This window comes from Hakea prostrata, chromosome 9, assembly GCF_041222555.1.
Source record: "Hakea prostrata isolate BN-2017 chromosome 9, UWA_Hpros_2, whole genome shotgun sequence".
Classification (NCBI taxonomy): Eukaryota; Viridiplantae; Streptophyta; class Magnoliopsida; order Proteales; family Proteaceae; genus Hakea; species Hakea prostrata.
The window spans coordinates 58,935,589-59,061,707 of record NC_142608.1 but is presented as its reverse complement, the minus strand read 5'-3'; the positions used below and the strand labels follow the sequence as shown (position 1 = coordinate 59,061,707).

Genomic DNA, 126,119 nt, shown 5'->3' with positions numbered 1-126,119 from the left:
ACATAAACACTCTTTTTTTTTTTTTTTTTTTTTTTGTTACAATCGGGGTCAAAAACCTAGAAAACAAAAACCAAATCAAACTAAAGCACAACTCTTGAGAACATCCCCTCTGAGGACGTCTGTCATTTCCTGTGGTGGATAAGCATAGGATCACTCTTAGGTTATCAAACAAATCATTAATTTTCTAAATTTAATCTCTCAAAATAAAAACATAAGCAAATGCATGGTCACTCAAAAATTAAGAAATAATTACTTGTCCCTTGTAAATAATGTTTAAACATTCTTTGCTTTCTTGAGTAAATTTCTTCTCTAACATCATTCCTAAATGAAAAGAATAATCTAAGATCAGCAAAAGTGGAGTTGTGTGCCACTTTGGTGTTTATATTTGAGTGGGGGGAGGAGATGGGTCACTAGGGCGTGTCCTTTCTTTGTCCATTACCTTGTAGTGATCTCAATAATGTCGTCAGACAAGGATAGTGACATACATGTTATCTGCTCTACATTTTTTCCTTATGATAATCAAATTCCAACTGAGTCGGACTCGAAAAAGGTTGCCAAGGCAGCAAGGCTTAGTGCCTATGCATATAATCTTTCATTAAATTCAAAACTTCTGGGTTACCAAATTTTTAGTGCATTACAGAAAGTAGCAAATTGCAACAATTAAACAATAGAGGTTGTTAGCCAGGACCATTTGTGAGGGTCAGATGGCTCCAGCATGATGTAGACTGAAAATGCTCTAAATCTAGTTGTTGAGAAACATGAATGATTTAGTTTGCCATTTAACTCAGGCTTTTAGGTAAGAGATGGTTGTGATTGTCATTTTCATTTTTGTTTATGTTTATTTATTTTTCTTGTTATTTTTTGTTTATTTTACTACACTTGAGTAATGGGATTTTGAGAGAGTTGAAAAGGGAAAAGAGAGTCTTATGATACAAGGGAAAAATTATATACAAAATGCATGATCTTTTGGGAGCTTACACTCTAATCGTCATTGTGTTTGTTTTCGAATGAAATTAAACTGAGATTCAAGCATAAAGAATTCATAAGAAGAAACTTCAAGTAGTTCTTGAGATTGAGGATTAGATAGTGAACAACTTTTTTGGAATTTGATTGAAGGAAATCAAGAGTGAACAAAGTGTTTGTGAATGTAAAACGACAATCAAAGAAAATGGTGCTAGATGGGAGTGTTCGAAAATTCGGAAAAAAAAAATTCAAATTATAAATTTAGAACTTTTATAGTTATCTTTTAGGGCTTGTTTGGTTACATGAGTCTGGAGATTTCAAATATCTGGAGATTTCAAGTCTATGGAGTTATAATTTATAAAATTAGATGTTTGGTTGTGGAATGAAATTTGTGGATTCATCCTAAAAAATTATTTGATCGACGTGATTTTTGTGAATGTACAAATGTATAGCTTTTTTGAAATCTCTGGGATTTCACCCTTACCCATAAATCTACAGATTTACGTTTTTAGTGTAAAAATGTGAATCTCTAGATTCATGTAACCAAACAGGCCCTTAATCTATTCATGTAGACCCAAAAAATTCTTCTAAGTTAATCCAACCCATAACACCAAAGATAAAAATAAAACAAAGATGACACAAGATACAACATGATTCACATATCAATACAAGAAAATGATGAAATAATATCCCAGAAAAAAATCTACACGGCACTAAGTTATGTAGTAATTATTGTTAATTGACATTATCATGGTCAATTAGTTCAATTTCCCTCCATTATTAGCCACTTAAGAATTCAATTTCTTGTCATGATATGGCTGTCATGAAAATGCTGTTAATTGACATTAATTTAAATTTATCACATTAATATTTAATATAATAATTAATTTATTTCTTACCACTAGAAAGAAACAGGCATGTATTTGAGACCCTATTGTGGTGGGTGAATCATCCAATATGGGTGAAGAATAGTTATTAAAGTTTGATAAATTAATAAATTTCTTTTCCATATTGATTTTAATCAACTTTGTCACAGATTCAAAATGCATACCACCAATCCATATGCATTCTGTCTACGTGAAACTTGTATCATAAATACCAACAAATTAAGCTTGAGATTTATAAAGCTGTATGAATGTGGATGCAACCATTTTGAGAAATTAGAGGAAACCAATAAACATGTGAGTTTAGGAGTTCTTATTTCTAAATGTATTTTGGTCATTCTGTAGTGGCTTTCATTCATTATTTGTTGTTTCTCCTTCTCTTCTCTGAAGCATAATTTCACAGGACGGGCGCAAACTATAATACTCCTCACGCTATTGTTCGCCACATCGATGGCAGCGTCTTTCAAGCCTTTCACGGCACCGGTGCGGCGCCGGCATACGTCTTCAAGCATTTTCATCACTGCGAAGTGATGGCAATCAATGAAATGATTAAGAAGAATTTCCTTATTGGTCAGAACAACACAATAGAGAGAGCATTAAAAGTAGTTGTTACCGTATCTGTAGACCCCGAAACCATCATTGACGATGGTTTCAAGAAAACGATTGAACGTAACAATGTCGTGATGTGCCATGAATTTGCAGAAGTAAGAACTACCAAATGAATTTGCACAAAAGAGACAGGAAATAAGAATTTCCAAAACTGGCTATTTATAAAATGCTCCGACCCGATCCGATCCGCCAATACCTGACCAAAACCGAACCGATCCAATCCGATCTTGGTGGCGCTTGTGGTCGTCGTTGCCTAAGGACCTATTTGGTTACTTGAGTCTAGAGATTTCAAAAATCTAGAGATTTCAAATTTATGGAGTTATGATTCATAAAATTAATTATTTAGTTAGCCTAAGTTTTTTAAATGAAATATATAGATTCATCATTAAAAAAAATATACTTGGAGTTATGGTTCAAATGTTGAATCTAAAAAGCGTCACATGGTATATATATTTGTACCACAGGAAATGAGGACTTACATTTTTGGGTTATATAGCACTTTTCAGTTCTCACACGAAGGATTTTTCGTTAAAAGGTATTAATATAGATTTTATTTATTTATTTATTCATATTTTGACTGATTAATATATATTTATTAAGTTAAAAATATAAAAATTCATTGGCCATTGCCATTGATTAAGTTTGCCAAGCTCGAGTGTTCGGGTTTTTATATAAAATCCTAGGACCCGTTTGATGATCCGTTGATAAACACTTCTAGCATTTCTTGTTTTGAGAACAAAATTAATTCGGTCAAAAATAATTTGATAAAACTGTTTGTTTCAAATTATATTTTAAACATAATTTAAAACTTATAAAAATTTATACTCCGAGGAACAATTTTGATATATGTTCTCGGAGGAAAAGTTGGCGCGGGATTGGTTAAGTGATAGAGTTTAGAGAAGGATATTCATGGAACTTTGGCATTTTATGCATTAGAAGTTAGAATTCTAAGAATATCTTGTTGATATTATTTTCACTTTTAAAAACAAGTTTATTAAAAACCTAAAAAATTGTTTATGCTACCAGAAGCATTGGAAATGTTTCTTGTGTTTTTCGAAACTGAAAGACTCGTAGGTTATCAAACAGGTCATTAATTTTATAAATTTAATCTCTCAAAATAAAAACATAAGCAAATGCATGATCACTCATAAATTAAAAAAATAAATACTTGTTCTTTGTAAATAATGTTTAAACATTCTTTTTTTTTTTTGAGTTAATTTTTTTTTCTAACATCATTCCTAAATCAAAAAAATAATCTAAGATCAGCAAAAGTGGAGTTGTGTCTAGTCATTTTGGTGTTTATATTTTTGAGTGGGGGAGGAGATGGATCACTAGGGTGTGTCATTTCTTTGTCCATTATCCCTATTTTATAGTGACTTCATAATGTCGTCAGACAGGATAGCGACATACATGTTACCTGCTCTACATTTTTTCTTTATGATAATCAAATTCCAACTAGGTGGGACTCGAAAAAGGTTGCTCGGGCTTGTTTTTTTGTGGTAAACAACAATCTTATTCAAAACGGGCGGGAGGTTAGGGTGAACTTAATGCCACCAACCATTCAATGGAGATCGGCCATTCTTTCGGGCCCGAAACCGAAAGGGCTTTCCAGGCTTAGTGCCTATACATATAATCTTTCATTAAATTCAAAACTGCTGGGCTACCAAAAAAAAATTTCCAAAATTTGTAGTGCATTAATATAATTATGTAACTCCATTGTCATTACACAAAGTGAGCAAATTGCTACTCTTAAACAATAGAGGTTGTTAGCTTGGACCATTTGGTAGGGTCAGATAGCTCCAGCATGATGTAGACTGAAGATGCTCTAAATCTAGTTGTTGAGAGACATGAATGATTTAGTTTGCCATTTAACTCAAGCATTTAGGTAAAGGATGTTGTGATTGTCATTTTCATTTTTGTTTATGTTTATTTATGTTTATTATTATTTTTTTATTTATTTTATTACACTTGAGTAATGGGACCTTGAGAGAGAAGGGAAAAATTATATACAAAATGCATGATCTTTTGGGAGCTTACAATCTAATCGTCATTGGTGTTTGTTTTCGACTAAATTAAACTGAGACTCAAGCATGACGAATTCATAAAAAGAAACTTCAACTAGTTCTTGAAATTGAGGATTAGATAGTGAGCAATTTTCCTGGCTTAAGAGTATATTTGATTGAAGGAAAATCAAGAGTGAACGAAGTGTTTGTGAATATAAAACGACAGTCAAAGAAAATTGTGTTGGATGGGGGTGTTCGAAAATTAGGGGGGGGAAATTCAAATTATAAAATAAGAGCTTTTCTAGTTCACCTAATCTTTTCATATAGATCCAAAAATTCTTACCTAAGCCAATCTAACCCATAACAACAAAGATAAAATAAAACAAAAATGACACAAGATACAACATGATTCACATATCAATACAAGATCAGCTAGAAAAAGATGAAATAATATCCCAGAAAAATCCACACAGCATTAAGTTATGTAGTCATTATTGTTAATTAAAATTATCATGGTAATTAGATCATTTTCCCTCCATTATTAGCCATTTAAGAATTCAGATTCTTGTTATGATATGACTGTCATGAAAATGCAGATTAATTGGCATTAATTTATATTTAATTTAATAATTTACTTATTTATCACCACTAGAAAGAATCAGGCATGTATTAGAAAGAAGAAGGCAACAAAAAAGCATCTATCTTCACTAGAAGACCAAAACAAACATACACATTTACGGAAAAAAAAATGAAAAGAACATCAAGAAAGATTTCTATAAGAAACCTAACACGTAGGAAGGTATCTAATGGTTCGATTATGCTACACGCATGGTAATACAACCTAGTTCTTGAATCCCCCTTGGGACACCTCATGGTTGTTCTATCAAAGTTGAAAATAGAAATACTCAATCTAGAGCAAATAAGTCATTCCGGGATCATTCCCGTATCTATATCAAAATAAGCCAATACCGATACCGATATTAAGTACTAGTTCCCTAGGTTGAATTGGTAGAGCTATCGTTGTTTTTTTTTGGGTAAAGGTAGAGCTATCATTTGAATGATAGAAACTCCCTTCTACAAAGACATGTGAAAAACAATATTTGTGATAGTCATAGGAATCTTCCTAGCCAAGATGCTTTCCTAACCCACACCTCTCAAGATTCGAGTGCCAATGGTTGAGGCTCAACTAGGAGGTTCTTTAATATATTCTTTTATGCTTTTATGTGGTTATCTCTTTGCCACCAATTTGGACTCTAAACAGTTTGAACCATCATCTGATATTATATTGATAACTGACAAAAATTGGAAGAGTCGTGCGAAGATGATTTTGCATTTTGTCTTCATCTCTATCTCTCATGTTTGGTCAGAGCGCAACTTGTACTGATGGATTTCTAAATCATCTCCCGATCTTGATTTGGATGGCTATCTGTAATGATGTAAGCTCCAAAATCACCTAGCTTGTTCATAAATCTTTTATCCTTAGATTTTGTGAGGTTGGAGTGAGTTAAAATGAGTAGAAAACCATACAAGAATTGGATCCATATTCTTAGTGGACTAAGCTTTACAATGACTTAATTTGTAGAATATGAATTAGAATAATAGAAAAGAAGATGAAAAGGATGACCACAACACTTTCCATTAGATAACATAGAATATAGGATAAAGTATTTAACATGATTTATTATGACATTTTGATAGTCTATGGACTCATAATTTATTCTCGAATTAATCCTTCTCCACTAGAAAAAGGGATTTACTTTAGAATTATCATGGGGGTGTAAGTTTAATCATGGTGGCTCTAATCCTTTTTTAATATGAACTGGTCTTGACTCAAAATCTTGACTCAGGAGGTGACCCAACCATTTCAGCCTTAAATTACGATTAAGATTAGGCCTGAGATTACTATTTGTATCATCTACTAGGGCTTGTTTGGTTACATGAATCTAGAGATTTCAAATCTCTGGATTTACAATTGGGAGATTTATACCCATTTAGTTGTATGAATCACTGAATTCATGAAATCTAGGGATTCACATTTTTACATTAAAAACGTGAATCTGTAGATTTATGGGTATGAGGTGAAACACAGATATTTCACTCCTACTATAAAAGAGCTAAGTAGATTTAAAATCTTTAAAATTTTAAAATCTCCATACTCAAGTAATCAAATATATAGGCCCTTAGCTAATTCGAGGTCTTACATTTGAGTTCTTAGATACTAAAGATATTATTTTTTTTTATGTTTAGTTACTATGGAAATGACAACTGTGAGTGACAGAGTTCTAATGAATTTAGAACCTCTCCACCCAGTTTGTCCATAGTTATACATCTATACTCACATGAGTGTAGGACCCAGATTGCCATGATTAAGTTGAGGATTTCAGCATACGATATCTCAACGAGAATTCATTGCATGCTAGCAAAAACTCCCCAGATTTTCTCCTTTTTTGTAGAAAGCAGATGGGTGGATTGAAGAATTCACTACCAAAAATTAGGAAAAAAATGGCCGAATTTGAATGTAGTTTAACAGAGAGCAATTTGCCCCTCCACAAGGGTCTTCAATAGATTTTTTGCCACCAATTTTGACTCATCACAACCAAAAATTAGAAGAGTAATTCCTCCCAAAAAAAAAAAAATTAGAAGATTTATGCTTGGAAAAAGATGGCTTTGCATTCTTACTTTTGATCATTCCTATTGAAGCCCAGCCCATTGCGTAAGATATTGAAATTTTGGCGTTAGGCCCATTTACATTTCTAGAAATTGGTAGGTCTAACTTGGAAGGCTCTCTCAATGTCGTATCTAAATTGTGTTATTACCTCAAAAAAACAAATTTCATAATTGGGATGCGGTAGCGTCAATAACGGAGCAAGATTGAAGTTGGAGAAGAAGAGGCACAAATGGTGGGAGGATATTTATTCGAAATAGGTCTTACTGATATCATGATTTATTTAATTAAGGTGTAACTCAGGTGGCGATGAAAATTCTCATGGTAATAATTCTTTGAGCGTTTCAGAAACTCCTCTTAGTGGGATTTTTGTTCGCGCCTGCACGGATATCGTCCCCACAAGTGCGGAGACGCAACACCCATCAAATTCTTAGAACATTTTAGTAACTCCTCTCAGTGGGATTTTTATTCTTGCCTGTGCAAATATGGTCCCAGCAAGTGCGGAGATGTGGCACCTGTCAACCCAGACTTTCAACGGTTTAGATTAGCACTAAAAGAACTATAGTAAAAAAAATAAATAAATTAATCAAAGGTTCAAACTTAGCACAATTTTAAAAAAATAATTTAAGGAGAGAAAATAGTTAGCATCTATCAATACCATGGCCAGCATTATGAGAATTCATAGTAGAACAAACAGACTAAATATGGAATACAATAATGAGAAAGATAAAAAGATTGTATCAAACTACAAGGTCATGATGTTTGAGCAGGAGTCCGGATCATCACCCCATCAGCGGAGCACTTTGTGCTTCCCAAAGGCTTTACCACCACATATCCTATGGGACCTACAAGTAAAAAATAATAAAATAATAAAATAGAAAAAAAGAACCCATCACCCAACCCATGGGTCCCCCTTAATTTATGGTGGTAGCGGGGGGGGGGGCGGCCCCCCCCCCCCCGCCCCCCCGCGGCGGGGGGCGGGGGGGGGGGGCGGGGGCGGTGGCGTGTCGTATTTTTTTTTTTAAAAAAAAAAAAAATGAAGATATGGCAGCCTTTCTAACATTTGGAGTCTCTCACCCATAGCCAGCAGTGCTCCCCGAAAAGGAAAAATAATAGTTGGGCTTTGCCCCCGACTTGTTTATTGCTGATCAAGACCCTTCGTTGTGACGCCCCCCCCTAAAGGTGTTAAGTCTGCATCTTGAAGTATTTTATTTGAGTTATTCAGAAAATAAAAAGATGAAGATATGGTAGTCTTTCTAACATTTGGGTCTCTCAACCATAGCCAAGTCTTGGTTAACCTAAAGCCAAGTCTCTACAAACACAAAGAAAAAAAGATGTTTTACAGAAAAAATTATTAAATAAAAATTTCTAAGGTCTACTTAAAATCAGCAGAGTTAAAAATTTCAGATCCATGAATCTATGTCCTTAAAAATAGAAACCATCCACAGCAACCCCCACTTCGATTCCAACTATGGTCCACCCAACCCTTTCTCAAGCTGAACAAGGATGGAAAATAAATTCACTAATAACTTATAATGAAGCCTACACAGCTCAAACATGAAAAACATAGGACCTGATTTTTTGTTGCATACTTATGTTGCACATTCACTGCTAGGGGGTATTTGAGACCCTATTATGGTGGGTGAATCATCCAATATGGGTGAAGAATAGTTATTAAAGTTAGATAAATTAATAAATTTCTTTTTCATATTGGTTTTAATCAACTTTGTCACATATTCAGAATGCATACCACCACTCTATATGCATTCTGTCTACGTGAAACTTATATTATAAATACCAACAAATTAAGCTTGAGATTCATAAATATGTATGAATGTGGATCCAACAATTTTGAGAGATTAGAGGAAACCAATAAACATGTGAGTTTTAGAAGTTCTTATTTCTAAAAAACCAATAAATGTGCATAGCCCAGCATAGGTGCCTTTTCTTGGTCAGAACAGCGCGACAGGACATCGCCACAGAGAGAGCATTGGAAATAAGTGTTACCGTGCCTATAGACGTCGCAAATCTGATCGATGATGGTTTCAAGAAAACGATTGAACGCAACGGTGTCGTGTGCCATTAATTTGCAGATTGTAAGAACTACAAAATGAATTTGCACAAAACAGACAGGAAATAAGAATTTCCAGAACTGTGGCTATTTATAAAATGCTCCAACCCGATCCGATCTGCCAATATCCGACCCGATCCAATCCTGGTGGCACTTGTGGTTGCCGTTACCTTAGAATTTTTATTTGCAGGCAAAACGCACAAAGGGTTTGGAACTTTTAAAACTTTTAAACTTTTAGATAAAATAATAATTTATTATATTTACTTATATACCCCTCCTTTCTCTTTTACGACCGTTTGATATGCTATTGATTATGTGGCCAAATCTGAGCTTGCTGCTGCCGCAAATAAAAATCCCAACACACCCAATTGAAATATCCAATCCCAACCCTTCATGGGATTTAAAAGATTCCTTCATTGCGAAAGACTTTAAATAAAAACCAACAGCATATACCAATGATATCTCCATATCAATGTAATAGACAAGATCTTTTAGACAAAGTTATCAAAGCCCAAAGATATTTGTATCTCTACAATGTCTTCAATTACAAGCCAACAAATAGAAAAACACAAAAGGACCATACATCAGGTTTCAGAACATAAAGAAAAGGAATCACAGGGAAGTCTCAATCAAGGAAGAAGAAGAAGAAGCTAGAACAAAAGTAATATTTTTTGGGAAAATGCTAGAAGAAAAGATTCGATGCCACTTAATCCAAATAATAAAATATAAATCTGTTCTGAATTTTGTTACCCTTAGGGTTTCAATTTCTAGGGTTGAACAGCAAGACAAAATAATGGATATGAAATTAGAGGGAAGTAAGAATCACATACATCTTTAGAAACTGTGAAGTGTAAAAGTTAAACTAGACAGACTACAGTATGAAAGAGACCAAATAGAAAATTGAAATAGTTGGTTTCTTCCTTCTTTCAAACTATAAACGGCGAAGGTTAATTTATTTAACCTATAAGTAATAGGGAGGAAAATATAAACTGTAATGAATGACCCAGATTTACTTAACAAATCTAACGGTAGAACTGTTCAGCTAATCTTTTTACACGTCTGTTCTATTTTTTGTCCATCAAATTATTGGCTTTAAGCCCATTTACATTTCTATAATTCTAGTTAGGTAGGGGGTTTTCTAGCTTGAAAGGCTCTCTCGATTTCATATATGACTAATTGGCCTTGTTCCTCGGAGTGATTATTAGAGCCATGCTCGAATGATTTGAATAAATTGTATTATTACCCAAAAAAATATATATATGACTAGGGTGTGGCACTATTGGTAACGGAGCAAGATTGAAGTAAAAGAAGAAGAAACACAAATGGTGTTGTACTGTTGTTTGCTTTTGTTAGGTTTTCAATTAAAATCTATATTAAGTTTCAAAATTAGTTTTGCATTTCTTTTATTTTAATTGTTTTGTTAGTGTGTGGGACCCATGAGATATGGGTGATAATGAGGCAGCCATGAGTAAAAAAAGCCCTTCATGACTTTGGTTATGAGGCTCTTCATGACATTGATTATGGGTCTTAAAGGTCTTGATCATGGTGATGAGATGAGTTTACTTATAGGGTGGAATTTACTCAAATACTAACTATTTATCTTCAATTCTCATTTCAACTTCATGGCCAATAGACGAAGTCATTGATGGTAAGTATCAATGAACATTTGTTCGTTGTTTTTACAAGTATCTCTTTTGTGACTTTAGATCGTAATACATGACATTTTTTAGATTCAAAAAATTGTGATTACAAGAATGAAAAGATGACATTCAATCTACCTTTAAAATGTCAAATTTCACGGCTTGAGAGATGCTTATACACAACAAACGAAAATTTGAATCAAAATTAAGGAAAATTTTATATGACATCACAAGAAAACTGATAAAAAATATATATATAAAAGCAGCCAAAAATTATCACAAATTAGTAGTCACCTTTTTTTTCTTTAGGGAAACATCCTCTGTATGCATAGCAGTGCACATATATATCAAAAGATTGGCTAAGGACCTATTTGGTTATACGAATCTAGAGATTTCAAATCTCTGGATTCATGAATCTGAGAATGATACCTGTTTGTAAAATCTCTAGATTCATGAAATCTAGAGATTCATATTTTTACACTAAAAACGTGAATCTGTAGATTTATGGATAAGAGGGGAAATATGGAGATTTCCAAAAAGGTATACATTTACACATTCACAAAAATCACGTCGATCAAATAGTTTTTTAGGATGAATCCACAGATTTCATTCCACAACCAAACATTTAATTTTATAAATTATGACTCCACTGATTTGAAATCTCTAGATATTTGAAATCTGCAAACTCATGTAACCAAACAAGCCCAAGAAAGCAAAACAAATACAAGACTACTGATGATTTTTAAAATTAAATTTTTAATGTTAACCTTCTATTTGGTATAAAAAGTGCACTGTTGTGTACGTACAGTAAAAAAAAATTTCATTTTTCTTTTAGAACCATAAGTTGATTAAAAAAATGATGAATATATCTTTAGTTGTATTATTTCATAATTTCTAAATTATCCTTACTCTCTCTTTTGATTTTACAATGTTGTCTTTTGTAAATCGTATGTTTCATTTTTTTTTTCTTCTTTCTTTATTTGTCATATTCTTAAATAGTTTTAAACTCAGTAACTTCATTATGAAGATATGGTTTTGCCCATTGAACCAAACCCTCAAGGTTATTGAATGGATTAAATCTAATTCATACAAAAGAGGTGAATATGAGAGTTAATTATTCAAGTAGTGGGGAGGTTAGGTCAAGGTGGTTTATTCTCGTTAGGGGAGAAGAAACAAGTCCATTGATTCTCCCATTTGTCAGGAGGCGAATCATTATAATTCAATGACTCATTTCATTGCCTTGAAAATCTCAAGGAGTGTAAGGTGTGTGGCTTGGACCTATATAAACCCAACATTTTCTTGTATGTGGAGTGTAATAGAGACATTCCTCACACTTGCATTATTTGTTATTTATCTTAAAAGTTTCTTCCTTTGAGTTTGTTTAAGTGTTGTGCTCTAGCTTTTTACCTCATTGAAAAGACTAGAATAACTACATCATCTTCTAGTTGGAGGTTGCTTAATCTTGGAGGTGGTGGTGCGAAGAACCCTTGGTAGTATGCATCAATTATCTTAAAGATAGCACTCAATGTGTGACTCAACCTCATTCATCGATGGTTCATTCGATTGCAACATCAAGCTTTCTAGATTGGCTAAGGATCTTCATTTTTCAATTGTATTGCAATTTCATTATTGTGTTTTATAGAATTTGTAATACAATTACTCCAACAACTTTCTAATGTAAGGAAAATAAATATTGTACCATTGAAGGTAGCCCAGTTGGTAATGACCGGAACCTCTTATCGAAGAGTTCACGGGTTGATGTTCCATGTGATATGTGTATATTTCCCACCCTTTAATATGGATAAAACTACCAATTCCAAAACCAAATTAATAAATAAACATTATTGAGGGTAGAATAGTAAAAATGGATTTTCAAGTTTTATTTTTGCTGCTAAAAAATAGATTTCCAAGTCTTAACAGTTCTAAATGGATTTTCCTGCTAAAAAATAGATTATCTTCACCTAGCGACCCCTACAGCCATACAACCACACTCACATAAGTGTAGGATCCACACCACCCTTGCCTGACATGAGCAAATCTAGATCCCCTCGAACCAACCTGCTTGTGCCCTCATCTTCCTTAGTTCACAAAGGCCTGACATGGGGCTGTCATGTCGGGCCTTATGTGAGAGGGAAAGGATGGGGGCACAGGTAGGTCGAGTAAAAATGTGAAATGGATATTCACTCAACACCATGCAGGAACCCTGGCAGTGTTGGACTTACACTTGTGCGAATGTAGCTCTATGAATGTGGGGCAAGCTAGGTGGAGAGGATTTTTATTCGAAATACATCTTATTTAGAGCGTTTCAGTATCTCCTCTTTGTGGGATTTTTGTTCGCACCTACATGGATATTTTTGTGGACTTTCAACGGTTAAGATTAGCACCAAATACTTTTTAATGTTTTGAAAATTACATTTATCAACCCCGCAAGATTCTAAATTTACAAAATGAGACCAAATTTTTTTTCTTCTTTTCTTCTCTCTCTTTCTTTATGAGATATGGGAGGCAATTGGGCTTATTTGCCATGTAAACGAAGGGAACTCGGATCCGAGTGAATCCACCATACCATGAGAGTACCTTCAAGGTCGAGCGAAGATGCATCGGTTGCAGGTTTCAAAGATGCTGAATCGCTGTTCAGGACAAAACCAATCTCCGAAATTCGCAATGTGGAGAAAGCTACGAAGAAGGAGATCGAAGAGAAGAAGGAAGAGCTTCGACAACTTGTTGGTAATAGATACCGAGATCTCATTGATTCTGCAGATTCCATTGTCCAGATGAAATCTTCTTGTGAATTTATCTCTGCTAACATTACAACGATCGGTGAAGGAATTCGTTCACTCTCGGCAGCCTCCATTTCTGGATCTCCCAAATTGAGTCCTGATCCTTCTAGGCTTCGGATCTATGGTGTCGCTAGTCGTGTCAAGTACCTTGTCGACACACCGGAGAACATTTGGGGTTGTCTTGACGAGTCAATGTTTGTGGAGGCTGCCAACAGGTATCTTAGGGCCAGAGAGGTTCACGAGCTGTTAGTGAGCAGACGTTCTGACAACGATTTCTTGTCCAATTTTCCTCTGCTTCAACACCAATGGCAGATCGTTGAGAGCTTCAAGGTCCAGATTTCACAAAGGAGTCGGGAGAGGTTGATGGATCGGGGGCTTGGCACCGTTTCCTATGTGGACGCACTGGCTGCCGTTGCTGTCATTGACGAGCTGGATCCCAAGCAGGTTTTGAAATTGTTTCTGGAATCAAGGAGGTCATGGATATCTCAGAAACTATCTACCAGTGGATCTGGAAATTGTGACTATGGTAATGTTATCTCCGTCTACTGTGATGTTTTAAGAATCATTCAGCTTAGTCTAGGACAAGTTGGAGAGTTATTTCTACAGGTCTTGAATGACATGCCTTTATTTTACAAGACCATCCTGAGTACCCCTCCAAGTTCGCAACTTTTTGGGGGAATCCCGAATCCAGAGGATGAGGTTAGGTTATGGAAACAATTCAGAGAGAGATTAGAGGCTGCCATGTTTATGCTTGATAGAGATTTCATTGCTCAAACTTGTTCCAATTGGTTGAACAACTGTGGGGAAGAGATTGTTAGGTTGATAAATGGAAAGTTTTTGATTGATATAATCATGAGCGGAAAGGAGCTTGCCTCAGCCGAGTTGGAAATCCGCAAGACATTGGATAGTCCAGAAGCATTGGAGGGGAGTTTAGAATGGCTGAGGAGTGTTTTTGGTTCTGAGATTGAGTCACCCTGGAAGAGTGTTTGGGAGCTTCTTATAGGAAATGAGGAAAACCTATGGGATGAGATTTTTGAGAATGCTTTTGTGCGGAGGATGGAAAGGATTATTGACTTGGGGTTTGAAGATTTGAACAGAGTTATCAATGTGAGAGACTCGGTTAGGGAAATTGTAGCAAGTAATGGAAACCAGATTGATTTCCAGGCATACTTGAACAGACCTTCCGCTGGTGGTGGTGTGTGGTTCTCAGAGCCAAAAGTTAAAAAGACTGGCGTCGGATCTGACTTCAAGGCCATGAAGGAAGAGTATGACTTCCGAAGTTATTTAAACAACTATCTTGGACCTGAAGTTAGCCGAATCAGGGATGCCATTGACAATAAATGCCAGAGTGTGTTGGAAGACCTCCTGTGTTTCTTAGAATCTCCCAAGGCAACTATGAGGTTGAAGGAACTAGCTCCATATTTACAAAATAAGTGCTATGGAAGTGTATTGATTATACTAAAGGGACTTGAAAATGAGCTTGAATACTTATCTACTGCCCTGGACAATGATCAAAAGGAGAAAGACATTGAGCTGCCAGCTGTAGTTGTGGAGAGATCTTTGTTCATTGGACGACTCTTATTTGCATTGCAAAATCACTCCAGTTATGTACCACTGATATTGGGTTCTCCAAGGTTATGGATGAAAGATACTGCTGCTATGGTGTTTGATAAGTTACCATCAAAGCTGAGGCACACCAGTTCGTCCCTTGATTCTCCTATCCGAGGCAACAGCAGAAAACAAAGTCTTGATAGCCCTAGAAGACAAACTTCTCTGGTTGCTTCAGCCTTGTTTGGAATGAATGATAATTACAGTCCCAGACTTGAAGAACTGAGCAGAGTTTCACAAGATCTTAGCATTAGGGCCCACAGCATCTGGATATCTTGGGTATCCAGTGAGCTTGCTGTTATCCTATCCCAGGATCTTAAAAGAGATGATGCATTATCAGCAACGACATCCTTGAGAGTATGTGTCTTGTGCTTCCAATCGTTGACATTGTTGTTTTTAAAGTTTCCTTTCAAAGTTTGTTATCTTGTTTGTTTTGTTATGCATTTATTCATTCACCTTGGAAGAGGATGAAGTTAACTTAGTAATACAGTAAACGTAGGCATATACATATTTATTCTTGTTTTTGTTGAAAGAGCTACTTTCTCCTCTATAGTTGAACTCCTTGTATTCTGCCAAGATTCTAGATTTCTTTCTCGAGGGCAATCTTACCCTTGAGAAACAGCAAGATCTTGCTTGAGTTGGCTGGATCTTGCTTGAGATCTGGTGTTTTTCCTTGGCCAACTTGAGGGCCTGGATTGGGGTTTTTAGGGGGTCAGGTTGTGGTCAAAATTGGTATTTATCCTATTTAGGCCTTATCAACACACTGGTGGCCTTAGATTTTGGAGAGAACAACCCTAAGTATGTGTTCTTGCTCAACCCTAAGTTTGAAACAGAAATGAACATGCAAGGTTATAAAACATGAAATATAGAACCATTAGCACATATAAATGCGAAAGTGATAAGATACATCAAATAACTTAATTGCTAAGAGAAATCCATCCATATGAGTACAGTAGAATATCACATTCTTGACTCTCAAAAATACAATAATACAACCATCATAAGTTCATAACAGAAGTGTTGGTTATGGCTCATGCTTCACATTTTGTTGCCGATGACCCTCCCCCCGACGCACTTGGGGTCCTCTACCCAATGGTGAGTGCAAGGGCCGATGCCCCAAGCCTAACCTTATATCACTTTGGCCTTGGGATTTCCTTTGCAGTTTGGGCTTGGGCCCATGAATAGATGTTGTGGCTTAGGGAAGCTGTTTGTGAGAAGAGGTGAAAATCCAGAAAAGAAGTGGAAAAAAAAGGAACTTGGGAAGTTGTCGCTGAGATGGTAGGCGAGAAGCAGCGAGACAGATTGAGATCTTGATCAGTCTCGCCTGGAATTAAGCATTTCAAATGATAAGTGGACTGAGATCTCAGGTTCAATTGAGATCTTGGTTGAGATTTTGCATTTCGTGCAACTCGACTGAGATCTTGTTTTGAGCCTCCAAAAAAGTGAGATCTCGCGAGATCTTGAACCTTGTATTCCACAAAAATGATTAAGTCAATTAATTTAGTCCATTATATAGTTTTTTAAAGATTAATGACTGTGCTTGCATATATGGTTCAGAAAAGGGCATATTGTGGTGCAAGTCTCACTATTGCAAGAGAAGAGATGGACTGCAGTTGGTCCTAACCTTCAGAATTTGTCGTTTGGTTGTTCAATGTGAACATTCTTAAACTTGAGTTCTCATGTAGAGACTCGGTAATCATAACTCATCATGCAGTGTAAAATTGTTCTTATAGCCATGTATTTTATTTTCTGTATATGGTTTTCAGGGGGAGACCACAGGCATGCATTGATAATATATATAATATAAAACTAATGTAGTATTGATAAACTTCTATTATATGTTTGTGTTAAACGTAGAAGTCATGAATGCTATGTGATATAACTATGCTAGTGATGGCCTGATATTGAAAACAACATATAATATAAACTTATCCATTGAAATATTGAAAAAACAAAACAATAAATGTAAATCAACATAAACCTGTGAAGTGTTATCTACTGTGTTTTCACCTTGGAACAAAGAGAGAGAGAGCCTGTATGCCTAGTATTGCTTAGGTGACGTCTTGACAACTTTCTTTCTATGTCAGAAGCATCTGAGTACATCACATCTTGTTCTGTTCAGAAGGCTTTTCTAATTATTTTTTGATGTATTGGGATGACTACTCAAGTAACTTTATGCTGGCAATCAGATGAAATCCATTTCATTAAAATTTTAGATCATGATAATGTGACGGAGATGCTTCAACATGTCAATTTTGAATGACATCATCCTTTCTTGGAATAATAAAACCTTGAACATTGAGGCATGGTGGTACTACAAATCTTATATGGGTTGCTCTTGTGATGTAGTCTCAAGTGAATGAGGGCTAGTTCTTCCCGGATCTTATCAAACCAACGTTAGCTTTAGGTTTAAGTCAGGATTTTGAGGGTTTTCCACCAAAACTTATTGGTGCCTTAGTTTAGGGTCAAAACTGAATTCTAAATTAGGTGCCATTTATGGGACTAGGATGCTGTTTCTGAATATTTCAGGTACCCAAAAGCTGGTTTGTTTCCCTCTGAATGCTGTACTTAGGGTTTAGGGTAGGGTTTGGGAACCTAGGCAGTCTAGGATCTACAGAGAAATGACAAAGTGTTTGAATGGGGTAGGGTTTTCAAAACAGATAATCAAAAGGGGAAGGGGAATGGGAGAAGTGCTGACTTGTTACTTACCTGTAACATAAGCCTTATTATGGGGTTGATGGAGATGGAAAGAAGTGGAGACCATGGTGGGAGATCTCGCCAAGACCTTGCGAGATATCTCGTTTTTTTTACATAGGCGAGACGAGATGGAGGTCGAGAGCAGAGAGTTGGGATATCTTGCTCAATATCTCGCCATATCTCATCATATCTCGCCCTGAATCTCGCTGGAACTCTCAATTTTTACCTTTTTTGTGGATTTCGGCTGGATTTTCACTTGCAACTACTCTTAGCATATCTACAACATTGAAGGAAGAGAAGTCATTCTCTTCTTGTCTTATGAACTTATGATTTAATGACTTGTATAGAACTTCTAATGATTGTATAATTTATTATTCTATTCTTGAAAATTGAGATTGTGATACTCATATGGATGGAATTTAGATAACATTTAGGTTATTTGATGCATTTGATACACTTGCTCTTCATTTATATGCCTTAAAGGTTCTATATTACATGTTGTATAACCTTGCATTCCTTAATCCTACAACATTTCGGTTTCACACTATGGGTAGACTTAGAAATCACACATAGGGTTGTTTTCTGTCAAATCCAAGGCCACAAGCACTACTAAAAGGGAACCCTTCAATTGGAAATCATAGGTTGCTTGCTTGACCACATGTAACCACTGATGAGAAGCTCTACCAACACTTGGCCCTTAGGCCCTTAGGCAGCAACACTCTCTTTATTAATTGTACTCTGAATTTTGTCCTTTGTTACATGGACAGGTCTTAGCCTTAAAAAGGGCTCTCCTAGTTGTGCTCAACATATCAATACAATTTCAAATAGGACTCTTTTAACTAAACTTAAAAGGCCTTTTCATATCTTAGACTGACTTAGACTCTTAAACTGAAATAAAACATTAGGAGAAAAAAAAAAACTATCTGGCCCTTATAACTTAAGTTGGGCAGGATTTACATCATTAGAAAAAAATAAACTAAAATAAAAACCTATTTCGTACTTAGCCTTAACTCTCAACTCATGGGCCCATAGAATTGGCCCATGGCCACATAAACCTGCTGAACAAAGGCCCAACACCCATATCTATGAACTCTAAGTTGATTTTAAAAGGTAGTTGGACAATTTGGTGCTTGACCTGCATCATCTTCCATCCATGGTTCACGTATTTGATTTCAGAGCCCAAGTCGGTCACCCAAAAAAAAAAGAGAGCATTGGATTGAGATCAAGAGAGATGTTGGCGAGTTGGCAAACTTCTTCTTGGTTGAATCAGAAATCCAGGTAGCGAGGGGAAGCATGCAATTGCTTAAAATTCCAAGATCTCATTCGGATACCAAGATGTCATCCTAGATATAAACTTGTATTCTTGAATCCAATCTCTGCTTGGAATAAAAAGGGGAAATATTGGGAGTTCTCAATCCATGTTTCCATAACAACAACAACAGTAAACCTTGTCCCAACTAAATTGAGTCGGCCACATGGATTCTTGCCTTCCAATTAGTTTTGTTTGAGGCCATGCTAAATACAAGGCCTAAGTTATGCATATCCTTTCTCACCACTTCTCTTAAGGATATCTTAGGTCTACCCCTAGCTCTTTTAGTCCCTTCAATCTAGATTCTATCACTTATCCGTACAGGGGCATTTATAGGTTTTTGTTGAACGTGGCCATGCCACCTCAAACGACTTTCTCGAAGCTTATCACTTATGGGAGCAACTCCTAAACCAACTCTAATATGATCATTCCTTATCTTATCCTTTCTAGTTTTGCCATTCATCCATCTTAGCATCCTCATTTTTGCTACACTGAGTTTATCTATATAATTTTTTTAACAGCCTAACACTCTGCATCGTACATCATAGCTGGTCGAACAACAATCCTATAAAAAATTTCTTTAAGCTTTAATGGAATACGCCGATCACACAAGACCCTAGATGCAACTCTCCAATTCATCCACCCTATTTTAATTCTTTGGGAAACATTATCCCCTATATCGCCTCTTTTATTTATGATTGAACTTAGGTACTTAAAACAATCACTCTGAGGAATCTCCTTATCGTCAAGTATCACCACCTCATCGTCTACCCGATCATGACTAAAGTTACAAGTTAGATATTCTGTCTTCGTTCTATTTAGTTTAAAGCCTCTTGATACCAAAGTTTCTCTCCATGATTCTAATTTGGTATTAATCCCCACTTAAGTTTCATCTATCAACACAATATCATCAACAAAAAGCATACACCAAGGGACCTCATCTTGAATGTCTTTGGTTAATTGATACATTACTAGTGCAAATAGGTATGGGCTTAAAGTTGATCATTGATGTAGTCCAACTGTAATTGGGAATTTATTACTTTGTCCCTCCATTGTTCTTACACTTGTCACCGAACCATCATACTATGTCTACATATTTACTTGCAACACTTCTTTTCTCTAGTACTTGCCAAATTAATGCACTAAGAACTCTATCATAAGCTTTTTCTAGGTCAATAAATACCATATGAAGGTCTTTCCTACATTCTCTATACCTTTTCATAAGTCTCCTAATTAGGTAGATAGCCTCAGTTGTGGATCTTCCTGGCATAAACCACTGGTTCTCCATAATTGTAGTTAAGTGCCTCAAACGGGTTTCAATTACTCTCTCCCATAATTTCATAGTATGGCTCATCAGTTTAATGCTTCTTTAGTTATTACAGCTTTGAATATCTCCTTTATTTTTGTAAATTGGAACCACAATGTTTCCATCTTGATACTTATTTTTTTGGATTAGTCTTTTAAACTCTTGGATTAATAGCGTGCATCATGATCTGATTTGATGACTAGAATGAAATATGTATATCAAAGAAGTTTTCTAAAATTACACAAGACTTGAAAGTGCTCTTAATAAACAGATATTATCTTGATAAAAATGTGCAATTTGAAATATGCAGGCATCTGGATGTGACCTTGCAAACAGAGCAATTAATCTGCTGGCAATATGAATACTTGCATTATAAGTTATTCTTATTGCTTCACTTTTGAGGGTCCCAGCCTATTTGGGCCATAGATAATGATGCCATAGTGGTGATGCTTTACTGTTGCTTGAGAAACTCAAACTGCTTGATATGTTACTGAGTTGGTTGTCTCTGTCCATAAGAGGCAGTGTACTAGGAGGAAATGTTGATTCTTTTGTATGTCGAGAGCTGTATTTTTGCACTTCTTTCTTCTGTTTAAAGAATAAAGTTCTTCATATGTTAAAGAGTATGTTGTTCTTTATAAATAAAACAAGGATCATGTTGACTCCAAAACGAAGAAGCTGACTCAGCATATAAATTACAGCATATATGTGATCTGTATAACAGATAACTTTGCTGTCTCTATCATAATTTTCTTATACATTTTGAAATGATCTTCTGATGGATATCCTAAATGGGAAAGATTGGTGTGTGTATATGATGATTTCTGTTCTATTCTTTCATATTCAGCATGTTTATCATGAGTTGATTGACTGTCAACCGTGTCTGGTGTTTGGTGCCTCTGTGTTATATGCATATGATACAGTTTTTACTATAGTTTGTTGTGTTGTTTTAACTTTCACATTATGTTTTTTTATATCTTCCCAAGGACATTTATTTCAATCATACTGTTGATTTTTCTGCCAGGGCTGGGAAGAAATTGTTATAAAGCATGATCATGCTAATGAGGGTCAGCCGGAGATGAAAATATCACTGCCTTCCATGCAGTCTCTCTATGTCATTTCTTTTCTTTTCCAAGCATGTGAAGAAATTCATCGAGTTGGAGGTCACGTAGTTGACAAACTAATGCTTCAAAACTTTTCTCTGAGACTTTTGGAAAAGGTAAACATATCTTCTTATCTCAAAGAGATTACTTAGCACTCTAAAGTCATTATATCTGCATGCAATTTTGATAGAGAACTGTACCTATCTTCAGCGTAGTTTTGTTGTATTAAATTTATATCTTCCATTAACAATGTACTGCCTAGATAGTGGATATGTAACTCTAAAATATTCCCTGGTATTCATGTGCTACCATGATCTAAATTTTTGTAGGTGGTTGATGTGTATGAGGACTTCCTTTCAACGTTACAGTCTCACAGACCTCGGGTGTCGGAGAAAGGAATTCTGCAAATGCTGTTGGACTTAAGATTTACTGCTGATATTTTATGTTCAGGTGATCCCAACATGAAGGAGTTTTCAAAAACTTCAAAGTCAAAGAACCCTTTGAGACAGAAGCTGGATGCAAACCAGCCAAACTCCGCCATCAGAGAACGTGTCATTGGCTTGATCAATTCCCTTTCTCAGATGCTTGATCCAATAGATTGGCTTACGTGAGTTTCATTTTATATAACCTTTTGGATCCTAAAAGTGCATTTCCTTATCATCATCATTTTCTTCATTTTCTTATATAATACGTATAATTAGACTCTCAAAAACTTCTAAGTTTAAGACCCCTTTGAGGCAGAAGCTGGACGCAAACCAGCCAAAGTCCATTTGAGAATAAGTCATGGGCTTGATTAATTATCTCTCTCAATTGTAGATTAGTGATGTAGATAAAATACAATTGAGCTTATTTTAACGGAAATAAGCTTTGTTTTGGAAAGCTACATGTGGTGCCTTAATGACATTGATCTAAAGTGTTTTGAAAGGAGCCAGTTTAATATGGATGGATCATGGGTGCTAGGCCTACAAAATTAGTAAACTTGGTATTTTAATTGTTATTAAGGGTTTTAGTTAAGTGGGATTGGGATTCTAGTCATTCTACATTTCCACTTCTGTTTTGAGGCTGTTTCCTAGTCAGTTTATGTTACCTTATTGGTTAAACAATTGGTTTAGTCCTTTCCTTTTGTGTTTGAGTCTTCTATATGAGTTTGAAAGAGGACTCAGCCTTTTATATGGAATTTATTAATGAATGAAGATGGCTTTTTACTGCTTTTTCTTGTGGGACTCAGAATCTCATTGTTGGATTCAGTATTCTATTAGTGAGATTACAAGTTCCAGCAGCACTAGGGGAGAATTCTGGCTTTATCCTCATATTCTATTCTTGTTCTAAACTTCTAATTTTCTTATTCCTTCAAGTTCCAGCAGCACTATGGGAGAAGTCTGGCTATATCCTCATATCCTATTCTTGTTCTAATTTTCTAATTCCTTCTTCGACTCCAAATATGAAGCATACCTTTTTTCTTTTTTAAATTTGTATCTTCATACCAATTAGTTGCTGAACCTGTTAATAGTCAATGGTCTGAAATTGCTACTTTCTTGTCTGAATTCCAGTATTGATCTAGTACTTATCTTTGCATTAAATTCAGTTTTCCATCTCTATCAAGGAATTTCTTGGGACTAATTTTTAACAATTGAAATTAAAAGACTTCACATTAGGCTTTTGATTTGTGGGTGTCTAATATAACGTGCCTGTCTTATAAGCCCAAAAGTTTGGATTTAATGGGGATGTATAGATAAGATTCTTTGGGCTCCATGTGCCATTAAGTATGTTAATTCAATCTGGCAAGAGTCCTTCGTAGTTTAGTTTTTTGAGTCAATGTTTAAGTCAGTTTCCTTTTAGTCAACTTCCTTTTTTGATCTGTTTTTACTTTCTGTTTCTTAGAAGATTTAGGTTAGACAAGGTCCATGTTGAGTTGCTATTTGGATTGTTTCTATTTTGTTAAAGGACCAATAAACCTGGTTCCAGGAACTTAATATCTAAAAATTTATATTTTGGATTCCTTTGTCCTGAAGTTTAGGAATTCTGTGTGTTTCTAATCTTTGAGTTGTTATGAATAGAAATTTGAGGCATTAGTTAGTCTATAAACTGGTTTTCTGATATGCTATCTAATTGGATGATTTGATGATGAAATCTGTTTAGGTTTAGTTCTATTTTGAGGCAGAAGTTGGTGTACCCTTTCACTCTCTCTTCTCTGCTGTCTCTCCCTTCTTTTTCTTCTGAATTACCATTCATGGGTACTTGTTATAGCCTTGGGACAGCTTCATATCTTCTCTTCTTCTTTTTTCCCCTCTTTACTTCTTCTTTTGCTCTTACTAGTTAATCCTCCCTTGCCTGCAATATATTTAGCATGTATCCCTGTTTATCAACTTAAAAAAAAAAATGCTTCATTTGATTGATTGATTTGCACTATTTGATATTTCATATTGTGACATTTATGACCTATGAATGGGATTATTTTGTTTGAGGTCATTTTATCTATTAGTGTTTGTTAAATTCACCCACGCAGTGGAGTCTCCTCCCACTGGGGTGCTTGAATGTAGGAAGTTGGAAACTATTCCCATCATATCTTTGTAAATCATTTTTATGAAGTGGTAATGAATTTTCTTTTCATGTCATTTAGTAAGCCCTTAATTTAAAACTGTATGTGCTGCAGGTACGAACCATACCTTTGGGAGAATGTGAAGCGTTCTTACCTTAGACATGCTGTCCTTTTTGGTTTCTTTGTACAACTTAATCGAGTGCATACTGGTACAATGCAGAAATCTTCCTCCACCGACTCGAACATAATGAGATGTTCTACAGTTCCGCGGTTTAAGTACCTTCCAATCAGGTTAGTTTCTTTTTTCTGTTTACAGACGCATGTGGTATTGCATTTGTTGTTTTTATTTAATCGTTCAAAAACATTTTCTTATTTCTTTTCTCATTTTTCCTATAGTTGAGTGCCATGTTCTATTTCATTGGGCTGAATCTTGCAAGAGCTCAAATGAATCCCTCAAGCTCCTGAACTGCAGCACCCAATTTCTGTCCTTTATTCTTGTTTTTCTGTTTTCATTGGTTAGAGTGGTTTGATGGTATCGGTGATTCTTTACCCCCTCCACTAGGATTTCTTTTTCTTCTCAATATCTTTTCCAGCTTGTTATATTCATTTCAAAATTTTTGGTGCCCTTTTTTTAATTTTGTATACCAGATACTCTGCATCTGCTTTCATCTATCTTCTTCTTCCTTTTTTTTTTCTTTGTTTTGGTGGGGGGGGGGGGGTAACATAATTTTCTGTTTTTACTTTTGCTATTGCTACCTTTACTTAATAGTTATTCTTTTATTCATATTTTCTGGAAGGGTACCTAATGCTTATCAGTTGGCATCTGTCTTCAAGATTCTGTCTATCTTTTGATAATTATGTGTACCTAATCCTTCTATTTTCATGCTACTCAATGGTTTCTAATTGTCTCTACTTTCCTCATAATGATTGTTCAGCGCACCAGCACTGTCTTCAAGAGGGACATCAAAATCATCTGTTCCAATGAACGCTGTAGATGTTGCATCCCGAAGCTCTTGGAAGACAATTTCGAGTGGAGAACTTTCTCCAAAGCTTGATTTTGATGACAACTCAAGTTTTGGGGTTGCTACACCGTTTCTGAAATCTTTTATGCAGGTAAAGGCCTTATATGTTCATTTATGAAAGTTTTGTTCTCTTGGTACTTTTGTCTTCTTTTAATTAATAATTTAGGTTATTTTTGTGAAAGTATTATTTCCACAGCAATGAAAATGGCCATTACTGGTGGACCTTTTGTGCCACGAGTCAGCTCAATTGGCACTGAGATGTCAGCAGCTGTCCACATATTTGTATTCATTTTAGATTTTAGCGCCTCCAATTGTGGGCTTCAGTTTTTGTTATGAAGCAGGTTAATAGGCACCAAGTTATGTGCTGCATACGTGTTCACATGTTTGTATCTTTGTATTGCATTTTACCCAATTGGTAATGCCACATGGAGGAACCAAGCTTCACAGAGCTGGAGAATGTCCATAATTTTGACAGACATTGGCTAGGTGTAAACATTAGAGGAATCTCACTATATGGTGGGCATACGTTAATATGTGCTGTGAAATAACTGACCTACATGTCTATTGATTAGCATTGTCAAATCAGCCATTGATGTGGAAGAAAACATTTAACGCCTGGATTAAGAATTTAAAACTTGCATCATTGTGTAGTGAAATGATCTAGTAAGTGGTAAGTTTAGGGGCGTTTGGCCGCAACGCCAGGGATCGCGGGAATAGGCGAGAATCAACGAAAAAACATTTGGACCCCGAGGAAAGAAACGCGAGCACCAGGGACAGGGAAACAATAAGGGGGAAGCGGGCCCCCGAGGGGTCCGGATCAGTTTGTGTAAAGGGTTCGATGTCTTGAAGAATCCGGTCCGCCACGTCGTGAACCAAACGATTTATTTTATTGGAGTCTGATTCCCGGATGCCATCCACGCCCCCTTAGAATTCTGGCGTATTGTTAATTGATGAATTGCCAATTCTAGGTGTGAAACCTGTTTTAAGGACAACCTGGGAGTTACGTAGTAATTTTTTATACATGTCAGTGGAGTTGGAAGTTGACAGTGTTATTATTGTTTTCTCATTATAATTTGCCCCCATTCTTTTGATTTCTTGGTTCATGGCTTTTTTTTTTTTTTTTGGGGGGGGGGGGGGGCACGGTTGGGGGCCTACCTTACATATCTGCCCAGTTGGTGTTTAGCTACTAACTACCAAAAAACTACCATTACCAGAGAATCTACAACTACCAGAAGGGCCATAATTTCCCAGTAATGCAGCCCGGAGAAGTCAATCCCTTGACCTCCTGGGTATGCAATCAGCTGGAATGCCATCAACCAACCAAGCTAACGGTTGTTTGCAGTTTACCAAATTTCACTCCTGTAGAACCTCTTCCACTTGGGAAGAGGGTCTCTTCCTTGGCCATTTCCCCCTAGACATGTACATGAAAGACTTACACACATGTATGGCATAGAAACTGATTAAACACACTTTGACTTCATAAATGATTAGACATATTTTTTCATTGACTAATTTTTTGACAGAATTTAGGTAGTCAAGAAATTTAGAGTTGTTTTTTGATTGGTATCATTTAGTACCTGGTTCAATGTAGCCTGCAGCTCCTCCACACCGATGCAGTATTTCCTGTGGACTGGTCTAAACTTTATTTTGAATGTCCAGAATTAGAACCGGTATAATTCCGATCAAGTCTAATAGGATATTTAGGCTTTAAATTGGGTTGCTATTGTAGTCTTTTTATTCTTCAGAACTTTCAAAGACGAAGTGATAAAGGTGAAGAAGGTGCATCTCCAAACTCTATAAAGTGAATTTGAATCTTTACAACATCCGTAAGAAGTTGCAACTTTGGAAGGTTAAGCTTCCATCCTTTGCCGGGACAGTGGTCCTCATCCGTTCCGTACTCCAGTCCTCCTATCTCTACTGGTGTGAAATCTTCTCCATTCCCAAATCTACAATCCATGCTATGGAATCCTTATTCTGTGCCTTCCTTTGGAAAGGGCAGGAAGCCTCGTGCTTCATCCACCCGATCAATTGGTCTTCCATTTGGCCCCCTACCTCTGAAGGTGGCCTGAGAATCCGCCGGATCACTGGTGTTAACTTAGCTTGCCTCCTCAAACTTATTTGGAAAATTGCCACAAAGCATGATTCTATTTGGGTTAGGTGTGTCTATTCTTTCCATCTCCGATCTAATTCCCTCTAGACTACTCCTATGCCCTCCAACCTTTCTTGGGTTTGAAGGAAAATTCTCTTGCTACCCCCCCCTCCCATGCCATCTCTGCTTTCTCTACCTCCATCTCCTTTGGCTCCACCACCTCCTTCTGGCTTGATCCGTGGCATCCGTTGGGCATTCTCTATAACTTCTTTGGTCCTCACACTGTCTATGACACTCGTATACCTAAATCCACCCCCTTGTCAAGTTTCATCTCAAACGGGTCTTGGATTCCTACCCCCTCCCCATTCTCACACAAGTTTGGGAATCTCCCCCCCTCTAGCTCCACTAGAGACCTCATTACCTGGCTCCCTTCCCCCTCCAAAACCTTTTCCACCTCATCCGCCTAAAACCTCCTCAAATCCCATAACCTTAAGCCCCCCTAGCCCCCATTGGTTTGGTTCAAAAGCTACATTCCCCGTCACTCCCTAACCCTTTGGAGGGCCCTCAACCATGCCCTCCCCACCCAATCCTTCCTTATTGACCGCCACATCCCTGCTAACCCCAATTGCATCCTATGTTGGAACGGTATGGAGAACCTTGAGCACCTTTTTTTTTCTTGCCTCTTCTCCAGATTTATTTGGGGAAAAGCCCTAGCTTCCATTTGGCCCCTTGTAAGGCGATCCTATGGGTTTTTTTGAGATTGTTCATGGATTTTGAGAAACTTTTCAAGTTCTTCCATTTGCGATCGGATTGCTAAGTTAGTTTATTGTGCCTTGATCCATCACCTATGGTGTGAGCGCAATCTTCGGAGATGGACATCCAAATCCCGCTATATAAACAGATTTGGAACGCCATCTATTTTGATGTATCTTCTAGAGTCTAGACTGTTAGCTATTCTCCATCCCCATGTTGATGATACCCCAAGGAACAGGCTTATTGTTGTTTCTTGGGGTCTCAATTCTCCTTTTCGGACTTCTGCTTAAAGGCCTTGTTCTCTTGTTTCCTTTCGTTTAATATATTTATTTATTCATCCTCGCCAAAAAAAAAGTTTTGACTCAACGTCCGATTATTATCCAAGAGTCTTGGCAATTGTAAATCAATTAACAAGGAATGGTGAAAATTAGAAGACATCTAGGTGATTGAAAAAATTCTTCATTCTTTGGATGCAAAGTTTGACTATATTTGTTATGGCTATTGAAGAATCCAAAGATTTAGATTCTATGACTATTGATCAACTCGTGGGTTCATTACAAACCCATGAAAAAAGATTTGACAAGAAGGAACAAGAGCCATCGAGCAGGTTCTACAAACCGAGCTTGACTTCAAGGAGAAAGAAGAGAAGCAAAGCAATGAATAAAGCTAAAGGGGACGAGGACATGGTAGTTACTGTGGAAAGAGGAGGAAGAGATGGCCAAATCTCATACAATAATGAAGGCGTCAACATTACCAATCTACAAGAGGTCATGGAAGAGGAAGTTATTTAAGCCAAAATTGGAAGGCAAAGGTGATATCAACCCAACTCTAGGATCAGGGTTTCTAGAATAATTTCCATAGAATTAAGGGTTCACCCAGAATCTTCCAGCAAAATAATGAGATGATGTAAGGAAACAAGGTGATCCTGAGACTATTATGGGATGTACCAAAATAATGGGGAATAAACAATAGAGATGGGGATCAAAATAGGAATGGGATAAATTGGAAAAGGGAAAAATTAGGGTTTTATACAAATCCAAGATGGGATCTTTACTTGATAGTAGGATATCAAAATAATACTAGGGAAGATGGGAAAGGTAAAGGAAACCTGCCATTGGAGTTTGGAGGGGTCTAGGAAATTCTTGGGCAATCTTGAATCTTTCTTTCTTTCTTTTTTGTTTTTTCCCTGCCTTTTTTCTTTGTGCTTTTCTTTTCTGCCACAAGAAATAAGAGACAGAGAGAGGGCCGAATGAAGAAATAGAAGGGGAGGGGTGCCAGGGTGTAGGGGAGGGTGGGGTAGGGGAAGAGGAAGGAATCTAGGTGTCATAGGGGGGCTGGGAATGTTGCTGGCCAGGTGTGACAGCAGGGGTGGGGTAAGGTTTCTTGGCTGCTGCAGGGGTGTGGGAGGGGTGGGAGAAGCTTGCGCAAGAAAGAGGGAATCAGGGGGGAGGGTTCTTGATTGGATCATAGGGTAGGGGAGGGCTCTTGGGTGCTGTACTTGTTAGGGCTGCTGCTGGTTGTCAATGGCTGCTGGAAATTGTTGATGGCTGTAGAGAGATGCAAGAACTTGAAGAACCTTGAAGAAAGATGCTGAATATTTAAGGACTTACTTAAAAAACCACAGTCCTCAATAACTTTTTATTCAATAATCAGATTTTAACTTACAAAAATAGAGTAGGCCTTAATTTATAGCTTACTAAAAAAAACTCAACGCTAAGTGAGATTACTTTATAGATTAGGATCCCACCATGGTAATCACAACCATTGAACTAAAAATTAAAAAAATCTAAGGGTCCCTAATGGACACATGCTGAAATAAAAGTCTAAACAACTTGAAACTCTATTAAGCACATGCTAAATTCTATTTAATTAGAACTCTAATTGACACGTGCTAGAGTTTAAAAGAACTAAGGACTCAACTGCTAACTCAAATCAAGATTTCTTAACCAAACTGGCTCTAGAATTAAGCTAGAATTAAATTCCAGCAACTAAATAGGGCTGAAAATGCCCAAAATACCTCCCTAGAGGTTTCGGCCAGCCTAGGGAGGCTTCTTAGGAGCATCTTGTGGGCCCCACTTAGGGTTTTCGGCCACGAGGCAATTTCGTGTTCACATCAATAGGTATGAGAAATCTCAAGTCAGGCGTTATAATTGCAAGAAGGTCACTATTATTTGGGATGTAGATATGCTACTAACAACTTTGAAGAGGGAGCTAATTCTGTTGAAAAGGAAAGAAGATGAAGAATCCACTTTATTGTTGGATATAAAGGAGATGAGGGCGGAGAAAGCAATATTTGGTATCTTGATACTTGGGGAAGCTATCACATGTGTGGAAACAAGAACATGTTTGTGGAAGTTGATGAATCAGTAAGTGGCAATGTTACTTTTGGGGATGCTTCCACAATTCCGATGAAGGGAAGAGGTAAGATTTTGGCTAGCTTAAAAAATGGAAGGCATTAATCTATTTCTAATGTCTATTATGTGCCTGACATGAAAAGTAATATATTAAGCTTGGGGCAACTCTTAGAAAAAGGTTATGATATTTATATAAAAATATCATAGTCTTTCTATATGAAATTGAAGTAACAATTTGATGGTTAAAGTGCCAATGACAAGAAATAAAATGTTCTTGTTGAACATTCAAAATGATGTGAAATGCCTAAAGTCTTGTTTGGAATTTGAAAGACTTCTCTTGGTGTTGACATTTGAGATTTGGGCACTTAAATTTTGAAGCTTTGAAGTTGTTGAGTAAAAGAAAATGGTAAAAGGATTGCCTTCCATTAATCACTTGGACCAATTATGTGAAGGATGTTTTTTTGGCAAGTATCCTAGTATAAGCTTTCCAAATGGAGCTAGTTTAAGGGCAATGGATTTTTCTACACCCTTCTAAAAAATCTTCTACACTATTCTTAGATATTCTTTCCTCTCCTTCATGAGATATATTTCTACAAACTTCTAGTGGTCTCTTTTAGAGTTGCAATCTCTCAGCAATGGCTTAGGTGCTTAATGGAGAAGCTCAACATGTCACAACAAGAAACAACTGATTTTGTGGATGATAAATCAGCAATTGCTTTAGCATAGATCTAGTCTTTTGATCAAAGCAAGTGTATTAACGGAAGATATCACTTCATTCGAGTAAGCATTGTTCAAGGAGAACTACAATTGAAGCATGTGAGGACTTTAAATCAAATGGCTGACATCTTCATAAAGCCTCTCAAGTTTGAAGATTTTCACAAACTGGATTCTCTTCTTGGAGTAATAAAAATTCAAGTTTAAGGGGGTGGATGTTGTAAATATGTAGACTTAAATTTGGGGCTTAATCATAATAGTTTTTGGTGTGGGTGTATTTGCAGTTATCTAGAATGCTGTAGAGATTCCAAGTCTAGAAAAGTCCATTGGAAGTGAGTAGAAAATTCTTATATAGTAATGAAGAAAACATCTAAGAATAATATAGAAGATTCTTTAGGAGGGTGCAGAAAGTTCTATTGCCTTTGAAGTAGCTTCTCTTGGAAAGCTTTTCTAGGATGCTTTCCTAGAAGATATCTTTCACTTCACATAATTGATCCAGATGTTAATAGAAGTCATTCCTTAGTAACTTCAGTGCTTCAAAGTTTAAGTGTCCAAATCTTACGTTTCAACACTGAGAGGAGTCTTTCAAACAAGCCTTTAGGCATTCCACGTCATTTTGTAGAATCTATTTCTTGTCATTGGCACTTTAGCAATCAAATGTTTATTTTGATTTGTTATAGAAAGACTATAAGTTTTCTGATGTGAACAAGGGTTCACCCCCTGCACAAAACCCTAGAGTGGGCCCCAAGGCCACTCCAAAGTGGCACACCTAGGGCTGGCCTAATCCTCTTAGAGGGGTATTTGCTCCATTCCAGCCCTAATTACTTGCTGGATTTAATTTTCAGGTTTCAAGAGTCTTGATTAGTTAGAAATCATGTTTGAGCTAAATATGAGTTCTTGAGTCTTGTAGTCTTTATTTACAAGAAGGTTCCTTATCTTATTGTTGGTCTAGAGTCTTGGAGGAATCTATTTTCAAGAAGATTCCATTAGATGTTTTAAGTGTTTATTTGGATGGATGAGATAATTTAAGGAAAAGGAGTCTGTCCCACTTAGATTGGATTCTTTAGCAGGCTATAAATAAGCCTAGTCTTTCACTGTATTTTTCAAGTCTAATTATTTGAAAAAGAATTGATTAAGGATCATGGCCTTGTTGAGGGGGCCATGGTTGAGTCAAGAATTGAGAGTCTTATTTGGTGTTTTGCTAATGATGGATTATTGTTGAATTTGTAGAAACATCAACTTAGGGTTTGGTGTTCAAAATTCAATAAACAGAATCTTGGCTGGAACCTAGGGTTCTGACTGAGCAGAATTGAACCAAGTTTGAACAGTTTTAAGATAATAGGGGGAGTATATCCATCAGATTCGTAAAGAAATCTGACGGTAGTTTGGGCCATGGAAGTTTTAGCTTTGGGGGAGGAAGAATCAATATAAATATGGGCCAAAAAACTTATGGTTCAATTGTCTCATTTGAACTTTTGGGTTCCCAGGAAGACCCTGAGATGGAGCTTGATGAGGCTTTAATGGTTGGTTGCAGCTGCAAAGGAGATTTGAGTTCCTACAAGAGCAGGGGAGTATTTGATCAAAATATGTGTTCTTTTTTATGGCAGGAATGACCTGTGGGTGATTTTGGTCTTGGATAATTGGAAAATCAAAAGTAAAAAACTGAAGTAGGTTTAACCTGAAGGCTAACGATACCCTTGAGTTTGCACGTAAATCCACCAACTATTAAGAGTCTTCAATAAAGATCAAACTTGGCAGCTTGGGGAACCTTGAAGAATTTGCTGTAGGGGAAAGGGAAACTGAATTGCTTTCACAAGGCTAAACAATAATTTGCAACTATTGCTTATCAAATCAAGGGTTAAATTGAGAAAATACATTCTAGACACTATGGCTGACATTACTTTCAAAGGTAAACAAGGACTCAGAAATAGAATTTCTGGTTTACAGATGAGAGATTGAGTGTCACCATGACAAGTCTCAAGAACCAAAAACATATATGGAACTTCGGAATTGGTGGTGTTATTCATACTGTGAAGTTATATATCTGTGATTCTCCAAGTTTGAATGCTGAAAGCTGAACCCTACTCTTATTTTGATGTCAAAGAATGAGTCATGTGGAGCAGATTTGACTAGGTCCTACTATATAGTTCCTTCAAAATAAGCTTTAAAATAGAGGAGGTGCTCTTGGAAAATGTGATGGAGACATAGTGATTCACATATTTGATGCTTATTGAGGAAAATAGCCTGTGCATGCAGATTGTAATAATTTTTTGGCAAAACCAATGTAGAACCATGAAAATGATCTAGCAGTAGGGCAACATGTGTTGTCATTGCAATTAGTTGTGATTGATGACAATTCGTACAAACTTGCACATGTTGTTACCTTGTTAAGGGTGATATTTTCCTGTTTCTTGGTTCAGGGAGCAATTGTTTTTCGGATTTTTTTTTTTAAATATGTCCAAATAGTAATTTTACTTGTAATTGCAGGTTGGTTCTAGATTTGGAGAACTGAGCTCCATGCTTTCTGATGCACAAGTTGGCAAGCTGAAAGACAGATCAGCCGCTGCCATGTTAACATTTGGAGATATTATACCCGTCCAAGCTGCAGGGCTTCTTTCCTCCTTTACAGCCGGAAGATCTGACACTTGATCATGGACATTCAAGTTCCCTTTTTTTTTTCAGTAGGCATATTTCCGTAATGTACTGAAGAAAATGGGAAATGATGGTTTTCTCCTTTGTCAGTGGAAGAGATCAGTTTGTATGACTCTCAACTGTTTTGAAGTTGATTAGGAAATGAGTTTGTGACTTCGTTTCCAACTGGTGTTACATATGGAGTAAAAGACACCAGGGTATCAACCAAGTGAACGAATTGACAGCCTTCTTTCCTGGATGGAAGATTTCACAAGATGGAGCACGCATGCAAATAATTTGGGAACTTGGTCGTGACAAGGTAAGATAACAAATCAATCCAGGAAACGAAGAAAAATTTCTCATGGACAGCTCTGTTAGGAGTCATCTGAGAGCTTTATCATCAAAACGTGGTCCTAAAATTATGAGGTTAGATCCACAATACTGTACCTTTTGTTGTTCATGTTCTTGCTTTATCTTAATCTTGATTTTTGGTTCCCTTTTATACATTTATACATGCTGATGTTCACCTTCAGAGACTCATATTAAACGGGTTGACAATGCAAGGAAATGTAATATTGAGCATCCCTTAAATGAAAACAGAATTTATAGAAGGCTTGGAGGACAAGAGAAAGGCAACATTTTTTTATGTAAATTTAATTTGTTCACAATTTTCTGTTGCCTTTATAGAGGGAGGGTGGCCAAAGATTTTTCTCAGGAACTTCTCTGGGTACTTATTTTGGTCCGGAAGAACAGTCACCCTACCCACAACAGGTGGTTATTAATAGAGGGATACTGATCTGGTAGAAGCCTCTTCATCTGCTCCATGACAGACTTGGTTGTTAGCAAATGTAATTTGTTTGTCATAATGGTTCTTCTCAAGGTTTTTGTTTGCAGAAAAAGAAAACAGAACTAAATATGGGTCCTATGATACATTTCGATTGGTTATCGAGAATTCAAGTCTTAGTTCTTGAGAAGATCATTGCAAGATTTGATTGGTTTTTTTTTGGTTCTTGCACCTGGGCAATGGCCCGTGCTTCCTGACTTAGAATACTCTGAAAGATATCATAGCAGGTGGATGCATGAGTCTGATTTTTTCTTGACTAATGCTTTCTCATTTTCTTCTAAATCATCTAATCTTTTCTTAGTTGATTTCTCAAGGTTGTGAAGTATTCTTCAATATCCTTCAATATCCTTCCGTTGAATTATATCTTCCGAATCATCCATTCGAGATACCTGCTCATTTAATGTCTTGCCTAGCTGTTCTAGCTTACAGGTTGCAGGTTCATAATCCATGAGATCTGTGGTTGATTCACTGATCTCTACAGCAAGCCTAGAACTGATCAATCTGTAAGATGCAACTAATTCAGTTCAGTACCTCAAGAAGAATGCCCATATTACCTCGAAAATATATGTATTTAATCAATCCCATATCTCTACCCCTAAAATTTTTTTACCCCTAGTAAAACAAAGTGAGTGGCAACACATGACCTTTCACACAGTTAGGAGCTCACAACTAATCATTTCAAAGAACTCAAAATTTTGAATTAGATTCATCATTCCATGCCTATTTGGTAATAGGCTAATAGCTAACGTTGAAAATGGCCATTAACGCGTTTGAACCCCGAAACAGTTCCTGAAATATTGATCTTTACCCAACAAGAAAAGCTCCAAAACTCATCCTAAACAATGCTTCGTCAACCTTGATCACAAAAACAATGAAAGGCACACTGACATGGGCCCAGAAAGGCCAAGCACAGACCCTGAAAACATTTTTTTTTTCTGAGAAAAGAAAGCTTCTATTTAAGCTACAAAACAGGTATACGAGTCTTTTAGACAAATTCTACCCAAAAAAAAAGTCTTTTAGAGATGCACCATTCCAAGTTTGGTGTGAGGTAGAATACATATATTTTGAAGGGCTAGGTTTCTAAACCAGATTAGCAGAGAATCATTAGGAAAAGGGTTAAAAATAGTAGATTGCACCCAATACAACAGTGCTACCAAAAGATTCGTTAGGTGGATGGGTCATAGTTTGCCTGAGGTTGTGGGGAGAAGATCCTCGACTTCTTGTCCATTACTCTAGATTTTAGAAACCTAGCCTTGTGAAAGTGTACTTGTTTTTTGTAAATAATGTTTTAAGCATTCTTTGTTCTCCTTAGTGAATTTTTTAAAATTTTTTTTTTATAGAGCTCCAAAATGAAAAGAACAATGTAAGATCGAAAAAAGTGGAGTTGTGTTGAGCCACTCTGGTGCTTATTTTTGGGTGGGGGAGGGGGTGGACCACTTGGGTGTGTCTTCTCTTTGTCCAGTAGCTTCCTTTGTAGTGATCTGATTATGTCCCCAGACAAGAATAGTGATATGTCACTTGCTGAAAGATTTTTTCCTTTTAACACATTCAAATTCCAACTTTTCTTGACAAGGTTTAGTACCTATACATATAATCTTTCATTAAATTTAAAAGTTTTGGTGCATTTCATTGTGTGACTCCACTATCATTAGAAAAAGTGAGATTGCAACACTTGAACAATGGAGGTAGTTAACCAGGACCCAAGTGGGGCAATTCCAAAGCATAGAGAGTATCAGATGGATGATGTAGACTGGAAATGCTCTAATCTGGCTGTTGAGAGGCATGAATGATTTAATAAATCAAGCTTTTAGGTAAAAGATAGTTGTGCTTCTCTTTCTCATTTTTATTTATTTATTTCTATTGTTTCTTTTTGAGATCGAGGTTTCAAACGATCTTATGTGTACCTTGATTACATCTTCAAAATAATTTTTTATATATAATTTAAATATAGAATGAAACTTCGCCCCTAACCCAAACAATATCTCTATTCTTAGATTTTGGTCTATATTACTACACTGTTCAATGGAATTTTGAAGGAGGTGAGAAGGGAAAAGAATCTTATGATACAAGAACAAATTATAAAATAAATATATAAGGTCGTGGGTTCGACTTTGCCGAGGCATATAAAAAAATATTATAATGATTAATTATTTCAATTTCCCTCCATTATTAGCCGTTTAAGAATTCAGTTTCTTGTCATGACATGGCTGCATGTCATGCGAATTTAGACTAGTTTATATTAATTTAAATTTATGACAATTATATTTGTTGTAATGATTATTTTATTTATTTTCACAAGAAAAAACTAACATGTATTAAAAGAAGAGGACTTCAGAAAAGTCTCTACCTTCACTAGAAGAACAAAACAATTCCAAACTCAAAAATAAACATTTGCAGAAAAAGAAAAACACCAACAAAGATTTCTACAAGAAACCTAACAGCTTGGGAGGTATCTAATGGTTAATCTCGAATTATCTTAGGGTGTAAGTAAGTTTGACCATAGTGGCTCTTATACACCTTTAATATGGAGGGTGGTCTCGACTCAAAGTGGGTTGGGACCTCAATTTTGGTCCTAACTTAGGGTTAAGAATAGGGTTGAGACTAGTATTTGTCTTGCCAAACAAGTCTTACGATCAATCTTGACTCAAAGGTTAGTGTTTATCTTACCAAGACCAATCTTGAGAGAGATTATGGGATTATCTAATCAAATAAAATTTACCCAATAACTTGAAAGGATAGTCTATTTAATAAGAACTGATGAGCTAAGGATACTTTTATGTTCAGTTACTATGGAACTGAACCGTATGTGACAGAGATCTAACACAGGTGAATTTAAATCCAGCAACCCACTTGGAGCATCATATGATGATTAGGTCTAGGATTTTTCAAGCACAAGAGATCTCAATGAGAATTCAATAGTGGCCATCTTACCACATTTATAGGGAAAAAGTGAACCTTCATGCTAGCAAAAAAGCTCCCCAGAATTTCCCTTTTATGTGTAGAAAAGTTGTTGGGTGCAACGAAGAATTCACTATAAAAAAATAAGGAAATAATGGCCGAGTTTGAATGTTCCTTAACAAACAGCAATTTGCCCTCCAGCTTCTACACAACAGGTATAAGACACTAATTCTGAACACAATATTTACTTCCAGAGACAATTTCTCCCCACTTATGGTACACGCTAAATTTAGTCTCTTCTCCACATACAAACAATCAAGAACTTTTTGTAATAATTCATGGCGGAAGAATCAGAAAGGGCAGATCCACAGACCATTACTTGGTTGCCTGTGTCTGTGCCGGATAACCCGGTGGTTTGCTTTGACACACTGCTGACATCACCCGCAGTCGACTTGCTATTTCTGTAAACGACGGACGAACCACAGGATCAGGTGCCCAGCACTGCTCCATCAACCTTCTCCATTCAGTGTCACAGTAGCTTGGCACAGGCGGCCTCAATGTGTTATTCACAATACCTCCTGCACATGGTTTTTAAATCATTAAATCTGTAAACAATCCCAGCAAGATACTTTGCCACATCACTACGTGTGGTTCCAAGGCAGCTGATCTGCAATGCTGAAGGAGGATTTAACGAAATGGATAACCACAAAAATGTAACAAACAAAAATAAACTGGTTTTGGCACCACAATAAGTAACAAGAAAAAGTACCACTTCAGCTCTGACATCCAAACCCGTCCATGCCTCCCCCATGGCATCAGAATTTATAATGCGACTAAATTTGATATAAGAGTCTTAGCTGGTTTTACTCTACTTGGTTACATTTGATCCAGATCAAGCTTGGATGTTCTGAATCTAAAAGACCTGACTTGAAGCTGGAACATAAATCTAAGCTGCTGGAACATAAATCTAAGCTAGTTCTATATACAGATGACAGCATGCCAAGTTTCAACAAATCAAATCATAACAGATCAGAATCTAAACCCTTTTATGCAATGCAGGAGGCATCAATTTATCCAGATATCACATAGCTGAAGGCTCACCCCAAATATTAACAAAAGATTGGGAAGGTCATTAGACAAATACCTATGATTGCACCATAGTGCATATTTGCATACGGCTCCTCACCAGTGAGTATCTCCCACAGGACAATTCCAAATGAGAATACATCAACCTGCCAACAACACAAAAACTGAAGCATCATTCACCCCACCATCACCCCCCCCCCCCCCCCCCCCCCCCAAAAAAAAAAAAAACAGAACAAGAAACTGAGGACCCGTTTGATAATTCACCAAGTGTCTCTACTTCAAGAAATACTAGAAACAGTTATGAGTGTTTCTAGAAGCAGAAACAACTTTTCAGGCGTTTGATAAAACTAGCTTCTGGAAGTAGAAATTTTGAAAATTGAAATAAAATATGAAATTTGCCATTGTTATGTTTAGAGTGCCAAATTCCATAAATACCCCTTCTAAAACTGTCTCACTTAAACCCAACCCACACCCTATTTTGCTTCGAGAAACAGACGAAACAACAATTGGAAGTGTTTCTTAAAGCAAAAAAAAACATTGATGCGACAAAAATCATGCGAAACGAAATGGCTTTATCAAACAGTCTTCAGCCAATTTTTCTGCTTCTCAAAGGAAGAAAAACCAGAAACTGTTTTTCGGTGGGTTATCAAACTGCTCCTAAAGCAATAATGATAATACCTATGAAAGCAAAAAAGATTGGGGACAAACATGAAAAACTAAAATTCTCACACCTACCTAAATTTCATCTAATTAGTTACCTAAGAGTTGAATTATAAACAGCCTTTTCCATTAAAAGATTAGGAAAGGATGGAAAATATTCTCCACATAAAGGCCATCATAGATCAGGTCAGCAATTCCCAGAGTTGCAGGGAATTGGGATCAGCCTACTTCTCTCTCGATGTATAATTATCCCCTTTAATGCCTCTATGATTAACATTCGAAGAAGATTAACAGCTTACCTTCTCAGAAACTTTACTACTACTGCCATTCAATAGCTCTGGAGCCATCCACGGTAGGGTTCCCCTTACACCACCAGAAACCAAGGTATTTCTCTTTATCTTTGACAAGCCAAAATCACCTACCTGTAAGACAACAAAAATAATTGGACAGCTTCTTTGTAAACTTTAATGAAAGACACAGCATGCAATATTATGCTAGCAACATTCACGAAGCACAAAACTTGCACAAAAACTATAGCAACCGTGAGCCGAGGGGCCAAGCTTAAGGTCATTCAGGCTCGACTTCTAGGTGGAAAAGTAGACTCATGACATCACAAAAATATTTAATATAATAAATTGAATACATAAGAACAGATCACGTTATCTTCGAATAAGGGGAAGAAAAAGAAAGAAGAAAAAAAAGAACAATAACAGAACAAAACTCGAATAAGAATATTAAAATAGACAATACAAATTATAGCAAAACAAACACCCACATCAAATATATGAGGAAAAAGAAAGCAATAAAAAAGTGAAATCTCAAATTATATCCTCACATGACATAACCCATATAAGTGTTTCCACCCTACCAAAATCAAATTCATCATGGCTCCATTTGAGAATTGAGAAGCATGGGATTGCTGGTTATTGGGGTGGATCCCACATGTAGTTTACTGGAAAAACAACAGGGCAAGGGAAAGAAGTCAAGGGAGAATTCACAGGTGCATACACCCCACATGGTTCTGTTGGTTGGGAATCTGGAGAGCGAGGGTTAGATAGGAGAAACAGGATCATGAGCAGAGGAACCCCTGCCGAAAGTGCAAAGATGAGAAAATGCAATTCTGGGCGCAAGAGTGTTCATATGAATCAGGAGGATTGTGCAAAAATCTGGGAGAATAACACCGAGAACAAATCCAAACAAATTAGACTGCCATGGAGACGAGGAACTGTATAATAAAGGCTTGGCTCGATACCAAAAAGCAACCAGATGGACCTCATCAGGTGAAAGCCAGCTAGCTTAACCAGGTTGGGATTTTTTTTGCTCAATTTTGAGATCTAATGCAATAAAGTTGCATGAAGCAATATTGTTAGACACCAAGTTCTCAGGCCACAAAGGTTTTCAGTGACTACAAAACAGAATAAGATTCCTGTTCAAGGTAAAGATACTTGCCTTGCAAATGGGTCGAATTGGATCTTTGAGGTTCACGAGCAAATTATCACATTTCAAGTCGAAATGCACAATATTTTTAGCATGCAAATACTCCATTCCGAAAGCTGCATCCATTGCAATAATAATTCTTTTGCGGCGATCAAGATTCCTGATGTTACATCCAGTAAAAGATAAATTTAAGGAAAATGTTTCACAACATCGGTAGAGTCAACATCACTTCACAAGACATACGGAAGACCAGAAGATTTACCGGTCCTTGCGGAGCAAAACATGCCTGAGAGAACCATTTACCATGAACTCTGTCACTGTGGCTAATGTTCCCCCTGGTCCATCTTGAACTACACCATAAAATGCCACAACATTCGGATGGTGAAGCTTTGAGAGAATGTCAGCTTCTCGCCAGAACTCCGAAGTCTGGGTGAGGGGGTCATCAAAACTGTTAATTCAGCTTTGAATGCAAAAAATTACACACAATTGATATGAGAAGGTCCATGAAAAAGCAATTATATCAACTAATTATCCGACTAATACAATCAAAGCATTGCGTAGGGCTCCATCATCTCTGATGTAAAATGGATGGAAGAAGAAAACAAATCTTTAATTTTTTTTAATTATAAAGACTGTTTGTAAAAATAATGGACAGGGTTCTATAATTGTTAATGCCTTCAAACTGAAAATTAAGTCATGGAAATAAAGTATTTCCCTTTAAATCTGGGAATTTAAGTCGACATAGATGGAGTCTCTTAAGGTTCTTCAGGTGGGAAAGTTGTTCCTTAATGCAATAAATGATTTTGCAAAAAAATGTAAAATATAGAAGGGATTGCTTCACAGCTACATAATCTTATTTAAGATAAAAATGCTCACCAATCTCTCTTGTTCAGATGATCGACCTGTGAAGCAGCTCTTCTTTATTCGCTTAATTGCAACATCAGTCCCTCTCCATTTTCCATGATAGACAGTACCAAATGTGCCAGAACCAAGCTCCCTCAGTTCTTCAAGATCTTCATTCTTTATGATCTGTTCATAAACATTCAAAAGAGATAAGCATAAACATATATAGTGTCAGATAAATCTTCTCAGGTCCAATTATGATACAAATAATCAGTATATGGCTGCGTTGCGAACACTGAATCAGATTATGCATCACGTACAGAAACAGAGAGTGAAGCTAACGGTTTGGCCATCAACTTGGAAAAGAACAAATCCAGCAACCAGAAGAAACAACTAAACATGCCATTTTTCTTATGCTGACTGCACCAACATGATGTATCATGTACCAACATGAATTGAACTTCTTGAGAAAGAAGAATTACTAATATGATATGTCTAATTACTATATAGCAACTTCAGTGAGTGCCTGCCCCTTTCCTAACCAAATTTTAATACTAATTTAAGAAATAGACCCACAAATTTTAATACTAATTTAAGAAATAGACTCCATGTTTTAATTAATCTTTTTGAAACTGAAATCTCATCACAGACTGCACCTTACCTGTAATTGGTCTCATGGAACAAAATTCGACCGAAATTAACGAAATTTCGGTCAAAATGCCTGCACATTTTCAAATCGAAACGAAATACAAGGAGAGGCACGAAAATTGTCCTGTATCGTATCATATCGAGCCGAAACGACAGCAACGCAGATTATAAAGTGTCCATTTATCGACCTATCGCCATTTCAAGCTGTTCCGAGCGATATCGCCAGCGACATTTCGACCCTATTTTGATTTTTTTATTTTATTTCTCTTGCTTTCATCCCTCTTTTCACCTAATTTCTACAACTCCATTTCATTCAAACACTAGATTTGTTCCTCCATTTGTGCATTTTCTCAAATCATGCAAGGTGAGTAACCAACTTCCTCATTTTTTTATTTTTGTTTTGTTTGTGCCTTAAATCTTCTTGGATTGCTTCCAAATTTAAGTATATTTACTTTAGAGTGTTGATCTATGAATTTGTAGTGTCAAAATTACTGTTTGATTCTTCCTACTATTTTTTATTTTTCTGTTATTAAAAAAATTATTTAGTAAATTATGTATATTGCTAAAAGTGTATATGTATAATAGATGTATGAGCTTCAAATTAATGTATATGAGAGTTGAGACACCACATTGCTGTGATGGTGTTGAATCAAATTTTTTTCTGTTAATTATGTAATTTTACTGTATTTAATATATATTTAAATAATTTAAAAAATATTTAAATATTAAAAACATAATTAATTTATGTTTTAAATTTAAAAATAGGAGAGTATTAGTGGAAGCATGTATGCAATTTTTGAGCATGTTGTGGAGCTTTTTAAGATGGTTAGTGTGTATTTTATATATTTTTAAATTATTTTATATATTAAAAAATACTTAAATATTTTTTTTTATACTTAAAAATAGGAGGTTATTATTAGAAGCATGTAAGTAATTTTTGGAGCATATTGTGGAGTTTTTCAAGATACTTAAGTGTATATTTCTTGTATCAGACACTCTATTTCAAAGATGTTAGACATAGCAAGACAACACGGGAGGTCACTAACAGCTGATAGGAGGAAGAGCGAGTGTAATTACTGCAAGAAGCAAATAGTTGGAGGTGGGGCCACTAGATTGAAGTTGCATCTAGCTGGTGGAAATAGGGATGTAGTAGGGTGCCAAAAGGTGCCCGTAGAGGTCAAGAAGGCAATGGCCTCATATATTAGTGGGGGAAAGCAAAAGAGGAAAGAGAAGAGAACACAAAGGGAGGAGTTCGAGGATGCATGTTTAGATGACCTTTCAGATCCCGAGGATTATGGTCTAGATGAGCCAGGAGAGTATGGATGTGACCCTGAACCAGAGGCCGAACAGATCAGGAGGGCGATGATGATGAGTAGGGAGCAACAGAGGGTTGATGACATAAGGAGGCAACAGAGGTCTCTGGGTTGTGGGTCCTCTAGAGAGCCAACAGGTATGGGAGGCACAGGCAGCTCCCAAGTCCTTATGAGGAGGAGTCAGAATGTGAGGCAAGAGGTTCCTATCCCACAGGCCCCTAAAAGGGGTCGAGTTTCGTCAGCACATCCTACAGATCCGGATCTGGAGATTCTTCGAATGATCCGACCCTATTTGTGAGGCCTGAGCATAAGCAAAGAAAGTTGAAGCACTTATGAGGGAGTGTGAAGGAAAAAGTGGGGATGGCTTTCTCAAAATGGGCTTATTACCATAGTATTTCAGCACATACAGCCCAAGGGCCCTACTATAGAGATACGATTGAGGAGATAGGCAAGGTTGGGAGAGGTGTACAGGGACCCACTCCATATGAGATATATAATGTCTATTTGCCTAAGCATAAAGAGGACTTAAATGAGTATATTAAGGGATTAAAGCCCATGTGGGCTCATTATGGAGTGACTGTGATGGCTGATGGTTGGACTGGTCCCACTAAAAAGTCCATCATCCATTTCATGTTGAATTGTGATAGGAGGATAGTGTTCCTCAAGTCAATAGACGCATCCGGTGATAAGAAGGATGCAAAATATATTTATAAATTATTAAAGCAAGTGGTGGAGGAGGTTAGAGTGAAAAATGTGATACAAATTGTGACTAATAATGGCTCCAACTACAAGAAAGCTGGGTTGAAGATGCAGGAGAACTCCAGGTATCAAAAGATTCAAAACATAGTATTAATTTTTATTTTTAAATACATAAATGTACATTACATGTACACTTTATGACTTTGTATTGATACTTTGATGGATGGACAGATATAAGCTCTTTTAGACTCAATGTGTTGCTCACTGCATTGACTTATGCTGAAGGACATCGGAAAGGTCAAGCTTGTGAAGAAGAATCGGAAAGGTCAAGCTTGTGAAGAAGACCGTGGAGCAAGCCCGACAAGTTAGCACATTCATCTATAACCACACATATGCATTAAAGATGATGAGGGACAAGTGTCAGGGTGACTTAGTGAGGCCAGGCATAACCAGATTTGCTACTAATTGGATAGCACTACAGAGCTTTAAGAGTAGGAAGACCGGCCTTAGGAGCATGTTTGCATCAGAGTAGTGGTTTAGCTGGGAGGGTTCTTCATCCGTGGGAGGAAGGAGAGCACAATTGACCACACTCGATGAGACTTTCTGGCATAATGTGAGGATAGTGGTGAAGATGCTTGAGCATGTGGTGCATGTGTTGAGGATGGTAAATCAGCAGAGAAAACCTACTCTACCACACATATTTGCTGCAGTACAGAGAATGAAAAGTAAGTTGCTCAGGTCCACCCACACGGCAACAAGAAAGTCCTCGAAATCATCCAAGTTAGATGGCAATCTATGTTGCAGCATCCACTACATAAGGCTAGTATTCAATTTAATTTTCATTATGCTATCACACTATTAAGCATTAACTATTCCCTTTTATGACATTTTTTTCTTACACAGCATACTATTTAAATCCCAAGTACCATTATAAGGACAATCTTGGGATGAGGCAAGATTTGATGGATGCCGTCCAAACTGTAGTGGAGAAGTTGGAACCGGATCCATCTAAACAAGCAATCATCCTTATGGAGGTGAGATAGTAATTTGAATCATTTGATATTCACAATTTATAATTTGATACTAAGTCATTAACCTAGTAACTAGTTATTGTTTTTTCTCTTTATATATTAGATAAAGGCATTTAGGGATGCCACTGGGAGCTTCAGTCATTCCGTGGCCGTATCGGGACGGGAATCTGCCCTTGGGGGTAAGTTTATTCATTTATTTCATTATATATTTAATTATTATATTCTATCTTTAATTTAGTTATTTAAGTATTGAAATGACTTAGAATTTATGTTTGTTGCAGCTGAGTGGTGGTTGCAATTTGGACGTGACTCACCCCACTTGGGTGTGATTGCAAGCAAAGTGTTCTCCCAAACATGTTCTGCCACTGATTATGAGCAAAACTGGAGCACCTTCAGTGTCATTCACTCAAAGAGGCACAACCGATTGGGTGTGAAGCGTTTAGAGGACCTTGTCTACATACACTATAATATGAAACTGAGGGAAGATCATATTAGACAAGGGATGGACAAAGAGTAACAATATCGAGTTGGCCGACACATTTGAGATGGATGATGATGATAACCCAATAGTTGACTGGATCAGGGACAGTGGAGAGCCATTGCTGGATGAGGAGGGAGGTCATCCCAGAGACAGATTGCCAGAGGAGATGGGGGTTGATGTGGAGGACTTCATGGCCCAGGAGGGTAGTGCACATGCAACGCCCGCCCGTCCCTTCGTGCCACACCCTAGTGCATCCACCCAGAGTGAAGATTTGATTGTCTGGTTTGACACTAAGGATAATGTGACTCAGGCCTCCGGCGATGACGACGATGGTGATGATGATTACAATGACAATGTCGATGATGAAGATGGAGGGGATGAGGAGGGTGTTGGACCTCGTGATCAGGATTTAGCTGATCCTAGGGACAGACCACCACCACTAGCAGTATGTGAGACTCAAGGGGGGATGACGACCACCGAGATTCACAGGTGAGAGTCAGTTCACCCATGCAACATCGGATTCGGACCATACTGGAGCTGCATCTCGAGGCCAAAATGTTTCCTCTACATATTCAAGGAAGGGGAAGGGGAGACAGCACGACTATAGCACAGAGGACACGCCATCATATGGGTCCTACCATCCAGCTGATACCGAGAGCTTGGAGGGATCTATGAGATCGATGAACATTGATGATTCTAGAGACTCCTCCACCTCCAGAGGATCCGGATGGCATAGACCTACAGAGTCCTCATATGATATTGCCGTGGAGAGTATTGATTCTACTCAGTCGACTTATGGAACTTATAGTTATGGACCATATGGTGTCTCTCCTGGCTATCAGACTCAGGGTCAACCACTAGTGGAGCCTTATGGTTATGGAGCAGCCTATGGAGCTATGGTGTCCCTCCCATTGTCACCTATCGGAGTCAGCCACTGGAACCTTATTGTCAGTATGGACCTTATCCTTATGCTAACAGCCACTGGAACCTTATTGTCAGTATGGACCTTATCCTTATTTAGTAGTTTCTATTTTCTTTACTTCTATTTAGGTAAAGTTTTTGCCGAGCCATAAAAATGCCCTTTCAATCACAATAAAAATTTTAAGCTTGGAAAAATTGAATCTGCAACCCATGTTGCCATTGGGCAAGTGAATCCAGCGTCGAAGGCTTCTGCACAAGTAGAGTCCAAGAGGACAATTTTCCTATGCAGCCTCACCCCAGAAATTTTTTTTGTGAAGCTGTTTCAATACCTTGACTCAAGCTACACCTGTGGTCCACCAACCATTGTACCATGTTGCCATTGTTTACAGAATAATTCATGTTCAACAGCAAAGTTAGCTACTAGTGAACCCTGGGCTGAGATAGTCCATCTCCGTACTCCCTTTCTTCTTCTATCTTCTACATCCCCTTCATCTTCTGATCATTTTTTTCCCCTACTCCCCAATTTGAAAATGTTTTTGGGTGGGGGGAAAAACATTTTCAGTCTATTCAGTTTGTTCATCCTTTTGTGTTTGGCTGCAATCGGTCTCCCACCGGTTGCCATGGTTCGAGTCAACTTGTGTCTAATGCTTGCACCACCCATCCCGACCTGGGACTTTAAGTGTAAGCAAGAAACCTAACTGTTAATATGAAACGCTGTAATGTAAGACAAAAATACCCATATAAACCAAATTAAAGTTTAGGAAATCAACCAAACCAGCCTGTATAAGGTCGAAATTCAGGTAGAACGGAGACTACACAAAAGAAACTGTCCCAAATTTTAGCCAATTCTAATAGCCAAAGAAGGAGATATAAATGAGACCCTAAAATAGAAGGTAAAACCAGAACTCTCTAACCAGCAGGAATCTGGTGCCCATACCAGAAATTAAAGGAATCCCTTGATGGTGTGATCTGGTCTAGTTTGGAGTCCACTATGGCAACTGGGCAGATTTGAATCACACAGATCACAAAAATCCTTCTTGTGATAAAAACAGCAGTGACAATTCTTATTATCGATTGAGGGGCTGCTTTCCACAATTTAGTGATGGGGATAATATTGGGTTTGGATTGAAGGTCACTGGCATTGGGGGGAACGTGTCTATGAAGTTGGTCTGATTTCGAAGGTGGAATAGGGAGATGTGGGTTTCTAGGTTTGGGGGTTTGGGTGGCTTAATGGATGATTTAAGGGTCAAGAAAAAGGTGGGGAGATGGGGCAGAAAGAGCTGGCCATCAGCTAACCTGTTAAAGAACCTTTTCGGTGCTGGCTGAATCCAAGCCACAGCTCAGACCTTGGATTAATAAAAAAACAACAATACCACCTGGGACTTTAAGCAAAAGGGTCTAGACCTCTTGGATCACCTGCGGTAGATCCATCCAGTCGAAGATCCGAATCCATCTTGACCAGTCTCCCTTCCCGGATCAAGGGCCCAGCTCCATAGACATAGGCCATTGAATATCCAATTGTTGTTGATTCGGTTGACCGAGCATTTAAACACCAAGCTACTAATCCAATCCTTGATGAGACTCTCAAAGAGAATCAGCAAAAGCTCAAAAGCCATGTTCCAAAATCAAGTTGTATAATCATCCCATTGACTGGGTGGTGTTGTGTCAATAGATGGCTAATCAGTCTTACAATGGGACTCCTCCTTAGAGTAGAACTTGGAAACCTGCTGATGGGGAGACTCATACTTGACATAGGATTGGACATCTGACTTAAACTAGAAACAGAACCTCTAAATCACGAATACCTTTAAAGAGCTAAAACTAATCAGAAACCTTGTGAAGAGACATCTTTATCCTTTAACTTAATGGACCAACTACTAACTTGGATTCAACCGAAATTGAACCGCTCCATTACTTGATGAAAAGACTTTAAAATAAACTAAGAAAAGAAAATTTCGTACTCAAACTAATGTACCCATGTTTTAGATCCACTTAGTAGACTAATTACAAGGGAAACCCATCCAATGAAGGCCCAACCTGTACACATATCAACCTACAAGTTTTCTAGTAAAAGACGGCCTTTCTTTGGAAGTGGAATTGCATCATATGTGGCCTTGTAAGCAGAGATTCTTAAGCAGGTACTCCATGGATGCCACATTATAATGCAACGGAGCAAACCATGTTTAATTGGAACAAGTTAAATCCCAGAGTAAGACAAAATTATCATTTCACCTTACCAGCAGAATAAAAGAATTAGGTTATTCAACAACATTATAAAATGAACAGTTATTGCAACCAGTTGGCTGTGGGTTCAAAACATGGAAACAGCTTCTCCTCTAAAGCAGGGACGAAGCTGCATACAGTTGTCCCTGTTGTCCCTCACAGCCCCTGCTGTAGCAAGTGCTTCATGCTCTGGGACACAATTTGTTTCCAATATAAAAAGTTTCAATTTCTTTTTTTTTATCACAATGCTCATGTAGTTACAGCAGACAATTTTTTTTTTTCAATTGTAAGCATCATACCTGCAAGGTACTAATATCAAAATCACTGAGAGACGAATCAATCAGTGGCCCACCAATATTTCCAGTTGCTAATTTACCATCCTACAAGCATCAAACAAATAATATGACAATAGAATTAGAAAATCTAATTCAACTTAAAGTAATGTCCAAAAGGGTCAATGAGCAAGTGCAGGTTAGGAAGAAAATACCTCATAATCTGAATCTGGTGTTCTCAGGTTCTCACCAACTTTGGAATAGGACATACCATCAAATTGTACAACTTCGCTTTCATTGACCTGGGTGTTAACGTAAACTGGATGAGAACTGATTGCATCAGCTTCAACAGGACCAGTAGACTCTAACTGAAGTTCATTAAAATTGATTTGAGAATCACCATGGCCCAAATCAATTTTTGTAAGCGGGGATGAAAAACCAACATGGTCTTGGTCCATAAGAGAAACACCTTTCTTAACAAATTCATCTTGTGCCAATTTTTGGAAGTAAGACCAACGCTGAGGTTCATGGTTCTGCATGTTCACGCTTAAACCAGTTCCATCATTGGGTAAAGGATTAATACCCAGGGAATCCTCTGCAAGTCCTGCCCTAGAAAATATATCAGAAAGAAAATCACGAGGGAATCGATCATTGATATCAATAAGAATATCTCCATGCTCTGGTCTGGCAACACCAACTGAGGATTCCTCTCGAGAAACAGGTCTAGCTGAGCTACCTAACAACGGATAAGGAGGCATGTCCCCCATGGGAGAGGTGCGGTTACTATTGGTAGCCTTGGGAGCCACCTCTCCCGAAAGACTGGACAAAGATTCTTCACGGTTCTCAGGAGAAGTATCCTGGTTTGCAGATGGAAACTCTGTTCCTACGATTTCATTAGCAAGTGGTTCTTTCTGGGGTCTACCATTATCGTTCTCACAGTGTAGTGCATCCTCATTCTTAGTATCTTTACCATCAACAGGGTTGAGTAATGCAGGGACTGATTCAGATTTATGAAACTTAGAGTCCAACCCCGCTTCAGAAAACTTGGGTTTCGTTTGACTGATCACTTCAGCTAACTCTTTGTACTTCGCAAACTGCATCAGCCCATCTTCAATTGTTGGAGGATTTGCATAGGTTGGTTTTTCTGATGACATTGTCTGGTCTGTCTGGGAAGCCACATTCTCCCCATGTAAATTATCACTGCATTCTGTGACTGAATCCTGTTGTGCCAAATCAGACCGTGCATGAGACATCACAAACTGAGAACCAAATGAATCATCAGACTTTGATAGCCGGCTCAGTAACTCCGCTTGCTCCCTCATAGGAATCCTCTCTGAACGAAAGATCCTCTCATTCCTCTCAGGAAGCAAATGTGCCTCAGGATAACCATATTCAGGTTTATCACCCTCATATTCAGTATATCCAGCAGTATACGCCCCACCAGATGTGTAGTAATGGTCATCATCACTAGACTTCACAGTGTATGTAGCATTTCCAGCATCAGGAGCCACTGGGCTCAGCACAGGATCCTTTGGCTTTGCATTATTTTTTGAAGACAATGAATATGCTACTTTTTCTGGCATCGAAGCTTCTTCAGTTGGAATATAATTGGGAACAGGAGAATCACACTGCTGTGAAGAAACAACATGCTCATTTTCTAAGCATTGAGTTTGTTCAGCTTCACTTGTCTGCTGGACTGAACCATCAGCTTTCACCTTAGCAACATTTACTGACACATCTTGCTCCTGTCCAATGAACCCACCATATGGCTTCCCTCCAGTCAAGCCTCCTTGCTGTGTCAGAAGCCCTGGGAGGGGCATAGGAACTGGAGTTTCTAAAAAATGTGCCTGATTAGAAGGATGGGAAACAAAACCATATTGCAACGATGCAGATGAGAGAGCAGCATTCCTCCCATCCAAATCATGGAAGCTTTCCAAGGCATCAGAGAATGGATACCGCTCAGCTTCTCGAGGATTCGTCATCTGACCCTCATAAGACTGCACCTGGGTGTCATAAGCACTGGATGAACTTAATGGGATCTGCTTCAAAGACTGAGTTACAGGAGGGGCAAGAATATCTGTCAAATGATCAAAACCAGCCCCAGCTGACTCTGTTGCAACCCTACTAGTCTCTTTTCCAAAATCAAGATTTAATAATTCATCCAAGTTATTTGCCGAAGTGCTTGGTAGAACCTGCCCAACTGAGTTTCTTTTCAGACCTACATCCATGCCATTTACAGCAACAACATACTGAATTTCAGGGTCCCCTTCCGTGCTACCAAGACTAAAATGGGGGTCATCAAAATCAGTATTAGAAAACAGAAACATCCTAAGTTTCTGTGATCCCTCTGTATCTTCCATTAAATTACATTCCTCAATCATATTCTGCAGATCCTCATCACAAGAAACAGAAACTAAGGCATCCAGATCCTCCCCAGGAAGTTGATACTTAATAGTATGACATTCATTGTATATGGTCAAAGTTTTCTGCATAAGCTCCTGCCAAGAAATGTCTTTGCTTATCCGAACAATACGCGTTTCACCTCCAACATACCTAAGCTTCCCATCACTAGGGCGAGGTAAGATTTTACCACCAAAACTACAGAGAAACTTCATCTTTGTAGACGAGCTATCAGAGGCCCCTGAAGAAGAATAACCATGAGCTCCTCGACCACTACTGTTTCCTGACATTGAACGTGGTACCGATCGCACAGAATCATAGTAACCTTTTCTTTCATTTCCTGATGAATCCTTCCTCTCAAACTCTTTAACTGGACCTTTTTCTACAGTGCCAAGCATTGATATATCAGACCCACTTTCCGATCTGGTATGGCTCATTCCCAGGATGCCTTTCAGATCCATATACCCAGTTGCACTGTTCATATCACTGGACGTATTTGGAACAAAATGTCTTTGAGGATTCACCCGATCTCGCATAAATTCAAGTGCAAACTCCTCGCCTGTTTGAATGGAGTAATTTACAGGTCTGGATCCACCTGGTATTGTGAAATCTGGAGGTCGTATGTTTGTGTTAATTGAGCTTGATGGATCCGGTATAACCCTTTGATTTGCACTGCCAACTTCCTCATTCCTCATTTCAGTAGAATTGTATCGTAAGTTAGGATAACTTTTGGATTGCTCCATTATCCCTTTGCTAGGCTTTCTATCCATCTAATTCAGTTTCAATTAGAAGAAAGAACAGCCATGAGACTACCATGAAGATCACATGAAAACCTTGTTTGGACAGTGCAGACGAAAACGTAGTTAATCCAAGTATTGCTTGAGAATGCCATTTTTAACTACTAGGTTGCAAAGGGAAGACAAATTTCTCAAACAGGGTTTTGAAACAGGAAATAAGCATTCACTTATTTCCTATTTCAGCACCCAAGTGAGAAAGATGTTAGCCAAAAGAAAAAGGCCAAGCACACGGGACACAAAGGAGTAATCGCGATTTCTTCACCAAACAGCACGTCTCCCCAGCTTATAACCCTAGAGAAGAGAAAAGAAAGAAACAGCCGTCAGCTTATGTCAGCACAAGAAAGAAAACAATTTTCCGAGAGATGAAAACCAAATCACCAAAATAGTAGGAAACTACTACCAGTAGTATAATCATGCAGCCACCAACCTCCACACAGAAAAGGAAAGAGAATGTAGGGAGAGACTAGAGAGGAAACACCGTTAGTAAGTCTAGATTAAAACCTGACATAATTTCATTTGCACTTTCTTTTTTGTGGAAATTTCATTTGCACACAAAGAACTAGATCTGAAACTGCCTTTAATGCTTCCGACACAAGGACAGACCTTGGTGCAACAGTAATGTTGTTCCATTCCAACCAAGTTGTCACGGATTTGAATCCCGAGACAACTCTCTGCAAAATCAGTGGTAAGGCAGCCTGCATACATTATGACCTTCCAAAGACCCAAGAGTGGCAGAAGCCTTGTGCATTGAGTACACCATTTACTTGAGCAAATGGAAAAGAATAAACAGAAATAACCCAATGCTTCTTTCTGGTTAAGAATCGAAGAAGAATTACAGGCCAACAAAGTTTGGCAATCCCTTCTCCACCCCACCCCACCACCCCCAATAAATTCAATCAGATGCCTAGAACCATTTCTCATTTTGTTCAACCTTCAGAAGTTTAAATTATATCTACATAGAAGAAGGGTTTGCTACAATCATTTCTTTCCATCGTAGGGACTAAGGAGACTGACTAGACCATAAAATGAAGCAAGATTATAAGTGATTTAACACCACCCAGAAGTGCATGAAGACAGGCTTCTAGGTCCTGGCTTGACCAACATTTGCCGATGAACTCTGGTCAATGTTTATGAAGAGATAGTTACCGGGGAAAACTCTCATGACATAACTTTAACAGATTCTCACGGCCAGTCAGCAACATGGGTATTCTTATAGTTATTCAACTAGTCCAGCTAGAAATCAGTTCCTCGTTAGCCATTCTCCAATCTAACTCTCTATCAACCAGCAATGTGAACCATAATCCAGAATGCTGAAAGCAACTGCGGTGATCATCTAAAACTCCAAATACTATGACAGATTTAGATTAAGTCCATTCATGCCTATACCTTTTGAAGCTACTACTACTCTTCTTGGATAAGTTTTTGAAGGTTATTCGAATAAGGTTTCTTTTGAAAAATAAAAAAAAAAGATCCTATAGTGGACTGTGAATAACAAGAAAACATAAACAAGACAATAATTAGATGACAAAAGCAAAGTCAATTGTGCTGAAGCGGAGAAGCCTATGTGGCTCCCTCTCCTCTTTGGGGAAAAGAAGATTTCATAATGGACTGTGATTAACAAGAAAACATAAACAATAAGGAAATAATTAGATGACAGCATGCAATTGTGCTGAACTGGAGAAGCATAACAAAAAAAAATTCCAGCCTCATTCAGTGTCAAGGTCTTAAAATTTGGAATTTGCAACAAGATAGATCCCCATGCATTCAGATCCAATTAGAATCTGGATCAGCCAAAATCAACAGGAAATGCCAAAATGGGATCAGGGACGGATGTCAAATTTACATTAACTTTCAGTTTTTTTTCTTTTTTTCTTTTTAAATCAAACTACAGGAGGTCAGTTTCCTTTATTTTCTGCACTATTGTTAATCAAAGGAAGGAGATACCAGCTAAGTAGGGAAAACCGATTTCAACTCACATCAGCAGAGTTGGCAAATAATGGACCAGAGTCACCAGACAAGAAATACATAACTAGTTGCCAGAGCCTTCTTACGAAAGTTAGACACTGATTGCTTCGAGTTATACCTCAGAGAAATTGGAGTCATTCAGAGATTTGATTGTTATGGCCTCCATTAGAGACACTTAGGACAAGCCAACCATTCGTTTTAAAGAAGAAGAAAGAGAAAGAGAGAGAAATAACATTTAGTTTTTATCCATGCCCTTTAGAACTAGGATAAACTTGAGGCTTCTCCTAAAAGAAAAAAGTCGCACTGATTAGAGAAAAAACACGCAAACCCTCTAGGCTCCCCAAAAGCCAGAGTCTAATTAAAAATAAATAAATAAAAAAGGAAAGGGAAAGAGAGAAAAAAGGCAGCACCAGGACACTCCCTCTTTCTTCCCTTCTCTCCTACCTTAAAGAATCAGTAGGCTCCCTAGTCTGAAACAAATAAAATAATAATAAAATAATAATAAATAAAGGAAACTTCTAGTTGGAGTTCAATGAGAGAAATGAGGGAGAGACCAGCTATGCTCATTTCTATCATCCAGTCAAGCGTCATATAGATAAGAAGTTGAGACTAGGCAATTAAGAAGACACACTAAAAAGCTGTGTGTTGCAGAGATGCGATTGTCGAGATGGATGAGTGGCATACCAGGAACAACTAAATAATGAATGATCATAATATAGCTGGTGCCCAGATTCATGATTAGCTTTGAAAGTCATCTAAGGCTGCATGGCCATGTTCATTGAAGGCTTTTGGATGATCCAGTTATTAGGTCTTGCCTCAAGTATGACGTCAATAGAGCTAATCGGAGGGCAAAGATCCAATAGCAAACCACAGGTAGGGTGATTATGTCTGAGTTTAGTTGTAATTGCTGTGCTTCTATCTTTTTACTTCTATTATTAATGTTTTGTCCTTGCAAGACCCATGTAGCCCACCCAATTTAGTTGGGATAACACTGAGAGGAGCCAATCCCTTCAAAGAATCCCCAGCTATCAAAACAAAATGACAAAAGAAAACAGCAAATTTAGCTATAGCAGAAAACACACATATTTTTCAGATTAAACAGATAAATATATTCAAATTTATGATATTAATCATGGCAACAAGCAACCTATAAAAAAAAGGTCCTAAGTCGTAGCATATGATGTAATGATTACTTAAATCCTCATCCAATAAAATATCACAAAAGTCATATCTACAGAGCACAGAACCAGGGTGACTATTGAATGTCTGTCTCCAATAGCCACAAACTAGGTATATTACCTAATACCCCCAATCTCAATTATTGTAAACAGACAATCTGGTCCAAACAATCTAAGTTGGCATGCATGATTTGTCTGTTAGTTGGTGGATACTATTTATGATTGCCTAGAACCACTACAGCATTCCTATTTATTATTCAAACAGAACTTTTGAACTGCCTATACTTGGATTAGAGCATTGATAACTATTATTTCATTGGGCTGGACAATAGACCACTTCATCCATGCTATCACAGTCTAACAACAGATCCAATATTAGAAAAATTGTCTAACTTGCAGCAAATACTTCGGGAACAGTGTTGGAGACAGGATTTTCAGCACTTATTTCTGTCCACAATATGATAAGAAGTTTTTGCCCTCTCCCACCCAAGGGAAGAAAATTCAAGCTCCTCTCTCAACATAACTGGCCAAAAATTCCCTCCAGTGAAATCACTGAACAAAATTCAAAACCACAAGTCCACCAATACTATACGGATTATGTTCATTCATATTTAGCAGGCAAGCTAATGACACAGAGTCAACTCACAAAATGCTATTGACAAGAAAATTCAGGATTGGACTTTTTCTGCAGAAGCGTTTGGAGTTGTTTACAGATCCAGCTTCAGTTTCAGATAGTTCTCCGTGCTTGAAGAGTATAGAGAGTTTTATTTATCTAGTTGGAATGTAGTAGAAACAAATATTCATGTAAAGATAATGGATAACGCAGTGCAACAGTCATATACATTTTGAAATGAAATGAAATTTTGTTCGTCGTTGACTAATAAACCCAAAATATAAATAGATAAATGGAACATTTTTTGGTATATAAAATGGAATATTTTAGCGAAAAATAAAAATGAAGACGAAAGGAGACCATGGCTTTATGTAGAAAGAAACAAAAAGTACGGACTGAAATTACAAATAGTACAAACTACTGACAAATCTGAACTGATCATACGTAACTCGATAACCCTAGTTACTCACATACAACAGGCAATCCTCTCAGATTCATCCTCCCAAGTATATGCCAAGAAACAAATTCCGACTCCTGCACCTACCTTTCCCAGTATGCCCAGACTTCTAAAGAGCTAAAAACAAATATTCGATAACGAAAATTATAGCTTCGATTTACCATTCAACCCAATGAAATTGAAGAACTGTATTATTCACTTCACCCACGATCCAAGAAAACGCGTAGGCGTTTGCACTAAGATAGCCCTAAGTTAACTTATAATCTCGTATAAAAATCCATCAAAAATCAAACTTTCTAACAGATCCAAGTCCTACTAATTCAAATCACAGAAAACCCAGTTAGATTCTGATCTCATTCTTACCTGCGGAAAACTCGTCTGCAGAGTCGTTTCTTCTCAGTATTCAACAACTCCAGTAAACTTGCCGCTACTGCAACTAAATAATATTTTCAGAAGCTTGACAAGATCCGAGCTCTCTCGCTCTCTCTTTCAGTTACTCCTCATTTTGGCTTCGGAGAAGTTTCGAAATATTTCTGGGATATGAGAAAACGGCTGAAACCTCGCTGTAATGTAATGTTTCAGTGACTTTCGGGCACGCAGTAATGACGGTAAGGCAGTAGTCTTCTATGTTTTTTTTATTCTTTTGTTAAATTACATCTAGACCCTGAGTTCGTAATCAATTACAATTACATCAATTACAATTACAATTACAATAAAAAATAAAATTACGTGTAGGTCTCTTTCTTTTCTAATTTTTCTTTTTTTTTTTCCAAACTAACACCATCATCTCTTTGTTAAATATATTCAAATTTCAAAGATGAAGGAACGAAAGTATCCTTGAGATTATTTAATACAATATAACTAAAATACCCTTAAACTATTCACAATATATTTTTTTAAACTACATATTAATTAATGTTTAATTACCAAAAAAATAATTAATTATTATATCTAACAAAAACTTTGTTAATTATTTTTTATTTATATATATATATATATATATATATATATATATATATATATATATATATATATATTGTAAATTGTTAAAGTGCATTTTAATCATCACACATTGTATTAAATAACATGAAGGGTATTTTGGTCCTTTTGTGTTTGAAATTTGAATACACATAAGGATGCCTAAAAATGTCAAGTTGGTTGGGACCCACACGTAATATATTGTACAAAGGGGACCCACACGTAAAATCTCATTATTATATTATAAATGCAAACCGAGAAACGTTAAGCACCGGTTTGATAACCCCTTGTGAAATGGTTTCTAGTGTTTTTTTTTTTTTTTTTTTTTTTTTTCATTTGGGAAGTAAAAGTAACAACTAGATTGTTTGAGAGTTGTGAACATTTTTGTTTTGAGAAACATTTTCGACAAAACAGCTATTTGTTGTTGCGCCTATTTCTAAACAAAAATCAGGTGCAAGCTAGGTTTAGATGAAACATATTTAGAAGGGGTATTATAAAAGTTGGCACTTGAAACATAAAATGGCAATTGTTGTATATTTTATTGCAATTTTCAAATTTTTTTGAATAAATGGATTTTATTATGCTTCCCCCAAACACTCCGAACTTTTTCTAGTGTTCCTCCAAGTAGAAACATTTGGTGTGTTATCAAACAGGTTCCAATTTTTTTCCTTCCTTACTCAACTATTTTTCATCAATCATAATATAATCTATAGAATCAATAAGGCTTCTTTTTTTTTAAGGGAAATTTTCAATGCTAGCCCTTGAATTATTCCTTAAAATTAATGTCAACATTTGAGTTATCAAATTTATCAGTCAAACTCCTTATTAAGTAAAAATATATCTAATGCACTCTTACCATTGGAGAACTATAGTTAAGTGCTGATGTAAACAAGCTAAATTGTCAAAAGCCCACGTTCAACTCATATTTTCGTCTCCCTCTATCGTCTATGACTATTTCTTCTCTCAATCATAAATCCTCACAAAGCTTGAAAGCTATTCAAGATACACAGCACGAATAGTGTTTTTCAACCTAAAATGTGGAGGCAATGTTAATGAAACTAACAGTGTTTGTGATATGAAATATGTCTGGTAAATTGAATAGCTTAGGGGTAGAATTAATAGTAAAAATTTCCCCTTTTTTTAAAACATTACAAAATATTTTTGTTGGGAGAATTAAGAATGAAATAATACACCCAATGACTAGATTCATTTCTCAAGTACAAGGCATTGAAAAAATAATAAGCATAAAAAATGTAGTTATCTTTCAACTTAAGAAACCATTTTAATGAATGCGTTCAATAGTCATTTCTTCTTGAGATTTGGTCTGTGCTTGATAATATTTATTATATTTATACAGATAAGCTCCTTGTGGAAGGCACAGGTTGGTCGGTTTTTCATAGTTTATGCTGTTCTAAGTAGATCAAGGCCATGGAAGTGGTAAAGCTTGGTCGGTTTTTCATAGTTTATGGTTTTCTAGTTAAGTAGTAGATCAAGTTCATGTTCATCCAGGTGGTCAACCATTCAGTTTGTTCATAATGATCAAGATTTGAAAGATTAGGACAGCTCTTTCTAATTTATTTTCGAAAAACTATTCTTAATTCATGTAAGCTTTATACATATTCTGATCAATAGAAGTCATCGCCATCCATGGTAGACCAGATCAGGTCAATGGTACAAGCTTCTTGTCATACCAAGATTAGAACTTTTTATGGAAACATTGGATCTAGTTTGATGATATATGTATTTGTTGTTGCTGCAAAGTCTTACTTATCCGTAAGATCAAGTGCACCTTCAAAAAATGTATTCGACCAGGTTGGTCGAGTAACACCTCTGATGCTAAAGTTAGTCGAATACCTAATATTTGAATGAAGAAAATAAGTTGCAACAAGTAAATAGTTAGTTGGATTGATTATTAAAGTGTACCTCATTATGGGTGTAGGTATGAGTATTTGTAGTTTGAGTTACCTATGCCATATAGTCATTGAGTTTGACTTGAACTTCTCAATTGAGTATTACCCGTAGAGAGAGATAAGAGAGATAGAGTTTAACAGGTAATGTGATTGTTGAATTCGATTTGAACTCTAATAACAATTCGATTATCCTTGTTTGATAAGGATTCTCATCCCTAACTCCGATGAAAACGGTTGCTACTCAAAAGGTCAACGTGATTGCACGAAGGCACCTTGGGTTGTTCGAGGTTCGACCAAGTATTGGTCAAACCATATTGGGCCTGGTCGGTTTTCATCAACTTGGTTTGACAAAATTTGTCCATATCATTGGTCATATACAAAAGAGTCAACAAATCGCCCTTGGGTAGAAGTGAATGGTTTACATTGGTTTTTTTTTCTTATCATAATTTAAGGGCTTGTAAATTGCAATGCATGATTTTCCCTTTTGGTCATTTGATGAGTTTAGGTTCCTAGATTCTCTCTTTGAAATAATTAAAACGAAAAAGAAAAAGAGAAAAAAATCAAAACGTGCTTCTTTGATGATCTTGACACAAGAAGAACAGTGTGAATGAGACACTTGAAGGCTCAGGCACAATCTTGGGGCTTTATTGAGTTTAATCCATTATTCGCGTGCTTGGACCATTGAAGCATCCCATCAATTGTTTGATAGTTTAATAATTGAAATGTCGTTTATGCTTTGGATTTCTCTTGTTTACATGAAACTTAGACACTTTTTATTTGCAAAGGTTGGATGAGAAAAAATCGATGAAAAAATAGATGAAAAAATAAATATGTGGAATTTGCATGTAATGGTGTGATGAAAAAAAAAATAATAATAATAATAAAATAAAGAAAAAAATGTTGGTTTCATTTGTATTATTTTTCACATTTTTTTTAACTGAATTCTATTATTTAGTGAGACTTTGAAAAAAATGATGGAAAAACTATCATACCATGTAAGCCAATTTTGTCACCATTAGTGACCAAACAAGCCATATTTTAAATATCACAAAAAAAATAAATTTTTTTCTCACCTCACTTCAAACTTATTCAGTTGAACTTTAAAAATTGATGGAATGAGAAATCTATCCAACTAATTTTCTCATCCTTAATTAACCAAATAAGTCATACTTTTGGATTTCAGGAAAGAAAAAAAATATATTTTTCCAAACTTTTTTGGAATTCTTTTGTTCTCACTCCACTACAAATTCAGCAAACAAACAGTGCCTTAAGCAGAGACAACAAAAGCTGGTTTGACTTACCCATTTATAGCCTTAGTTTTGACATTATAGCCACCATGGTAGTATTTCTCTACTCTTAAAATTTTAATAGTAGAGGATAACATTGTCTTGATCCCAACACTCTGCAATCAAGGAGGTCCATGTTGTCAATATTCAAAGGTAGGGCATCTCTTCCTGCATATATGGCAAAGGAGTATGAGGATCGTGTGTCCTCTGCTCTCCAAAATCAAATTTCTATCCCCTTCTCTTTTTTGGATAGCAAAACCAATTTAATAAGGAACAACTAAGCCTAGGAAACAAGGTTACGAAGAACTTGCAACCAAGAAGTGGATGTAGGCCATTCAGTCATAATTAAAACCTAAGCCCACCTTGCGTGTGTGGCTTGGAAACAGCTACAAGGCTATTTTGGACTTTAAAGGTTATTTTAGACTTTTAAAATTTAAAATCAAGCTTTAAATTTCAACCTGTTATTTGGTATAAAAAGTGCACTTTCGTGTGATAGAAAAGATATATTTTTTTCGAGCTTAATCGAGCTTACGATTTTTCCAGATGTCTGCCAATACAGAGTTGCTTGAATGGTAAAATCAATACCTCTCAGTGGAGAGGTCATGGGTTCAACCGTGCGGAAGGCATTATATTATAGTATTAAAAAACAATAATAAAAAAATCGCAGATGTCAGTGGGACCCACTCCACAAACTGGAATCTTTATTTTCCGTACGGTCCCTATCGGTTCCTGGGCGGTCTCCGTGCACGGCCGCTTCCCTTCCCTCCAATTTCTCCGCTGCTGAAAAAGCTACCATCTCTGATGAAGAGTTCCTCCAGAGACTAGACATTCAGATCCATAAATCGCAAAAAGCAACGAATCGAAACACGAATTGTATTGTTTACGAAGCATGGACGAACACTCGGAAGATCGAAGCTCTTTCGCTGCTCCCCTGATTTTCCTCCTGGTTTTCGTTCTTCAACTCATTCCTCGATTTCTGGCTATGCTAAAGAAGGTAAAATAGTTTCCGATTATCTCTATAACATTCGTTTTTCAAATTAAAACGAGTTTTCTTTTACAAATTTCTAAGTTTTCTCTTTGTTGCGGATGACATCTCTCGTTCATGTTTTTTGTGAATTTTAAATTTGTGTACGTGAATTATAGGATTGTTTGTTCCCTAATGTTACGAGGATTATTAGAGATAATTGTTTCTGCCCTAAGGAACGTTCTATAGGGTTATTGTCAGACTAGCTACATTGTATGGTGTGGAATGTGAAGAAGTTAAAAAAATGTCATGTAGTGCCCAAACCGGGTAAAGGAGAAGGGTTCTTCACGTTAGGTTGGCAGTCAACACTAGGAAAACTCTGCCAAACCCTTTTACACGGATTTTACAAGCTTACACCATAAGTGTGATGCTAGGGCATTCCCCGACAAAAGAAGTGACGTGATACAATATGGTATGGGTTTAGTGATAAGTGGGCAAGGGTTAGCTAGGCTGTCTGCCACCCCAGGTGCGTTGATGCCAGATGGAAGGGTTCTGGTGCTGTACTTAGCCTACCCTGTTTAGTTGGGATAAAGCTTGTATTGGTGTTGTTATATAATGAAGCTATGTGTTGCAAAGATGAGGATGTTAAATCATGTGTGGTAAAACTATGGAGGAAGCTGATGTGGGAGTTGATCTGAGAAAGCCATTGGAGGCAGTTTGGCTATGTATAATTGTACAAGTATTTAATGGAGGTCTGGGGTCGCCACAATAAGGAGGACTGATCCCATCCTAATTAAAGGACCTAAAACACGCTAGTAGCAAGCCTAAAATTATCACTAATCCAATCAATTCAGGGGGATTTGCATTGCACATCTACTTCTGCTCACTGGTAGTCTACCTCCAGTGCTCCAACTAAATCAATATTTCATTTTCCCTTTGTTGTCATAGAGATTGATTCTCTCACTCTTTCAGAATACATTCATATGTTGATATTGCACCCTTATTGTAGGTCATATGTTAGTGTCTCTTGGTGTTCAGGATCTTGGCTCTCTCCTATTTTTCTCTAACGATAGGAGGTAAACAAATCAGATATTGATCACTAATCCAATCAATTCAGGGGGATTTGCATTGCACATCTACTTCTGCTCACTGGTAGTCTACCTCCAGTGCTCCAACTAAATCGATATTTCATTCTTCCTTTGTTTTCATAGAGATTGATCCTCTCACTCTTTCAGAATACATTCATATGTTGATATTGCACCCTTATTGTAGGCCATATGTTAGTGTCTCTTGTTGCTTCATAGAATTTTCTAATTTTCGTTCTGCCTCATAGCCAACTCTTTTGGTTGACATTTGACTTGTGGCCTGGGGAAATTGGGGGTTACCTGTTACAAGATGTGGGTCCTATCTGAACTGCCTCGTTGTGGATATTTGGTCTATACAGGAAGCCTTTTGTTCTGTGGGATATTCAGGAACAGCTCTTTCTTTTATTTTCATTTGAGAGAATTAAGTCTAAACTCTAATGGTGTTTGTCAGTTTTAGGTGATCTGTCACCAGGACCAAAACTATCCCCTGGGGCTGATTAGGATCAATGACAAACCATAATGTTTGACACTCTAAACAACTGGAATATTTTGATAAAAGAATGTTGTCAAAGAATTAGTTATGGATCACTAGAATCAGAAAATATAATTGATCAATTCAAGGTATGCAACTTTTTAACATTTTTAGTGCCCTTGAAATCTTGTTTGATGTACTTTTGCAATTGAATATCTTTGTTTCTTATGTTCTGAACTTTGTTCCTGCATAATTTTCTCCATGTTGGTATTATGTAATGATTCCCTTTTTTCTGGCCCCTTCCAGAATGATTCAATGAGTCCAGAGGAAATCAAACTGCGTGCAGAAATAAAGCAACTTCTAAAAGAAGCGAGTGCTTTATCCCAGTAGGTGTTTAATTGAGTTAGCTGCACTGCCTCTGCTTTTAGTTTATTTGTGCTTCAACCTAGGATAATGTTTTCTAATTTTATTTTGAACTTGAATACTAGGATTGTATTTAAGAATGCCTTCCTTTGACAGGAATTTCTATCTGATCTTCAAATGCCTATAATTTCAAGTTTTATTTGAAAAGATCAATTTTCTTTGGGTTATTTCTGCTGACTGGAAAGTATATTTTTCAATTCTGCTTTTTTATTCAAGTGCACTATCTTGCTACTTTTCTGACAAAGCAGTTTACATCTCATTTCTTATGTGGTGGGTCTTGAATGCTCTCTATGAGCAAGTCCTTGAATTTGCACTATAGTGAATGTGGGTTATCAACTTTGGGTGTTTGGGAGGGCCTATATAGAATCATAGAGTGTTCAATTCTGATGCAACAGATTGCTTGCATTGTACTTTCAACCTCGTTATTAGCCTCTGCACCAAATACCAACCCCAACAACAGTATGGGAAGACGTTCTCTGTCTGGCAGTACACCATGCATGGAATTGTGTGGTGAATCCTACTTCTAAACAAAAAATGACCGAGTCCAACAGTATGGAAAATGTTTTCCGCCTGACATCGTGGCCCCAGCATCAGTGCAGGGACCAATCATGGCATATGTGGGAGCATCAACAGGGGTAGGATTTGCACCTATCATAAGGGGCACAGCAGCCATTTCTGCCTGGTTCATGTCAGGGCATAGAAACCATGCTTCTAGGCAGTGTTCTTTCTCCTTCTTGAGAAACAAGGAAACCTTAAACCATTCGGTAGATGCTGTGATGAACCTTCCAGAGCTTTCTTCTGGGTTAAAAATTAAAATATATGGACCTCAAAAAATGGGATGATTCTATGGACATCATCATACCCATTAAATACTATCTTGATCCATATGGGAGGGGATCTGGTGCAGGATCATCTATCTTCCATTCAACACAGTGTTGAATACTTGTCTATGGAATCAAAGTTGAGTTGCTCCCATGCTTTTCTGCTCCTTAGGTTACTGCCCAAAATGTTTTAGTGTGTTTGTTGTTTCTATACTAAACCTTGGTTGATTTATTGCTCACCTAACGAATATTTTCTGTAACTATTATACACTCTGTTTTTCCCTTCAATATTTTCACTCTTTTCCATTATGACATGGCTGACCAATTGATCAATGTTGAAGACTTCATGCCCTTATGGTCACTGATTACTAGAGATCCATAGTTGCTATGAGACATCCTATTTTTCTTCTTCTAATTCTGCATAAAATATCAGAACCATACCAAAATTTTGGTTCTTTGTACTTTTTCTACCAACTTTCAGCTAGACTAGTCTTTACTGCCATCCTACACCTAGCTCTTAAATTGTTGAAGTGCATCAAACTGATTGTGGTAACAGTGCTTTTTGCCTTCTGCTTCAGTATCTCAACATAGCCTCCTTTTTTTTTTGTTTTTTTTTTTTGGGGGGGGGGGGGTTGTAAATCAACCTTCAAACTCAACACCTATTATTGTTGCACACTCTATAGTGTCTGTTATGATTGCTTTAATGTTCACTTCAATGCATCCTGATATTTCCGGGGATCCTACTTCAACTAGGGCTCTTTCCCCCCCAGAAAATATGTTTCCTGTCACAAACACTTGGTTAATTGGTTAGGATGTCAATTTCACAGATTTTTTTTTTAAAAATGGACTGAGGATAATATTATCCCTGAATGTGGATAGATTTCTCATCAGAGAAAGCCTCATCATCCATCTTGAGGAACCATTGAGAAAGCACACAGTAGCAGGGAACACTTTATGGCTGTAAGCATGTAGTTATAAGCCTAATAGAAAAAAGGGCAAACTTGGTGCCAAAGGCTCCTACACAAGCAGAGTCCCCGAGGGAGGGGGGGCAGTTTTATGGGTTCCGCTCCTCTCCTTGGAGGGGCTCTCCTGATGAGTTATAGGATTTAACCATGTGGGATATTTTAATTTGAAGGCTATGGTAAATTCAATGAGTGCCCTTGGATTGAAATACTTACACATGGTAATCTCTCATCACTCATTGGACCGTTATTGGGAGATATCCTCCAAGGCGAGGACCCAACCACCAGTTTTCCTACGTATGCAACATAAATAGCAAAAGAATGACCTGATCCTTGAGCCAAAATTCCCTCCTGGGTTCACCATGGCCCACCCAAAGGCCGAGTTCCCATGTTACAAGGAGTGGCAAATTTGTAATTTAACACAATTTTCGGAGGAGAATGACAAATTTTTAATAAGCCAGAATTTGAAAGGGCTATTGGGCTATTGGGTAACTAGAAAATAAGATACAATTGGGATTTATAATTGAGTTTTCTGATGTAATCCATAAACATTAAATAGTCAAAAGAGGTATATAAGTTCTGGCACACTTGATGTGCAGGACAGAATACAAGAAAATAAACAAGTAGAAGAACAAAGATATGGAAGAGCCTCCGGCCGAGCCTTGCTAGTCACTCATCTTCCCCACTAGCATCTCAGTTCTTCCCTTGCATGGAGAAGGAAACCGCTGCAAAATTAAATTGGAATCCAATCCTAATCTTAGATCAAACAGATACAAGTTAAATTATGAACATTTACATAACTAATAAGTACTACTAGAATAAGGAAGATCAAAGCAAATTAGAAACTCACAGACTGGCTAATTCGGACCTAAATCTGGCCTACGATAGTGGTGGATCCCTGGATCCAATGGTTGGCTGGTTCTTTCTTCTCTGCCTCCCTCAGTCTACCTTATTGATCTTTTACTCTTCCAGTTGGATGACAAAATGTCACAGCACAGTCAATACTATTCTATTTCTGTTAAAGAACCCCCCCCCCCCCCCGTTAGAAGGAAAAAAACTGTTTTTAGCATGCAGATACAGTTTCAATATGATAACATTTTGCTTCTGTTTTTGTCACAGGCCATCAACATTTGCCCAAGCAGCAAAACTTAAGAGGGTAGTGACAGCTAAGGAGAAGGAACTCCAAAAAAGTATGTTGTTGGCATTAGACAAGGAACTTTTTCTCTCCACAAAAACTTCATGCAAAGTGTTCAAGGGTGTCAATTAGAAACAATGGAAATTACTTTCAGTTGATCTTTCAAGATTTAGTGCTTCAACTTGTGATTTCTTATCTAGTTGACAATCGATTTGATGCTGTGCAGATCACCTTTTTCATAAAGAGATAAAATAACCATTATAGAATATTTACTTGATGTTGGAAATTTATAGTATAGTTATCAATCTCTAGGCTTTTACCTGTTCTGTCACCTTGATTCACCTAGGCATGACATTTATGTTCTTTGGTGATGAATGTGTTGTTTTACTTCATTGTTTTCATAGCATAGGGTCATTGCATGGTCTTTACCTGTTCATATGAGGCATGAGCTGCTTACAGCTTTACACTTTCCAGTTCAGGAGACGCAAAGCCAGAGCATATTTTCTCATGATAAGTATCTAAAAGCTGTGACGGCTCTTAAGGTAGCAGCTGGTTGTGCATTTAAGTACATTAATAATCAAGTTCCCTCTGTTTATGTTTTAAAAGTTTCCCTTGTTTTGCAATTAGGGAATCATATATATTGCATTGACTTTCCGGTTTTGGGGCATTCCTCTTGCCACATTCTCTCCTCAACTTCTGCAACCTTTGGGTAAGACATTCTTGATTGCAGTTGTTCTGCCTTTTTTATTTTTATTTTATTGTTAGTGTTGTATTACATTGAGGTTTGGTAAGTGCATGGTGAGGCATTTTTAATTAGATGAACTATATAAATCTTGCAACTGAATTCAGGAAGTGCTCACTTGCTGAAGCTTGGTCAAGGGTTGAAGTCCAGGAAGTAGGGGTAATGTTGCATACATTTGACCATTCAGACCCCACTAAACACAAGATGTGCCTTGTGCACTGGGTTTAAAAAAATTTAAAAAAACTATATATTCGACAAAGTATGATCTATCCTATGTATATCTAATACCATCCTTCCATTTTGCAATGTGCCAAGATTTGGCTTTGACAAAACTCTGATATACTAAATGGTAATTGACAGGTTCCTTTACAATCCATGGATGGTTTATTTTCTGACTTTTCAAAGGAACGACCAATCAGCGTCAAAGTTCTCCTTTGCTATATATAATATATATATAAACTGTTAAATTTGATGGGGCAGAATTTCCACATTATTGTTTCTCAAATATACAGTATAAAGGTTATAATACTTTTCAATGTTCACAAGTTAAAACGTTTATGCATATGAAATGAATGTATCTAACAGGAAAAAGAAAAAGAAAACGAATGTACGACAATTTGCATTATATATCGAAGGTAAAATCAAGTTGATTATTTCCACCTGATGGACTAAGATAAGAGATTTCTCTACAGCTCACTCCCAGTGACCGGCGCCCCCCCCCTTTTTTTTCTCTTGCATTGGATGTGTCTATATTAGAAGTAACCTCACACTATTCATATCTTCGTAAATTTCTGTTAAGGCATGTCAAAATTTTGTTTTTCTTTGCTTTTATGTGCCTCTGTGATGCATAAGATTTGGAAATGTCTAGTCCATTCAACAGCTGGGATCCCAACTCTGTAGTGAAGATGGAATAGGTATGGTACATTACAGGGTTCCGAATTGTGCACGGTGTGATGTGCAGTAGAACAGTGCCACCTGTAATGTGTTGTATCAGGCATCTAACTGTATAACTTGACCGTTTTCTTCTTCAGTCTCACCACACAATCTGTTATGAATGGAATGTTTGAGAAACATTTTGCATCAGTGATCCCATTGATTCATGTTTATGCAGGGAATCAACTGTCATGGGGTGCTGGAGGCCCAGTAAATGGAAATGCTGTGGTAAGAATTCGAGCTCTGTCTTGTTGTTATATATTTGTGTTTGTGCTTTTATTTTAGCTTTGCATGCACGCAAGGCAGTTGTTTTGTCAAACACCAGCATTTGACTCTTACGTCCAGGACAGGTTTGCTAGATTCGTGATCAGTTGGCCATGATCTTCAAAAAGTGATTCCCCCCCCCCCCCACAGAACAACAAAAAACACACACGCACCCCTACCCTAATAAATCGAGTGCCTGCTAGTCTGTTTTAGTTTCAATTGTCAATCAATTAAACCTGAAGGTTTGAATCCCAAACCCCTGGAACATGTTAAAAAAGTACAGTTCACCATGGCTTCACAAGCTAATAACTCAAATTAATGCAGTAATTTTAGTTATTGATTATCCTAACCTTTATACTAATGTACATGCAGGTTGGCATTATTCCTTGGCTGATATTATCTACGAAAGTGAGCGGTTTAATTTGTCAGAAGTTCCTCAAGTAGTTGACATAATCTCCACTGTAATATTAGTTGCCTTTACCACCCTAACATCAAACTTCAGGCTATTTTATTGTATTAATTTTTAGTTATATCTTTATTTAATATTTTTCCACTTTCGACTTTGGGTAGGGGGTGTCAATATGCTTTGTTGAATTTGTAAAAACAGAGTTACAGCATGGAAATCATGTTGGGCATGTTTTGGTTGGTAAGAAAAAAAATTAATTGGAAGAGAGAAACACACTAACTACTTTTTTTTTTTTTATATCCTGCGTTGTCATACAAAATTAAGCTTTGTTTTTCTTTAGTAAGGTTGTGGAGCTCCATGGATACTTTATACAATCTTCCTTTTCTATTTTTTTTTTGGGTTGTTTTAACTGATAATTTACAGGGTGCTCAATACAGTGGCTCTCAATTCCTTGACATACTTGGTTGAAGAACATGTATTCCAATGCACTGTAGGGGTTCTAACTTAATGAGCTAATTAGTTGTACATTTTTTAATTAGGGTAAAATTTGGATCCTTTACCAGTAGGGATAGAGAATTGTGTTCTTGTTGTATTCTTCCATTACACATTTAGGAAGGGTTCATTACTGAATATTCGCTGGAGAAGTGGGTCTTCCCTTTTGAATATGTGATGGAAACAGTTTGACGGTAGAAGATCCCATCTTGGCTGAAAGGGGTCTTTTTACTTGATTTCATTTAAGAGTTGCAAGGAAGGTAAAGTGATGGGCAACGAAATAATGTTGTCATCATGAATGGATGTATTTGAAACAACAATATTCATGCATCATCGTTGAATACTTCCTTGCCTGAGTCATGACACAAAAAATTTAACACAACTAAGGTTTTCCTTGCTTAGTTAAGAGGTAAGAAAAAAGTGTTCCATATGCAACTAGAGACTGGTTCTAATTTTTATTTCTAAATCATCTTGAAGAACTCTGGGAAATCATGTTTTGGTCTTGGGTTCCTCTTCAATATTCACCCTAACATTCTACTTAATTGATTTTTGTCCTTGAAAAAGAGGTAGAGAAGTTTCTGGGTGAATAACGTCTACTATTTGATTTCCTTCTTTATATAGACTTCCTTTAATGTTTCAACTGCTATGTTGAACCATTAAAAGTGGAAACTAACTTTTGTCTACATTTATTTTATGTATGTCCAGTGGGTAGATTCTCTTTGATATGATCTCATCAAATGAATACCTATGGCATGACCAATATATCATTAAAAATTATTAAAATGTGTCCATCTATACATTGAAATTCTATGAAACCAGCAAACAATCAAGCTTTAATGTGATAGGTATTTGAGCCAAACAAGGCAAAAATACCTTGGTTATGGAATAAAATCCAAAACCCAAAATCATAATTAAACCGTTGGAGTGAAAAAAACTTATTTAAGACTTGTATTATCATTCTACCATTTACCTTGTCCCTGTAGAAAAGGTGGAACACAAATCTTACATTGTCATTTGACAAAAACTTATTACTTAGCTCTTTGACTGTAAATAATTATTTTCGTCTTCATTTATCCATCAAATTTGCAACTATGATTCTTTTTTATAAGTATTCATTAATATAATTCAATAATTGATACTACTCATTAATGCCATTTAATGATGAAGAAAAGTAGCAAGTAATTAAACTCTGTTGTAATTAGTGATGGAAGTCTTAATATCCTTCAAAAATTGACAATTAGGCGTTATAATTTACCACTTGTCTTAATAAGAAAGATAGCCCAATAATATAATGAACGTTTTAAAGCTGAACTAGATTCAAATTGAATACTTAGAAACCAACCAAGATGCAAGTATGCAACTTAATACAGATTTATTACTGGCAATCCGAAATTACCTTCGTATAAATTATATTATAGTTGGGTAGTTCTAAAATTAGCAAGTAAATTTAAAGTTTTGGAAATCTACAATTGCTTCAGCTTGTAAATTTGCCATAAATGTATAGGTTCGGTAAATTTATTGAAGATCTACAGTTGCTTCTGCTTGTGAATTTGCCATAACTGTATAGGTTCGGTGAATTTGTTGGAGATCTACAATTGCCTTGTAAGATTGCCATAAATGTATAGGTTTAGTATATTCACTAATTTTCAAGTTGCTTTTGCAGATTAAAGGAAAAAAGAAAAGAAAAGAAAAGAAAGAGAGAGGATCTAATTTTCTAGCTTGAAATCAATATTGTTTCCTTTTTTAGGATTTTTCTTTAAGATTCTACTTCAAACCCTAATAATAAAATTGAAAAAGTAAAAGAAAGATCTGACACAATGGCCATTCAGTGATGGAAAAGAGTCACCATTCAACTACAACTCTAATTACCACTTGTGGTCTGGCACTCTGTCCACAGGTTATTATTTCCATTCCCAAGTCCCACCAAATCCATCACAACCTGTTAACCTTTTATCATTGCTTAACTGAAAATGACCTAATTCTTAACATTACTGATTAATACTTAAATAATATAGTTGAAAATTAAGAAAAATAGAATCGTTGTTCTTCAGGACTCTTTGGAAGTTTCTACTCTAGAAAAATTAGAAAAAAGTAGTCAACATAAACCTGCAAATTGGTAAAACCCCAAAAGAAGCACGGATTCATCAAACCCAGAAAGCATTTTGTTTTTGGTAGAAAACCCAGAAAGCAAATTGAGCTCTTGACAAGAAAAAAGAAAACCCAGAAAGCATTAAGCAATCGATAATGGAGATTATGAGATTTAGTGGTCACTGTGTGAGTCGCGCTGGTCAGAAGTGTCTCATCCTTCTCTCTCATAAACAGAGACAGCAATGGCTCGAAAATGGAAAAGAAGTAATAAAGAAAGAGGTATAGCCTCGCAAATTGCGAACATGCCTTCTGGTTCTGCCACGTGGAGCGATTCGATTAGGTAAGCGTTTGCTCTGGGGCTCCCACAACAATATACCAACCTGCCATGTCAGTGTCGCCCTCGTCCTATGACCCCGGGAATCCGTATCGTGTGCTTCTCTCTATTTATTTCATCTCACCGCTCGCTGTCTTTCTTTCTTTCTCGTTTCTCGTTCTCTTCCGTGCCCTAATTTCCCTTACCCATCTCACTGCATCTGTTGCTCAATCGCTGTTCTAGTGTTGTTTGATTCTCTTTGTGTTTCAGTTGTTCAATTCTGAAGGAAGATATTTTGGGTTTTCTTCCATTTTGATGTGCCTGGGTTCATTATTACTCATTTTCCCGCAGGCTTTCTGGTGGGTATGCCCCTTTGTTGTATTTTCAGCTGAATCAGGTTGAGTTCTCTTTCCATTTTCCATTTACTTGTGTTCTTGTTGTTGAATATGTAGATGGATGTTTAACTATTGCTAGCATATGCTGTTTTTGGTCTTTCCTTTTTGCCCCCTTTCAGAATTCTATCTTTTTTTTTTTGGGCGAAACTTGGGAGTGGTGTTTTGAGTTGGCTGTATTGTGACTTGTGAGTAGCTACTGAGCATGGGTTTGCTTTAGTTGGGTTTGATTGCCTATGGTATTTCGAAGTTTGTTTCCCATTTAGGGATGATATAGTTTTGGGCATTGGTGAATTACTATTTGGTAATGGGGCTAGTTGGATTCAGGATCAGTGTTCAGGTCTGTTTTAGTTGGCTCTGTATATTTGCTTCCTATACTTGAATTATGTGTTTGCATGGCTGAGAAGATGCATTTTTATTGCTTGTTCCACCACAGAACAACACTTACAAATTTTTTTTTTTTTTTTGGGGGGGGGGGGTATGTGTGAGGAGAATGTGAATTTGATACTGAAAGTTTTAGCTTGACATGTTGAGGAAAATGTGAATTGGATACTGAAAATGTAAGTATGTAATTGACTAATTCTTCAATTGAGATGTTTTGGTGGTATCTGGGGGTTGGCTGTTTATTTGTGTAAGCTTTGTGAACTTTTAACTGAGACTGAATCATCTTTTTCTGTAGTGAACACTGTGACTGGTGGAACTAGATGTAAGAGTTAACACATTGATTTTTGAGTCATTGAGCGACTACATTTTTGTTGAGTGGTTCATTTGGGGTATAGGATGAGACATGATAGAACCACAAAAAATCCTTCCTTTTCTTGTTTTTTGGTTTTGTAATTTGGAAAATATGGATTTTGCCACCTCTCAAACTATTTTCTCCACTAAGGGAGCCTCTCGCCACTTGAAAGAAGTTGGTTACATCAAATGGTAAAGTAACTTTTTTTTTTTTTTTTTTTGGGTGGGGGAGTTTCTCTTTGATAGCTACTGTTATGCAACTTATGCTTATTTGAGTTTATGATAGTTTTGATGCCCACAGTACTTTTATCACATTTTTACTTCTTGCATTGTCGGAGAACTTGATCCTCACATGATTTTCTAAACATTGGCAGCAAGCCAATCAGATTTTGGTTCATATCTTAAGTTTGACTTAAACTGAGTCAAATGGTTGGCTGATCCTGGATGAAATGCATTTGCTCTGTCCAGTTCTGTCCTTTGTTGGTGTTGTCTATAATCCTGGTGATCGAATACTTTTTCCCTTTCACATTGTGATCATCAAATAGATTAGACCATTGAAAGCACTAAATATGTAGGACACTCTTAAAAGTTCCAACAGTTGAAGCGATGCATGTGGAACTTTGTTGTACAATGGAATTTTACCTTTTTGAAAGAGAACATTGAGAAAGGGAGCACTGCTCTTATGTGGAGCCTAATTTTTCGCCTGTTACTTCCTTAACAGTAATCTTATTATTTGAAATTTTTGTTCATAATAAAAAGAGTTGATCCTTAATAAGTTCCTAGAAAGCTTCTTCTTTGTTTAGTGATTGCTCGTGCAATTAACTACACTCAATAATTGGTTTCACAGTAACTTTATTTTTACTGCATTTCTTTGGGTAACATTTATGTTCTTTGACTATTTCCCCCCTTCCTTCTTTTGTTAACTTATTTTATACCTTTGTTCCTGTAGGATTTGAGCGTGGAGGTTTTACCATGGCTTAGTTACCATATAGAGATCTGGGTCCCTGGTCCCACTCATTAAATAAATGTTATGATTCCGGATACTGTCAATTATCAATGTAGGACCAGGGGACAAAAGATGAAGGAAAATAATTCTGTAAATAATAAAATGATTGATAGAAATTGGGTCCTGAAACGCAAAAGGAGGAGGGTTCCAAATGGACCAGAACAGTCCAATGGCAAAGCAGGAGATTCTGTCCCATCAGAATCTTCAAGGAACATGCTTCCTGCGAAACGCAGGCTGAAAAGTGATACTCAACCAGCACAAGATCAATCCAATGCCAAAGAAGGAACTTCTGTACCTCCAGAATCCCCCAGGGACCATCCTCATCCTAAGCGGAGGCTGAAAAATGACATTATTTCAGATCAATCATCGTGCAAAAAAAAGGGAAATGATGGGGTGAGTTCTCTCCTGGCTCTTTAACATAGACTGGAAGTGGGTATTTTCAGATGCTCATTACTTGATTTGTTGTCTTAATTGACAAAGCACTACATAAAGAGATGAGAGATACATGCATTCATATCACAGTCATATTGGCTTTAGTTGGTGTTTTGAGCTACCAAGGTGTATACAAGAAATTTCTTCTTCTTCTGCAGAAATTGAAATTTTTGTGATCTTACCTCTTACATGCCCTGATTGGATGGGAAACTACTCTTGATTCTGTAAACAGATTCTCCTCAGTTATTTACATTTTGTGTGTATGTTTTTTTTTTTTTTTTTTTAATTTGGCCTGGGGGGGGGTAAAAGGGTGACTAGGCATGTTTGACTGTAATTGTATAGTTTTGTCATGGAATGAGCATTGAGTAAATGAAGAGTTGTGCTTATCCTTGGTGATGGCAAATTTCAATTTCCTGTGCCATGTTTTAAGGTTCTGTCATGGACCAGATTATTATGACCTCCTAGACACCCTACCATTAGCATGAGTGGTCTTGAAGGATGCACAGAATGATAGGTTGTGTATCAGTGGGAAGGTGTTTCCCCTATTTTTGGTTCCATTGCGGTGATCCATAAGGAAGATTCATTTTTCTACACTGTCAGAAATGGTAATGGTGATGAAAATTTTAGTACCTTGTAAGTGCTTCGAGATGAGGGTGGGAAGATCTCATCAGACTGTAATGTGTTTAGAGTGGGTTGAATTCTTAACTGATTCTCAGAAGGGTGCTTACCTTTCTTACATTCAGCAGAGAGACGGATGTGGGTTTGATTTTGATACACTGCACATATGCCTGCATAGAATACCTACTCTGTACTGTTTGGTTTTGAACTCTGTGGAATAAATTATCTCTTTTGTGATTTGCCATAAAGTATAGTGTAATGTAGGCAATCTCTTTATTTTGGAAGTGTCTAAATTCATTTCATGAGGCAGTGGCAAGATCTGTCCAGTTGTTGCTCTTAATTCAGTGTGGTTGATCTGTCAGTGGAAGTGAGTAGAATGCAAATGCAGCGTATAACAGTTGGTAAATTAACAAGACTTCTGCAAAGCCCACTGGGAAAAACCAAGGACTCAAACTCTAAGGAGTTGGAAGTTCATCTTGATGTGATGATTAATGAGGTTAACATTTCTGATAGGGTCCAGGAAGTTAGGGTTGAAGTTTAGTTCCCTCGTCATGTTCATCAGAAGTTGAGGTAGCAAGGAACTTGGTATTATCTTTATTTGAGAAAATTCTTTCACCAGCCATTCTTTTGGACACATGATGGAAGGATTGTATTGCAAATAAGACAAGGCATTTAATGTTTGAGAAAAGGATTATACAATGCGGTGAAGTAGTACAATCCATGAGGATAGGGAGTGGTTTTGGGAAAAGAAATTGATTTGTATTATGACTTTGTATATTGGTTATTAACGTTTGTGGCAGTCATTGATGCAGATCCAGCACTAATTAGGTTATTTTTCCTAGGAATAACCCTAGAGTTGGGTTATGTAAGTATTGGGCTTTCTTTCCATGGGTTTATCATTGTTATTGGCCAACTTAATGGACTTGAAACATGAGTTCATGAGTTGAGTACGAAAGTACTTGGTTTTATCTCAGACCTTTTGCAATTGGTTCAATTGTTTTAATTTCTGGTTCAATTTAAGTTAATAGCTATTAGGATTTAGTTTTCCATTTAAGTTCAAATATCCAAGTTCTATAATAGGTAGAAGTCCTAGTTCTGTCCTAAGTTTAAGTCCTAGTTTACTTGGCTTTGTGTCCTATTTCAAGAAGGATTCCAAATGTAAAGCTATATATAGGCAGCCCCATCCATTGGGAAGTGTTAGCCTTTGTAAGGAATCTCCAAGGTTGGGGTGTCAGAATTATTTAGGGTTCTTGGTGAAGACAAGTCAAGATCCTGCTTTGGTTGAGGATTCAACCTGCATTGATCTGGTCCAGTTCCTCCACAGTACATACACGGCTCCCCCATCCCATCCCCTTCCTATCACCATGGTTTAATCTTCTTGAAATTTTTGAACTACTTGAAACCCTCAATTCAAGAAGCTTCTTATCTTCCAATTTAGCCATCCAAGTCCAACCTAACTTGGAGGATCATTCCCTATGACCTTACCTATATTCCTTCCAAGTTTCAGCGTATTCTGACTTCCCTAACCCTAGAAACCAGCTAGCTTCTTGAATTTCCGTACTCGCTAGAACCCAAAGATAAGAATCTAGTCAAGCGTATTCTGACTTCCCTGTGGGGTTAAGTTATTTGCGTAAGAAGTAGTTAAGCTGTTCCTCCCCCCTCTGATGCTAGGATGGTCTTGACAGCAGACTGTTGCCTGTTGGAGTTAGCAGTGTATTCTAGTTGTGTTTGTTGGTCTCTTTTGACTGATTGGGTCTGGCTTTATCTGCTATCTGCTTTGCTTTAATTTTATCCTTTCTAGTACCAGCGTTTGCCAGAAAAACACCCCTCCCCCCACCCAATTTTTCCCCCTTCTATTTGTGCGTAAAATGTTATTAATTATCAGGTAAGACAAAAAAATATTTAAACCTTTATCGTGTGTTTTAACTGCATGCTGGTGAAAGGCTGTTGATCCCTAAGTTGCTTATCCCAAAAAAAAAAAAAAAAAAAAAAAAAAAAAAAGAAAAAAAGAGAGAAAGAAAGAGAAAAAGCACGTGTTTCAGACTCAAAAATGAGAAACTCTGTGGAGTATGGTTGTCAGGAGACTAGGTGACCCTAGGCATTGGAGGGGCACCTAAGCATAATTTTCTCAGCATAAGTGGTGTCTAGGCTTGGGCACTCTTTGGCATGTGATATGTTACTGTATGTAATATGACAATGATAACTTTATACAATTATACTTGTATGCAACATTGAAGTCATATCAGTCCAAATTTAAAAAATGAAAAAAATGAGACAAGAAGTTCAATCCAAAGGTTGTTGATGTCTATGTATCTTATTCAACTTTTACAGAAAGTGAAAAAGAAAAAGAAAAAACATAGGTTTCAGACTCAAAATGAGAAACTCTACAGATAGTTCTCAAGGAGACTAGGTGATCAATGGCAGTGGATGGGCACCTAGGCATAAGCGTGTCAGCCTAAGTGGTGTCTAGGCTTTGGCACTCTTGGCATGTAGTATGTCACCATATGTAATTTTATAATGATAACTTTATATGATTATACTTTTATGCAACATAGGATCCATATCAGTCCAATATAATAAAACTGTGCTAGTAAGTAGTAACAACCTGATGTAAGAAAGTCAAAATAAAGTTAATAAAGTGAGGATATAATATTAGCATATTCACCAAAAAAACAAAGGAATAAACATAAATGAATGTAACTTTGTGTAGTGTCAACAAGGCATGTCTGCCTTGACCAAATAAAGAGCTTTCATGCCTAGGTGATGCATTGACGACCTTGCCATGGAGTTCCTGCAGGAAATTATCTGCAGCTCTTTATGCCACACATGCTGAAAATAAGGACCTTTAATGTTGTTGTTGCTGAAACAATTACTTGATTCTTCTCCACCTTCTTTATTGTGAGTGAAAGCAGTGTTGGGTTCCTGTTTGATGGAATAAATCCATTATCTTGCTCCTTTAATTCCTCAGAAACGTCTTTAGCAATTCTCCGAAATATTAAAAGCTTGGTACCGACTAAGGTGATTTTGATTATGACTGATGATCATGAATGATAATGTAAGAAAAGAGTAGTGTTAGTGCCTTTATGAGCTAACTAGGCTAGGAGTTTTGAACTCTTGATCGAAAAACCATTCACAAGAGTAAGGATTAGGAATTGTTTGCTATGTGAAATGTTCGTACATGGTTTGGACACGCTTAGGCCTGGCCCATGCTAAGTCCTAGCGGTGGCAAAGACCTGAAGAAATTGTAATTGTTTGATTTTTGGCATCTTCTAATAAGTATGCTATGCCAAGTCAGCTCCATTTATGTAGTGGGCTTCAATTTGAGGTCCATACTTCTGTGCTCCATATGGTTGCATTTGGATAGCCTATTAGCCTATTGGGCCAGCTCATGCTTATATCCCTAGATGTATATGTGAAAATTGAGATGACTTGAACAGCATATCTTGGCATCAGCTCTCTCTCTCATATGTGCTCTTTTTGTGATTCCAGATTTGTGCTTAATGATAATATCTGATAATATCTTCTGTATGTCCTTTTCAGTACTACTTTGAATGTGTAATCTGTGATCTTGGTGGCAACCTGCTGTGTTGTGATAGTTGTCCTCGAACCTATCATCTTCAGTGCCTTAATCCCCCTCTCAAGGTATTATTTTCATTTCACGGTGATATTTATATTTACTTGCGTGTATTCTTTAACCTTTATTTGAATGTATGGGTATGTAACATTAATCTTGTTGAAATTCATACCTGTAGCGTACTCCTCCTGGGAGGTGGCTATGTCCAAACTGCTATGAGCGAAGTACTTCTGGAAAGCCTGTAAACCATCCAGAATCCATTTTACGACGTGCGAGAACAAAGATTACTGCTGAAAAATCTAAGATGGGAACCAAGTCATCTGACCCTCACAAGGTTTCTAAGATGTTGGAAAGTTTGGTTCCCTCAAAAAGTAGGTCATCCAGCAAAGCGAGATCCACCTTTTCTCATTCAGTCCCATCTCTTGAAAAGAAGTTACATTCCTCCCAAACAGAAGTCTTCTGTGGCACAAAATCATGCCACTCATCTCAGGGTGGACCTGGCGAAGCTGTTTCATCATGTGGAAATGCTGACATTGAGAATAAACCCAGCTTGTGTTGTGCTAGTGAATCTGTTGACAGGAAATTGCAGTCTCCTGCTAACGAAGTCCAGTCTTCTGGTCGGGTTATTGACTCTGAGCCAAATGATGAACCTACTGGGAGGAGGCCTGACTCTTTAAATAATGGAAGCAAGCTCATGCTGACATCTGGTCATGCCACTCAGAGAACGAGAAAAAAAATGAAAAAAGTTGACAAACAAGATGGTAACAATAAATCCAAAACTGACAAGGGGAAATCTGCTGAAAAAGCATCTTGTAAGCTGGAATCTAAATCAATATCTGCAGGTCCTGAAACTAGCAGACTCCGCCAAAAATACAATTCAGGCAACCGTCAGGATTCATCCTCTATGCTGAGGGAGGATACTGGAGCAAAAACTTCAGTTGCGCAGCAACAAGATAAGGTACAATTTTTTTTAATGATTATTTGGGTCTCTGTTATTTTCGAGAATGCTTGTTGCTGGCACTATTCTCCTAATCAAATTTATTGGACTTAGACATGGGGTAACATACTCTTGAGTTGCATGAGCTGTTGGTTGTGCTGATCTTTTCATCTGAAGTAGTCACAGTATGCAGCTAGCTGTTTGTTGTGCATTTTGGACATATGGAGCAATTGGTTGTGAAAACTAGGGAGTGAGATTGAGCCTTATCCATTCTTCATTTTCAAAAGTTCTCTTTGAAATGAAAGTTAAAAGAAGGAATTTGCAAGGTGCCTCTATGCCAGCTATATCTTTGAACTTGCACACGTCCACATCAGCCTAATATAGCTATAGAAGATGTAATGGTCAATAAAGGGCGAAGCTGCTGTAGAAGGCAATTTTTGCTGAGGGGCTGATTCGATTCCTTGACCTCAGGCTACAACTGTGGTCCACCACCGACCATTGCGCCATGGTCAATAACAGGACCTCAAATAGAACCACCCTGAATTTGGTAAAATATGGTTAGAGCCCAAAATTAAACGAGGTGTTAGGGTTTGAGCACCAATGGTTGTGAGGTGATATGATGGGCTCATGTATAAAAATGTGAAAATGTGAGAAGGGATTGATGATATCTGACAATATATTGGTTTATTGGATGGGATTTCAAGAGTTTTTACTGTTGAGATGGTTAGGGTTTTGAAATTAGGTATCTCAATTAGGGTTTTGAAATGAATGCTCTGCTTAAGATTGATGGGGGTATTTATGAAATAATACAACTTTGTGTTGTCTCGAGTTCGAAACAAGTCAGGTGGTTGAATTAGGTTTCTTGAATTAGTTAAGGTTTTTAGGCGTAATGTCCACCAAGGCATTGGAGTGGGTAAAATACAAGGTGACACCAACCAGGTGAGGAAGGCATCAAAGGGATGCAGGTTGACCAAAGCATGTGGAGACTAAGGTGATGCCTAGACAATGGTGTTTTTAGGGTGGTTTGCTTGGGTGACTAAGAAATAGATTGTGGTGGATGGGTTGAGGTGAAATTTGTATCTAGTGTAGGCAAGCTTTGGATAACATTTTGTATGATTCTAATGGTAGATGGAGGAATACCTAAAAAGGAAGTTGGGGTTACTTGATATGATCGATATTAAGAAAGGGGGCTGTGCTCTGGGTTTGACGGATGAAAGGGGCTGCAAAGGGGAATCATGTTAGAGGGATTGATATGTAGGATAGGTGAAGTGATCTTGAACATTCTAATGGTTAATTTAGACCATGAATTGGTTTAATGTTTTGGGTTTAGGGAAATTCTAGAAAAGGGAATCTGGGTTTAAGTAATGAAAGGATTAGAAAAAAAGCCGAATTTCAGATCAAAACTTATAGTTGTTAAAGAGTATCTACTGGAATGCTTGAGTTGATCCTTGACCTTGCAGAATTTCCAGCTTACTTGAAGTAATGGAGATTGGTTGACGCAGTGATTGGAACTTCAAGAAAATGATGAAGGGGGATTGCTAATTAGTATCACTAACTCAAAAGCAGCAATGCTTAAAAAGAAAATCTTTCGTTAAAAAAGTCATGGACTTGACTGAGCAGTTGCATCTATACATGTAAGACATAGACTAAAATTATTATTACCAAAATAGAAGCTATGACTCAACTAGAACTAGAGTTACCGTTGATGTGAACTATAAATTAATGTTTTCTATTGGAATTACAGCTTCAAATTGGGAAAAAAATAAACAAAAAATAAGCTAATTATGTGTAGGGAGGATACCTGCATTTGAGGCTGTTTTTAGGCATTCGAACTGCATCAAAATGTGCATTCTTGGGTAGAATATCTAACTAATCCAACGTATATGCCCTTGTTAGTATAGAGTTCTGACAATTGCACGAGGAACTATAATAACTTGGCTCAACATGAACTATTGAATTACCATGGAAGGAAACCCATGTAATGCTCCCATGTACACATGGAAAAGTGGGTGGATAATATTCTGTCTTTTATGTATGGGAATTTGGTCAAAGTTTTGGATATAAGAAAATGTTTATTGGTAAAGGATACAATGAGCCAATGACACTTGAATGGTTGGATCTGCACGAGTGGACTTGGAAACCTAAAACTAGATGAAACCAACCCAAGTTGGGTTTTTGGTGTAATTAAGGCTGGATGTCTTTTTTATGTAAGCAGGGTCAGCAGGCCCAATAAGGCCTGAAACTTGGGCCCAGAACAGCCACCTGGGCTTGTGGCAACCAGGCCTGGCTGAATGTCTTGGGGGGTAATTTGATCATTTGTCATTCCCCCTTCAGGTGTCCTAGGTTCAAATAGATTCCTCATCTCTCAAGGAGTCTAGAGTTATTTTATTTTCTTTGATTGCTCATGCCATGGTAAAGTTAATTAGCAGTCCTAGGTGGGATCTACTTGCAAATTCCACCTAGATAATTAGTATTTTATTTTGTTATTTTTGTGTGGTCCTAGTTAGTTGGCAAGTAGTTAGAAGTTTACAAACATTTTGAATATTCTTTTTTGTGGTTGAGTCCAATTAGTCTTTCAAGATTATGTACAAGTTTAAGATCTTAATGTTAGGCTATATATAGCCCCCTCACCTCCTTGTGAAATTCAGTTGAAGTTGAATAAAATTAAAGCTTGGTGTCGTGGGAAGACATCTCTCAGCCTGGGCTGAAGGTTTGAGTTTTTCTGCAATTTCAGCTACCATCTCATCTTCTTTAAGAAAATCTGCAGCAGCCAGCCATCCCCTAAAATTGTAAGTGCATCCTTCCCCCTTTCCCCCTCCCCTTTCCAGCCTTCCTTCCTCTCCCCTAGGCCACTACAGCACCTCTCCACCCTTTCCCTTCCATCGCTAAACTCCCTTGCCCCTCCGAGAACCGCCACCCTCCCCCTCTCCTTCTAACACTTTGTGGCAACCTTCTCGTCCCTCTTCTCCCTTCTTTTCCCCCCTCTTCTTGATCTGTGGCAGTTCTGAAATTTCAGAACAAGAAGAAATGGAAGAAAAGAAAAAGAAATAAAGAAAAGGAAAGAAAGAAAAAAGAAGAAAAGAAATAGAGAAAGGGAGAAAGTAAAGAAAGAAAAAAGAATGATCAAGAAGAGAGATTAGAGCCAAGATCCCTTCAGGAATTCATCGAGATTCATGGTTGTCAAGGCGGCAAGTCGACCAAAGCCATTGGGGCTCCGCCTAGGCAATTAGGCGACAAAGCGGCGCCTAGGTGGCAATAAGGCGACCATAGCGGTTGGGTCAATTTTTCAATATAATTACTTTTAAACTATTTTTCAATACAACTACTTTCTATAATAAGCTAAACAAATATTTAAGTCACATTCATTAGGAAAAAAAAAGCATTCAAGAATCATAATTATGAAAACTTATTCAAAAAAGGAACACAAACATAAGTTCATCTCATCAAACCATGGTTGTCAAAGCGGTTTTCACCGCCTTGCCACCTAGGTAGACGCTTTGACAATCATGGTGTTGATTAAACCAAGAATCCTCCCCCCAGCTGATAGACCCTAGAACCCAAAACCCAAATCATCCATCCCAGCTAGATATGTAAAAACCCTAACTGATCCCAAAACCACCAGTCCATCTTAATAAACCCTAATTACCCCAATTTAAACCTTGAACATCCCAAAACCGTGCCATACCAACCCATAAATAAAATCCTAACCCTTTGGTCGCCCATTTATTTGCTGTGATCCAATTACAGAGACATCCTGGAGGTTAGCCTAGACCCTGGGTTACATCACTTTTGGTCTTGGATTTGTTTAATTTGCTTATGTTTTATTGGGTACCATACCTAGGAAATGGGAGATAAGAGTTTGTTTGCTTGGGTTTTACATTGTAGTGAAGAGTTGCTTTATTTTCTTCTCTTCATACTTATGATAAGCATCAGCTTTGAGATTTGGAGTAGATTGCTTATTTATTTATTCTAGGTTTGCACATCAGTGGCTGTGATATTCTCCTCTTCACTACCATATTTGTTGCCCCATCTCTCTCTCTCTTCTTTTCTGATATTTTATCCCATCTCTCCTCTGTTATTTTACCCTTCCACGGTACTTTGGTTTCCCTCACGTCAATCGGATCAACCCCACCCTTCTGATTTCTTTCATCTCTAGGGAATAACATAAGCTACCTAGGGCAACAATAATTCCAGGTTTTTCACTTTTAAATTTTCTTCTTGAAAGATGCTTACTAGTAGTGATACATGAACCTGCAACTCCTGTTGGAGTTGTCTCAGTTCTTGGATGCTGGATTCATGCAATGTTTGGTTGAGGATAGGGAATTCTGCTGAGAGCTGCAATGTTGTCTAAGGCCATTTATTGAAATCCTCTGGTCAAGCTTTTTTTCCTGTTAATGCTGGCTTAAGTTCTGCAGGTTGAAGACAACCTTTTGATTTCATTTTTCCAATTTTACCCTTCTGAGAACTATTATATTTTGTCGTCATTTTATTTTCAATTCCAAGTCCACACTTCCCACTTAAATGTTACACTCCTTTTACCAGTGGTGGTTGTCTTGTGGCTGAACTTCAAATAAATAACGTTACTGCCATCCTATAGTATATTTCAGTTTATACTTACAGTTCTGCATTCTTCTTTAAAGCTTCATCATAATCACAATTTTCCCACCAAAACTTTGGCTAGATTACTCCATTGCTTGTCTGGACCTGTAGTGTTTCTGAATAGGATTTCCAAACCTAGGATTGCGATCTGAGGACATAAAAATAAAGTAACAGATGGAGAATGTTTGAAGTGTTTGAAAAGATGAATCAAATATGTTTCAGGTACAAACACTAGGTGATGTGTTTGTATGTATACATTTTTTCTTCTTTCTCTTCTCTCTATCTATGCGTTTTATCCTGTTAGTTGTTAGTATCATTATGACTTACAAAACACTTCAGGTAAACAGCCTTGCGTGTATTTATGAGAGTATAAATCTTTGATATCAGTTTCCGTTTCATTATGGCTTGGTATTCTGTTTTATCCTTATCATATGTTAGTCGACTATATGCTTAATCTTCCAGTCTTAAATGCTATACTTGATATGTATTTCTGTTGAAGTAGTGATAAATTTCATTTGTTGTTGGTGCACATTATGCTTTCTAGTTCTGTCTCTTTTTTCACTTTATTTTTATTTATTTATCTTATGCAGAGGAGTCCAGAGGTGATATCAGCCTCCCTACATGCCTTCGATGAAAAAAAGAGTCAAGAAGATAAAATGATGACATCTGATGAAAATGTTCCTCCTGAAGTTCAGCAGGTAAAAAGACTGTTCAGGAGTTCAGAATAGATTGCCTCAATTACTATTGTGATTATTTAACTTATGTTAGAGAGAGACAAGCAATACATGAACTTCGGTTCAAATTTCAAACTAATATAGGATTTCCGAACTTTTTGTACCTGTTCGTTTTTTTCATTACTGTGATTATGCATCTATCAAACAGGTTGACCGGATTCTTGGATGTCGAATTCAAGGTAGTGAAAAAGTTTCTCCATGTTCCAGTCAACCAAACAAAGTTTCTGCTTCCCCTGGGACTCCTGAAGCTACGTCTGTAAACAACTGTACACAGGTTGTGAATGACCTGCCATCAAAGTATCTACCAGATTTAGAAAAATGTGACAGGGCTTCAGAGGATGAACCTTCAAATATTAATGCCGTAGACTTCGAGAATGCTGATCTCCATGCTGAGGGATGCCATAATTCAGTAAACACGGTTGATAAGGGGAAAAGCATCAAGAATGATGCCAAGGTGGGTAAGATACATGTCTATAAAAGGTGTGCAAAAGAGGGCAGTGGTGAGGGGACGTCCACAGTATCCATAAGGAAATCTTTCAAACTTCAGAGTTTAATGGTCTCAAGTACTGAAGTTCGAAATGGTTCTGCTGTAGGAAGAGAGTATACAGAAGATATAACAAAAAAGGCAGTGCCAGAAGAGAATGCTGGTGTTGAATGTGTTGATTTGGATGTTGATGGTAATGGTCCAATGCCAAAAGCTTGCAGAACTTCTGTACTTCCAGATGCTAGAGACACAAAAGATGGGGATAAAGAGATGGGATTGAATGCAAGTGTAGAGAACAAAATGCAGGAGTCAGTCTTGGAAGACTCTACTCCATCACGTACAGATACTGTCTTCTATGAATTTTTGGTTAAGTGGGTTGGGCAATCTCACATTCATAACAGTTGGGTTCCTGAAGCACAATTGAAAGTTCTTGCGAAGAGAAAACTAGAAAATTACAAGTCAAAGCATGGAGCAGCACTGATAAATCTATGTGAGGAACAATGGTGCCAGCCTCAAAGAGTGATTGCCCTCCGTTCTTGCAAGGATGGTACAAGGGAAGCCTTCGTAAAATGGCGTGGTCTACACTATGATGAATGCACCTGGGAGAAGTTAGATGAACCTACCATTGGAAATTCTTCTCATATGATCACTGAATTCAAGCACTTTGAATCCCAAACACTGGCCAAAGATTCTGCCAGTGATGATTGTCCAAGGAGTAAGTGTCAACAGGCTGACATTATCACTCTTGAAGAGCAGCCTAAGGAGCTTAAAGGAGGCTCCTTGTTTCCACATCAACTAGAAGCTTTGAACTGGTTGCGCAAGTGCTGGCATAAATCTAAGAATGTAATCCTTGCTGATGAGATGGGGTTGGGAAAAACTGTGTCTGCATGTGCTTTTATTTCGTCTTTGTATGTTGAGTTTAAAGTTAGGTTGCCTTGTTTAGTTTTGGTTCCTCTGTCCACAATGCCTAACTGGCTTGCTGAGTTTGCATTGTGGGCTCCAGATCTGAATGTTGTGGAGTATCATGGCTGCGCGAAAGCAAGATCTATTATTCGTCAATATGAATGGCATGCAAATGATCCTGATGTGTTAAACAAGAGAACTAAGTCATACAAATTTAATGTTCTTTTGACTACTTATGAGATGGTGCTTGCTGATTCCTCCCATTTGCGTGGGGTTCCCTGGGAGGTTCTTGTGGTTGATGAGGGTCACCGTCTGAAGAACTCAGGAAGTAAACTATTCAGCTTGCTTAACTCATTTTCTTTTCAACACCGTGTCCTGTTGACTGGCACCCCTCTGCAGAATAATATAGGTGAAATGTACAACTTACTAAACTTCTTGCAGCCTACTTCATTCCCTTCTCTTTCATCATTTGAAGAGAGATTTAATGATCTCACAACTGCGGAAAAGGTTGAAGAGCTGAAAAAACTTGTTGCTCCTCATATGCTTCGAAGACTTAAAAAGGATGCCATGCAAAATATTCCCCCCAAGACTGAGCGCATGGTTCCTGTTGAGTTATCATCTATCCAGGCAGAATATTATCGTGCAATGCTTACAAAGAATTACCAGATCTTACGTAACATCGGAAAGGGGGTTGCTCAGAAGTCAATGCTGAATATTGTTATGCAGCTTCGGAAAGTTTGCAATCATCCATATCTTATACCAGGTACTGAGCCTGATTCTGGATCAGTAGAGTTCCTTCAAGAAATGCGCATAAAGGCTTCTGCCAAGCTGACACTGTTGCATTCTATGCTTAAGGTGTTGCATAGAGAAGGCCATCGTGTACTTATATTTTCACAGATGACTAAGCTTCTTGATATACTGGAGGATTACTTGACCATAGAATATGGGCCTAAAACATTTGAAAGAGTGGATGGTTCAGTCTCAGTGGCAGACCGTCAAGCAGCAATCTCACGCTTCAACCAAGATAGAAGTCGATTTGTGTTCCTGTTGTCAACACGGTCTTGTGGCCTTGGAATCAATCTAGCTACTGCTGACACAGTCATTATCTATGATTCTGACTTCAACCCACATGCTGATATTCAAGCAATGAATCGTGCACATCGGATTGGACAATCAAAGAGACTTCTTGTATACAGGCTTGTTGTACGTGCAAGTGTTGAGGAGCGGATCTTGCAGCTTGCAAAGAAGAAGCTGATGCTTGATCAGCTTTTTGTGAACAAGTCAGGATCTCAAAAAGAAGTGGAGGACATTATACGCTGGGGAACAGAAGAACTTTTTAATGATTCTGTTGGTATGGCTGGAAAAGATACTGTTGAAAATTCTAGCAACAAGGATGAAACCATCGTAGATACGGAGCATAAGCATAGGAGGAGGCCTGGTGGCCTTGGAGACGTGTACAAAGATAGATGTACAAATGGCAGCAGTAATATTGTTTGGGATGAAAATGCAATTTTGAAGTTACTTGATCGTTCAAACCTTCAGTCTTGGTCCTCTGAAAGTGTTGATGGAGATGCGGAGAATGATATGCTTGGCTCTGTGAAGGTAAGATGCAACATATTTTGTGTTATTCTCTTAAAATTCACGGTTCCATTTCCAGTGGACTGTGTTATAAACAATTCAACATTCACAGCATTGTTCTGTGAAGTGTTTGATGTGCATTTTGATATTTGCGTTGGGTTTTTGTGATGGTTTCTACTGTGCAGGGGATATTTTTGAACTCTTTTTCTGTGTTAATATGGAATGAGATATTTCTGGAAGTTTTGGTTCTTTCAGACTGATCAAATGGATAACGTGATGTACCTGGACAGATGGGATGGTTGGCGTGCACAACAGGGTCCATACTGCCGTAGCAATTAAATTGATCTGAAATCATATGCACTGAGAAAAAATCTATAGTTGTCAAATGCTTAGTAGACTTGCTTTGTGAACTTAGAACCTTCTGTATATATCTCTAATGAGCAAGCATAAAATTTTTTACTTTTGAAGAATTGGACACTGGATCTCCTTACCAAGTAACTTGAGTGCAGGGTTCTTACTGACTTCTAAAACTAAATTGTTGTATATTTCAAAAAAGAAATAAATATGTAGTAATCATACTAGACTAAAAGCCTGATTTGGTCCTGGTTATTGGTCTTGAGTTACCAAACAGGTTTGGGTTAGTCCAAATGTGGTACACCTGTCAGAAATCAATTACCTGTACTCAGTAAAATATATATATTCCCACTCATTAAAATGTTAGAGTGAAGGTAACATCCGGAGCCAATGATGAGCTCCAGGGTTTAGTGCAACAACAAGCCCCAAACACTTGGGGCAGTTACCTCAGAAGCTGAAAAGCAGGACAGCAATTGAACTTTGATTTCATTTCGGTGGTCAACTTTATGCTGAATGCATGATAGATGATCCTGCATCAAACTGCTTTGTCGGTGACATGGGTGAATGTTTGTAGTCTTAATGGTAATGATGTCCATAGAATCATCCCATTTTCTAAGGCTTCTATTTGGGAGCTACCAGAATTCCTTAATCATCCAGCTGTTTCACTCACTGAAACTGGTGATTCCTAGCATCTACTGCATGGTTTATGTTTCTCTTGTTTCTGACAATGCTGTAGGACTTGGTATTTGTTGTAGAAAGTAGGGCTCACCACACTATATCTACTAATGAGATTTAGAGAATGATGAGATTCATGAAAAAAGAAATCGAGGAGTGAACGTGACTAGTTCTCCTTCTGAGCAGAGTGAACCCTATTCTAGAAATGGGGCAATAGTAGGCAGTAGGCAGTAGTTTATTTAATTATTTTTATGAGCATGAGAATTGGACAGAGGCAAACCAGTTGAAGTTCAGATGGGGTACTAGAAATATATAGGAAAGGTCTATCTGAGACCATTTGTTTTCCCCCTTATTTTTTGGGGGGGGGGGGGGGATTGCTTAATCTCTTTACTTGGCCAACTAAGTATGCTGGTGGTGGATTAGTCTTGTTCTTGCATTGTTCCATTTCAGATGGAATGTAGTCGGGACTCTAATTACGAGGACTTTCAGCTTGAATGAACAATGGCACCTGTACCTTACCACAATAAAGAGAGCTTGATCAAGCTCAGAATCTGTTTACTAAAGATGTCTGGCAATATACAGTTAAGTTAATTATCCAATAATACTTTTCCTCTCAGAGACTATGTCAGTTCCAACAAGATCCTAGAGTTGAGGAACCTGAATCCAGACTAGAGACAACTACTTACCAGTCTATGTGAATGAGGAGGTTGTTGGAGTGGTGCTTAGTAGACGAACATGGAAGTAGGAGATTATAACTGGCAATGAGATTATCCTCTGCTAAAAAATGAGTAGTATTTCATGAACATGTGGGGTCTTGGCGATTCCTGACGTCATGACCATGTTGACAATCTTTGAAGGGATTTAGGTTTGAGATCATTTTCTGTTCCAGTCTTAGTTCTCGAGAGATGGAGTTATCTGACGAATGTAAGAGGAGCTTTGTGTGCGTTTTTATGTAAATGGCTCCCTTCCCAAGGTTTAAAAATAATCTTAACCAATTTTGCATTTAGAATTTTGATCTCAAGTGCAAGTATTGTGAGCCACTGTTGTTATTTGGAGGAAATTAGGAATCAGATCTTCAAGTATAAATTTTGGATTGATCTTGTATGATTGTGATTCTCGACTTACTGTACAGAGGGGATAAGATGGACAATGGAACAGAAGTGATGTAGTCTCAATAGGCTAGAGAGCCGATTGTCATGATCTATTGATCTGTCAAAGAACCAACTCGAGACTGGGAAAAGCAGGGTAATCTTGAATAATTGATTTGGGTGTGTAGGGCAGAAGCTAAGGAATTTCTAATTGGGGTTTCAAAAAGGTGTGTTTGGTTGATGGCTTTAGGATGTGTCAGTGATGATGAAAAAACAGATTGTGTTTCAAGTTAAAAAAAATTTCTGATGGTTAAAAACTCGTTTCTTGAAAAAGTTAGGGTCTTATTTTTTGTTGTAAATTTCAAAGAATCCAATGGGTGGATTGCTGTGATACTTGGATCACAGATGGGGTACGACATATAGGGACATATAGGGATGAGGTCTAAAGTTTTGGAATAGCTCTTGTCCCCCCCCCAAGGTGGTTTCTTTTTTCTAGTTTTTTACTGAGGGTTTGGGAAGGTGGGAGGTGAGAGGAATCCTTGTAGACTTCGGTTCTTGGGAATTCAATCTCAAAAGAAGTGCTGGTTCTAGGGTTTTTGATGGTGGCTCTTGATGGAGTGTGGGCGATTTATGAAGGCAGGGTGTGTGAAGTTTGGACAGAATCTAATGGAAAGATTTAGTAATTTATTGAGTTGCAGGGTTTTGCCTGATGGAGGGGTTTTTGAAGATCAAGAAAAAAAAATTAAAGGGGGTTAGCAGGGGAATGGGACACTGCATTTCCTTACAAAGTGACTTGCAGGGGAGATCTCCTATGATTTTAGAGTCAAGATAGGAACTAGGATTTCAAGCACCTAGCACTTCAACTTCTCCTGGACTTTGAATCACCAACGAAATCCAGCACGTGGACTTTAATCACCACACAACAACTGGACTTCAATCAGCAGCGACAACTTTCATGCAGTTGAGGAAGGCAGCTGCCCAGTTTGCCATTCCTCTCAAATGGGTATAATTTTGGGCTTTAAACAGCCAATTACAAAGTCCTGGGTCTAATATATCTGAAGAGAACAACTTAAACCACAACTGATCCTCTCTCATGCATGCATGTATGAGTAGCCAATAAAAAGTCATGTGACTAAGTTTATATTGTCACATGACAACTTAAACTGGATCAACTAATGAGCCAGAACTGAACCAAGTGAACCATGTTCAATTAAACCAAACAAAGTAAGGCTAAAAAGGGGGGGGGGGAATAAAGGATAGAAAGTAACTACTATACTACTAGTACTATTGTTTGTACTACTTGGTCAGCTTCTTGGATTTCTTGCAAATGTAGGTCTTTGGATCTGCATCAAGAAGATTTCAGGGCCTCTTTGTAGTTGGTTAATGTTCCCATTCATTGGCATAGTCATATAGCCAGTTGTTTTTGTAGAGCTATATACTCTGGTCATGCTCTATGTATATGTCCTCTTATTCTTTATAACAAAATTTCTCTTTCCCTTACGACAATAAAAAGAGAAATGGTACATAAAGAATATAAAACTATCAATACCCCCTCCACACCCGGGGGAAAACAAAAAGAAGAGTGAACTTTTGAGCTGTGAGATGTTCTTAAGGCTCAAAAGATATTATGCTTAACCAGTCAATGGAACACTATGTGAGAAATGGATTGGAAGCTATCTATATGGTGGTCGGGACTTTGCAAATTATGTGGATATCATGTGATATTGTGTTTATTGCCTATGTAATCTTATAGCATTTCATATAACAGCTAGAGGGAGGATTTATGGTAAATTGTGACATGGAACTCTTATGCCGGAAATGGTTAATTTAGAATTTAGAATTTTTTTTTTGTTTATTGACTTCCAAATGGACAGAAAATTCAAGGATGGGAACTAATGCATCAATTGTCAAGTCTAGTTTTTTTCTTCCTCTCTCTCTCTCTGCGTGTGTGTGTGGTAGACGAGTATATGATTTTTCTTTAAAGACAATAGAAGTAATGCCCATCCGACAACAGTGAGTAAATTCCTTTAAAGAAAATAGAAGTAAATTTTCTGTCTTGGATTTTAATATCTTGAATGCTTTCCCTGTAACCTTTCGGGTAAATTACCTTGTGTTTTATTATTTTTCATTTTGTTATCTGCTGTTTATTCATGAGTTATTTTTATGAATTATGTTCTGCGATTCCATGACTGGATATTAATGTATCTGTGATCTTTCGTTGTTTGAATGTGATTTTTTATTTATGGATATAATGTCTGTTACCTTCTTTTGGTTAACAAAAAGGAGTTAGAAATCAATTTAACATTTTTTCTCTGGTATTTCAATACTTCAACACCTTCCCTATCATCCATGAAATCAGTCGGTTGAATGGAACGATGATGCAAGTGAAGAACAAATTGTAACTGAACTCCCTCCTTCTGTGGGTGGTGATGCCTGTGCACAAGGTTCAGAACAGAAAGAGGAAAATGCAGTTGGTGTTACTGAAGAAAATGAATGGGACCGACTTTTGCGTGTGAGGTCAGCAGTTACTTCACAAGGGCACTCTTTTCTCTGGATTTTTTCCATTATTATAATATAATTGTTGTAAGTGTTGTTTCCGTTGGCTTAGGGAAGGGTCTACTTAAAATTTAAAATTTGGTGATTATGTATTCGATAATGAATAATTTTTCTACATTAAAAGTTACAGAAACACAATAATTAAGTGCATATTATATGAATAGTTACTTAACAAGTCATGTTTTTTAATTGTCGGAGGTAGCTTGGAAGTATCTAAATTTGTTTCTGATCATTGTTTGGAGGTCAAGGTTATGTAACTTTGTATCTGCCTTCCCTTTGTATGGATTAGCATCCAATTAAATCATAGTTGTCAAGGTGTTGCCTAGGCATCTTGGCCTTTCTTTGGGTCAAGGTGTCCTGGTGTTGCCTTGTCGCCTAGGTGACGCCTTGGTTTTCGTTTCTCTCTATCGCCTCACCTTGCCTTGTCGCTTTGACAACTTTGAATTAAGTAGATATCAACTCGTATTGGATCTAAACTTCCAATCGTCATTTACATGCCTTGGTGCACAGATTGGATTTAACTTCTTATAAATTATAATAATCCTGCTTCAGGTTCAACTGTTGGGTTTGGTAGCACCTGACATTGTCACTGGCGTGTGCGTTGTTCTTTTTCTAAGTGGTCCATATGAGTTGGGTAGCATCATAAATTGATTACACTTGCAGCTACCGCTGCTGAAATTCCTGATGTATTTGGAAATGTATATTGGCTGCTTCTGTGATCATTGCATTAGTGGATGCATGATCTCGCTATAGATGATGCGGTGTTGACTTGTAGAAGCAGTTCCTTTGACTACCAAGAGGATAGTCTCACTGTCTGAGAAGTCTGATACTTAAAAACAGCATAACTGGGAACAAAAGCATAACTGCTGTGCTGAGGACATGCTTCTGTATCTTTCATTATGGGAACTACAAATTACAAATTGACATTTTTTGTTTTTAGAGGCTATTTTCATGATCATTGGAAACTCTTTTAAGTATGCTTCTTTAGGAACCCCTAGTTTTTATCTTTTTGTTCATTTTTATTTTAATCAACAACTAGCTTTATCCCAACTAAATAGGGTTGGCTACATGGATCCTTGGCTTCCAGTCAACTCTTTTTGAGGCCAATGCATCCAAGAAGAATGTGGTCTTTATTTTGTGGATTTCATAGTAAGGGTAGCTTCATCAATATGAAAGAGTTAATGATGACTTAACTGCACACAGCTAACGTAGTGGACTTAGAGGTTGTTTAGGCGTAACTTATGGAAGTTTTCATTGATATACTCAAAGTAGATGGGGTGTATCTGTCATTTCACAAAGTTATTGGGGTGCCTGAAATTTCCCCTTCATCTTTGGTTTCCTGAAGACTAAACGCTGTTGATGCTGTTTAGTTGTTTAAAACCAGCCTCAGATGTATAGATTCCTCCCTTAACCAATAATGGTATTAGGTGTAGGATAGGTCTAGGGATAATCCATGCACCAGCACCAAATAATGTCTAAAATTATTCTGGTTTCGTATGAAGAGTTTTTATTTAGAGATATGGTCAAAGTTCAATTCCATAAAAAACAAATTTAACAAGATCTTACGCCAAGTTCAAATGTTCTATATCAGGTTCAGATGCTTTTATCAGGATCATTTATCACTAACTATGTTGATTGCAATCTTTTTCTGCATTCAAGTGCATTGTTAATTAGTCTGATCAGTCCACTTGTTTGAATTGAAGTAATTATGCTAACTTACAATTATCAATTGTTTAGTTTACTGGTTTACTATAAATGCATAACAGAGGTACCTGAAGTTAACATGAAAAACTCCTAGATGGAAAATGTTTAATGAATATATCCGATGGACCCAGAAAATCAGTATATGAATGAGAGAAATCTCCTGTAATGGGTCTCACTAAACCCAGTTGGCAGCATTTTTTTTAAACCACAAAGAAATTTTGAATTTTTGTATGTCATTGGTTTTGAAGGTGGGAAAAATATCAAATTGAGGAGGAAGAATCTCTTGGTAGAGGAAAGCGCTTAAGGAAAGCTGTTTCTTATAGGGAAGCCTTTGCTTCACACCCTAGTGAAAACTTGAGTGAGGTAATGTTTTTTATTAAACTTGCAGTATTGCATGGCTTTTGATATTTCTAAATTTTTGGGTGCAATGTAAGTTGAAAGCTTTATTAGTTTGTGAATGTTCAGACTTTAAAGAAGACATCAGTATCTCATAGCCCTGAGGAATTTATCTTTTTCCAAGGATGGGAATAATTCAAAATAAAAGGACAAAAGTTGTTTTTCATATTAAATTATACATTTTCAAATGCACCTTGGCTCGGTGTCAATTTGTATGACTTGTACTGCACATAATTGCTGAAATTCAATTTTGTGTTTTAATGGCTGTGAATAGTTGCTAATATTTTTTTTTATAAGTTGGCAAAACCAGGTCGTCACATCCTATACTTTGTTTTGCAGGTGATATCTCATTGTCAGGTCTCCTACTGTTAATTGGTTTATGTCTGTCATTTGTCTTGTAATTATGTCAATCTGGCCTTTTGAGCTAGTGCCTTCATGGAGGACAGTAGTGCAATATATTTCCAATGTATTGTTAAGACAGCTAATCTTTAGCTCTATAATTTGTATATGGTCTATAATTGTGCAACTAGATGATATCCAACCGGCGAAGATTTTATCTCTATCGCCTAAGTTGTAGTGTAGCATACCTGTTGAGGGTTCCAACTAAACCAGGTTTTTAAATCTGTGTTATGGAGAATTCACAGTAGAAATAGGACAGGGATAAAAGACTAATTTCATACAATATCTGGGTGGATGGATATGGAACTTGGATTGAGTCTCTCTCAGGGTTAGTGGAATTCGGCAGGTTGTTGACATTTAGATTTGGCTAGGCAGAACCTCACGAGGAGCACCTTGTGTATGGTGTTCTAGAAAGTATTTGCAGGTTTTCAAAGCATGTTTAAATTGGAACTTAACCAAAATTGGATTGGATTCATGGGTGTTAGGGTTTTACAGGTATTCTTGGGTGGCGGAGGGGACTGAGTGTGAGACATAATGATAGGAAAAGTGGGTTCTAGTGTTTGGATGAGTAAGCAAGGTAACAAACGTGATTGAAGGTAGCATACAGATTTTTTTTTTTTTGGGTGGTGGGGGGTTGGATTCTAGGGCTAGGTTTGTGATTGAAAGTGATGGTTAGGCTGCTGGAGATTAAGTTTGCAGTTGCAGGGTTTTTGGAAAACTTGAACTGGAGGGTTGTGATTTCTTTCTTCTTTTTCTTTTGAGGGGAGGGGAGGTGGTTGGGATGTGCTGTGGGTTGATATTGGATGGTTTTCTAAACTTGGACTGTGGTTATGTTTTATTAAGCTAGGGTTCCCAAAAAGGAAAATAACAGTAAGGGAGGCTAGGGTTGGGAAATCAGGAGCAATGCAATTGAGGGCTGGGGCAATGCAGTTAACTCACTGTTGTGCTGAATTAGCTAGCTAGCAGCTTGTTAATGTTTGAAACTGATGGAGACTCAATCACTCAAATTTTAACCTTGGATCTTGAAACTGTTCTCCAACCTGGTTGAAGGGGAAGATTTAATGTGAACCTACCTGGCCTCTTACCTTCAAGAAGTTGAGTTGATATTACAGACCAACTGATGCAGATCCACTGCCAATTTAGATTTGTTTTCCTAGGAATAAGCCTAGGATTGGATCATATAGGTGTCGGGCCCTTGAATCCATGTTTTCACTTTGTATTGTTGTAATGGTCCTAGAATAGGGGTGTACTATAATAGTGAGTATGAATTTAGTCTATGCTTAGTATATTTTAAGTCTTCTGATTGATTTGATTAAACTATCTTTCAATCTGGTTCATTTAATTTGTGGGTCCAATTTAAGTTAAGGACTTGAAGTCTTTGTATCCTTATCTAGTGTGATTAAGATTAGAGTTACATCTCCATGCATGAGAGACCTCTTGTTCCGAGTTAGTTTTGGCTTAATGACTTGAAATTTAGCTATCTAGATATTTCCATTCCTTATTGGAATTGACTTCGTAATTGGCTGATTAAAGCATCTATTAAAACCCCAACCATGGGAGAATGAAATTAGACTTGGATTATTGATTTTTGCTTGATCAAAGCTTTACTGCTGCCTCTCCTTTAAAATACTGTTCTTTAAAGTCCTGATTACTGAGGCTGGTGGTTGAAGTCAAGGTAGGTGATAGTGGTTGGCGTTTGGACTCCGAGTACTGGTTTCCTGGTGGTTAAAATCCAGGAAGAGAGTGGTGTTAGGCGATTAAGTCCTAACTTCAGGATTGTCTATTGAGTCAGCTTTTGACTAATCTGCCCAACAAGCTTGCTGCCTTGAGAAGACTGCTATTTGTTTAGGAGATCCACTTATCTCCCTTGACCCCCTCTCTTTTGTTTTTATTTTAAACCCTAGGCCTCCCACTCAAATATTTTAACCCTATAGCTTGGATTTCTGATTTCCTGCCTTTTTAACCATCAATTCATTCAAGTTTGGAGGATAGGTTCGTAAAAGACCCTAGACTGGATACTTGTTCCAGGCCTTAACCCCCATGAAAACTGCCTTGACCTTTAAGTCCTAGTGGGATTCTAAGTTCAGCCTTCCATATTTGGAAGATATCAGCCCCACAACACTCCTCTCTTGGTACATACATTACAGCCTAACCTGTCATTGAAACCCAAAATTTGGATGCCACTAATTTCTTCGGGGAAGTTCCAATTTTCAGATTTTACATTCTAACCATTAGTTTTGTCTAATTTGAAAATAGAACCCTTTCTCCACTACTATAGTTCTATCCAGACCCCAGCCTAAGATTCCATCTATAATGCTAATTTCACATTTCACCAAATCCTAACGGAAGTTACCGGAATTTAGAGTTTATTCTTTTTGAATATCTTGGCAGCTGGCCCCCAGTATTCTGTTGAGACTAGAACACCAATCCCTCCACAGTTTAGATATTACTAGATTACAATTCTTGCCCAAAAGAAGAATGCACCAGCAGCCAGCTTGCAATGCAATTTCAGTCATCAAATTCGTGTCCAATAACATACCCTAATACAACCTTATATAAAATGCTTGGAAGTAGGCTTACCCTTGACCTGTTACGTCTTTAAACTGACTGGATAACCTTTACGACTTGACATAAATTCTTAATTACATTATACTAATTAATCATGTGCTGATCATACATTAATTTAAATTGAACTGGTTTAACCAGTTAAATTGATTAATCCTAAAACAACCTAAAAAACATGAAGTTGTTATCTTACTCGGCCAAACTACCATGTTTTAGGCCCATGAAAGTGGCCTATTACCATACTAAGCAAGCCCATGGGACCAAAGGTCCAACACATGTATATCACCAACCATAGACTTATTCCTAAGGAAAGAATTTGAATTTGGTTATGAATCTGCATCAAGATTGAACTGCCACGTGATACGGACAGGGATTCTGGTCAAAGTGGTCATACAAATATGCTAATAATGCATTACTTGTTTAAACAATGTTGATACATCTGAAATTTATGTATTATATAACTGAGTTGATGGTTAGTCGTTTAAAATTCTAATGTGTCAAAATGTTCGAGTTTGCTAGTAGCATTACGTAATAGTTAGTAAATATTTTGATGAGATACCTGTATAATATTTTGGAGAAATATTTCCTGTGGGGGACTGTACCACCCGTGCCCTGATGCATAGGTTACAAAGTTACCACCATGTCTTCTATGGAAGGTAGAAATGAGTGACCCCCAAATGCTTCCTTGTGCATTCGCACTGCTCCCTCACAAGAAAATTTTCTCCTATTATGTTTATATACTGAGTTTCGACAGTCAGGGACCGCAGGTTGATGTTAAATATTTCATTGACCATATGAGTAAAATAATGGGGGGGGGGGGTTCACGAGCGTTATGTGAACTTGTTTTACCTCAACAATCCTTGAAGTATGGGTTTCTTCTTTTCACTCATCAGTTGCTTACTCCATTGAATTTTTACTTGTTTCGTAGTCTTTATGACTGAAGAAAACATATTACTTTTGCTTGTCTTGGGAATGGATTATAATATATGTTGACTGTGATTGTAATATGTCAATCAGAGTGGTAATGAAGAGGAGGAGCCGGAGCCAGAGCCGGTATATACACCTGCTGGCAGAGCTCTAAAAGTAAAGTTGTAAGTTCTAAGTCTTTTTCTTTGAGTGATATTGAGTGCCTTCATATTTAGATCCCACACTTACTGAGTTTTATCTTTGGACAGTGCAAAACTCCGTGCCAGACAAAAAGAAAGGCTTGCTCAGAGAAACACTGGTGGACCTCCTCATAAAGAGGGTCAGCTTGGGCCTGAGTCACTTCCCCCATTTCCTGCCACTGATGCCAACGGCAGGGAGCAATCAGTTGGTCCTGCCAGTGAACAGGCCTTGGCAATTGATTTGGAGAATGACAAAGTTGATCAGTCATCAGATGCATCTAAGAGAAAGGTTGACTCAACTCTAGGGTTAGGCAAGGCCCCAAAACCTGGTCTGGACCTTTCTGTCAGACCTCCTGGTCCTGTTGCATCTGATGTCTTCCTGCATAACCACCATTTGCAGAGCTTTAATTACAGTAATTCACTGCCTACCAGCAACCTCTTACCAGTTTTGGGACTTTGTGCGCCCAATGCTAATCAACGAGATTCAATGCACAGTAACTTTCACTCTCTCTCACTGCAAAGATCAAACTGTGGCCAAAGCAGTGTAAGCTTGAATATTCCGGAATTTCCTTTCCATCTGGGCCCTGGGGCTGGATCATCAATTAAAATGGACATAAAAGGCCGAGAGTGTGTCAGCGATGCATATTCACTGCCAGATTTATGCTCAAATGGCTCACAGTGCCGAGCCAAGAGTAAATTCCCAGATTATTTTCCATTTAACCCGGTATGTGTACTTTGGAACTATTCATTCTCATTTCCTTTGCATTTCTCAGTTAAGATAAATGCGGCGTATTCTGATTATTGATATCTTGAGCTTCAACTTGGCCAAGATTATAAATTCTCCCTTCTATTTGGTGGCTATTTTTGCAGTATCCTCCTTCAACCACACAAGTAAGAGGGCCCGATCCTGTTAGTATTTCAGATTCTTCTTTCTCTGCTTTTCAAGAAAAGATGACACAGCCAAACTTGGCTGTTGATGAGAATCGGGTGCCTAAATTCTCACTCCCATCTAAGAATGTTCCAAGGTCCCATCCTGACTACTTGCCTAACTTGTCACTAGGCATGAGAAATGAAACTCTAAATGACTCATTGGAAGATCTCTCTGCAATGAGATTGTTGCCAAATATGAGATTACCACCTGAGGATCCAAGACAAAATCCACATTCAAGAGAGGTGCCTCCCACGTTGGGTCTAGGTCAGGTGCCACCCTTGTATTCTTCCTTGACAGAGAATCATAGGAAGGTACTTGACAACATAATGATGAGAGCAGGATCAGGATCAAGTAAATTATTCAAAAAAAGATCAAAGATTGATACATGGTCTGAAGATGAACTTGATGCCCTTTGGATTGGTGTTCGTCGTCATGGACGGGGTAACTGGGATGCCATGCTCAGAGATTCCAAGCTAAAGTTCTCTAAATTCAGAACCCCTGAAGATTTATCAGTGAAGTGGGAGGAGGAACAGCGCAAGATCTTTGATGGGTCAGGATTGCCAGTGACAAAGGCTGGGAAAGCCACCAAATCTACTGAATTCCCTGGCATCTCTGATGGAATGATGATGCGGGCATTGCATGGCAGTAGACTTTCTAGTCTTGGGACAGACCGCAGTCTGCCTACTAAGTTTCGGGCTCATCTGACAGATATGCAATTAAGTTATGGAGATCCATCGTCTGTAGAGCCTAACACACTTCTTCCACCTTGGAAACCTGATAAATTTTGGCCAGGTTTCATTGGAGATTTTCCTGCTGGGACATCAGATAGGCCTGGGACTTCTTCAAACTTACATTTGGAGCATCCGTTTACACTCAATTCTTTCACAAATAGTACTTTGAGTGCTGATGCTGTAAATCGCTCAAGCAGTTGTGAGTTTAAGCAAAAGGAGGATGAACTAGGTCCAAATAAGTATCCCAAATTGCCGAGTTTTTTGGATAGATCGCTTAATTTGTTGCGGGATTCTCATAACAGCATGCGTGGTGGTGAATCCACTAGCACCTGCGTGCTGCCTGAGTCTAATAAGCAGCCCAGTAGCTCTACTGCAAAGGATGACACAGCTGGAACTAGTTCTATGACAAGCAAGCTTCCTCATTGGCTTCGGGAAGCTGTCGGTGTTCCTGCAAGGCCACCAGAACCTGATCTGCCCCCAACTGTTTCGGCAATAGCTCATTCTGTACGCTTGCTTTATGGTGAAGAGAAACTGAAAATTCCTCCATTTAATGTTCCAGGTCCTCCCCCTTCCCAACCTAGGGATCCTAGGAGGAGTTTGAAGAAAGAGAAACGTAGGTTGCGAAAGCTCAAGCGGATGGCTCCAGACATTGCTGAATCCAGCAAAAAATTTCAGATCAGTTTGCTTGGTGACAATATTGCTTCAAGCTCTGTTCCTATGGTACCACCATCGCCGATGCCACTGCAGCCGCCGCTGATGCCTGGATCCTCAGGTTTTCCTTGGACTGAACCGGATCTTAACTTGCCACCTGTAAATTTAAATCTGATGAGTTTATCACCGGCATCATCATTATATATAAACCACTGCAAGAAAATTGGCAAAGGACTATCCCCCTCTCCTGAAGTGCTTCACTTGGTAGCATCTTGTGTGGCTCCAGGCCCACATTTATCACCAGTACCAGGAGTGGATGGAGGTAGCTTCCTCAGAAGTGAGATGCCTTTGCCAAAGGGTCCTGATGCTGTTGCTGAGGGTGGAAGCTCCGAATTCAAAGGTGCACATGAAAAACCAAAGTTAGTGCAGAGGTTAACATTCCCTCCTTGGAGTGAGGCTCCCAAGGAGACACCTGCCAGGACTGAAAGTGGAGACTCGAGCAAGACTCACTCAGATCCTTGTAATATCGTCCGGCCTGAAGGAGAAATATCTTCTGAGGAAACTGTGTCAGATGATCATGGGAATGAATGTGAACCATAGCCATTTTTCCCTCTATACCCTTGTAGCTTCAGAGCATTCCATCAGCGATGATTCTTTGTAAGAAAGATTTGTTGAGTGTTTACTAGCATCAGTAGGATCGATTAGAATATTTCTTGTGTAAAGCTTCTTTAAGAGAAATGAAATATATACATAGATTTTGGGTTCGCAGCATTTCCTCTGCTCTTTGGTCTCACTCCCAATAGGAAACAGGTTGGTTCTTTACCTGAACAGGATGTTGTCATCTTTACGGAGGTGCTATGCAAGGAGAAGCTGGAATTCTCTCTCACATGAGCACGGTCGAGCCCAATACACAGGCACATCTAGTGAATGCTGCTTGTTTGTAAGGGTAATATAACTCTTGCATACTCGGATTGAATTACAGCTGTGAGAGTTAAGACCATAGAGGTCCTCTTCTTGATCTGCAACTCTGAAAGTTCCAATTCCAAGCATGGCACTCAAGGAATACTGGTGAATGTGCAGCAATGAGCTCGAACATTAAACAAGTGAATGGGCAAAACTTAATTTGAGTAATGAAACACTAGTGCATATGAAGCTACATGAAAATTTTTACTTAATGAAGGTAGATGTTTCCAAAACTGGGTTCAGTGATGACAAATTGGTAATGATGGTTCCTACAGAAGAAAAGATGTAAGACACTGTACTGTATGTATCTTTAAACGAGAGATTATGGAACACTCACGTAGATAAATATATTTTGCATCGAGTCCAGGTGGTTTTTCCCCTACTGGGTATAGAAATTTTCATTAAGTTAGTGACGATTGATCTTCATGTATCACTTCTAGTAAATGGGACTCTGGTTGAAATTTTGTGAACTAGAAAATCAATGATCCTTGACTCGTTTGTGAACTTTTATCCAATCTGGGTTAGTGCTAAACAAACATCAGCTGTTTTTGGTATGCTCTCTTGGAAAAGAACTGGGTTTCAAAATTCAAATTGCATTCTTAGACCTAAAATCAATTATAAGAATGCCACCAATCATGAGTTAAACAACAACCGATTACAAGAAGATGCATAGGACAAGGAGAAGTGGAGAAACATTCTTAATGGTGATTTGTGAAATTTATAGGTATCTCCAAGCCAAGTTGATCATTTGATGTTTCCAGGAAGTTTCTCCTGTAGCTTCTGTAAGTCTCTATCTGTAAGCAGAACCTCATGCTAAAATAACATGTATACGTATCTCTGTAGTCCCAAGGTTGGGCAAAGAAAGATGCTTGGACCAACCCAAAACTATACTAAATTGGTCTCATGCACCCACCCAGGTAGTTCAGTGTTTGGATTGATGACCATTTTCCATACCATCCGATTTCTCTGTTTTACTTCATTTGTCTTGGGAGTCTTGACTCTTGGCTACTACTGACCAGACTTTGTTCATCAATGGATCTGCAAATCCAAACTACTTGATTTGCATTAATCAATTCTGATGGTCCCTGATCCGGTAGTCATACCAGGCTAAATCATTGTCACCAAAGTGGTCCCTGGTTCTTCAGTTAGACTTTTTATTTTATAATTTCCTCCCCAAACCAATGTTTCAATTGGAAAAAACATACCAAGAATATTACTTTGTATTGGTTTCTGATGATATTGATACTGATGTTGTTGCTGGTCTATATGCTTTAAGTGTGCAGCTTTAACCCTAATGGAGAGTTTGGTTAGATAGAGATGGCATGAACAAGGGTCAAGGTCGGATCGGGGTTGAGTGTTTGACCTAGCCTACCATGACTGCCTAACGATCATGTTAATTTATTTTTGGTAAATGAAAATTAAGCATTATATTGTTCTGTTGTCACGTAGTTAGGGTTAGGGTTACGTCTCGAGTGTGTTCAGGGTTAGGATTAAAATCAATGTTGGGCGTTCGACTGTAACGTCAGGGATTCAAGAAGCCCAGTCCAGCCTGACCTTGTTGTAACCCTAGTATCAACTTTATCATGGAGAAACATGAAGCAAGCATCATTTTCAATTGCTAAATGAAGCTGCTCACATCTACTTGTCTGTATCATATAAATCCTTGTATAGTTGTTTGAATATATCATTTTGTGTATGAAATTGGTTCATTAGTGAAAAAGCACCATTTAGTTGACAAGAAGATATTATACCCTACTCTATCAACTCATTACAGACTAAAAAAATGAGGGGATTTATGATTCTGATCTCCAATACATGGATGTCATGCATGCACATGGTAGGGACTCAAATCTTGAACCCACATTACCAAGCTTGTGCACATGATTGGTTTGAAACCACAAGAAGCTGTTAAGGCCAAGATTGTTTCACACCAAACTCATATTGTTTATTTTAGTCCTATTTATTTATGTATTAGCTTTGGAAGTTTGGAGTAGTTGGTACTTGGCACCTTATGTCTTACCTGAATGTCTCTGAGGTTCTATAACCACTGCTTGGAATCAAAAGTGGTTCTCATCTCTATAATTTTTGGCATTTGCTGACCTACTTCATTTCATCATAGAGTGTGGTAAAGCTTCATAATTAAACACTTGATGTTCCTTTTGCTTAAGCTTCTAAGGTTTCTCTACTTTTCAGAATCTCAGAAGCTTCAAAAAGTGAATTCAATAACAGTAAGTTGGAAGATGAGAACATGTGAACCATCTTATGAGCTTCTGCTTTTCGCACAGAAAGAGGAGATCTTACTCCTATAAGCTTAGCTAAATGTGCTCCCAGCTTTAATTTACTGGATGAAAATGGTTTTTAGGTAGGGTTACCTTGATAAGTTGTTTTGATAATTAAGTTTAAAGTAAAGTATAATTTTAAAAACCCAAGATAATGCTTAACAGGTATACTAATTAAGACATTTTTTTCTTTGAAAGCTATTGGCCAGAAGAATGTTCTTATTCCATTACAATAGACCTTAGTCCTTTCTCCTTAAATGAACTGATCCATCAAGAGCAATTTGAAGAACCCATTTGAAGAATGTTCTTATCCAATCAGAACTCTCAAATGACCTTAGCCCTCGCTCTTTAAATGAACTGAACCATCAACATGACCCATTTAAAATTGAGAGAGAGAGAGTGAATATAAAAGGGTCCCACCACAACAGCTCTTGCAGATTTAAAACAGCCCAGAAATTAATCAGATCACAGGAGCTTGGCATTTTTAATTTCTGGACTTGGTTCTCTGACATCAATTTTCTCACTTTTGAGATCTGCAGAACCCAAGCAGATCTATTTGACCCCATTTCATTGCCTCGTGGGCTTTTCCTGATTTCAATCTAGCCAAAGTCTTAATTGATTCCAGTCTCTTTACGGTCTCTAAACCATTACCCTGAATCGAAGAACTCTAAAAACAATGAAAGACACCAGAAAGATGAACGGCAATTAGGGAACAGATCTTCTGCATTATCTATCAAAATTTTAAAAACCCATTAAAGTGCAGTGTGAGCCTCTCTCTCTTTCTACCAAAATTGGGGATGTGGTATCAGTAGCCATGATTGAATATTCACATCCATTACATCTAAAACAGAGTTACAGAAATTACCCAAAAAATAGATGGGTTATATGAAACCAGAAAAAAAAAAAAAAAAAGAAAGTTCAGAGAAGAAGGAAGAAGAGATCAGAAAGATAGAAGACTAATGAGAAGTGGCTACTGCAAGAAGCCTTGGTGTTGCATTGGGTGGTGTAGCAGCAAATCTTGAAGAAAAGGCAAGCAAGTGGTGATAGTTATCATCATCTAACATACTTCCACACCCACTTGTGTCGAAGTTGAGAGCATAGCTCCATGGATCATACTTGCAATGAAAGCTGTTGTTGGACCTACTGTTCATCGTTGATTGACAAAGCATCCGGCTATGTTTCTTCAGTTTCTTCACAAGTCTCATTAGACAGAAACAACTGTTATGTCTTCTTGAAGTGGCAGCTGGAGTTGTAGCAGGGGTGGTCGGAGTAGAGGTGTTGCCACCATCTTCACCACCACAGTTGGTGGGAGACGTCTGTTTTGCCCACCTCAACATACCCATTTGTGTCATCTGTGTTTCCGTCTTTTTCTCTTTCTCTCGCTCCTCACACTTGCAGAAGAGACTCGACAGAGGAAGAGTGAAATGAAGACTATGGAAGTAAAAGAGAAGTTGGAATTGGTGGGGTTAGTGTTGGGAACTTCTTTATATAATGCTCATGTGTGTGTCATTAGCAACTTGGGGTAGGTTTTATCTCAAATAATTAATAAGGGAACGTTTGGTTTTGCCTTATGTGGTCCAAGTTAATTTTAGTTTCTTTCCTTTTTTCAAAGAAAAACATATTTAAGGTAATTTTGGGCATCTTATTCAAAGATTTTGATTCCAAGGTGGACTTACCAAAGACTTCTGCACAAATAGAGTCAAGAGAGATGGAGAGAGTTTTCTTACACGGTCATACCCTAACCAATTTTTGCTGAGACATCTTTATGATGCCTTGAGCATTGGTGGAGCTCCCCCATGTTAAAGAGGGCTATAGCCCCACCAGATTCTTTTAGGGCCTGTTTGGTTACATGAATCCAGTGATTTGAAATCTCTGGATTCATGAATCTGAGAATTATACCCGTTTGGTTGTAAAAATCTCTAGATTCATGAAATCTAGAGATTCACCTTTTTACACTAAAAACGTGAATCTGTAGATTTATGGGTAAGGGGTGAAATCTAAAGGTTTCAAAAAAACTATACATTTGCACATTCACAAAAATCATGTCATTTTTTTAGGATGAATCCACAGATTTCATTCCACAACCAAACATTTAATTTTATAAATTATGACTATAGATTTGAAATCTCCAGACTCATGTAAGGGCCTGTTTGGTTACATGAGTCTAAAGATTTCAAATGTATGGAATCATAATTCATAAAATTAACTGTTTGGTTAACTTAAATATGTGGAATGAATTCTTTGGTCGACATGCAAATATTTAACGTTTTTATAGTATTCACTCCATACTTATAAATTTCTAGATTCATGTTTTTAGTGTAAAAAGATGAATCTCTAGATTTCATGAATCCATGAATTTTCACAACCAAGCAGGTATAAGTATTGTATTCATGAATCTAGATATTTCTAATGTAACCAAACATGCCCTTTAAAAAAAAAATTCTTTGTAAGGATCAATTTCGGGCATTTTTTTGTTCCTCTTAGGGTTTCAAATATGAGCACTTCGCTCTCTCTCCTGCGCTTTTGGACAAATTTTCAGGGTAAAGACAATGAAATTAAAACTTGAAAGGCCATGGTGACTCTGTTAATGTCGAATCTTAGTTCCGTTTCTGGACTTGAGTTCAAGCTATAACTGTGATCCACCGACCATTAAAACTGTGAGTATAGCATTCTTTTGCACTCCTCAGGTCTCTTATAAATTCCAAGGAGGAAAAGAAAATGATTGATTAAATGGACAGGTGGCATGTGGGTATTTGTTGGGTGGTAAAACTAAAAAGAGATCATTTAGCGGTTATTTCGGTTAATTGTTCCACAAAAGAGATTTTCTATGAAATATGACACTTGTTTCTATAAGATGGTACTTTGGATAATGACTAATGGATCTAATTCTAAGAACCTGTCATTTCCAATGGTAACATGACACGTTTGGGTTGCTGTTGCAATTGGGAATGGTGTACCTAATAAACCTAAATTTATATATATAAATTATATACATGATAATGCTTTATCCTTTGTATGGTATAGATGAATTGTATCAAACCCTCCAATCCTTTGTTCTCTTTAGCTAAAATAGAATTATGGTGATGTTACAGTTTTAATCCATGTGGAAAATAAAGTGGATCTAATGCTATGGTCGTGTAACATGACACTTGGCACATATTAAATGATTTTGTCTATTTCACGTTGTCATGTCTAGCCACTCTAAATCAAGGTTTAAAGTATCGGTATCAATTATCGTATCGGTCAGGTAATTTTAAAAGACGTATCTTCCTGTATTGAGTTTTGTATCGTTCTGGCTAATGTATTTTGGTGTAATTCAATGTAGAGACGTATCGAGATGTATTGTATCGGTTTGGTTAAATATGGATATGCATCGACTAGTATCATATGATATCGTGGAATAACTTTACCCACGACTTAACCTAATGAGTCGACATGATTATCTGATTGAAATCCTATATGTATGAATACTACGTTTCTCGTATAGAGTTATGGTGAAATTTGAGAGTTTCCTCTTAGAGTTTTGGATGAAAAGTTTTGTAATGTTATTTTTGGTGATTAGTTTAGGGCTTGTTTGGTTATATGAATATAGAGATTTGAATAAAAAGTTTTGTAATGTTATTTTTGGTGATTAGTTTAGGGCTTGTTTGGTTATATGAATATAGAGAATTGAAATGAAATGGGATTTCAAATCTACGGATTCAAGGTTAAAAAATTACCTGTTTGTTTAACCTCAAATCTATTAAAGTTCATAGATTTCCGTTGGGTTACCTGCTTGAATCCACAAATTTCATCAATTTTATACTTATAGTAGAATCCATGAATTTCATTAAATATCTAAAAATGACTTAATTCATGTTTTTAGACAAAAAAATGAAATTCCCGAATTTCATGAATCTAGTGACGTTTTACAACCAAACATTGTCTTAAAGATCTTTATTATAATTTTTTTTTCTTCTGCCAGTCGATATACATTGGTGTGTAAATCATGTTAAATTTATGTATTTTTGTTTTTCCGTTTATATTTTCTTTGGTGCTCGTTCTAACACATGTCGATAACTCAATACCTAGGAAAGCATGTGGGACCAACAGGGCCGTCCAATTAATCCCAATTGTCTCTCATTTATTTGTGCTTTGTAAGGCTTTTTTGACCAATGTTTTAGAACTCTTTTGAGTTTAAAAGTAAAGAATCCAATTGCTTGAAAAAGATATTACGTAACAGATAGATTAGTCATAATCATCTTTTTACAAAATGGCAATACTCATATGGGATGCTAGTTTCTACGTGCAAGTAATAGATTGGGTGATATTCACTTTTAAGAAAGCTTATTATCCAAAGAAAGAGGTTTCAGGAATGAAAGCTGACCATTAATTTTGGTCTCTCTAATTATCTTACCAATAAGAGGGTTAGATCTTTCAAATGAAGATATCGTTTCTTAATGTATATGTCATCACTAACTAACTATTATCTTTGTCTTTGAATGTCTAAAATACCATTATATCTCATCTAATCTTGGATTAAGTGACATGAGTTTCTCTCTTAAATTCTAATGATGTCATCAATTTTCATCCTTATTATTTCCATCCAAGATTTGTTTAATTAGACCCGATAAAAAAAGTCGTAGATTTTACATTTTCGTTGAACGTACGGAAATTCTTCATCTAATCCAGATAAAATGATTCTAAAGTGATGAAAATTGGATTCTACGGAATGAAGAATAGGTTGATCACATCATCACCATACTACCTATCTAGCACCTAACAAAATATCATTAAAAAAAATGAGAGAAGAAATTATGAAAAATTATATTAAGAGAAAACTTCGAACAAAATCCTAACTACAATATAGAGGAATTGAATTTACGTAGGGTTGTTCAGTTGGTAAGATCAAATTTTTATAGTGAAGAGATTGTGAGTTCGATCTTTGGTAATGGGTGTATGGAAAATACCAAATGAGAAAGGAAAAGAGGTGAATCCAACAAATAGATACCGGTCTGATGTGGGCGGTTTGTGAAATTTGACCAATGGTTCAAAGATAAAGTCAAAATTGAGGAAGTGACGTCAACACGTTTTGTTAATTAATTAATTAAGTAATTAGTGATGATGAATGAGTTAAGTTTGGTTTGGTCTTCAGAATCGGATACCGAAAGTCCTCGTCGAGAATCCGATCCGTCCAAGTATTAAAGCCTGGATCAAATCATGTCAATATGAGAAATCAAAAATGTTTGGCATCATCGAAAATTAAAATAATAGAAAAACCCCAAAATCCATAATGAACTTTGTCCATTATGGATTATGATGGAATTCATATCTCATTGTGTAAGTTACAAGTTCTATAAGTAAGATGAGGGTAAAGCAACACACTACACTACTCCCTTTCACTTTTCTACATTTTTAACAAGTTTCTGACACCAAACTATCCATAAAATTCGATTCCCAAACCATTCATTCTGACCAAATGAATTCTTGACTTATTTATTTTAAATAGGTATAATAGAGAATGAGAATTGATATAAAAAGAGCCTAAGTAAACGCTTCTTCTATAAAAAGTCTCAAGATTGTCAGAGACCAGTCAGAAGAAGGAAGGAAAATATAGCCTTTACATGTGGGTCCCACTGGCCTGGGACCCACCCCACCAGCCGAGTCACATGTGGGTCCCACACCCACTGACAATTTCCACCACCCATTGTAATTTTTGGTTTTCTGACTCGGACTGCTGACATTTCTATTGCTAGGAAGTTAGGAACTAATCCTAGGAGTCAGAGTCCCGTTCCGATTCCTTGCCTTTCTTGAGCCGTGTGGCCGGCCTGCCTGCCTGTGGGGACCCACAGTGGGTGTGAGCCCGAGACAGATGAAGTGGGACAGTTACGGTGGGTCCCACAAAAAATGTTGTAAATCGCCGCGAAATCAGATTGTCAGAATCGGTTGGTTAGATTAGATACCACGAGTCATCCCCATGTGGGAGATGAACCCAACTGCCAGGTCACGTGTCACGCACTATCTCTTCACATGAACCGATATATGAGTATATGACACTGCCACAGAGCAGATAAAAATATACCTTTGTATCCGAAATCCGATACGCTACAGGAATTGAGAATTATTTTCTCGTTCTCTTTCTCAAATAGCAAAATTAAATTTCACCACAACATTTTCGTCATTGAATGGTAAAATGAGATCTTCAACAAAGGAAGAAAAAAAAAAAATGATAAATGAGATCAAACAATTGGTGTCGGTTCGTGTCTATTCATCAGAGTAGAGTTTGTGATTCCCTCACACCTATTCAACACATAATAACACAAAAACTTACCTCTGAGTTTTAACAAAATGAATCAGAAGTGAAACTCTCAGTGGGTCCCCTTTTTAATATATGATAAAGAGATGTGAGAAGAGCACAGACCTCCACCCGTCAAGATAGAAGATCTAAATTACCTTATAATTAGGAAATTTGTTCTGTATATAAATCATTCCCTCCCCTATATGTACAAGCTATACTTAGGAAAAAGGGCCCCCTCAAGCATCGATCATAAAGTAGTTATGACTAAGAAATCCTGTAAATTAAAAAAATCCTTCTCTCTTTCTGGGTAAGTTTGAATGCTTCTCTTATAGCCGTTTTAGATTCCACCAGCTCAAGCAGATTAATTCAATTTTATACAAGCCCTTAAAGAGCTTCCATAAAGGTTTTGGAACTTAGAATCTACACTCTCAAACAAATTTCTTAAATTGACCAAATCATGATGGTTTGAACTTTGAACTGGTCCATCTTTGACAAAAAAGTGTAGGATGTCTCTTAGTGATCTCTTTGCTCGAAGCATAATGTCAGCTAGCTCAACTATGATAGGGAGAGATTATTATAATCAATGGTGGTTTTGTTTGATATGCTTTCGATGATCTCTAGATCAAATCCAAACACAATAATAGGAAGTCCCAATGCAGAAAAATGGTGCTGTGAACTGGATCCATAGTTACCAAGAACATGTAATTCATCCCTTTCTGTTAAAATTAATAAACAAAAATTAACCCATTAGAGCTATGGTCAAGCCTTTAAATTTTTTATTATGTCTCTCAATCTTGACTGCATCTTTCCTTAGATATTAATTTGTAATCTCATCTGGGAATGCTAACTCAAGAACATGCTTCAAGTGGGTTGACACTAGATTCTTTGTTTGATTAATTAATGTGTAGTTTACAGAAGGACGAGTTTTTGCATGTGAGGGTTTAATTATTTTTCTTCTAAAATAAAACTTGTTCAGGGTGATGTGAAGTTAACACTAAACTGTGGGTTTCTGTTTTAGGTTTCACATGCCATGAGATTAAAATTAATGTCTAATTATTAAATGCATGTAGCATGTGTTGTGTTCAGGATTGATATCACAAATAAACAAATAAACAAAACGGTATTGTAGGGTGATTAAGAAGACCATTTCCATGATTTGAGAAACAAATATGGTGTTTTGTCCAACAAAACCACTACAGAAAGAAAAAAACAACAAAACCCAGGTTAAGGAGTTCTGTGGGAATGAAAACTGGCTTTCCAGGTTTTTTGATTCTTCAAATGGCAGTAACATTTTGAAACCATACTCCTGTAGTGCATTCCAAACATAGCAATAAGGTTGCTAATTTTTTGAAGACTTCCATCTCACCAACCTTTATATAGTTAAATGGATTTTACACAAAATTTAAAGGAGACCAAAACATAAGCATTACATGAATACTAACCTCTTATCTGTATCCCTTGAATCTACTGTCTTAATTCACTGTTTTTAATCTGCCAATCTTAAATGCAGTTCAGTAGGATATTGCCTTGTAAATCTTGTAAGAATTAATAGATGGGTTGCTTGGTCTTTAGTGCTTCCATGGCTGCAGAGTGTTTCTTGACTACAAAATGGAGCAGGTTCCTTTATCCCTACAGTTGGATTGATGAAACAGTAAATTAGAGTAAGCAGAGAACATCTCTGGCAACTTGTTCATTAGCAAAGGGAAGGAACAAAAACTAGGCAAAGCAGTAGTGAAGGTTATCATCATTTTTATTATGGCATTAACAGATGATGAGAGAATTCATACTTCTTTGAGTCATGATAGTGCCTCAAGGCTTCTTGAAATTTACTCCAAAGAGGCCCTGTCTCTTGAAGACTGACTCTTCCTGGTCCTCCAAGATAAGCTTGAACGATAAACTGTGGAGTTCTTTCCCTGGTTATCACCACCAAAATTGAATAATTTAAAAATTTTATATCACATTCATTTTTCATTTATTTTTGGGCAGGGGATGTTCGAGACACAAACCTTCCTTCATATTGTGATAGCCAAGCCACGTAAGCTGCACCAAAATACATGGATGCAAAGGGATTGAAAAGGTCCTCAACAGACTGTACGTTGTATGCTTTGTAACCCATATCCCTTGAAATGAGATGAAGGACAAAAGCATTTCAGCTGACACAAAATACAACATGTGGAAAATCTTGAAAAGATTTGGGTGAAAAAAGTTTCATTGAACTACTTAGTTCATAAAGAATTCCAAGTTTAAATAGATGTTTGGAATGTAAACAGCTGTAACATGAGGATGGAAATACTTGTACAGCCATTGTGCCTTGGAATAATCAATTCCCATAATTCCAGTACAAGAACCAACACCATTCACGAAGCGCATGCTACAGACCTCCGCAAGGGCAGCTAAAACTGTCTGATTAGAGGATAGAAATTTCAGAAAGAACCAACCAAGCTTCAACAAAAACAACTTATATGAAGTGCAATGTTCAAATAAAAAGAAGTGAGATAAGATACTTTGAGAAATAGCTCCAGGATTAAAAACAATTGACGTAATTATTGTAGAAAATCAGGACAAGGTAAAAGAAGAGTTAACAAGTTTAACCTGAAATCCAGCAGAAGATCACTCTACACTAAGAATACAGAGAAAAACTCAAATATAACTTCACTGCAATTTTACCTTGAAAGATAAATGTTTATGTAGCTAACATGGTTTTCAGAAGAAAATGAATGGATAAGAAATTTCCAAAATTTCCCCGAAAAATTGCTTAGTATATGACTACAAGTAACGACTTTCCATAAAAGATAATATATCCCAAAATAGGTCTTATGGTCACATTTTTCTCTGTACTGGTTTGTTAGAAATGGTTAAGACATTCTATCATAAATAGTCTGGCATCAAGAGACTGATTTTTTAGTTCACTGAATCCTTTCAAGTTTCCTAAATTTCTAAATGGACTTGATCTTCTAGATCATTCAATATTACTGTTTTTGTTAATTGCATCACCAAGAAAAAGTTCAATGGACATTGAAGGAAATTCAGTTGATTGTCCAATGGGATTTGAGGACTTACTACTATGAGAAAATGTATTGGCCAAGCAGGTTCTGTGTATGTGGGCAAGTAGGGGGACCAATGAATGTATTGTACTGTTAAGCCTACCAAACAGAGATAAAAACAAAGAACAAAGGGGGTTTGATGGCTGGTCTATAGAATTTGGACTGAGATTGATCTATGAGCCATTGGGAGTTCTTATAATCCAGTATTTGAATTAGGGACTTGTCTCCAGTGTTAATTGGCAGATTACCCTCTCAAATAACAAAAATACAATAGACAAAATATGAATCTCAGATAAGAATTTCCCCACAAAACTAAAATAAGAAAGTATTTCTGATAAGGCCTTAAAAGATATAGAAAAACATTTTTGAAATTCTGATCTTAGTCCAATCAGGATAATGATAAGTATTGGTTGATGGGTTTGTGATGGGTTTCTGCGATGGTTTCAGAAGAAGAAGAAGAAAGAAAGAAAAAAATCAGAAGAAGGAGACGGATGGAAGAGAAGGGCAGAGAAGGGTTCAATTGTGGGAGATAGGAAGAGAAAGGTAGAGCAATTGCTGAAGAAGATGAGGATGCAACGGATGGTTTCGGCGACAGAGCAGTTGCAGCGGCAGTAGAGGTAGGTCTTTGTCAGAGAAAGAGAGAGATTTTCTTTTTTTTCCCTTTTTTATTCTTTCTCTTCCCTAATCGAACTTGGCTTTGATACCATACCGAAAAACACAATGTTGGTAGAATGGCTTGAATTGATCAATGTGATTCCAAACCCTTTATTTATAATAAAGTGGAAAGAACACTATTACATAAATACCCTAACTTGGGTAACAAGAAAATATAAAATTACATGAACAAAAACTCTAATAGAGTTGGACTCCTAGGAGGACTCAATCAACAATAAGTTTGAGTATCCCTTCTGAGCAAGCAGCTAAAATGCAAATGATTTGCAGGTAGTTAAGAAATGAGAACCAAAGAAAATTAATTCTAAGGAATCAATTGGATGAGGACTGAGTTATGAGGGGAGGGGACCTGCTACTGGTGGGATTTTATCATGGCATATCAACAGTTGATTTTACCAGCATGGTAAGCTGACACCGTCAAGAAAAAGCACTGGAGAAGGACAACAAAACTGAAATGATAACTATTCACGTTATCTTTTAGGCACAGAGGCGATAGTGTATGCTAAAATGCAATTACGACATAGTCCCATTTGCAAAATTTGGGTGGACATCCAAGAGAAAGAAAAAAACACTTACAGGTCTTACTTTTCTTGTATTGAAGCGTTTTGAAAGAATGATTTCAGCTACTGCCTGCAAAAGGAAGCCAGTAAAATGGTTTTGCTCAGGTTATTATCAAACCTATAAAATTTTCACAGAAGCAAATGAAATTCCAAACCCACACCCTTTCCACGGGAAATAGAAAACAGAAATCTTAGGAGGCCAAAATCTACTAGGTCATGTTATATTGAAGTGCTCCTATTGGCAAACTGCGGTGTTGATATGACAAGAATCAATGTACAACAAGGTGTGCAGGTAACTGGAAGTCAAGTTTACATCCTCATTTTTAAGATCAGTGAAGCTGTCTGTTTTGGATTTGGATATTTGTGGTTTTCAGTTCCCAAAACCAATTAGAATTGAATTAAAAGAAATGATGCAGAAGCACTCCAAGAGCCAAGTCAAGTAATTTAGATTATCCTGGTTAGCATAGATCTGATTTTACGTAACTAGGGGTATATTTGTCTTTCTTAATTAGTGGGGCCAAAGTTGTAATTTGTGTTTGGTCACATCACTGGTTGATCTAGCTGCAGTATTGAGAAGGACACTTGGAAGTTTAAATAATTAGATTTAGTTGATTTACATTGAGGAATGCAAGTATAGTTAAAGACTCGTATAGTAAGTAATGTTAGGAAGGTTAGCTTAAGTTAGTTTCTATGCTGGAGTTTTTACCTTGGAAGGTAAGTTGGCATATCTACGAGTCCATCTTAGATAAGTAAAATTTGATTTCTTTTGGATTTTTCTATAAATAGATAAACCAACCAACCCCTGTGATTGACATGAATTTCAAATTGCTTGCTTGTTAACAAACTTGCATTGCTGGCTAACTGTTTCTCTTTTAATGGGTTTGGTAAACCACCCAACCCAACATCAGTATCTTCTTCTCCTTCCCCTTCCCCCTCTCTCATCTCTTTTGGATTGATCCTATTTCTCTCTCCAACTCCAGCAACCAAAGATCTCTAATTTCTCATTCTGTCTCCTCTCCCTACTCTTTACCTTTGTTCTTCTCAAGAGGTCCTGAAATATGGATAGCTCAATTCTACATTTGAATATGAAATGTTATAAATCCTGCTAATTTGTAAACTGAGAATGCACAAAAAACTTTTCGTACTTCAAGTTTTATCCCCCCCCCCCCTCTGTTTTTCAATTCTATTGCTTGTTTTATTGTATTCTTTTATTGAAGATGACTAAATATCATTATTTGTTCTATTAAACTGCATTATGCATAAACAGAATTAATATGCTTTCCCATGATTTTCAAAGTTTTTCACCCTTCCCAAAGTCGAAACTTGAATTGCTTTTTTCTGTTTGAAACTTGAGAAAATGGGTTTATGCTCTGGATTTATAAGGACTACGGAACCAAATTACTAGGTTCATCATTGAGTGCTACTGTTCCATGGCACAATTGATTGATAGATACAATAGATGTTAAGTATGGCTTGTGTTACTCATCCCTTACTTCTAGCTAGATATCATTTTTCAGAGGCAGCATTTTTATAACTGTCAGTGTTTCCTGAGAATGTTTCATGGTCAACAAAAATGTCTTGATGTGCTCACACAAATCCTAAATATCTGTGACATCTCTCCAGTTTGTCACACCAATCCTAAATATTCCCACCCATATTAATTCTTCAAATCTCAGATATAGATACGTTCTACTACAAGTAAACCCAACCTTACTAGAATCCTGACTTACCTTTACTTCTGTTCGGGAAAGGTACGGTCTATTCTCTGCATCACATGAGAAACGCACTTTTCCTCTTTTCTCATTAGACTGGGTCCACTCTTTGAGGACATCAGGGTTGTTCCACATCTGTTCCATGTCCTCAGGGAAAGCTCTTGAATCCCAGTATGTCCACTCATCACCTTTCCTCATAAGAGGGGGGGGGGGAATCAGAGAAGACCTTTTAGCGACAAATCAATGTAAAACACAAGTAATGAGTATTGGGAATAATCGACTTCATAAACCAATTGGCATGCTCATCTTAATCAATAAGCCTCTATGATGGACACTTGAGCAATAGTATCCTTAATAAACTCAATAGACATTATATAGGATTTCATATGACATAATGGTACCAAAAGGACTCAAAAACTGGTTGTGCAATTGGTGGAGAGGATGTCAAAGAAGCATAGATCCATCCAAATGGCTAGACAATAGGATCCAGTTTTCATCACCCAATCATCAAAACAATTGGACTAAAACCTCTTTCTCTGTGATGTGAAACAAGGATGGAGGGGCCACTGTTACAGGATTTATTGATGAAGACCCATTTAGGGTTTTTAGAGTCAGAGGCTACAGGGGATTAGGGTTTATACCTTGCGGCTAGGATTTCTAGGGTTTAAAATCAACTAGGGTTGAAGGGGAATTATGTTTAGGTTCAGTCAATATGATTTGTTAGGTTTAGGGTTTCTAAATTAGGTGTGCATCTTAGTTCTCTGCAGATTCAGTTTCAGACCTAGGGTTTAGGGTTGCACATGAACTAGGGATGATTTCTAGGATTTGGAAGGAGTGAAATTGGGTCGCTTCTGTAGCCAAAGGTTACTGGGGAGGGGCTAAGATTATTTCCCAAGAAAGTTATGGCTTGAGGTTAGGGGAAAGTAGGTTTAGTTTTTTGGGCTTGGGAAGGCTCTAGAAGAATGCTGCAGGGAAGAGAGAATACAGAGAGGGGGAGGCTCTAGGGTTGGGAATTGGGGTGGGGATTGGAACTTAGTTGCTGTTACTTGAAGAAGGATTGAAGAAAAATTGAAAAATAAGTGCTGCTGCTGCTGGAATACTCGAATTATGTTAAGAATAAGTAACTCTAAAACTGCCGCAGGGTTTCCTCCCTTGGAAACCCTACTCAACCCATTTGCAATGAATTCTCTGCAATTTTTATTCAATAATCAAATCCAAATTGTTACATTCACTGACTTAGCCAAAACAGAAGTAACTCCTAGTAAATCTCGATACCTAGGAAGTCCTATTTGGAATAAACCAACTACTTAAAAGACCCCTACTCTAAACAGGAATCCAACTCAAATGAGCCTTCTCAACTACAAACTACAACTGAGTTCAAATAAAAAAATTAACAATGAAAAGGGATTTCTAACTACAACTAGCACTTTGACTACAAGATTCCTCTTCAAACTAAGACACCTAGACATGCTAGGACTGTGTCATATCTCATCGAGAAGTGACCCAATCAGCAAAGTAAGAGTGGATCCGGAGTCCTGGTGAGCTTCTGATTTTTCTGAGACCAAGCTAGATAAAGACATTGAGTACAGCACCTGGAAAATAACCAAAATGCTTGCTGGTGTGGCTCCTCGGTGGGGTCGTGGGAAGAAGGGCTGATACCCTAGGTCTTCTTAAGGCCTCTAGGGGGGGGGGGTCCCTGATGGTTCACATCACACACACACACACACTCTCTCTCCCCCCCCCCCTTTCTTCTTCTTCTTCTTCTTCCGCTCTTTCTGTTATTTCTTTCATTGAGAATGGAAACTTATCTTGTCAAGATTTCTCTCGCCTTTGCAGAAGGGAGGAAAAACAGGACCTAACATACAAATCATTTATATGTCATCTTTCCTGCCATACATGCTATGAGAAGGAGAAGCAATACCTTTCTCTTCCAAAAAAGGCAAAGCAAGACTAGAGGTATGAGGCATTGAAGCATCATTTGTCTCTCTGCACAATAACCGGAAAATGTTTACAAATTTAGTACATGCGTTTTGATTCAACTTAAAAATAGATTTTTATAAGGTAAAAAATAAACTAATTGAAAAGAGTTTGTAGCCCAGACTGATTATATAATTCTGTGGATTAATCCATTCCTCAACATCTTACATAAGTCATAACCATTTACAGTCCATATCTCCATGACTCTTTACTAAATGAATAAGATAAGTAATGCCATTTGAAAACAATGGGAGGGCGTACTAAGTAAACCCACTCATGTGATGGGATAGCTGCAGCTAGAAATTAAAGTAAACAATGCTTAGCTTCCAGATAAAAGGTTCAGCTAATAAAGAAGACATGAAGACAAAAACCTAAGTTAAAAAGCAAAGTCGAGTGCAGGAAACAAACAAAATGCATATTGAGTATATGACACTGAAACAACCTCCAGGATAGTAGACTTTGCTTGACTAACAGGTACCGTTGCCAGTAGTCCAATGTTGACTTGTGTTTTGTCTTTCTTGGTCCACCTTTATAAGCCCGAACTATAAATTCTTCATTTCTTTCCCTGAAGATGTTGTCCCAAAGTAAATAACTCATCACTAAAAAGAATTAAGTGGACGAATGGACATACTCCCAAGAGGAAACAGCATACTATAAAATCTAGAGCTAGCAATGAAATAAAATGGGTCCAGCAAGATACACTAGCAACGATGAACATACTTCTCATCGTAAAATGATAACCACTTCAAGTATGCTGCACCAAAATATAAATTTATAAAAGGCCTGTACAGAAGTTTCGAGTCCCCTTCTATTTCATAGTGCCGATAACCCATTTCTCAGCATGGAAGTCTTCAGTTTCAGCATTATATTATTAACCAAGTAGGGTTCCAAAAATTTCATAAGAAGTGCATCTCTATGTAGATGTTGATCAAATATATGATACCTGATTAGCCACTCTGCAGTTTCTGGTGACAACTGCATGATCCCAAACTTAATTTCCTTAGTCTTTTCGTTATATTGTGTTTTGAGGAGTTCTCTATTACTTTGAAGTTCAGCAATAGCACAAAGCATGTCCTGCACATGAGGGGAAAGATGCCAAACTTGGACAACTTCATACCAAATGACTCTCTTTTATCTTATCTAAGCTTTACAAATGCCAGGAATTCAACCCCATGAAGACTTATCCTAACTTCATGGATCATATGTGATTACTAAATTAGTGGGAAAAGCATTCCCATGACAGCTTCTACTAGAATTCAAAAATGACAGTTATCTCTAAACATAATCAGCAAAGCATAATGAACTGGAACCTTCTGAAAAAGGACAACTGCACTTCACACCTGTTCTTAGTGAACAGTGAGTATCACTTTCCTTGAGACAAACTGAAATATTTTATATTATACAGTGGTTTGCCTTCACAATGTATAGACTTGAGAACCAAGAAAAAACCCAATGAATCTAATGCTGACTGAGGATGGCATGTCTTAGAATGACATTATAAAACTTCAATCAAGAAAACAAGACCAGGTGAAACAAAGAAATAGACATATTAAAAATACTAAGTACGAGTATCATAAATGGTAATTCAGCTCTCTATTAGTAGTCACATGTTGTTTGAAAAAATGTTTGGATAGGTGAGTTGCAAGTTTGGGAAAGTCACAATCATAACAGAATTCATCTAAGCAGAAAAATAAAAATGAGTCACAAATTGAAAGTTGTTTGACATGGTTTGGCAATTTGCAAATGGGAACAGTTGAATGCAACAGAAATAAGAAGTGGTTTGGTGAAAATTAGAGGCAGAAAGAAGAGGGGAAAACAAGAAAGAAAAAAAAAGGAAAGAAAGAAAGATAAGGAGAAGCCTTACAGTAAAAGTGGTGAACAAGGACACCATTACTTTTAAGTTAACATAGAAATACTTTAAATATACTGCAATCATAGAGCAAGATTTGTGTAGCCAATTACAAATAGTTGCAATGAGGATTAAATGAGATGACTATCTTAAAATGGAGAATATATATAACTTAGATGGGGCAAGCTTATGTTTATGCAAGCCTCCAGCCCCATCCCATTTGATGCAACATACATTACGTTATAAACTTATAACAGCCAGTTTTAGGTTAGCCCAACCCCGGAAACTTGCAGACTGTGCTGGATCCAAAGTCAGTACAGCCTGAGGATAAATAATTTGGTATCTTGTAGCATGAGAAGGAATTTTTTTTGGATCTCATAAGTTTATTTGAGACCACTTTTGGGCTAAGTTTCTGATAATGATCATAGCATGACCATAGACAAATTGTGAAAAAGAAGGCAATGATGTTCTTGAGAATAATTGAAAAGCTCCTCTTTCAGGTTCACTTTTTTAGTAAGAAAATTGGGTTTATTCTCTCAGATGTTATCCTCTGTCTCTGGAAGATTTCTCCCTCTGTTTTTGGCTGTCTGTTTCACCAAAACCTCCTGCATTAATGTTACAAACTGTGTCATCAGTTCTTTCTTGCACTGTTCACTCTTTATTTGAATTTCTGTTTACTGTTGGGTGGTGACCTGGTTATTAAGCTTCAAAACTAGCCTTCCACTCTATCAAGCTGACAAATTTCAAAAAATTCAGCAAAATCCCTACCCATAATCTTCACAGTAGCATCATACCAAGTTTGTTCAAGGACAAGGGTTTCAAAGAACCAGCCTTTACTTGAAACACTAAGAATTTCATTAAATAAAATAATAGTTCTCAGGGAATTTGAGAGGATGTTTGTTAGCCATGCATTGAGAAAATCAAAAGAAAATTTGTCAATGTAAAGACCAACCTTGAATTAACCAATGCATGATTTTACTGATAATGTGTTTTAATGGGGTTAAATTGGTTAGACCTAAGATCAAGATATAATATTATAGAAATGGTTTCCCATTTCTACAAAAATATTGTTGACTTGTAGGCAAGGTGCGAAATATCGGTGAAACTCACTGTTTCGCCCTCCTATCGAAACCATCGAAATGGCGAATTTCGCCTATATCTCAGACACATCCGAGCGGAAAAAAATAAAAAATCCAGCAATGATGTCACCTTTACCCAAAACCCACTTTATCTCTTACCTTTACCCAAAAGTCAAAACCCACTTTATCTATCAACCTAACAAGTATTCATTTGTTTTTATCTTTAACCATGCTCATTGGAAATAGAGCTTTACCTTTTTCTTCTTTGAGCAGCTCAAGTTACAAGAAATGAATGCTGTTTCATCTTCAATCTCTCCTTCGGCGACTGATTTTTTCTTTTCTTTTGTGGTAAATTTGCTTCTTTTCATATATACAAACCAGAAGAACTTATTGTTGGACAAATGCAATTTTTAGTGGTCCTCTATCTAAGGAGCTTCTGCCAAAGCCTAAGTTGTATTTCAAGGTTTATGTAAATGAAAAAGGCAGCCAGATTCTCCTCCACCTCTGTTGCTGCACAGAGGAGCCCATTGCATTGGAGAAATAGAACAGAGAAGGAGAAGAAAAGTATAAGGCAACAGTCGGCCAGGATTTCTCAACAGCGAAGCTCAGGTTCGGTGAAGTACCGGCGATTTTCCGCCATTATTTCGCTGATTCACCGGAAAAAGTACTGAAAATCAGCAATTTTCTGGTGACTTGGAGCAGATATTGTTTTCACCCTTTGTTTTGTTTCGCCACTCACCGAAACGACCGAAATATGGCAAATTTCGGTGATATAACAGACCAGCGACTTGTAGTAGGTAGTAAAAGTACATGAATTTTTATTTGAAGGCCCACTTGTTAATTTTTAAAAAGGTTTGCACATAAACACATAGTTAGAAGCAATAACTTTTTCAAGAAGCTTTAAAAAGTTAAAAATGATAAGACAACACAAACATTTAACCATGTTAACAAGACAAGATGAACTAATCACAAACTACAAACAAACAACAGACCTGCAATCTTACAACATGAGCCCAGGATATAGGAAAAGTTAAAAAAAGAAGAAGGTGATCAACTAATAAAATTTGAAGAAACAAAAACTGTTAGAAGATTACCAGATCAACTTGCGCTTGGAAGTGCCTCCGAACAACAATCTCAGCCACAGTCTGAAGAGACACCAAATCAAATACAGGGAAAAATAAAATCTCACAAAAAGAAGTAGGCAATTTTCATGCATCTGTTGGTTTTTATCTAACATAATAATAATGATAATTCTCTCTCACCGGAAACTGACAATGGAAATACTATTAAGCTAAAGGAGAAATGGGAAGGTTACAAGAAAAAGACTAATTATAAATAAATCTGAATAAGATTCAGAATTTCAAAACCTGTTAAGACTCCAAAAGGATCAATAGAAATCAGTATTATGAACAAATTTACACCCTCAAAGAGCTACTTTTTGTAAAAGGCATTTCAGGAAGTGTAATTGTGTGACAAATAGATTCTAAATTTCTCTCCCAACTCAACCATAGTGGGGAGCAAAACCAAATATGGTTGGCTAGAAATAAAATATTATGGGTAAAATGTAATAACCTTATTAAGGAAGCCAGTTTAGCATGCAGTATGGGTAAAATATAATGAGTTAAGAACATGCTTTCACCTTCATCTCAGTTTGTGTAAGATAAGGTTCCCCATCAAGATTCCGTGAGAGGTGAACTTGTTGTCCTTTTTTCTCTCCAGCATCATCCCATTCTTTTCTCACAGAAAAATCCTTCCACATTGCATCCAAGTCCAGTGGATCAGCACATTCATTCCAATACTTGAAGAAAGAAGCCATCACAGTAAGTTTGCAGGGTGATCGTTTTGGAATCTGGAAATAAGAAGAAGACTGGTTTTTAATGTTACAAGCATGAAGAACAAAATAACTACAGAAGTTAAAAAAAAATTAGGTAACAAAAAAGTTGCTGGAAAGCAAGGTGTAGTAGGAGCTCTTAATTTGGTCACCCAACTCCTTGCCTCCCACAATGAGCTGGAAGGATGGCACCATCTGAAGTTTCATGATTTATCAAAACAATACAATCAGATGACAGCTACCACAAATATTATTGAATCGGACAAAATGCCCATGGTGAGTTTGGTTGTTAGAAGATAATAATCACCATAACAAATTACAAAGCATGATAGTTAACACAAAAAAGTAAAAAGAAGTGTGTTCAAGGGGCAACTATGAATTTCATCTGGACAAATGCATGGAAGGCTTGGTTTTTTGGATGATTCCATCTCCACTTCCATAATAGTATTTCTGAAGCACAAGAGAACTCATTTAGACAAATCAGGGGATTGCAGTAACAACTTTCTCAAAGAAATGTAGTAAGTAGTTGAGAGAGGATGAAAGGGGGGTCAGATGTCAAAAAATTAAGCAGACTGCAAAATAGGTCAGCCTCAGTCATAGAGACTAGACTGAAGAGCTTGTCAAATCATTACGTGCATCTAGATTTTGGGTTTGAATTCTACTTATAACTGTTTATCACAAGTTAACAAAGGTATTTATAAAAGGTAAATATTATTTTTAAGGGCTGGTACATTCTTAATCCATGTTTTTTAATATTGAACAGTTTTAATATGTTATTCGTCTAACTTGGCTCAGTAAAAACTATTTGTTTATGACTTTCGAAAGCACATTGCAGAGAGGCATCAGTTGAGATCAATGCCATGTACTGAGTGATAAGCGTCACAATTTCAATATAAAGTGTAAGGTCCTCTGGAATTTGATATAATCTAACATGCTCTTCCAAACATGACCATGAGTCATGACATGGTAACAGCATCTGTTTCCATCATACCAAGGAAAGAAACATTGCCACCTCTCATAGTATTCTCTTCTTTTGTTTCTTCTCAAGAAATAATTATTTAATGGTTTGGCAAGTTGCTACAAACCCAATTGCAGTTGGCTTTCATTCATGGGAAGACAAGCAAAGGAATTGCAAAATGCTACTTCCATTGTGGTTTTTTGACCAGGAACAGGAAAATACCTTACATCAATTCCTGACAAACATCCCACTCTACAATTAGAGAATAGTCACTTTTTAAACCCTCAAGTCCAGCTTTACACATTAAAGTCCAGCATTTACACATTAGAACCCACAAGAAGAAGAGGAGTTAGTCCAATTCTTAGTCTTGAGAAAAGAGTTAGATTGATGATGTTCCATTAACTGCTTAATTGTACCTACAGTGACACTTGAAATTTGAAATATGGAACGAAATCAGATTACAAATATCAAAGTAAAGCAATCACTAGTAACCTAAATCATATGACACCCTCAGAACCAGATATATGAACCTCAAGAAGAAATATACAGAATATATCCAATCGAATTCAATGAAATACCCTAAGAAGCTTAACAGCTAAGGAAGCTATAATAATTGCTCTGGAAACAATAAAATCAATCAAAACAGTATTTGAAGAACTCAAGAGAAAAGAAAAGAAGGGTATTCAGAAAATCGTATTCAAAACAAATATAAAAACAATAGTTTGAATCTATATTACAACCAATCCAACCGAAAATTTCTCAAGATTGAACTGTTCAATCAATTGTATAAACCATGGAAGATTAACAAGGAATTATGATGGCGATGAAACAGGGGAAAAAAAGGAGTTCAAAGAACTTACAGGCAGAGATTGTCAGGTAAAGGATGAATTTTCACCTTCTTTCTTTAAGGTTTAGAAGCCTGACTAGAATGGACAGGAAAACGGTTTATTACTTTCTTTCTTTGTGAAAATTAAATATCTGAATATGTTTTGGTAGAGATGGGAAATGGAGTGACCAACTCTTTCATACCTGAAATGAAAAGTGGCAAAACTCCAGAGTCTTTTAAGTGGGCCCGACGTTGCCATTAAAACATGACGTAGGTTTTTAAGTAATGAGACTTACAACCTACTTAGGGATCCTAATCAGATCGAATTAGTGTCAAGGATAAAATCCAACCGTCTATATGATCATGTAAGTAATGAGATATTTATGTTTAATTTTTGTTTAGTAATTAGCTTCATGAACTCGAGTGATTTGTGGATTAACTTCATATTTTTAAGGATAGAATCTAGGGTCCAATTGACCAATTTGAACAAAATCCGCACTAAATGCCACTGCAGGGTTGGTTGAGTGGTAAAGATCCATGCTTTTCAGTGGGGAGGTCTTGGGTTGGACCCTTGCGGACGGCATTATATTTCCAGTATTAAAAAAGCACTAGTACCAAAAAAAAAAAAAAAAAAAATCCGCCCTAAATCTAGATTGATCTCAGCTTGATTTTTTCAATCCGAATAGCGGACTTGGTTACAAATTAATCAGTATTGACAGAGCCCAATTGGTTTTAGCCTCAAATCAACTTAGCCTAGCCTTATTCAAATTTGTATTAGTTTAATTTAGAAATAATTACTATTGCCCCTCACTTCTATGGATGTTAAGTGATTGTTATATTGATATGTATTGTTAAGTTTGTCCTTCATTAAAATTAAGAGTAAAAAGGATGAGATTACCTTCATTTATAGAAACTATATTGAATGCCAATTATATCTTTAAAATCTTATATTTTATAATTAATTTTAGATTTGAAAAAGTATCAGTCATCTCCATTTAAAATGTGATGAAAACCGAAATCAATAAAGTTTGTAGAATGAATTACCTCTTGAAATCTTGCTTCTTTGTCCCTAACTCTATAAAAATGTGCATAATGATAAAAACGAATTGTTTCACAGTATAAATTTAAGTTCCAACAGTAAGAGCAATGATTTGGGAAAAGAAAAAT

At 37.1% G+C, this 126,119-nt stretch overlaps 5 protein-coding genes and 1 pseudogene across 8 annotated transcripts; 3 read left to right on the top strand and 3 right to left on the bottom strand.

Annotated features, from left to right (window-relative positions):
• Positions 1-13,339: 13,339 nt before the first annotated feature.
• LOC149005815 (Vps51/Vps67 family (components of vesicular transport) protein) lies at positions 13,340-35,504 on the top strand. The gene is made up of 6 exons (XM_089167837.1): positions 13,340-15,580; positions 21,557-21,751; positions 21,965-22,242; positions 24,289-24,465; positions 25,110-25,287; positions 33,594-35,504. The coding sequence occupies exons 1-6, from the start codon at positions 13,403-13,405 to the stop codon at positions 33,753-33,755; spliced, it is 3,168 nt and encodes a 1,055-aa protein (XP_089023963.1). The 5' UTR covers positions 13,340-13,402; the 3' UTR covers positions 33,756-35,504.
• A 2,031-nt stretch (positions 35,505-37,535) lies between these two features.
• On the bottom strand, positions 37,536-57,104 carry LOC149005814 (RAF-like serine/threonine-protein kinase 20). Its single transcript, XM_089167838.1, has 9 exons — positions 56,867-57,104; positions 49,309-52,581; positions 49,121-49,201; positions 41,539-41,691; positions 40,925-41,088; positions 40,675-40,822; positions 39,525-39,647; positions 38,624-38,711; positions 37,536-38,057 (listed from the first exon to the last, which is right to left on the bottom strand). Exons 2-9 carry the CDS (start codon positions 52,261-52,263, stop codon positions 37,855-37,857), a joined length of 3,915 nt encoding a protein of 1,304 aa, XP_089023964.1. The 5' UTR covers positions 52,264-52,581; positions 56,867-57,104; the 3' UTR covers positions 37,536-37,854.
• A 4,297-nt stretch (positions 57,105-61,401) lies between these two features.
• On the top strand, positions 61,402-69,193 carry LOC149005813 (tail-anchored protein insertion receptor WRB-like protein). Its single transcript, XM_089169307.1, has 7 exons — positions 61,402-61,671; positions 63,505-63,584; positions 66,524-66,594; positions 67,014-67,081; positions 67,167-67,248; positions 68,393-68,442; positions 68,851-69,193. The coding sequence occupies exons 1-7, from the start codon at positions 61,567-61,569 to the stop codon at positions 68,920-68,922; spliced, it is 528 nt and encodes a 175-aa protein (XP_089025433.1). The 5' UTR covers positions 61,402-61,566; the 3' UTR covers positions 68,923-69,193.
• A 2,127-nt stretch (positions 69,194-71,320) lies between these two features.
• Positions 71,321-102,211, top strand: CHR4 (chromatin remodeling 4). Of its 3 annotated transcripts, XM_089168937.1 has the most exons (12): positions 71,321-71,804; positions 72,129-72,174; positions 73,854-74,303; positions 78,501-78,602; positions 78,713-79,492; positions 84,661-84,768; positions 84,953-87,793; positions 92,246-92,403; positions 94,395-94,509; positions 98,524-98,597; positions 98,682-99,336; positions 99,483-102,211. In XM_089168937.1, the coding sequence occupies exons 3-12, from the start codon at positions 73,935-73,937 to the stop codon at positions 101,523-101,525; spliced, it is 7,245 nt and encodes a 2,414-aa protein (XP_089025063.1). In that variant the 5' UTR covers positions 71,321-71,804; positions 72,129-72,174; positions 73,854-73,934; the 3' UTR covers positions 101,526-102,211. The 3 variants fall into 3 exon arrangements, with proteins under 3 accessions (XP_089025063.1, XP_089025064.1, XP_089025061.1); XM_089168938.1 differs by lacking the exon at positions 72,129-72,174; XM_089168935.1 differs by lacking the exon at positions 71,321-71,804 and having other exon boundaries at positions 71,818-72,174.
• A 2,912-nt stretch (positions 102,212-105,123) lies between these two features.
• Positions 105,124-105,510, bottom strand: LOC149005811 (uncharacterized). The gene has a single exon (XM_089135998.1). The coding sequence runs from the start codon at positions 105,508-105,510 to the stop codon at positions 105,124-105,126; it is 387 nt and encodes a 128-aa protein (XP_088992124.1).
• A 6,076-nt stretch (positions 105,511-111,586) lies between these two features.
• On the bottom strand, positions 111,587-125,144 carry LOC149005810 (uncharacterized; annotated as a pseudogene). The gene is made up of 12 exons (XR_016175689.1): positions 124,987-125,144; positions 122,977-123,186; positions 122,432-122,482; positions 119,130-119,483; positions 118,852-118,974; positions 118,354-118,418; positions 116,451-116,620; positions 114,737-114,790; positions 112,738-112,847; positions 112,451-112,564; positions 112,232-112,357; positions 111,587-112,073 (listed from the first exon to the last, which is right to left on the bottom strand). The product of XR_016175689.1 is annotated as an uncharacterized LOC149005810 (transcript).
• Positions 125,145-126,119: the final 975 nt, after the last annotated feature.

What these genes read in the sequence shown, in the direction of transcription:
- LOC149005815 (XM_089167837.1), top strand. Translation starts at nt 13,403, where the DNA reads ATGAGAGTACCTTCAAGGTCGAGCGAAGATGCATCGGTTGCAGGTTTC. An exon ending in GATCCAATAGATTGGCTTAC is followed by an intron (nt 22,243 to 24,288) that starts GTGAGTTTCATT and finishes TATGTGCTGCAG; the next exon opens with GTACGAACCATACCTTTGGG. An exon ending in TTTAAGTACCTTCCAATCAG is followed by an intron (nt 24,466 to 25,109) that starts GTTAGTTTCTTT and finishes ATGATTGTTCAG; the next exon opens with CGCACCAGCACTGTCTTCAA.
- LOC149005814 (XM_089167838.1), bottom strand. Translation starts at nt 52,263, where the DNA reads ATGGATAGAAAGCCTAGCAAAGGGATAATGGAGCAATCCAAAAGTTAT. An exon ending in CACCAGATTCAGATTATGAG is followed by an intron (nt 49,202 to 49,308) that starts GTATTTTCTTCC and finishes TGATGCTTGTAG; the next exon opens with GATGGTAAATTAGCAACTGG. An exon ending in GTTTTGCTCCGCAAGGACCG is followed by an intron (nt 40,823 to 40,924) that starts GTAAATCTTCTG and finishes ATGTAACATCAG; the next exon opens with GAATCTTGATCGCCGCAAAA.
- LOC149005813 (XM_089169307.1), top strand. Translation starts at nt 61,567, where the DNA reads ATGGACGAACACTCGGAAGATCGAAGCTCTTTCGCTGCTCCCCTGATT. An exon ending in TTCTGGCTATGCTAAAGAAG is followed by an intron (nt 61,672 to 63,504) that starts GTAAAATAGTTT and finishes GGCCCCTTCCAG; the next exon opens with AATGATTCAATGAGTCCAGA. An exon ending in CAGTAAATGGAAATGCTGTG is followed by an intron (nt 68,443 to 68,850) that starts GTAAGAATTCGA and finishes ATGTACATGCAG; the next exon opens with GTTGGCATTATTCCTTGGCT.
- CHR4 (XM_089168938.1), top strand. Translation starts at nt 73,935, where the DNA reads ATGATTCCGGATACTGTCAATTATCAATGTAGGACCAGGGGACAAAAG. An exon ending in GCCTTAATCCCCCTCTCAAG is followed by an intron (nt 78,603 to 78,712) that starts GTATTATTTTCA and finishes TCATACCTGTAG; the next exon opens with CGTACTCCTCCTGGGAGGTG. An exon ending in AGAGCTCTAAAAGTAAAGTT is followed by an intron (nt 98,598 to 98,681) that starts GTAAGTTCTAAG and finishes ATCTTTGGACAG; the next exon opens with TGCAAAACTCCGTGCCAGAC.
- LOC149005811 (XM_089135998.1), bottom strand. Translation starts at nt 105,510, where the DNA reads ATGGGTATGTTGAGGTGGGCAAAACAGACGTCTCCCACCAACTGTGGT.